The following is a 142,501-nucleotide window of genomic DNA, read 5'->3' as shown; positions in this document are numbered from 1 at the left end:
ATTTCTTTTTTATTTTATTGTTTGGGTTGGAGTTTTTCAAAAGTGTATTTTACATGGTGGGCGAACATTTCAGAAATTAATTTATTGATATATTTAGTAGCATGTTTTTATTTATATATATATATATATATATATATATATATATATACACTGTGTATTACACACACACACACACACACGCACACACACACACACACACACACACATACATACATATATATATATATACATATACAGGCCTACTCCGAAGTTAATAATATAACGATTTATGTAATGTATATTTTACATAGTGATATACTTCAGTTAAGAATGGAATGCTTGTTTTTTCTTGGGGGGGGGGGGGGGGAGGGGGGGGTATATGTATTACATTATATACATTATATTTTTGCAGTGATACACTTTGAATTAAAGATGTTCTACAATTCAACAGTGTTACAGTGGCGTTTGTGCGTGTTCTGGCGCGGATCCAGGATTTTTTTAATAGAGGGAGCCCAAAACCCGTAGTTGTTTTTGAAAATAGAATTTAAATATCCTTGACAGGTGGACGGGATAATGTATACTCTGTAATATATACAATGTATGTATGTATATTAATTATATATATATATATATATATATATATATATACAGCCCTTGAAATTCGGAAAAGTTTGCTACGGCAGTTAAGTGCTGTCGCAAATAAATTTTGCAACAGCACTACGGCGGCAATTTAAAAAAAAAGATTACTGCTGTCAAAATTATTCATCTATGATCCACTGCAGTAATAATATGCTAAAACATGACATCTCAACTTTACTTTAGTGGGCTTCTATACCGGAATAAACCGATTTATATTAATTGAGGAAACATTGGGCCACACTAGATTATAAATTATTTTTTCTGGGATCTGTAATTGGACAGAGTTCAGAGAAAAATGCCTACAGACTTTTCACCATTCTCAGATTTGCGACGGCAATGAAATGCTGTCGCAAATCAATTTTGCGATAGCTTTTGCGACGGCATTTCGAGGACTGTATATATATAATCCGCGTGTGGTGTGTGTGAGAGAAAGAGAGATTGGGGATATACATATATAGAGAGAGTTGGAGAGGGAGAACCCGCTGTCACTTCATAAACTACTACGTATACTAAAAGAGCAGCAAGGGATTTTTTATATGCACTTTCCCATAGACAGGACAGTACATACCATTATTTAATGTGCCAGTAGTTTGGCACTACAACCAATGACACCTGTATTTGCCCGAGGGTGGGAATGTCTCGACCCCTCCCCCCTTGAGACTTCGGTTGCCAGTGAGACCCTGGACAATTTCCTTTACAGGCACCTGCTGCCCTAAGAACTAAACATCTGAGACCCCCCCCCCCCCCCACCCCCGACTATATAACGGGCTTTTGTATCCCTATACAAATGTAACTTTAACATAGGAAAACCTTTATTAAATATTCTAAGTACTACAAAACTTACGAAGGTATGGCTGTCGACAATTCTCAAGGTGATCTCCCTCTTAAAACAAATATTTCTGTAAAATAGTTTTTTTTTATGTATTTTATGTATATTAAAAAGTTTAACTTTTTAACAACACCACAAAAGAACATTTAATTAAAGGGACATCCCCGAGTTTGCTGCATAGCAAGATGTTTCCGACTAATAAAATATTTGTACGATTAAACTGACATATTAAATATATTTTCTTGTTTAGCATATTAGTGTCTCTTTATTCAATGTGTTTCTGGTTCTCTTAATATTTGTAAGAAGCCCAAACTGGATTTTGTCTTCAAATAACTTCGTACGTACAAAAAAATCTTGTTTAGGTAATAAAATGAAATTTAACCTAGTACAAATATCAGAACGATCAGAAACACGTTTAATGTACAGCCACTAATATTTTATGCAGAAAAATATATTTGATATGTGTGACGCAGCATGCTCTTAATTTTGTTTTCGCCTGTGGCGATATTAATTGTTTTAGAAGGCCGTGTGCAGTTCCAATATGCACTTAAGTCCAGGTGGCCAGTAGTTACGTAATACCTCCGCGAGTGCGGTTTTTACAACCGTGATTTTGGCGACAAAGCGTCAGGAAGTCTAGGCTTGTAAGAGAAAAATACCGTTTGGTTACTATGGAAATATACACATCATAGTATTCGGTGCCGCGATGTACCCCCAGGCGATATTCAGGTTTTATGATAAATGGCTAGGTTTTTAGATATATCAGGGAGAAACATAGGAAGGCTTCCAGGGATCGCTGTCCGTCCGGACTGGTAATTATATATTTTCTGCTCTGTGTATAACCTTGATGTGATTGATGTGACTTTAAATATTTTAATACTGTATTATACCAATATTATTTAGACGGTGCTGCCGGTCATCTGACGCAGTAAACTGTAGGCTCGCTGTGTAAATATATATAAAGATTATCCAGTCATCCTAGAGGACCTAGGTAAACTGTAGGTTATTGTCTTTATTGTGATAGGTACCAGTATTAAGTCTGTATTACAAGGTTATTGAATGAGTAGTTAAGGGTTAATTAAAAATTAACCATTTAGGAATAGAGTTGTAATTCCTTTATTAATTAAGTTCCCCTGGAAGCGTTTCTCAATTATCACACATTATTGAACGAGTAGTAAGGGTTAATTAAAAATGAACCAGTTAGGAATAGAGTTGTAATTCCTTTATTAATTAAGTTCTCCTGGAAGCGTTTCTCAATTATCACACGTGTGGGTGTTGTGTCACGGTGAAGTGATTAGCATATTGTGTAAACTAGGCACCTAGAGATTAACTAATTAAGTGATCAGTTCTGGGTTGTTATTATTTGTTGTTGTTAATTAACTACTGCGGCAGTACATTTGTCAGCGTAGGTTAATACAGATTCCAAAAAGTATTGTGTTTTTGTTGTGTTTTCTAGTGAACTAAACGTGCTTAATAATATATACTTTATATAAGATCTTATCTCTGATCATACCTAGACGAGCCAGCGGGTGTAACTGCCTGTTACAGTGAGATCTAATAGATATACAGTTAGGAGAGATATTTGGACAATCGTGGTTCATTCAGTTACGGGTATTATAGGATCCCCGTGACAATATGTAATTACAGTCGTCAAAAAGTTTCTGCTAATCGATAACATCTTAAAAATTGCAGCAAACTCAGGAATGTCCCTTTGATGTATTCATTATCGGCTATTGGGTGTCAAATATATTTGATAATACTGACACACCGTCTTCAAAAGAAAGCTGCTACATGTGTTCTTTAGCAGCAAGGGACCTTTTATATGCACTTTCCCAGAAACAGGACAGCACATACTACAAGACTTTGATATGACACTTTTGGAAGACTGGTTGGGACGTGGGAAAAAGTAATCAGATAATGGGTCCACCGAGGTGGTTCGATCCTACGACACAAGCTCTTCGGGCGCGCGCTAAATGCCGTCCTTTTATACATGCCATGGCCAGTGTGTGCATTCAGACGTCCCTTGGGGCCAGACGTAGCCCAGTGGTGAAGAACGCGCCTGGTGCACAGTCTGTCTAGGATCAATGCTCGTCGGTGGATCCATTGGGCTATTTCTCATCCCAATCAGTGTCTAACAATTGGTGTACCAAAAAGTTACAGTTTGTTTTGTTTAACGACACCACTAGAGCACATGTATAAAAGGACGGCATTTAGCGCGTGTACTGACATGAAATATGGCCTCCAAAATATTTTTAGTAAATAAAATTGATATTTGCATGCTGTAATATGAAGAAGATAACTTTTAACAATATCAAAAACAGATTTATGTGTTAATTATTCACCCATATCGTTGATAGCCCTGACAATATATCGCTTCCTCATATACATGGCGATATGGTAATTTTGCCAACAGGTATTAGCATAAAATAATCATAATCAGCGAACTTGAGAAACAATATCTTGGGTAGAATAATGACTAAATATTGTAAGTTACTATTTAGTTACAAATCATGAGAATTTTGTGAGTATTATTGTAAAAATTAGCTCCTAAAGGCTGGCGACATCAATTTGCGACTTTATCTGATAATGACCCCTATATAAAATGTCCAGTTTAAATTAAACGAGTTAGTACCGACAAAGTAATGGATTTATTAGCACTAAATCGTCCAATGATATTTTATGTTTTCGAAACAAATTATAATTTTTATTGCCCTGGTTACAAGTGCCCGCTGGTGTAATAATTAATTAATTAATTAATTAATTAATTCTTCAAAGTTAATCGACTGAGAACTCACGATCGTGTTCACCTCAAGATCATGGTGAGGGTGGGGTGTAGGTAATGCGCTCGCCTGATGCGCGGTTGGTCTAGGATCGATCCCCATCGGTGGTCCCATTGGGCTATTTCTGGTTGTAGCCAGTGCACCGGACTGGTATATCCTGTGGGAAGGTGCATATATATATTACTGACCGTCATTGAGGGCAATATTAGGTTTTATGGACCGAAGAAATTGATATTGGGCGAGGCCTACTCATTAATAATTGGATAGAATTTTGTCTCATCTTTATTTTCATTGGTTAAATCTCCCAGGGCAATATCACTTTTGATCGGGCTGGTGAGACCGTCTCAGGGCCATATATATATATATAGATTATTATACGAGCTTGTGCGTCGTACTGATTTTACGAAACGAGTGTCAGGATTTTTGTATTGCGAGATCGAGAGCGAGGGTAATATATAAATCCTGACCAATATGATTAAAATTAGCTCTACTGGTCTAATAATTAACCAGACTGAGTGGAGCTAATTTTAATTAAAGTCTGAACCAAAATGTTAACAACCACGAAAAACTGCTACCTTTATTTTTCGTTAGATTTTACCCACATTTTGTCCAGACAGAAATCTTGAAAAAACCATTACAATGACACAGATTCCACATACCAGATGATAACCATGTCACTTATATCGACTTCGCTGAGATCGCATAGGGCAAAAAGCATGTAATTTTGTGCCGGCTGCCATTTTGTCTTTTTATGGAATATTCTCCAAGAGGGGTGAAAGGATATGACTTAATCTAACAACGTCATAACATGTTATGATATAAAAGAAAACGTGATGACGTCATATTAATTTTATTATTATTATTTTCCTTTTTCTTTAATGATACCATTAGAGATCATTGATTTTATATTAATTATGTCACATACCTTGGAGGCTTTCACCTCTCCTGAAGAGTATTCCATAAAAAACCCACCCAAAATGGCAGACGGCAGAAAACTGTATTTTGCCCTATGCTATCTCAGCGAAGTCGACACAGTCTATTCAACTCCTGTAACCAAATGTCGACATAAGCATATGTTAGACACCAGATAGCCATTGTTTAAAATGCGCTGAGGTGTCATTAAACAAATATTATTTCTTACTCATTCTGTAAGTCTTGTAAACAAATGTCAAACTAGGGTAAGCATGTTAGACACCAGGGGCCTAATTCACTAAACTCTCGCAACTTTGCGATCTCGCAGTGCAATGCAAAAAGACTTGCAAAGAGAATGCTTTGTTGTGTAGAAGAGCCTAAGAGAGCTTTGTGAATTTTAATAATAGTAATAATCGGAACCTAAAGAGAGAGATAGAGCAGGATAATCCTATTAACAAAATAGATTGAACTGCAACATTTGACCAAAAATAATTCACTAGCCGTCAGGCATGGCAATATTAGCTATTTACTAGCCCAACATTGAATATCACTAACCATGGGAGTGGGGCTACCATAATCTAGAAGCCCTACATTAAGCACTTAGGCATCGCTCCATTCAGTTGGCGTTCCTCTTTTCAAAATGATGAATATATACATAATGAGTGTCTATAATAATATACAACTGTCATAAAATAACTCATATAATTTTACAACTTACAAAATACTAACAATATTAGGCAGTGAATGAAAACTATACAGGTTTTAATTGCAGTATCTCATCAGTATGAAAGATACCTCGGACAGGGCTGTGGTATCAATTTAAAATTAAATTCTCAAATGATCTTCAAGATGCTGAAAACTAAACCAAGGCCCCATTTTACGAAGTGATCTTAGATTGCTTCGTAAAACAAAGCCTGGTTAAATAAGGTAATTTTTTCAGCATTTCAGGTCAAATTCAGATAATTTTATAAAAATTATTTAAAACAAAAAAGGCTGAACTTATATACAAACATGACAAATCTCAAACCCTTGCTGACATGATCATAAGCTACAGCTGCAGTTTCCTTTCTAGGTGTTAATATTATTTTATTAAAACGAACACAAATATTGCCTTGGTAAAAGGTAAATGTTTTTACTAACAGTTATTGTCAACTACCTTCAAGTAAATATAACAATTCTTATATCACTACTTAAGGAAATATGTCCTGAAGACAGTGAAGTGTACCCATATTTTTCAGTAAAGAAATTCTGCAGCTATACGAATTAACCTCTATATTTCTTTTGCCTTTCTTTTAAGGAAACATTGACTTGTTTATGGCCTATCTATGTGCAACAGCAAAAATATGTTGCACAACACCAAGCGAATAGTAATTTTTTAAAAATAAACCTGGCTTATCTGTCTCAAATGCTTTAATAATAAAAATATTTCCAAAATAGCAGCATTAAATATATTGAAATCTAGTATACTACTAGCAAGAAATAAGAAAGATCAAAGACTAGCAATAGGCTATTGCAACAGCTTCCTGTGATTTAAAAACATTTTGTGGGGGAAAAAAACTATCAGTGTTCTAGCCAGAAATTTGAAAGGGCAAGGCACTAGTTTAATTGTAGGGCATTTTTTAAAGTGAATGTTGTATTTTTAAAGGCAAATGCTGGATATCATCAAATGTTTCACATTCAATAAAAATCATACATGTATGTATAGATATGAAGCACAAATTAATATTTTAATCATGCTTCTTTTTAATTTACTAACCATTTATTATTAATTTTTCTCATTTTATTGCGGAGGAAGGAGGGTGAGGGAATCAGTTTCCAAAATCAAATTTTTATTCTTAAATATGCATTATTGATGAAACCATACATTCATAGCCTTAGGTATAAAAAATGTACCAATGCACAAAATATCATTGATCAAAGCACATATAATTATATGAATAATGCAAAGTTAAATAATGTGTTGATTTAATTCAGTTTTAAACATAAATAAGAATAAAGCCATGTTTCCATAAAAACCTCCAGCAGGTTACGCAAATATAATTCATGTAACCGAACAATTGGTTACCTAAGTAAAAACCACGTGAACCGACTTCCGGTTACCTCAAATTTCGAAATATTGTCCCCTGTTATCCATATTATTATTGTAAATTTGTTTATGAATAATAAGGGCCATCGAAAAAAAAAAATTCAACCACAACTAGAAGAAGAGGACGAAATGTCGTCATATTTCACATGTACAGTCTAGGCTAATGGATCACCATAACCGAGTTAATAATAATCATACGAAGCACACTTGTAATAACAAGTGTAAGATAAAGATAAAGATAAAAACTTTATTGCATATAAACATTCCACATACGGAACTGGATGCAACACATATGCATAAACAAGAAACAAACAAAATGACTAAATAATGACGCATTTTGGGAAGCGACGACATAACATGACGTTGCTTCTCCAATCCTAGCTCAGACTGTGCATTTGAAGTACGCCATTACGTGTCTCCTAGTTGTGGCTGAAATATTTTGAGTTCCCTGGCGTAGGAAACGGGGATGGGGGGGGGGGGGCAGGGGCATGTGCCCCCCACTTTTCAGATATTTTGCTTTATATTTGCTTTATGATAGTGTAAAAGTGTGTACCCCCCACCCCCCTCCACACACACTTTTTGGCACCTTCCTACGCTCGTGTCAGGATTCATGTATTACGCTCGCTCTCGCAATACAAAAATCCTGACACTCATTTCGTAAAATCAGTACGACACACAAGCTCGTATAATAATCTCTATTTAATACCCGTGTGCCTCGTATGATTATTATCAATCCGGTTATGTTGAACCATGTGGATAATAACACTATTTACGGAAGGTTATGTGACTGGTTGTTACAAAACAGATATATTTTCATTATGTAATAATCGGCTTTAAATGCATGCAAGTTTCACTGGTCTGTTAATTTCATTTAATTAAATAAAATTAAATTCCAGACAATTTTTAGGCCCTCGTCTCTCTCTTCTTTTCAGCTATTTTGCGTTCGTCAGATATATTGTTTGTGCTTTACTAAGTCTAAATGGCGGTAAACATTTTTCAGTACCGAAATTTCGGTGCTTAAATATTTGCTCGGTAGGCCTACGGCACCGATACCGAACGGTTTATACTAGTTCTAGTATCGGGTTTCCTCTCTAAGATTATATGTAAAAATTACCAAAATGCTTGACATGCCGATGATTAATAAATCAATGTGATCTATCGTTCGAACAAGTGCACCACCGAACTGGTCAAAGGCCTAGGGGCCTATGTGCTTTCTTTCCTGTGGGAAAATCCCTTGCTGCATTAGAAAAAATAAAGTGGGTTTCCTCTGATGACTATATGTCTAGTGGTGTCGTTGAACAAAATAAACTTTAACAAACTTTCACAATGTGATCTAGTAGTGTTGTTAAACAAAACAAACGTTAACTTCAATCGGTTTACCGGTACAGGGTTACTTTTGGGCGGTAACTGTATACAAACATTGAAACAACTGGTTTTCGCGGTTATTTTGTAAAACTGGCTTTGGCCAGGATGTGGGTATAATGGACTCCCAAAGACCCGTTAAAACAGAAATTAACGTCCCAACTGGTCATATAGTGATCAGTGGAAGATGGCGAACTACAGAACTGACAGACGCTCTACTAAGTAAGTATTAGACTCGCTTGTGACAGTCGGTTTCATTTTCATTAAAGGGACATTCCCGAGTTTGCGGCATTGTAAAAAATTAAGATGTTTCCGACTATTTCTACGATTAAATATATTTTCTTGTTTAGAATATCAGTGTCTGTATACTCAATGTGTTTCTGGTCGTCTTAATATTTGTAAGAAGTCCAAACTGGATTTTGTCTTCAAATAATTTCGTACGTACGAAAAAAATCGTTTTTAGGAAATGAAATAAAATTTAACTTGGTACAAATATATAAGAACGATCAGAAACACGTGTAATATACAGCCACTAATATTTTATGCAGGGAAATATATTTGATATGTAATTACAGTTATCAAAAAGTCTTTGTTAGTAGATAACATCTTAAAAATTGCAGCAAACTCAGGAATGTCCCTTTAATAATAGTATTAACACACTTGCTTGCCAAAAGTATCACACCACAGCTTAAAGGAAGGATCAACTCAAATATGAGCCTAATGTGTTGGAAAGCTGCATACCCAGACGACCAACACATACTGACACTTTAAGAAATAAAATACATGTAATTTTAGAGTTAATAAAAAAAATCGTGATTATTCCTGCTAACTGGGGGCAGCCATTTTCTTTTGTTTCCGGTGTGTCAGGAATTCAAGCTTGGATGAGCAAGCAAAGGGTCGCTACTGTAAACGCATTTTACAGTTTTGACAAAATTGCATCTCATATTACATGCATTTTTCTCCAGCCTTACATACATTAAATAATGGGAATTGTGCCAAATATGTAAACTAGGGTGATGAATGCATTAAATCACGTGACTCTGCCATTTTAGTGTGAAGTAGATATTATATATATTTTTTTTTTTTTACAAACATTGATAAACACTTTAAAGGCATTTAAACATCCAGACGCAACTTCATATGTTTATAATATGATGGGAAATACTTTTAACAAATGATATTCACCAGTGACATATTTTAAAACAACCGTATTCATAGTTTGTTTATTTATGAAACATTGGTACTGAGTAGTTACGATGACCGGAAAAATACCTTGGAAGGGACATAACTTCTCCAGAATACCTTGCAAGGGACATAAACTTATCTGGACGTACACGCCGCTAATGGTAGTTGTGTTTCTTGATAATAGCGCGCATACTTCCATAAATTATATATACATAACGTGGTAGACGTTCAATAAAGCTTTTATAGGTTTAATTAAAGCGGCAGTATCCGGAATATTTTTATTATTTAAGCATATAGAACAGAAAATCCAATTATGTTTGGTGCATATATGATGCCGCACTCCACATTGGTTTCACTACGCTGGCTTATCCAGGTCAAAAACAAAGCCAGTATTTCGAAAGTGGGACACTTTTGACGGCTCCTTCCGAACTCGGTTTTCATTGGGTTATCACAAGTGTGGAATTCCCCAACAAGAGATCACGTGAGATTTCGCAATTTTTTAACAAATTTAACTGTCTTGATTAAGGGGTCGTCTCATATCTCCAAAACATATTTATATCCATAGAGGTCGGTGTGTGGGGGATTTGCTTTGAAATTTTGACAGTGGCCAGCTGTTGGCATACGCGTTACATGTAAGGGGGTGTTACTAATTACGTAACGCTCTAGGGGTAGAGGAAGAGGGTACTGTGTTCGATTTACGTAACTTCAAGACTATATGTTATTTTTATTCATTACTTAGACCTAAAAAGGTGGTTTTTGGAAATGCACAGTCAATCTAGGATCGATCCCCATCAGCGGGTATATAAAAGACCATGTTCTGTGATATCCTGTCTGTGGGATGGTACATATAAACGATCCCTTGCTAAAAAAAAAATGTAGCAGGTTTCCAAGGTGCGTGTGCAGGGATTTCAGCGGGGTTGGGGTTATAGACTGTGTTGAATGAAGTTTATATGGGGCCATGCTCCCCCAGAAAATACATTTCAATTTTTTTTAAGCTTGGGCAAGTAAAGGGTTTCGACCTCCAATACCCTCCCCCTGCACATGCACCTGATTAAATCAATATGCTCTAACTTTGATGTCGTTAAACCCCCCCCCCCCCAACTTTACCCTTTTAATTTGTCGATTTTAACACGTAAAATTAAGAAGTGAAAACGTTCATCGTATATTTTATTAAAAATATATATACATGATTAATGTGTTACAAGTATACAAACTAAACTTTGAAAGTTCTACTAACACTTTATAAAATATTAATTCTGAAATAGGAAGGTACTATTGTCGATAATACGTTGTCAAGATCAAACCGGTTTTAATGAAAGACTCTAGTACCGTATCCTCAGTCGAATGTTCTTTGTACAACGCAAGATTTCTTTTTAATTTTTTTTAGATGAACCCTACAGTTTGAAATCGGCAAACGCATGTGTTAACTGAAACTGACCACAGGCTGTCATTTGTGCTTTGCCGAGCTATGGTGGCACAGGCGACGAATCAAGCGTATACTTTTGACGATCTCCGTTCATAGCGAACACACACAAGTTTTTAAAACTACATTTGAGCTTGTATTTCATATTTGTACATGATGTTATAATATGGTAACCAGAGACTGTAACTTTAATAATAAATTAATTTGTTTTTGAAGAATAAATCACATTAAAAAAGTACTGAGCCACTGAGGACCAAAACGTTTTTGTATAGTGTTCAACAGAAATACAAATAATATAATATACAGCCGTTAGCCAAAAGTTTTCAGTTATACAGTTGTAGAACACAATTGCACACTTTAGTTCAAAGTTTACTCCTTTTTTCTCTCTTTTTTTTTTGGGGGGGGGGGGTTCTTTGGAACATATTTAGTCACTGAGTGTGAATAAAAGAAATTGTAGATTTTTTTTTACATAAATTAAAATACAATATAGTAATTAGCCAAAAATTTCAGTGTTACAGTCATTTTTGTTGTATTTGTATACGCTGACAAATTATAGAGTGACAGTCACTGTGTAGCAAAAACATGTTGTATTGTGTTTCAGAAATTGATATGTAATACACCGACATGGTCAAATGTATGTCTTTTATCGTGAGATACTCATATGATTCGTGGTTGAAACAGACTGATATGAACATTTTGTTATTGATCATGAGGGATTCACTGCAGATTTCTAAAGTAACTAATAATTAAACAAAATATTTCTATATTCAAGATTACCTTGTATTATTTTGTTTGTCATTGTTGTACCTGTACTTGTATGTATTTTGCAAAATACAAATTGATGCTTTTCAAACAAACTATTTAAGTTACGAACATCAGGAATATAATCATCATATTTAGTGGTAAGTTCAAGACAAAACTTTCATATATTATTTAAAATGACCAATCAAAACCAATTGTTCATACATAATATTAGCCAGTACTAAGAAAACTGTGATTCCGACTGACATCTGCATTTTAACAACACCAGTCATGTCTTTTGTTTCATTTTTGTTTATTACTAAAAACATGCTTATTTTATTTAGGTATTGAAACTATATTCTCTGTCAAAAAAAGAAATGCATAGGTGATAGGGAAAGAAGAAAAGTGTTAGATTTTACAAAATATAGTTTTTTTGTACAATGTTGCTGAATGACCATGTTTGTTAATGTGCCCAAATGCACCCTAAAACAAATATAATGCATGTTTTGCGACAATTGCAGGAAATTGTTGTGAAATGGTCAGATTTTGGCGAATGCACATGAAACTCGGGAAAAAGATTGGGGTAGTGATGGGTATTTAAAGCTGCAATGCTCGCAATGATGCCTCATTTCCATCGATGTAGACAAGTTACAAGATGCCAAGACTAAGCCTACCGAATCGAAACATTGCAATAGGCCACCTCCAGTTAGGTGAATCGCAGTCAGCAGTTGCACGCCACATGAACATCCATCAGAGCACCATTTCACGTCTCTGGGACAGGTACCAGCAGTTTCAGTCAGCTGAAGACTGGCCCAGAAGTGGCAGACCTTGAATAACAACTGCAGCACAAGATCGCTACATCCAGATTCTGCACTTGCGTCATCGAACTGCCACAGCAACAAACACTGCTGGATGCATGCCTGGTTTGAGAAGGGTGTCTGTACAAACCATTCGGAACCAACTTCGAGAAGCTGGTTTATGGGCTAGGAGACCATATGTTGGCCCTGTCCTGCGATGTCAACATCAACATTTACGTATTTGCTGGTGCACGAATGTACAGGGGTGGAACTTGAGAAACTGGCGGTGAGTACGGTTCAGCGATGAATCACCTTTCCGTCTACAGTGACGCGATGGATGACAACGTGTTTACAGATGCCGCAATGAATATTTTGCCAACAACTGCGTCGCCCAAGTTGACAGATTCAGTGGAGGGAGTGTCTTGATGTGGGGAGCCATCTCATACACCGGCAGAAGTGAACTTGTGTTCGTACAAGGCAACCTGACAGCTGTACACTACCGGGATAAAATTCTTCGCCGTCACATGCTTCCCTTTTTGGATCGACAGAGATAACTCTTTCAGCAGGACAATGCTAGGCCGCATACGGCACGTGTAACAATGGATTTCCTACAGAATGAGAACATTAATGTGCTGTCATGGCCATCAAGATCGCCAGATCTCAACCCCATTGAACATCTATGGGATGAACTGGACAGATGTGTATGCCAGCGTGACCCGGAGCCTCAGACGTTTCCGCAACTGTCACATGCACTGCAGGAAGAATGGGCTAGGATTCCACGTGCCCGGATTCAGAGACTCATTCCGTCTATGCCAAGGAGATATCGCGCAGTGATTGCTGCTGCTGGTGGCCACACACGGTACTGATTTCAGCGCCGTCAGTCTATAGCAAGAACATTGTCACATACTCATGTCAAATTTGACTGTGATACGATCATAAATAATGAAATTATGCCACTTTGTATTAAAGAGATAATTCCATGAATATTTTGCCTATGCGTTTCTTTTTTGACAGAGTATATTTCCTCGTTCCATCCAGTGCACCACGACTAGTATATTAAAGGCTGTGTATGTGCTATCCTGTCTGTTGGAAAGTACATATAAAAGATCCCTTGCTGCTAATGGAAACATGTCTTAAATCTAATAGCCGATGATTAATAAATCAGTGTGCTCTAGTGGTGTCGTTAACCAAAACAAACTTTAAACTTTGAAACCATTTTTGTTTGTTCATCCAATAATGTTGTCTTAAGTCATAATAACTTGGACTTTAAAATAATTCTGATATCAAAACTCGATTCATAATCTTGTAACAAGATGCTTTCACAATCAACTGCTGCTTGTAAATGGTCTTTCAGCAAACTGAACCAGCTAAAAACACTGCAAAGAAATAAAATGTCACAGGAAACACTTCCGTCTCTGCTGTGCATTATGCATCTTGTCCCTGAAATAGAAAGTTTTGATTCAGAAGAAAGTATTCAACACTAGATTGAGTGTGCAAAATGTACACACCATGTAAATGGACACAGTCTTCCTACTGTTAATTCCTGTGGTGGCCATGTGGAAGAGTTGGTGGAACTTTATTAATAATTCTTGACCTTTGGACAAATTTAATGACATGGTTTACATGTATATTCTTGTTTTTTTTTGCTCTTGCTTGCCTAAAATGAAAGTTAAAACATGATTTAATTGTTTGTTTGATGTGACACCAAGCTCTATGATCATCGCAACCAGAGGGCATATTCACTGGGATGGTACAAAATGGCTGCACCAGTTATATATAATAGCCGTCACATTTAACAGTTTTATTAATTAACTATACGATTATACTTGCTGATATTAAGCAATAATGTGCATTATATTTTTGTTGAATATGCATACCAGGTCAAATGCCTTAATTGTCCCTTCCTTTAACTCCACACACACACACACACACACACACACACACACACACACACACACACACACACACACATGGTGCAGCCCTGGCACACATTAAGCCTATAGCAGATCTGGACGGTGGTTCCAAGCAATTTTGCTCAGAACGGAATAAAATAAAATAAAATTATATAAAATAAATTAAAGTTAATAAAATAAAGTTAATAAAATAAAATAACATTTATTAATTAAGTAATAGAAATGAAATAAAAATATAATTTAATTACAGATAATAATTGTTTTTAATAAATACTAATGAATATATATAAATGAAATAAAACTAACATTTTTCTCATTTGACAGTAATTAAAATGTTACTGCTGTGTCTTGCTTCTTCCTTCAGTGTTCCATTTAACAACAAAATAATACTTTAAAATAAAAGTTAATTATTTTCTCTACATGTAACTCAAACATAAGTACTAAGTTTTAAACTATTACTTACCTCTCTTTTTCTCAGTTTTCTTCTGAAGAAGTCGGTGGGGGTTGGGGGAATCAAACATATTTCTCTCTTGTTTGCCAGTATGTTAAATGTTACTGTTGCCCCTTGCTCGCCACGAAGAGGCCAGAGACTTGAACAAGATATACCAAATTTGATGTATGCTTTGTTGAGTATTTTCCATAAGTCAAACAGAAATAATTCCTCATTAAAAGGTTCAAGCTGCACTGTCCTAACGGGATAACAACATTCCTTCAGCTTATTGATGGTGCACATAATACAGTCGCGTGTAGTATTGGTCACATGCTTGGAGATTTGGTGCTTACTTCGAGGTAATAAAATATCACAGTTCACTCATACTTTGTTGGCAGAACACTGGTTCTGCACTCAATATGGTATACACATTTGTTAATAACATGCCAATTCCATTCACTGGCACAGAGTTGCGAGACAATCCTCAACAACTAATTACCTGGTAGATACATACACTTTGATGGAGTTCGCACATGTGTGTGGATATTATAACTAAAAGTCGCAGTTCACCAGCACTTTGTCCACCAAGCACAGCGGTTACCTCAATACACCATGTACTTAATACACATGTCAAACGGTGGCACAGTTAAAATACATCAGTATCCTGTCCGTGAAACACACTACAGGGGACAATATTTCGAAATCTGAGGTAACCGGAAGTTGGTTCACGTGGTTTTTACCTAGGTAACCAATTGTTCGGTTACGTGAATTATATTTGCGTAACCCATGGGTTATCTGATCTGTTACCTCAAAATTATGTTGAAATTATATTTTAAATACATAGTTTTTATTTGAAACATAAAGTTAAAGTAAATACAAAAGAAAACATTTTACAATAATAAAAAAAAAATTCTTTACTGCTTGCTAAAGTTAACAATATTATAAAAGAACTGAATATTAGCCCCAGTACTGAAACAAAATACAGTGGCGTAGTCAGAAATTTTCTTAGAATTACGCACGCCAAAGGCGTGCCCGAGCAGGGAGATTCGGGGGGTCTCCCCCTGTGAAAATTTTGAAACTCAGGACGCCTGTAGATGCATTTTTAAAAATCTCTTTTCGGGTCAATTTTAAGAGGATATTTTATAGAACAATTATGGACAGCCTCGATCTATTCCCGGATTTTGTTTTTGCATTACGCACATGCGTAATGGGCGTAATGGGCGCTAAGCCTTTGAAATAGATAAATACTAATTTGTAGGGATTCCTTTTTGCGATTTGCGGTGGCTATGCTACTTTCACTTCATCGATGGTACTTATGTACTACAGTGACGTTCCAAATGTTGTTTTTTTAAAGCTCATTATGCTATGTTAGTATTTTTCAATTGTTGTGACACTTTTGGATTCCTGTTTACGTTAAAACTGTTTTTAACATATGTAAACTTATAGCCAATCCAATAGTATGTCTACATATATTCCTTTAGAGATAAAATAGCAGCAGAAAATTTAGCCGTCCCAAGCGGTCCGAGCACATTTCTTTAAAACTGTTTTAAAACTGTAGACTGGTCGCAAGTTACAACTGTTGCAATATAACGTTGTTTACTGGTTTGTTGCGCATCAAATATCTAAAAATCAGTCTAAGACATTTGTCGGAATACCAGTAGTATGTCTGCATGAATAAACTTCCTGTAATCGTGAAGTTTGCAAGTTTTAATTTCTGAACGTTTACAGGTCATGACGTAACCAATTTGCGGTTCGCGTAAATTTAATTTTGCGTAACCGACACGCGAACAGAACGGCGGTTCGCGTGAAATATTGTGCCCTGCACTAGTGAATTAGCTGGTGAAGTACCACAAAAACACCACACTAATGAAATACCACAAAAACACCACACTAGTGAAATACCACAAAAACACCACACTAGTGAAATACCACAAAATGCATTTTTCATAGTTATAAAAACGCACGTGCGTCTGAGTAGTAACAGTTATGGGGTCAAGTTTTAGCTATCTTAACTGTATTTCACCGTTTCAATGTCACAGACTCCTGTTTCACTCTCCTGTAACGTTATCCAAATGTGTTACAGGTTTGTAACGTAACCAAACTTAGTGTCCATTTTTACGGGTTAAAACCAGGGTCTGTGACTTTAACCAGAACGATAATTTCTACGACTTAAGTAATTTTTTAATTCCAAACTGAACCTTTGTAATGCAGCATCAGCAGCAATTGCATTTGGAATGTTTGCATACATCTTCTTTTGTACATTTATCACAATTGGTTTCTGGAATAATCTCACCAACAGCTACTTCAAATTTGTTCAAAATCAAGGAACGAACACAGACATTGTTGGCATTTCGGACAATTTCATCCATGTCCTTGTCTGTGTTTTTTTTTTTATTACACCGCACATCAGTGAACAAAAATTGCAAAGAAAGACTTCTAAAATAACTAAATAAGACATGAAAATGACCAGATTAAAGAACGGGAAAATGACGACGCTTAGCAACTTTGCATAATTCCTATGCCACACATCTATCAATGAAGTTTACACAAACAATATTATAAACATGTTCAAGGCTAAACAAAATTATTGACAGATATTTTTCTGATTTTAAAAATAAGAATCAAAAGAACTATATACACACTTTTTGTATGAAGATCTATGCGGAGTTGTACTGTGAGACACAGTCATGCTGCTGAGTTGATCACCTGATCAGAGGTCATAAAGATCTATGCCGAGTTGTACTGTATGACACAGTCAATCACCTGATCAAAGGTTATGACCTCACATAAGGTATATTCTACAATGTGAAGAGATGATAAATATCACATGGGTGTCTCTTACACTGCAGTGTAATAAATATAGAATACTAAACGAGCTTGCATGTCGTACCATTTTTATAAAATGAGTGAACAGTTTTGGTATCCGACTTGCTTTCATTCATCAGATACCAACACTGTTCACGAGTTTCATAAAAATGGTATGACGGGCAATCTAGTTTAGTATTTTATTTATTACAAACCAACTGCAAACAAGCTACAAACAAGTAAATGTCAATACCTACTACATGTTATTTTTCTACAAATTGGGTTAATTAGCAAGTGATCTACATCATGCTCACATTATGCCAATAAATTACACTAATTGAGTGATTGTTATGACACGAGCAATATCGTACACTGGTGTACAATAAATAAAGATATATATACATGTAGAACAATAGTATTTAACCTATATTACAGAGTGTATATTTCAGGCCATGTAACATTTAGTAGGTCCTCTACCAGGTGGCCCTGCCTTTAGAGGAATGCTCGTGCAAGGCTTTTGGACTGGTATGCATATTCAAAGATATATAATGCACATTATTGCTTAATGTCAACAAGTATATTGGTATATTTAATTAATAAAATGGTTAAATGTGATGGCTATTATATATAACGCATGCAGTCATTTTGTTCCATCCCAGTGAGCCAGTGGTTATGATGATCATAGAGCTTGGTGCATGTACAGACATTTCCTTTTGGTTTCCACGCTAATGCTTATGCATAGCTTCTGTACTCTGACTTCAGTGGACTTGGTTTCAGTTTGGAGTTTTCCTTCTCCTACGAGAGTTTCCTTACTAGGATTCTGAGCCTCTCCAGCCCAATTTTGATTTTGGAGTTTGCTTCTCCTAGACAGTTCTCTTTCTTTACTCACGTCCTCTGTCTGTCTGGTCCATATTAGTCTAGTCTCTGCCCTTTGACCAGTCCAGCTTAGGTGACCCTACCAGGAGCTGATTGAGACATGCAAGCTACATATCCCTCACCATGTCAAGGAATGGACCATGAGATAGGGTGGTTACGTAATACTTAACGCGTCACGTCAGGAATTAGTCTTAGAACTGAAGAAATAAACCTACCTGATTTTTGCGGAATGATAAAATGGGCATGCATCGTAATGTCCTATATAGACAATAACTTACGAGTTACGAGGAATTATGGATTATCTGTCATCAATTTCACGAGGGACAGATAATCCGTAATTCCGAGTATCGAGTGGGTTATTGTATTTATTACCCATAGTGTAAATAGTTTAGAAACTTAAACTTTAAACTTCTTACATAACACAAACTATATAATATACAAGACATGAACATGGGTGTGTAGTGCAAGAGACAGCCTGAGTGAATTGGTTAATGAACCACCTGTCCGGACTGGTATTACAGCCAGATGCGGTCCATATAGCAAAAAACTGAGACGGAAATGTTCTCAATTTTGAAGTGAAAATAAATGCTTATATAATGTATGTTCGCAATGGTGTATGTTGTTAGTGCCAACGAGAACCCGTTTTTATGGCAATCTTCATTTGAAGTTGGGCAATTTAACATGGGTTTCAATGGCAGATGACATCTGTGTAGTGAGACCTTAGGTACACAAATCAAATGTAAGCAAGAGAGGTCACATTCGTAATGAACTGATGTTTCTGGTGGGAAGTGAATGAACTACAAAGAAATTAGTTTAGAGCATGTTTAATTGCTTAAACGATTTCAACAAAAACTGAACACTGGTGGAGCTAAATGTTTTGTAAAATCTCATCAACGAGAGACAACAGTTGAGGAAACTGATGATGTCACCAAACTAATGTCATGACGTTAGGGAAAGATAGAAAATATATTCACCCGCATCTCACTGCCCATATGGGTAATGTAATAATATCTATCACAGTAAGCCAGCACTAAGTATATATTATTTTTCAATACAAAATAAACCACCATTGTCAAAGTCAAAATAACTGTATCATGTTTTGTTCATACATTAATTTACATACTTAGTTAATTGGTCTATTCTTTTTAATAGCGTCCACCTGTCATTCCTGATTGGCAGGTGTATATTTTGTAGGTAACCAGACAAGGCAATTACTGCCGTCTAGACACAAAAATACATACTGGTATTATTAACATCACAGGGTATTGTGAAATAACCTGCCAGCCCTAAAATGGTAATGGACATTATCAGCCGTCATGCTTTATTACTGTAAATAATTCTGTAGACTTTCCCATCTAAAATCACAGAACTGATCAATTACGTAGTCCCAAAGAAAAGAAAATTATCACTTGGGTATCTTGGGTGGTCGTTTTTGCTCCATTGTAGCCTATCAATAGGCATAATATAGTATGCATTTTTTCTTTGGATTTTTTAAGAGAGAAAAAATACTATAATCTCATTTCGTTCTGTTAATACAAACTGAAATATATTTAGTTAAATAGCTTATTATATTATCAAGTTATTTATGTTGTTTTACTAGTTAGATTGATCAAAGCGAAGCACCTTGCTGTAAATTATTGCATTTGTTTACACATACTGACTGTGCATACAAGTTGCATGGTACCAAAGAAGAGACTTCCATGTCAATTTTTTTTAGGTGTACTGTCAAATATTTTAGAGTAAAAACAGCTGTGGGTGTGATTGGTAGTAATATGTGACATTGATTATTTGTGCAAATACTATTATCCATTCGCCAATAAATAAATACACTTTTATTTGTTATACAGTTGTTATGCATATAATGCGGGGTACCCCAAAAATGGAACTACAATTTTTAGCAAAAATGATGGTTGCTAATAAAAACTTTAATTAAATCTCTTAAATGGTATATGACCCCCCAATTTTCTTGCAGGTAGATTAGATATGAGGTGTCACACTTTTTATTGCTGTACTTCCTGGGTGTGTTGATTAGTACTTGATACGCAGCTTATATCAGTTTTATTAGTAAACATTAACATTATCACTAATAGGAATTGATTTGGTGTATTAGAACCTACAGGAGTTGGTAGGAGCTGATGTCACTTCCTCCCAAGCCAGAGTACCGGAAGCGATGAAATAGAAACAAAATTCCTGCACCCAGTTAGCAGGAATAATCACAGGTTTTTTTTTTTTAATTCTAAAATTATGTGTTTTTCATTTCTTAAAGTGTCAGTGTGTTTTGGTGGTCTGGGTATGCATCTTTACAACATGTAAGGCTCATATTTGAGTTTAGTTCCCCTTTAAGAATCAATATGACATGTATTTAATGGATGGGAATACATATTACATGTATTATCTCTGTTTGTTCTGGACAGGCTCAGTGCGAGTTCATTATGATGATAATCTCGGTGTGGTGGACTTCCACACTTCCAGTCACACAGGTGTCATTTATGTTTCTGAGAGCGACATGGTTACGGCTAGTGGATACAGACGCAAGCTGGTCATGCTGCGAAAAGTAAGCTCAAATATATATACAGTAGAATCCTGTTGGCTCGAACCCTGTTGGTGTTTGAGAAACTATTCGACCCATCGGATAGTTTGACTTAACCATTCAGTGAACAACGTTTAAGTGCAACTCGGGACTTTGTTTTTGGTTCAAGCGTTGAGGTGTATTCGACCCTTCTGAGTTCGACCCAACAAGATTCAACTGTATATGTTATGATAAAGTTTGTTTTGTTCAACTATACCACTAGAGCGCGTTGATTTATTGATCATCAGCTATTGGATGTCAAACATTTGGTAATTTTAACATATACACTTACTCTTAGAGAGGAAATCCACTACATTTTTTCATTAGTAGCAAGGGATTTTTTTAATATGCACAATTCCCCAAACAGGAAATACGTTGTGTTCAGGGGTTATTTTATAAAGACAGAAGAGTCCAAAAAATTAATTAATTAATTCAGTGAATATGATCAGTGTTGTTATTATTAAGACATTTGTTGACGTTTACCTTGCTGCTGCCTTCGGGCCGTAAATGCCCTACAAAAATCTCCCATTAGTCAAGTCCAAATGGCCTTGCCCTCTAATTTGCCAAATTTATGGCCACTTCTTGTAGAGTTGGGAATCGGTTGGAAGTTCATAATTGATAATCGGTTGTCACCAACTGATCAAAATTCGATTACACAAACGGTTAGAATTATATGAACATAATATAATTATAGGGACCAAGCGCCCATTGGGATGTTCGCTAGAATGGATCCTATAATTGATAATTTTACCTTTAATAGCTACTTAATTTGTTTTCTAAATATTCACATGAAAAAACCATCATGATCTAAACTGGAGGAACAATTATGGTTAACATTTTCCCACATAATCGATTATGGATTTTTATAATCGATCATAACATTGGTAAAGCCAAACCAGTCAATTTAATGGATCATTGGATCATTACTAGCTTCTTGTTGATGTAGTTTATGGCAATGTGCCTGTGGTGATGATGGATGTTTGACAAATTATGTCTAGTTAATAGGGCTTGATGTTGAAATTTTGTTACCTACAGCAATTTTAAAATGTTTTTGCCATAGGTCTCACTACACAGTTGACTTCTGGGTGAGAGTTCATTCATCACGATCCACTTTAGTTCCCAATTGTGACAAATGTTATGGTTCACATATTGACTTTAGGAAATAGTGAAGAATTAATAAGTTTGTGTTGTTTAATGACACCACTGGAGCACATTGATTAATTAATCATCGGCTATTGGATGTCAAACATATGGTTATTCTGACTTGTAGTCATCAGGGGAAAGCATATACCATTGCCCTTGTCCAGTTGTGGTGCACTGGTTGGAACGAGAAAAAACCCAATCAGTTGAATGAGTCCACTGACGTGGTTCGATGGTGAAGAATTAAAACAATATGAATATTTAATGGTAAACCTTTTTGCTGAATTTTGCTCATGTTATTTTGTAATACTGTGCATTGACCTTTTGGGACATGTGTGTATAGCGCAAGAGACAGCCGAAGTGAATCGGTTAAAGAACCACCTGTTCAAACTGGTACTACAGCCAGATACTGTCATATAGCAAAACACTGAGATGGAATGTTCTCAATTTTGAAGTGAAAATAAATGCTTATATAATGTATTTTCGCAATGGTGTATGTTGTTAGTGCCAACGAGAACCCGTTCTGTTGGTAATCTTCATTTGAAGTTGGGCATTTTAACATGGGTTTCAATGGCAGATGACATCTGTGTAGTGAGACCATAATGTAAAACATGGAATTACTGTTTATCCCCCAAAATATACATTTAGCCAGCCAAAATGAGATGTACTATTGTAGCATCCTTATAAAAGGTCATTTCATTTATTTGGTTTTTAGCCAAGCTTATGGGGGCCCTCTTTGGGTAAATATACATGTCAATTTTAATTATATATATATATATATATTTTTTTTTTTTTAAATTGACTTCAAACCAAGTTTGAAAAAATCTGTTAATAAACTTTAATGTAAACATGAAATTACTCTTTATCCCCAAAAATATACGTTTAGCAAGCCAAAGTGAGAATGTACTAGTGTAGCATCCTCATAAAAGGTAATTTCATCAATGTGGATTTTAGCCAAGCTTATGGGGGCCCTCTTTGGGTAAATATTGCAAACATGTTAATTTTATTTATTTTTATTATTTTTATTAAAAAAAAAAAAAAAATTGGGGGGGGGGGTGGTGGTATCAAAATCTATATGCTAGTGTTCTTACATGTAATATATACATTGAGTTTCTCATTGTAAAAGGTCAAAATTCAAGGTCACAAGGTCAATATCAAAATTCACCTTAATTTCTGTGATTTTGTTCGTAATGAATTTTTTCGAATGTAGTCATAGTGACAAACAGTTTTGATGGTATTGTGAATTAATAACATAGTATTCTACTATCAAGGTAGAATTTGTATCCGCCTTTAATAATGTGTGGATTTTCATGCTGAAATATGCAGCAAAAAAACAGGATTTCAACACTTCACTATGAAATGGTTGTTGCCCATAGCAACCATTGATGAAAACTAATATTTTTAATGAACGAACTACATAATAAGCTTTCTTTTTGTGTTCCTTATATCAGAACTACCAAAACGGTTGTATATTACCATGTAGTGGCTGTTTGTTTGATGGCCATCTATTGTGTGATGACCAAGGAGTAACAATGTGATATGAAGTTTTATTGGATGGTATGGTGCATCTTTTATGGGCAGGGCGTAACCCAGTGGTAAAGCACTCACCTGTCGGTCTAGGATCGATCCTCGTCGGTGGGCCCATTGGATTATTTCTCATTCCAGCCAGTGCTCCATAACTGGCATAACAAAGGCCGTGGTATGTACTATCTTGTCTGGGATAGTGCATATAAAAGATCCCTTGTTGCTAATCTTAAAGAGTAGCCCATGAAGTGGCGACAGCGGGTTTCCTCTCTCAATATCTGTGGTCTTTAACCATATGTCTGATGCCATATAACTGTAAATAAAATGTGTTGATTCTGTCGTTAAATAAAACATTTCCTTCTATCTTTTGGTGTATTGTTTAGAGTTCATATGTTACACTGGTCTAGTACAGCTTTTCATGGTGTAAATGACCCAAATTATCAAACTGACCAAGTGTGACAAAATCTGTTAATAGACTTTAAGGTCTCACTACTCAGTTGACTTCCGGGTGAGAGTTCATTCATCATTGTCCAATATAGTTCCTAATTGTGACACATGTTATATATATTCTTTATTCCTCTTAAAGAGAGTTACAATATCATTAATAGTACAAGAAAATTTATCGTCCGAGAGATTATGCAATTCAGTGCTTAGCTCTAATTGGACCAATATCAAAGAGAGAACACCCAAACTTGTCTCTAATTTCTGATGAATACTGACAGTGATTTATAACATGTACAAGAAGATCTGAGTATTGCACTTTACAAAGAGTGCACAATCCTTGGGATGACTATGGTCTTCACGAAGCGCAAACACTAATGTAGTAAAGGAGTGGAATGAGCTATTTTCCAAGCGTTGTGCATTTTTAAGACTGGATGAATTTGCAGGAAATGATTAATGTCTGAAGTTGAAGAAATGTGTGATTTCCATTTTGCTTCCTCATACTCAAAAACACTTTTATTAACTATTCTTTTCCAAATTTGTTTGGGAGGAAATGTGGAAGTTTTATAAAAGTTATTTAAATATGTAATCAATTTATATTTACCAAGTATCCTGTGTATGTCTCTTGCAAAACCAACCGGAACGGGAACACACTGGTTCTTAAAACATAGTAACCTACTTGTTATAATCTTGTAGGGTAAGCTCCATGCAGGACAGTGAAGGAGATGTAGAAAATTTTATTTATGGATATCTATTCTGGCTTCAATTGAAATGGTACCGACAATCTAAAAGCCCTTTACCGGCCTCGGTGGCGTCGTGGTAGGCCATTGGTCTACAGGCTGGTAGGTACTGGGTTCGGATCCCAGTCGAGGCATGGGATTTTTAATCCAGATACCGACTCCAAACCCTGAGTGAGTGCTCCGCAAGGCTCAGTGGGTAGGTGTAAACCACTTGCACCGACCAGTGATCCATAACTGGTTCAACAAAGGCCATGGTTTGTGCTATCCTGCCTGTGGGAAGTGCAAATAAAAGATCCCTTGCTGCTAATCGGAAGAGTAGCCCATATAGTGGCGACAGCGGGTTTCCTCTCAAAATCTGTGTGGTCCTTAACCATATGTCTGACGCTATATAACCGTAAAATAAAATGTGTTGAGTGCGTCGTTAAATAAAACATTTCTTTCTTTCTTTCTAAAAGCCCTTTCTAAAGCCAATAACTCGTTCTCAGTAATGGTGTTCCATAGTTCACAGCCGTAGAGTGCTTTAGATAAGCACAAAGTGTTGACTAACTTCAAATTAGTGGCTGGATTCAGACCGTGTGGGTGGCACCCTGATTGTAATAGTATCATACTTGTAGATTTGATTGTTTTACATGCTTGTAAAGTCCGGTCACAGTTATTTAGATGCTTATTTAAAATGATACCAACATGTTTTATAGAATGCATACAGGGTATTTGTTTCCCATATAAAAGGAGATGTGGGTCTGTCTCTTAACAGAAATTAATCATTTGACATTTTAGCGATGAAAACGTAAATCTCCATTTCAGACTATATTGTTGGCAGATTAATAGCATAGCCTGCATATTGCCAGTTGTAGGGGAGATAACAGCAATATCATCGGCCTGTGTAGGGCATGAAATGTGGACATTGTAAGCCTTCTGGCTGTATTCTGCCCATGTTATTTTGTAATATTGTGCATTGACATTTTGGAACATGGCTGTATAGCGCAAGAGACAGCCAGAATGAATTGGTTAATGAACCACCTGTTTGGACCGGTACTACAGCCAGATGCGGTCATATAGCAAAAAACTGAGACAGAAATGTTCTCAATTTTGGAGTAAAAATAAATGTTGTTAGTACCAATGAGAACTCATTCTATTGGCAATCTTCATTTGAAGTTGGGCAATTTAATATGGGTTTCAATGGCAGATGACATTTGTGTAGTGAGACAATAGGTAAAATGCTCACCGAAGGCAATTTTGAGTGCCACTATGGCAGTTTAAAATCTGTAACTTTTGCAACAAACCAAAAATAGTCTCTTCCACCGATGGCAATAATATTTAGCCATCGATGAAGCCCCTCACCGACAGCAAATCATATTGCAACTATGGCAATTGCTGTGAGTCAAAATCACAAAATTGTTTCTGAATGAGTGAGCTGGTCTAGAAACATTAAAGGCGCTCTGTCACAGATGGTTGACCTAATTAATGACCTAACAAAGTATTATCTGAAAATATATACATTTGATTTGTCACTGAAAGTACTTTATTTAACCATCTACATAACTACCATAACCCACTAGTGATTTCCCTAGAAATTAGGCAAGGCATGGTAGACCAAACACTTTTGGGGCACTTTCACCATTTTCAGGGCACTTGTTTTTCATTAAAAATACAATTTTTTTAAATTAAAATACACGTTAATGTAATTTATGTGCTTGCTTTAATAAATGAATGGCAAAAGATATAAAAGGCATATTTTATTAATTAATTATACCTTTTTGGGTGTGTTATAAAGGCAATTTTAGAATTAATTACTGAAAAAGGTTTGTTTAATCTATGGGCAGCATGGCGCTGATTGAGGCAAGATGGTGCTAGACTATTGAGGCATGGTGCTGCACCATGCTAAAACAAGCTAGGGAAAACACTACCCACTTATTACTGATATTTTCTAAAAAATTAATTTACTTATGTCGACGGTTCAGGAAATTCAGGAAAAAATCACAGCTATTCGGAGCGAAGAGGTGTATCGTATTATTTTTGTAGTCACGTGATGGGCAACCCCCAAATAACCACAGTGTCAAACGATTTTCCAAGCTCATATAACGAGAACGCATGACATAGGGTAAATCGAAAGAAAAACAATGAAAATAAGTTATAAAAAATATATATAAACATATACTGAATCATAATAAGCTTATACCCCGGTACATTAATTTATTTTAGCAACAGAAGCATTTTATGCGTCGACGATCCCGACTAGTTAGGCCTTTGCATGTACAGGTAAATTTATTTAAACAACGCATTAATGTTTCACTTTGTCAAATTTATTATTATATAAAACATTCCTTAACCCCCATGGGTAATTACAGCTGGCTTGGGATAAGAATTATTACATTTTTAAAGAATACTGTAAGCTAGACAGTGTTTATATACGAAGTGGTTATATATATGACGGCCGTGTATATGCATGGCCTCCACTAACGAGGGCTGCCTATAAACACAGACAAAATGTATATAAGCGGTAAATAAGTACCGGGTATTTGATGATCCATATTACCGAACCACTTGGAACAGGACAAATACATACAAAGTACAAACAGGGGAATGGGGATTCAATATGAATCTAGCGGATTGCTTGTGTGTGTACGTTTTCCATAGACACCTACCCAGTTTTTCTGCCGGAAAGAAATGTTTGGGTATAGCACTATGAAATTAAATGTTTACATTGTGTTTGCTGAATGCAACAGCAGTCGATAGGGGATATGGGGGGGGGGGGGGGGGGGGGGGGGGGGGGGGGGGGGGGGGGGGGGGGGCTCCTCCAGAAATAAAATGGGTTAGGTGTCGGATTAGGGTTATGAAAATCATACAGTAATAATAAAGTCATTAATTTTGTCAAAAGGTTAACTTAAAATTTGTAAATCTGCAAATAAAATTTGGGTATGGCGCCATACCCATTTTACCCTGCTGCCATATATGAATAGCATAATATTGCCCCTGCAGTACTATAATAATAATAATAATAATAATAATATATGAATGAATGAATACATATAAATAAATAAAATTATCAGCTGCTGAGAGATTATGTGAAAAAGAAAATAAATACACACTAACTACGGACAGTACACAAACTAACAGCGGGGGCTTGTAATTAGAAGCAGTCGGAAGGAAACATGTTTTTGAACAAAACAAACAAACAAAAAAAGAAAGAAAGAAAAATTAAACAAGAAAATAACCCTCGCCCCCCTCCCCCCCCCCCCCCCAAAAAATAAAAAATAAAAATAAAATAAATAATAATAATAATCGCTTGCTCAATCCCCTGCTTAAGCAAATTTTGTTTTCTTTTGTTGTTTTTCCTGATAATTGTCAGGGGGAGTGTGTCACCCACTGTAAACGTTGCTTACCTGTCTAGACACCCCTTGCTAAAATTCCTGCACACGTGCCCGCAGTGGTCCTGTGTACGATAAATCTGTATAAAAAACACAAAAAAACCCCACACATTAATAATAAAAAAAAAATAATAAAAATAAACCAAAAAAATAAATAAAACAAATAATAATAAACAAAAATCATGAGTTTATGTTCCAACTATTTATTATTTTATTTCAGCGTATTCGCTGGGGTGGGTTTTTTGTCAAGAAATAATATATTTTAAATTATTTTAAAGTCTCTATACACGGTGGTCGTGCACAGTATATAAAATTCAAAGGTACTTTACACGGCTGTCGAATATATAGCCTCTTCAATACTTGGTTTTGTCATACGTTTTAGACTCCTCATAAAAGAGTTCCAATTTTTGAAAATGAAGCTGCTCACAGGTTGTCATGGGATTCCCTCAATCATGGTTCAATTAAAATGTTTTGGGTGATACAATAGCGAGGTTTGGTATTCAAAATTAATGTAATATTTATTTATAATCCCTATTTAGAGAAATAAGGCCCACTAAATCTGTGATTGAGTGCCTTTAAGATCAGTGATGTAACATTTCTTTTGCAGGCCAACTCTGTTCGTGGTGTGATCATTGCAGAAAAGACCACAATGTCATCTCAGTATTATTCAGATCTGCAGAGATTTTGTGTCCTTGAGATCGGATTTGTCCTTCTTCCTGTGACCAACCAAACTGAGGCTGCTGGACTTCTGGCTCAAATGGTAAGACCTAAAACTGAAAGTCCTACCGGTAAGCTACATGGAAAGTTAAAGTTTGTTTTGTTTAACGACACAGCTAGAGAACATTGATTTATTAATCATTGGCTATTTGGTAATTTTGAGGAGAAGGTTTGGTATAGTGAGTGAAAATAATGACCTCAGAGATGGATTAGAGCCATATCGAATTAAAATATAACAGAATTGCGAGCTAAATAGCGGATGATTAATTATACAAATATCTCTCTCTTGAAAACATTACCTGCAGTTTTTTTGGTGGTTTTGGGTGAAATTTCTATTTCACCTGCTAGGTCGCTATTTTGAGCCTTGTGATTTGTCATATGAAACTTGAAAGGTCATAAATATCCACTAGCATTTCTTAGATCTAATGACAGAGACCTGAAGTCAGAGTTCATACTGGTCATGGAATTCATGGAAAGTCATGAAATTTTCAAATGTCATGTTCCAAGCCTGGAAAGTCATGGAATTTTTAGCTGGGTCATAGAAAGAGTGGCAATGAAAACGTAATATTATGTTGATGATTGTGAAGAAATCCTTGAAAATCTTTTAAAAGGTCAGAGGAAAATGTATTTTAAAAGTGGAATTTTGTCGATAACAATATGTATGAACCCTGAATAAGATCTGATTGCAATTACAATGATTAAACCTTTATTTGACCTTGAAAATGTGGGTCAAAAGGGCCCTTCTCAGATGTCCATCATATCAGAATGAAAAACACCATGAAGTTTAGTACCACCACCACCACCACCCCACCACCCACCCCCCACACCCACCCCACCCCCCAGATGGTACCAATAAGTCGAATTTGCTGGGTCTGGCCCATGAACTAAATGTGCTGTTATGTCATTAAGTGATGAGATGAGGGAATAATGGAGCAAATTTTCAAATTCGGGCAAAAATGATACAGATATTCAGGTAAAAACAATAGAGATATTCCAGTAAAAATGATACAGATATTCAGGTAAAAACGATAGAGATATTCCAGTAAAAATGATACAGATATTCAGGTAAAAATGATAGAGATATTACAGTAAAAGTGATACAGATATTCAGGTAAAAACAATAGAGCTATTGCAGTAAAAATGATACAGATATTCAGGTAAAAATTATAGAGATATTCCAGTAAAAAGGATAGAGATATTCAAGCAAAACAAGCTGGGCTGAAATGTTTTCATAACATATTTCCATTATCATTCTATTCACAATATTAGTTGTAGTCCATGTAAAAATGTGTAGGGATTCATTTACAACCAGATATTGCTGTTTGGCAGTAATGTTAATATGAATAAATGTTGTTATCCAGATTAAGGGATTTTCGTTTAATTTTGTGGGAATTCAACCTGCTCCCCCCCTACAAAAATGGGATTCGGTACGCTTATGTGAACATTCCTTTCATTTCTCTTCCTTCCAGGTTCACTGTGAAGGAAAACAGGAGAGCAACCCATTCCTGAGGCGACGTCTACTTCAGCAGGTTGATCCAGCTCTTGTGATGTCTCTACAGAAGGTTCCTAAACTGGGTCAGGTCAAGGCCTTGCAGCTTCTTGAAGCATTCCACAGTAGGTTGATGAACAGCTCTCTGCTTTAACTTTTCCATCTAGAAGCCAGATGGCTCCTACTTGTATTTTTATATATAGATAGTATGAAATGTTTTAGCCGCCAATTGAAAAATAAATAAATTGCAATGTAGAGGGGTAGCATAATACTGTATAATACTTTATTTTCGCGTGGAATTTATTTTCATGAAAATAAAGGCCGACTAAAAAAACATAGTCTCGTTCAACTATAACTCATTAGTTTCTAATTATCGAGCTAATAGTAACAATGCAATGTCCCTCCTGTCACGGAAAAAAACAACACAAAACACAAAATCTGCTTAAAACTTTAAATCAAGAACACGATGCAAAGTACATACATGATAATAAAACAATACTAACATTAAAAAGCTTTATGCCGTTTTCCTTCGCAAGTGCTAGCGATCAGTTAATCAGATAGTGACTACACGTGTTGTTCGGTGGCATTATTGGCAGCTTCAAAAGATATCGCTTGTTCTGCAGACAAACATTCTTTAGGATTTGGTAAACCTTATAATTTTGGTTTCTGAACTGTATTCAGCCACTTAAACAACGACATTTTAGAACTTTACCAATGCAGATACATTTTCGAAATGAATGTAAGCGCTACATTCATAATGCACGTCGCGACTTTACACTAAAGATTTTGCCTGTTAGCCAATCACAAATCATTTTTAATTAGTATTTTGACGGCAATACACTCGTGTGTGCATATTATGGTTTTACTCATTACAGCAGATCTCTACTGTGTACAGTAGGCCTACTCGTGTGTGCATATTATGGTTTTACTCATTACAGCAGATCTCTGCTGTGTGCAGTAGGCCTACTCGTGTGTGCATATTATGGTTTTACTCATTACAGCAGATCTCTACTGTGTGCAGTAGGCCTACTCGTGTGTGCATATTATGGTTTTACTCATTACAGCATATCTCTACTGTGTGCAGTAGGCCTACTCGTGTGTGCATATTATGGTTTTACTCATTACAGCAGATCTCTACTGTGTGCAGTAGGCCTACTCGTGTGTGCATATTATGGTTTTACTCATTACAGCAGATCTCTACTGTGTGCGGTAGGCCTACTCGTGTGTGCATATTATGGTTTTACTCATTACAGCAGATCTCTACTGTGTGCAGTAGGCCTACTCGTGTGTGCATATTATGGTTTTACTCATTACAGCAGATCTCTACTGTGTGCAGTAGGCCTACTCGTGTGTGCATATTGTGGTTTTACTCATTACAGCAGATCTCTACTGTGCAGTAGGCCTACTCGTGTGTGCATATTATGGTTTTACTCATTACAGCAGATCTCTACTGTGTGCAGTAGGCCTACTCGTGTGTGCATATTATGGTTTTACTCATTACAGCAGATCTCTACTGTGTGCAGTAGGCCTACTTGTGTGTGCATATTATGGTTTTACTCATTACAGCAGATCTCTACTGTGTACAGTAGGCCTACTCGTGTGTGCATATTATGGGGTTTGTTCTACAGATTAGCCTCATGACCGGTGATCCGGCAAAACTAAGTTCCGTTTTCAAATCAAAATTATTGATATCAGTACTACTACTTCTATTTTTTTTTCTTTTTCTTTTCTGTTTTTGTTTTTTTAGGGGTTGGGGGATTTGCGAAAATAAATGTTCGCGAATTGACTCATTTTCATTAAATCGCGAAATTTTATCCCGCGAAAATAAAGTATTATACAGTAATACATAGTTTGTTACTCTTCTGAGACTTTCTAAATTTTGATACGTAGAAATGCAAATTCAGCAGAAAAATCATAGCTTTGTTTACATTTAGTAAAAAAAAAAAAAATGTTTTTTAGCAGAATTTTCACATATATTTGGTGAGTAGACTAGTACATTGAAACCCTACCTAACGACCACCCTGGTATTAAGACCTATCCACTATTAAGACCACTTTTATAAAGACTGGAATATTTCCGTATCATTTTATAGGTAAAACTACCCCGGTATTAAGACCATCCTACTATTGTGGATTACGACCAGTAAAGTCAGTTCTAATGGTTGATTTCCACCCTGTCAAAGTGACCATATTATGATAGCAAATTTTCTGCATTTTTTGTTTACACAAGTGTTGAAAAGATTTCTTTGTTTTTCCTGATTGTTAACAAATGACAGGTAGTACAGTCAAAGAGTAATCATGTTAGTTTAATCTGTGGAGCATAAAAAGGATCCTGGTACCTTTAGTTTCCGGAAAACATTGTCACCTAGTTAATATTAATGAGCGATGTAATGCACTTGTTTGGTTGGTTGTTTTCATACTGCAGTCAGTCAATTCAATTCTTTATTGCCATAAGCATTTGCTTATTGGTACAAACAATATACATGTACATGAGCAAACAATCGTGACAGAAGTATGGCTAGTGAAGAATATAAATAGACAATTGAAGCATGATATATTAATAAATTATCTAATTATCAGATTTCTGCACTTAAAGGCTTCGACCAAATATTTTCCTAGATTACAAAGCATTTTTACCTTTAAACAGTAAAGCAACTCTATAAATTTGAACATAGAAGGTCTAAACCAATAATAGCTTTTAATATTATATATTTCTTATATTACTAAATGCAGAACAACACAACACAAAATGATATTCATCTTCAACATTTCCACTATTATATAACAGACAAACTCTCTCAAATCTATTAATATTTCTATATCGGCCAGTTTCAATTGTTAAGTTATGTGCAGATAGTCCTAATTTAGTAATACATAGAGAATAATACATGAGTTTCTGTTTGATACCATTTATCTTACAACGAGTTGTAAGATAAATGGTATCAAACGGACACGAATGTAGTATTCTATTTCTTACATACCTCTAAACAATGAAAATGTAAACAATATAATGAACTAAAGTATATGTATGTTGTTACAGAATGTAGCCTAACTGGGTCATGGCATATGGATACTTGGCTTTAAGCATACATACCACGTCATAACCAAATCACTACTGTACTAACAGATCGGTTTTCCTTAAAAATAGAGCACTCTAAAACATTTGCCAACCACTCAAAAATGAAATTGATGAAAAGCAAGCATTTTAATGCGGGGAAGCATTGTAATAATACAGCTAATTTTGAATTTGAATGACGTCAGTATTCCAATGACATCACTTTACATCTCCTTACAATGACACTAACCTGGGTCATGACCTCTCAAAAACGATCTCCAACATACATTGTATACGATTTTGATACACAACGGTGATTTCCTACTCAGGTGTGTAAGAAATTCTTTATACACATTTGGGATTGATTTAATCAACTAATGCTGCATACTTTAACTATCAGTGAAGAATTGGTACAAAGTGGAACATTTCGCAGATATATTCAGCTGATAAAAAAAGATTCTGCCTTGCTTGATCAAATATCCTTTGCCTAATTAATGACAAATAATACTCCGTTTTTCTACCAAGATGTTCCTGATTATCCCATATGTATCCAAAACCTAATTCATATAATAACTTCCTAATAGATGTAACCCAATTATTCTTTTTTATACATATAGTTTTTAACTCGCTATACATTATATGTAAAATTCAATTTTTTGTAGAAATCAGTTTTAACCAACATTTAATCAAGTGACCTGCATACATTCCGATTACTGTGACATGCTAATTAGATACATTTATAAAGAAACACACTGACTACAAATTATGTAACTTATTAAGAAGAGCATCACTGTAATTGCTGTTAATGCCCAGCCCAGAATGTTGATTACTCTGAAAATGCCTCGACATGTACATATATTATCGTTTAGTTAAAGATACTCATTCACCGTCATCCGAACGAGACAGGGCAGACCCAATTGTTAATTGGAATATCGCTCCAAAGGTGACAGACTAATCCAAGTGTTATTTAGAGAGGTGACATTAACAAAATGAGTTTGTGTATTTTGAGCGAGTTGTGTCAAAACACTGAACACAAAACATGAATGTTGTAGTCATACTATCACTATTTCGATATATAGAGGATATTCCCCGAGAGTAACAAAAGATAGTGCCAGCGATATCTCCTACAAAAGCCTTTAATGGATGATAAACCTTTATACGCAACATCATTATTAGAAATGTCAAATTCAGCAATAGACAATAGACACATTTTTCACATATTTCGACTAATATTCAGTATTTATAAATTTATATTGACATTAGTTCTCAATTCTATTTAGTGCTCACTGTAAATAATTCAAATAAATGATATTTGCAATCTATTTCTTGTTATAATTGTATATAGTTTGGAAGAGTAATAACCTGCTAATAAGACCACCCCGCTAATAATACCATATTTATTAAGTCCCATGGGTGGTCTTAATAGCAGGGTTTCACTGTACTACTTTCTGCAGTCATGTAGTACTGAGGTGGAGGGCATGATCTAACTCTGTTATCACTCACCGGAGGTACTTGGTCCACAACATCGAACCTCTTTGCAAATTGGTGGATCCATTCTCTGGTAGAGTATTTTGACATTCCAACCAGTGCATCACGACTGGAATATTGAAGGCCATGGTCTGTGCTATCCTGTCTGTTGGAAAGTGCATATACAAATCCCTTACTGCTAATGGAAAAATGTAGTGGGTTTCCTCTAAAGACAGCAGGTCGAAATTACCAACTGCTTGATATCCAACAAATGATCGATGTGCTCTACTGGTGTCGTTAAACAAAACAAATTTTTCTTCATGTAGTATCAGTATAACCTGCTGGTTATGAAAGAAAGTTTGGTTTTTCTTGATGAAACATGAGGACTCAGTCTTTGAAGCATTTGACCACCTGACATATTTTGAAAGAAAGAAAGAAATGTTTTATTTAACGACGCACTCAACACATTTTATTTACGGTTATATGGCGTCAGACCACACAGATTTTGAGATTTTGCTGTTGCCACTACATGGGCTACTTTTTCCAATTAGCAGCAAGAGTTGTTTTATTTGCGCTTCCCACAGGCAGGATAGCACAAACCATGGCCTTAGTTGAACCAGTTATGGATCACTGGTCGGTGCAAGTGGTTTACACCTACCCATTGAGCCTTGCGGAGCACTCACTCAGGGTTTGGAGTCGGTATCTGGATTAAAAATCCCATGCCTCGACTGGGATCAGAACCCAGAACCTACCAGCCTGTAGACCGATGGCCTAACCACTACGCCACTGAGGCTGGTCGACATATTTTGAAGTGCAGTAAGGGGAATAATAAACTTTTCGTCATAGATTAGGTTTTACAGATGTTACTGAATGGTCTGATCTGTTGTTTTGTCAATTTTTTAGGTTTACGTGGAATTTGTGAAGCATCCACCGAAGTAAGTTTTATTTACACATGATTGGTTTAGATTCATCTCATTAATGTGCTTTCCTTTCCTATAAGAAAGAGCATAAAAAAGATTCCTTGCTGCTGTTTGATGAGACATCATCGGTCAAGATGGTGGTTTGTTTTAAATTATAACAACGTTATAACGTAAATATATAACACAATACGTTATAGAGGAACGTAAATTTATTCAATTGTAAACAGTGTAACATATGTAACACAATATTTACGGAAACTTTTTGACAAATACATAAGTTACTCTACTATAGAGCAACACATATGAATGTCAATAATTTCCCCCATACATGTACACAGGGTTACAACTGGGGGTAGATTACTGCAACATTAACCTCTCTGTAACATTCTCTCTAAGCTGTTAAAGGTAAAGTTTTATTAAAAATGACGTGTGCGACTGAAAGTCTGTTCGGAAAATAATAGGGCAGAAATTTTATTTGACAAGCTACATCCGCTAACGTACCACAAAGAACAGTGTCAAGATGTCGTCAGCCTTTCTTTTGGTCAAGTGACTAACAAGGTGTCCCCTTTCACATGTTTGGTCAAGATCTGGTGACAAGAAAGAACAATGATTTATGTTGTAAGCTTGCAGACAGGTCCAACAACATCCAAATTGAATGGCAACATGTAGATGGTCATTCGGGTGAACAAGGTAATGAAGCCGCAGATGCGCTCGCTAATAAAGGAGCAGCTGTGCTTAATCACGACAATGTGAATAGGTCAAATACCACTACCCCAAGTCTGTTAAACAGGCTGCCTACAACTGCATGCAGTATAAATAAGATCAGCACTCAAATTACTAGCCAGTACAACACAAGTCGTAGAGCAGCAACATTAAACTGCCCTCAATGCACATCGTCAAATGATGCTTACATGATAAAATGCAGTATTTGTTCCTGCTGGAACCACTATCAATGTACTGGTTAGCATACTTATTAGCTGTACAACTTTAGCAGTACTGGAAGAAAATATCAATGTTTGAACTGCACTCACGTTCCATCGAATTTGGTACAGCTTCCAAAGATTCTATTACCGGTACCACAGAGGACGTCGATCCAGAGCTTGGTGCTAACGTCCCATTTGTCGACAGTAATGTTAAACTACATGTCCACGAGACACATGTTTCATGTATTAATACAGCTAGTACATAAACTCCATCAAGCTTTTATCCCAACTGCTCAGTGGCCCAGTCTCAAACTGCCTTGCCTGTTGTTATGCAAAGTAATCTGATTCAAACGGACATACCACCTGTCAACTCAAACAACGTTGATTCCCTATCAATGACTGATTAATATAAACAAACAGCTGCAAAATCTGTGCGACTTCAAATCTGCTGTAAAGCAAATGCCTTTAACTAGTAGTGATATCACAGGAGTAAAATATTGTTTAACTTGGAACAAGATATTTACATCGCAGTTCTTTATTCAAGCCCAGCATACTCTTCTGTAAATGAAGACATTTTTAAACACCTTGAAAATGTTACAAAATATTCATTGTTAGGTAATTGCTTCATTTGTGGTGATTTTAATGCGCGAACCAATCAGGAGCCAGACTTCTGTTCTGTTGGAAAGTATCCGGGTGTCCCCGATCTAATGACTGACTTTATGCATCTATCCAGCTCACCCATGGTCAGAAATAATTTCGATCCAGCGTTAGTCGACACTCATGGCAAAAAACGTATTCAGGTTTGCAAGTCTGCTGGGCTTTGTATAATTAATGGTAGAACCCTAGGTGATTATTTGGGTCAATGTACTTGTTATAGTTATACCGGGAATCCCAGTACAATCGATTACATGCTAGCATCAGAAAATCTTTTAAGAATGATAAAATATTTTTATGTACATCAGCCAGATATTTATTCAATTCATTGCATTCTATCATGCAATATGTCAACAGGTACCTGTAAACAAGTGGAATATAATACACCAACAACATTCATTCCTGTATTTATGTGGTCAGCTGGTGATGAAAACCATTTTACATCTGCCTTACAAAAACCCTCAATACGATCCCAAATAGATAACTTGCTAGAAATTATTCTAATACTCAGTCTGTTGATTCTGTTGTAGTCTTTTGATTCTGCTGTAGACTCTCTGACTGGTATATATACTCATGGAAAAAAGTTCCTGTGCATCATTAAAATTTCAGTAAGACTTATATTAAAAATTTTTATAAATATTGTGTTTTACATAGAAGTACTATTTATCTGTTAAAAGTAGAGTGATCTTCTCCTGTCTTCTAAACCTGACGTACGGTATACACAATGCTTTGTGCGCTGTCAATGACGATGTAACAGAATAGCATATTGAAGTACTGTCATGGTCATACTTTGTGATCACCTACTCGGATGCATACAGTTCTTCCACTGACTGGCCTTAATTCAGGCATGTATTGGGATGTTAAACTTGAAATTTTCAAATGATTCCATATGTGTACCCCCTTGATGTTGATGATTTGTTAACGTGATGTCATGTGTCGACTCTCTAAACATCTAATTTAAACTGGTCATTTTATATTAAAATGATGTGGATCAATTTTGGCTTTAGTCAAATATGGGACAAGCAAGGCTCTTTATACCCTCACAGAGATACACGTAAGTTGAAACAAATACTCGAGTCGAAATATATAAAATTCTGGTCAGATACTATTCAAAACAATGATTCTAAACATACAGTCTATTTAAATCAGAATTTAAATTAGAAAACTACCTGCTCTGCACATCAAACATTCGAACAACGCAGACAATTTACCAAAATGAGAATCAGTGCACACAATCTTCACATTGAACTTGGAAGATTCTGTAAACCTAAAAAACTTATTGAACAGAGGACTTGTTTTGTTTGTAATTCTCAAGCTGTGGAAGATTAAAAACATTTTAGACTGTCCTATTTATTATGTTGAAAGGCAACAACTGTTTGATAAGTTATACAATTTATATTTATCATGTCATACAATAATGGTGATATCGAAATTCTTAACCATGTACATGTATTAACATTTATTGACGGCTGTATTTCTAAATGTAAAGTTCTTGTTCCAGCTGTCAGTGTGGCAGTAATTTAATTTAATTATTTCCAAGTATTTTATAATATACTTTATTCCTACAAATATAATACAAACTTTGTTTCTCCGTCTGGCATGTACATTAATATTGTTGTTGTTGTTGTTGTTGTTGTTGTTGTTATAGATGTTGCATGTTTTTTTATTTGTTTGCTGACACCAGCTTGTTTGGTAATATGCAATAAATTAAATTGAATTGTTAGAGTAGCCTGTGTGGTAGCAGTGGGTTTTCTATCACCCAATCTGGACCAAGTCACAAAAGTTAACCAATTTTGTTAAACGCCAAATAGGTATACATGTAGTTTAATGTGCTGAGGTGTCATTGATTATATATTACTTTCCTTTCCTTTCCCACTGCCATAATTGTGACCATGCAAAAAAACATTGATAGATCTCTTAAATATGCACACTATTTGAAAAAGACATATATCTGCCCATATAAAGTATTATATTTAATTTTTTTTTTTTTAAATGTTTTTTCAGGCTTTATCCAAGATTGTGGGTGCAGCATGTGCTAGGAACGTAAAACAGTTCTTTGACAACACATGATTATATACAGTGACAGGATCAGATCTCTTCCACATTCCCGTCCATGGATCTTCAAAAATGATGAGGGACCTGTTTGGTGTAACCATTGATCCGATGCTGCATTTGCATCCACTTCCTAGCTGCACATTTAGCAAGTCTCAGTGTTTTTACAAATCCCAGATTTTAGGTTGTAATCCTAAAACAAAATCCCAAAATTCTTGCCTGAGTCTCCCAACCACTAGTGGTGGTCATTAGTGCTTATGGGCAACTGGCTTTGTGAACACTAGGATGAGGAAGTTATAGGAGTGTAGTGTTCAGACAAGTGTCCTCTAAGGAAGTTGTAGTAGACACATGTAATAATTGAACATGTGAAAGGACAGGACATTCCATCTATTAATTGTATTAAATGAGGGATTTAATGGTATAGATAAAGCTGCAGTCATCTATTAATGGGATTGACAGGACTATAGTCCAGGCAAAATAGTGAAAGACCCATCACAAATTGCAAAAGTTATAATTTCAACTGTATTCAACTCTGTATGTAGTTAAAATAATATATAAAAAATATATCCAATACCAGTATTTTTATTATGTCCAATACCAGACTGGGGTTTTTTTGTTGTCTGTTTGATACATACAAGAAAAGTTATATTTTATTTCAGCAATAAAAACATTTATTTTTATTTTATTGTGTCGGCAATTTCCGCCTGGGGAAAAAAACACGTGACCAGAATGGTCGTTCTGTCTTTTGTGCCCATTCACTGTCTGAAATAATTTTAAAATAATTTTAAAATAAAATAAAAACAGGATTTGCTGGTTTGAAGGTAAACATTTAATTGTTTTCAGCCCGTTACCCCACATATTTTGACTTGATTTGTGTTGATTAAATTGATGCTAAAAATGTAAGCGCTGTAAAAAAAATCAATTAAAACATTTGGAGGAAGCTGAACATGTTGTATGCATATCCTGCAAATATATGTATATGTTTTAAAAATCTCGGAACGGTGAAGCGTTGTCGGTTATTTACAAGACGACTTCTCATTGGATGTAAATAAAAGCAGCGGGGATTACAGAAAATGCGTTAGCAATGAACTGCAGTGTTTACCAAGAGTAACATATTGCTATCAGACAGCAATGAAAGCATCACATGCGTAACTTCATATCTTATTGCTATCACACAGCAATGAAAGCATCACACGCGTAACTTCGGGTTCTGGCATTAAACAGTATTGTAAACATTCTTCAGCCATTGACCATCGGTAAACCGTTATCATTTTGTTAACCTATTATGACCATTTTATAGCCCGTAGCCTTATTCGATAGGATAGAATGTTTTATTTTACAGAACAGAACTGTATTTAAATTTACAGGGACAATTGTGTTGGTTTTTGTGTTTAGGTTGTAGTTTTCTTTAAGTCTTAATTTCCTTAAAACAAATCAAAATTCCCACTATCGTTAATTGTGGAAGTTTAGTGGACATTGCATTCGCTAGCTGCAAACGCAAGTATAATACAAGTTTGCAATTTATAGGGAATCGTGCCTGACAACTTTAGGAAAATTATAGGTATGCTAGGTGTCACGTGAACAGTACATGCTGGTACATATTTTAGTGTTCTTTCTGTTTAATATTCTGACAATATCGTCCGAAAGTAGATAACTTTGAAAATGTTTCAAGCGGGAACACCCCTGCAGCACCAACTGCAAGAGGGGGATACCCTTACACACACACCCTTTTCGCCGACCCAATGTCGGATTCCTTACGACGCCTCTGTTAATTACACATATGGGGAAACATGAACGACAATGTTTTACATGTCAGTATAGGACAGGGTTTACACGACACTATTAAATAATAAATAGTATAAATATATAATACAATAATACAATACCTCCAGTGGTGTGGTATATATTGATATAGACTGACACAGATATGGTCTTCTTAATTTATCATTAATTATTTTAATTAATTTACCGACACCTATTTTATTACTGGTCAATAGTTCTTTAAATTTCAGGGTATTGGAATTGAGATAAAAGTATCGTTTTAGGCAATATTTTCGGGATTCCTTAAAGAAGGCACAAGAGAATAATATCATTAAGTCACATAGTGTGCATCGTCCTATTTCAATTGGGAGGTAGTGATTCAATGCTCTAAATTTAAGTAGGCTGATCTACAGTTTTTCAGGCATTATGGTGAGGTATTGTTCTAGTGTTAGGTTATCTTTAAAACGTGTACGTTTACCCTCTAGACGAAGTTGCAATATTACTGTTCCACGTTTGAAGATACTGGCCATGCTGACTTAATTTGATCTGTTCAAGATTTTTTTTAAAAAGAATCTTTTGGGTATCCATATATCTGTCATACCTGTTAAATAGTTGTTTAATATGTCGGATCCAAGTATAACTTTTCATTTAGGGAAGAGTCGTGTAACATAAATTCATGTAATAAAAACATTAGTTTTGTTTGTTTGCCAGATACAATTCTAGTCCAGAAACTAATCATTCTTTGTTGAATAATTAATTTAAGTGTTCTACGTCCTAGTTCACCATATAACATGAATATCTGTGCGTTTTTTAACAGGGATATTGTACGTACTGTCTCTTTATGTTGGTCTACTTTACGTACTGTCTTTGTAATGTTGTTCTACTTTACTGTAGGTATTCTCTATATATGTTGTTCTACTTTACTGTACGTACTGTCTCTGTATCTTGTTCTACAACTGAAGGTATTCTGTGTGTATGTTTTCTATAATACTTAGCATTTATGTAGCCCCGTACTTCGCAGGTATCATATAAAAGGTTCTACGTTACCAAATTCACATTTTACTTTACGGTTATGTGTCGTTGGACCACACAGATAAAATGAAACTAGTATACTGTCTCGGTACAAAGAAAAATGTGTGCATGATATGGATAATAGAGGTAACCTAATTAATGTTTAACGCACGTACCCTACACATTTTAATGACGGTTATGTGGTATTGGGTGTCAAACAAAATGAAATGGATAGCACAAAGAAATTGCATTAAAATGTTGCTTTAATCTGAGTGAAGACTCGCATAAGGATCATTGGGTATCAAATAAACATGGCATATAGTCCTCTTAAAAATATCAGTCAGTAAAGTAAACTCTGTCCGCTAGGGGTTAGTCCACTAACACCCTTGACTCCACACTGATTACCGACCTAAAACAATATTCGAAACGTACGTGTATATTTATAAATAAAAATACAACGTAACACACACTAAACATTTAGAAAGAAAGGGGAAAATATATATTGCATTTCAGAACAATTACATTTTTTTCCAAGCTTTACAACTCTACGACAATGCTGCCAAACTTGCCACGGCTGGTAATCTAATAACACATAACATATTGTTATAAACAGTTATAAGTAAATTGTTTTATTTATGTCGACTCGGAAGGTTTAGTCCAGGAGCCAGGTCGATTTATTTATGTCAGAGAGTCGGGAAGATTTGGACATTGATTCTTGTATAAAAGTATGTGTATATTTCAGATCTGGAACTCTTACGTGCCTAAACCTGTACGTTAATTGGGAATTTGCATACTTTTAATAGTACGTCAATTATTGTTCGATCTGCTGCTACCCCAAAACAACAGTCCACGGGACAGACACCAAATTTCTGTTATTGGGGAGATTAAACGCTTTAATTATTATTATTATTTTTATTTTTTTGTGATGCTTAATATCCAAACTTTCCATTTTGATTTGCTGGATTTTCATAATTGGTCAATTTGACCTACAATTTCAAGGTCAAATGAAGGTAATTATTTCTGAATATATAATACGTTGGGTTGTTTTTTTAATTCCTTAATATTGATCAACAATGTTCATATTATTACTTTGGTTTATAGATATATCCATTGCATATCTAGTAGGGGTGCTTCTTGATTGAAATTTCAGGTGCAGATCCATAATTTAACGAAAGGTGGAGATGTTTAGGAAAAGGTTACGTCCACATTTTGTGGCATGGTTTGTTAGAAATGAGTACCCATGCTTACTGAGGCCTGTACATGGTATGGTTTATGATGAGGGTGGGTGCAGGTTATGGTGAGGTACCCACTTAAAAGTGACCTTTAAAGGTCATTTTGGGTGTCATTTATCGCGAAACAATGTTTTTACAAGTGTCTAAAACATGTATTTTAAAACATTAATGGTAGCACTTTGCCTAAAGTGGGTACCCATGCTTATTGAGATCTGTGCTGGGTAAGGTTTATGACGAGGGTAGATACCCACGCTAAATTGACCTTTATTGAGATCTAGATAGAGTATGGTAAAAGGTAGGTACTCGTGCCATTTTGACCTTTAGGGGGGTCATTTTAAGCTAGTTCGGGTCAAAATCGAAATTTAAAAGAAATACATTATTTGTTAGTCTCTGGTTCTCTGGTTACCATATAACATGTACAAATGTGAAATACAAGCTCAATGAATGAATGAATGAATGAATGTTTAACGACACCCCAGCACGAAAAATACATCGGCTATTGGGTGTCAAACTATGGTAATGCAAATAAATAAAGTGATGATCAACATCAATATAATAATTCAAGACTTTTACGGATACTGAATTTTACTCAAAACTTCAATTTTGTGCTGTATTGGCCATTCTCAAAGAGAATGTTACACCCCTGCACCACGGTGAGGTTACAGCACACGCAGGGGTAGAAGCTCAAATGTACTTTTAAAAAAGTCGTATGTGTTCGCTAGGAACGGATATCGTCAAACGTATACGCTTGATTTGTCGCCTGTGCCGCCATAGCTCGGCAAAGCACAAACGACAGCCTGTTGTCAGTTTCAGTTAACGCGTGCGTTTGCCGATTTCAAATTGTAGGGTTCGTCTCAAAAAATTAAAAGAGAAATCTTGCGCTGTACGAAGAACGTTCGGTTGAGGATACGGTAGGCCTACTAGAGTCTTTAGTTAAAACCGGTTTGATCTTGACAACGTATTATCGACAGTCGTACCTTCCTATTTCAGAATTGATATTTTATAAAGTGTTAGTAGAACTTTCAAAGTTTAGTTTGTATACTAGTAACACATTAATCATGTATATATTTTAAAAATAAAATATACTAAAGTAGACAATGAACGTTTTAACTTCTTAATTTTACGTGTTAAAATCGACAAATTCAAATAAATATTTCGTTTAGAAAGGGTAAAGTTGGGGGGGGGGGGGTTAACGACATCAAAGATAAAGAATATTGATATAATAATCATCCGTAAATAAAATGTGTTGAATGCGTCGTTAAATAAAACATATCCTATCCTTCCTTCCATTTGCTGTTGGATGTCTAACATTTGGTAATTTTGACATATAATCTTAGAGAGGAAACGGGTGCATGTGCAGGGGGAGGGTATTGGAGGTCGAAACCCTTACTTACCCAAGCTTAAAAAAAATTGAAATGTATTTTTGGGGGGAGCATGGCCCCCATATAAACTTCGCTCAACACAGTCTATAACCCCAACCCCGCTGAAATCCCTGCACACGCGCTTTGGAAACCCACTACATTTTTTTTTTAGCAAGGGATCGTTTATATGTACCATCCCACAGACAGGATATCACATACCATGGTCTTTTATATACCCGCCGATGGGGATCGATCCTAGACTGACCGCGCATTTAAAAAAAACACCTTTTTAGGTCCAAGTAATGAATAAAAATAACATATAGTCTTGAAAAATGTTACGTAAATCGAACACGGTACCCTCTTCCTCTATCCCTAGAGCGTTACGTGATTAGTAACACCCCCTTAGATGTAATGCGTTTGCCAACAGCTGGCCACTGTAAAAATTTCAAGGCAAATCCCCCACCCACCGACGCCTGGAAAGGCGTTGTACCATACCTCTATGGATATAAATATGTTTTCGAGATATGAGACGACTCCTCAATCAAGACAGTTAAATTTGTTCAAAAATTGCGAAATCTCACGTGATCTCTTGTTGGGGAAGTCTATACTTGTGATAAGCCAATGAAAACCGAGATTGGTACGAGCCATAATACCTGGGAAATCTGGAACCAAAAATGCATTTATTTTACAATATTAATTTCGTGTGATGCATTCTTCTAGATACTGTATGTAGATAACTGGCTCTACAATACATATAAACTGACACTTATAATTTGCATTTGTATGGCAGTTATATAAAGTAAACGTGCGTAAGCTGGGAATGTACATGTGTTTAATGGTATGTCGAAATTGTTTCCTCTGTCAGCCACTACCCAACGACAAAGAACTAAATTGACTGTTTCTCAACCTGAATAAAGCCAAATGATATTTTAAAGTTAATTCTTTTTTTCCAATGATGTTTATAAATAAAAATATGAAATATAAATTTATATGTTTTGTTTAATCTTTGGTTTTGGTGTAGAATGAAATAAAATGTGCTTCATATAATATTGGAAATTTAAACAGATCCCTTCTTTCTTTCTTAACGACTAGGCAAAACAAATTTCCGGCATGTTTTGTTAGAAATGGGGACACTAAGAAGGAAGAAGGAAATGTTTTATTTTACAACGCACTTAACCCATTTTATTTACGGATATATGGCATTTATTAATTGGAAGGAAGGCAGTGTTTTATTTAACGACGCCCTTGGCACATTTTATTTACAGTTATATGGCTAAGGACCACACATATATATAGAGAGGAAACCCGCTGTCGCCACTTCATGGACTATTTTCAGTTAGCAGCAAGGGATCTTTTATATGCACCATCCCACAGACAGGACAGTACATACCACGGCCTTTGATATACCAGTCGTGGTGCACTGGATGGAACGAGAAATAGCCCAATGGGCCTATTGACAGGGATTGATCCCAGACCGACCACGCATCGAGCGAGTGCTTTACCACTGGGCTACGTTCTGCCCCCTAAATGGGGACACATGCTTAATGCTATATAGGGTAAGGTTTACAAAGAGGGTAGGTACCCCGTCATGTTAAGATCATTTAAAGTCATTTGGCACAAATAAAGGAAAATTATATATATATTTATTTATTTATTGGTGGGTGGGGCCAAGGAGAGGGTTGAATATCATCAATATTTAAGATATAATGTTATTATCTAATTAAAGACAATATCACTGTTATTCTAGCAACAATTAAAATGGTATGTCTTATTTGGTTTCTTTTATTAAACGTATCCCTCAACATGAATAAATGCCATATAACTAACCAGTTTACTATTATGATTGATAGACAGCAGCACTGGACTGCAGTACATGTGTATTCTGGAATACATATGTGCCTTGTTTTGCTACATTTGAATTTTGGTCCGGAATCAACCACTGGCGAAGTCAAGAGATTGATTCTGGGGTAGGCGTGCCTGAACCCTAGGGATATGGGCACGTTAATACAGTTCCCATTTAAATTATTTTTCCAATCTCCTTAAGCAGGGGGTAGACTACTGTCAAATTAAGGAATGCTTAGAAAGTATGTTTAGAAATGTGCTCTTTTCAAATGTAGTTGAGGCATTCTTAATAGGTGGAAACACCTCCAGAGTCTTCTCTTCCTCCTGGCTTTGTCAATAACTCCGTATCACCATACAAATTATCATGTGGTTCAGGAAATCTACATCAGTGACATCAATGTGTTTAAAGTGTGAAGAGTATATGTCCTGCCCAGTAGTCTGAAATACTGGACTAGAGTACTCGAGGGTCAAACTACCACTTACTAGAAAATTCGACTTTTGTTTTCCCTTCATGTCACATTGTCCTATAATGTAACCGGTTGCAAGTATATGGCAAAATGACGTTAAAAAATGTAATTAAATGAGAGTGCTCTTCCTGGCACGAGTACTCGAGTCCTGTGAACGTGGAAACCCTATTGCCCAGTATTTGATGACAACTCAAATGGTATCAAAGTTTCATCTCTAGGGTGACCAAGATAGCAAACCATTAATAGCATTATGTATCTGTCTGCATTCAACCACAACTTGAGAATATGCTTCATACTTGGGAGGAAAAATTGTGTATATGTAGCTGCGTCGTAGTTCCTATCTGGTTGAATGCCTTTTTTTTTTTTTTATATATCCTTATCCATCTCCAGTGATACGTACAAACTAATGTAACTCCATGTTCCATAGAATATTGAATAAAAACAACAACAAAACATTCTGATCCTGCATGATAAACTGGGATAATACTTGTGGCCAGGAAATGTTACGTAGAGTGATAATTAGTACACTGACACTTTATCTTGCCTGATATGTTTGATGGTTATGCTCTGATCTATGCATTTAACAAACCAAATGCAAACAATTTTGTCAACATAGTTTTGGGAAAGAGTGATGATTCCACCTGAAAAGATGATATTATCTTTGACACTCATATTGAGAAACTACACACAGCCACAATAAATAAAAATCCAAGAAGCAGGAAAGAAAGGTAATTTTTGCAAAATTATAGATGTGAGTAATGAAGCATATTACTCCCCATGACCTACTTTCTGTGACCTTGATGACGTTACGGCCTTGTCACGTGACCCGGCCCCATCCTACTGGCCCCGACCTACTTAGACTAGTCCTGACATACTTAGCCCGGCCCCGATCCGTCCTACTTAATCAAAATTGCGCCAAATTTCCTTCATGAAAACGTGCACCTCATCCTCTGACATAATCCTACGGGACTTTAAAAATTCCATAGCACCAATTACACCCCGCCTGTCACCAACACTGGACTGCTGGTGCTCCCTTGTCAGTGCAGGCGTCCCTTCTCTAACCCTCCCCCAACTCTTTCCTGTCCTGGACAGAGGGATCCGACCAAGGCCGGTCCCTGTGACCAGGATAGGGTGTGCTACAACAGCTTGCTCTGAATGTGCACATAAATCTCTTTCTCGTTCTCGTTCTCTCGTCCTACTTAGCAACGCCCGCGCTATCCTCTCTGGGAAAGTGCCAATCTAATTAAAATTAGTTCCACTATTACATGAGACCACTAAAATAGACTCGCCCGATATTTTTAGAATTTGTATGCTCTCCCAAATAACGTTATAAAAGGCGAAGTGTGATTGGTCAATATTTAAATTATTATTTACAGACGAAATGTTACCTGGACATTGGAGTCTACGCAGTGTTGTTAGCAATCTGATTAAAATTAGTTCTACTGGTCTAAATAAGGCATTCGTAATTCACATGAAACATATCGTATACCCTCAGGATAATTCGGAATGTTTTCAAATTATTTTCAAATCACTGGCATGATTCTGCAAGTAAGGTTTTGATTGGTGGACATGAGCTCCAACTGGCTGCTGTTAGATCCACATGTAATAGTGGAGCTAATTTTAATTGGGAAAGTGTAGGATCCCTTGTTACTAATGGAAAAGTGTGGCGGGTTTCCTGTCTAAAACTGTCAAAATTACCAAATGTTTGACATCCAATAGGAATGTTTTGAAGCAGAACCCATCTACTACTGTACAAACGGCCTCTATAACCTGCAGGGCGGGGTCTGTATAGGTAGTTTGTGTTGAAATTTAACATTTCATATACGAAGTTTAAACAGCAATTTAATTAACTTATATTAGATTTTTTGCGTACATACATATATATTCACACTCCTATATAAGGACATTTACGCTTTAAAAATGTATCATGTATACAAAGAAGATTTGATTACAACTAGTTTTAGTATGCCTTTAGACGTGTATTGTCACTTTGTTTTAGTCAGTATGTGGATGTAACCTATTAATGATGCAGAGATTGTGTAATATTGCCCGATGAATGGTTCAATACTACCCTGAATACCCATCATATACTACTCAACCTTTATATATACCAAATATATGTCAGCAATTTGTGCACATTTAAAATTTATGCAACTATGAGACTATGTAGTTTGGATGGTCCCCACAATTATGCATGACTGATATACTATAAATGCATTTGCTCAATATCCTTAGTGAAATTTGAAACTTTCAAATCATTGGCAGTATATTGTATTGAAAACAAAACACAGTGCCTACATCCATCCGTCCATCATTTCGAGAGGGACTTGTGTGGACTAGCGAAATTTTGGTTTGTGTCACGGGGATGAAACACGATTGTCCAAATATCTCTCCTAACTGTATATCTATTAGATCTCTCTGTAACAGGCAGTTATACCCGCTGTGGCTCGTCTCTAGGTATGATCAGAGATACGATCTTATATAAGTATATATTATTATAGCACGTTTAGTTCACTAGAAAACACAACAAAAACACAATACACTTTGGAATCTGTATTAACCTACGCTGACAAATGTACTGCCGCAGTAGTTAATTAACAACAACAAATAATAACAACCCAGAACTGATCACTTAATTAGTTAATCTCTAGGTGTCTAGTTTACACAATATCCTAATCACTTCACCGTGACACACCACCCACACGTGTGATAATTGAGAAACGCTTCCAGGAGAACTTAATTAATAAAGGAATTACAACTCTATTCCTAACTGGTTAATTTTTAATTAACCCTTACTACTCGTTCAATAACGTGTGATAATTGAGAAACGCTAACACACACACGTGTGATAATGGAGAAACGCTTCCAGGGGAACTTAATTAATAAAGGAATTACAACTCTATTCCTAACTGGTTAATTTTTAATTAACCCTAACTACTCATTCAGTAACCTTGTAACACAGAATTAATACTGGTACCTATAACAATAAAGACAATAACCTACAGTTTACCTAGGTCCTCTAGGATGACTGGTTAAGCTTTTTATAATTATTTAGGACAGTGAGCCTACAGATTACTGCGTCAGATGACCGGCAGCACCGTCTAAATAATATTGGTATAATACAGTATTAAAATATTTAAAGTCACATCAATCACATCAAGGTTATACACAGAGCAGAAAATATATATTTACCAAAGTCCCGTCTGAACTAATATAGATCGTTCAGTGGACGACGTCCGTGCCCCTGGATACTTCCAAATGTTTCTCCTCGATATATCTAAAATCCTAGCTATTTATTCAAAACTCCGAATATCGCCTGGGGGTACAAGGCGGTACTTCACGTATCATGTGGATTTTCCACAGCCACCACACCGGCATATTTTTCTCTGATCGTCAGACTGGATGTCGCCATTCCGCGAGCAATCCCCTGGTCATAAACAGCACTAGCGGAGTTATTACGTAACTACTGGCCACATGGCCTCCACTCCTGCGCTAGGTGTGTATTAGAAAAGCTCGACGACCGTCGCGCAAAGGTATCACGTAACAAGTTGCCCACCTGGGCTAAGTGCATTTGGAACTGCACACGGCCTCTAAAACAATTAATATCGCCACAGGCGAAAAGAAATTCAGAGCATGTACCGTCACAGTTTGGTTTTTAATTTATTTCTAAATTACAATCACTATTGACAACTACACATGAATAATGGGACACACATTGGGTTACATCTAGAGGCCTTAAGGGCGACATGTGAATATTATTATTAGTGTTTATTTCTCTTTATCATCTTTGTACTGGATTCATCATCATCATCATCAGTGTCGTCGCCATCGTCATCCAGAAATTCGGTGATCCAAGAACAATACTGGTTCACTTTGGCACGAATTTGCGGTCTCGCGTCCCTTTTAGTGTCCACCGGCACCGACTCCAGAATATTTCTCGATTTTGGGCCCTTATCAAAGTAATACATGTAAGTAAGAAAGTGTGTGTACGTATCCCTAAGCAAATTCCACTGTAATTTCTGCATGGTGTTTGCTATGGCATCGTGGTACATGTTCTTCTCGTAATAACGTCTTTTCTTTTCTTTCAAATAATCCCGGTTGATGTCGAATTCACGTCCCTTGCTGCTACATGTTATTTGAAAAGACTACTCTATGAAGTGACAGTGGCGGGTTACATCTTTAATTATGTGTCTGGTGCTTAACCATACATGTATGTCCAACACTGTTTAATTGTAATGGAAATGTGTTGAGTGCATCAATAAATAAAATATTTCTTACTCTCTTAACAAGATAAAAATATTAAGGAAACTATTTTTTAATAGTAAAATGATAAGTACTCCAAAGAAAAATGTTATTATTGGCATTAATTTATTGAATGATTGATCAATGTGTATTTTCAGTCAAATTGTTGTGATGGCTGAACTTCATCCAGAGCCACGTGTACACCAGCAAGAAAGTCTAGTTCCTGTACAGCAGCCAGACATTCCAGCCTCTGAGAGGCAACCCATCCAGACTTCTTCACCATCTTATAATTCTCTGTTGAAAGAAAAACTGAAACTGGAAATAGAATGTCTGAAGCTAAAAAAAAAATATTTGAAAATGAAAATTGAAAACCTTGAAGAATAATTTTTAAATAAACATAACGATGTAGAAATGTTAAAACTTTATTTTCCATTGACAATTTTAACAATAAATTACATTAAATTCCAAAACAATATATCACTTTTAATCATGAATAATTTCATTTCAAAAACAAAATTGAAATATAATTATGATATAAGGTGGTGGTAGTATTTATATCCGTGGCGTTTATGTCGGTTTATACGTTGCAGGTAGGAGTTTTAGCCACATATGTTACTATTGTCGTCTGTGGGATTTGATTTGCTAGTATACACCCAATAGTACAGCTGAGATACATGATACATCCTTAAGAGGTTTGATAGAGAAAAACACACATTAATGAATGTGTTGTATGTACGACTGGATTATAACTGTATGCCATTTATGCAGTCGGATGGATTAATAACTTGTTTCGGATCAACCACTGTTTATTATTGTTCTTTATAACAAAGGAAATAGTTTTGTATTATGTGTAATATGGTGACACATTTATAGTGGCAAACAAAGCTGAACAAGGTTTTCCTTTAGTGTTCAAAATTTAGACTCATTATATGATTGATCTTGAAAAATGAAAAGTCTGTTTCGGTAGCCTAGAGATAGCACAGGGTCTATTAAGTAAAACAGTAAAATATAGGTCAAAGTAACCTACCAGTGGTACACAATACACTGCCATCCCCCGTTGGAGTTGCATACAACGTTTGATGATCCTATATGAATTGATAAGAAAGATATGCCATGCACAATGATTCATTTCAATGTGTAGTAAACAATAAACAAAAGAAAAAAGTTAAAGCTTATTTTGTTTAATAAATCAATATGCTGTAGTCGTGTTGTTAATCATCGGCTATTGGATGTCAACAATTTGATATTACTCATAGTCTTAGACTAACCACAGTACATTTTTCCATTAGTACAAAGGGATCTTTGTATGCACAGGACAGCACATACCAACACCTTTGATATACAAGTCATACATTGCCATCTCATAACAGACCCATCAAAGGCTGGCATTAAGTTATTATCATTATCAAATAATGATTTGTTATTGTTATTAATACAGTGTTTGAAATGTGACAACACCAGACAATGGCTATTTGCTTTCTTGAATATGCCCTGGCTGTAATTCATGAACACTTAAAGTAGATTAAAACTTGACTCCATAATGGATAATATAAACAACAAAATATAAGTAATGTTTGATTTCAATGATCATAAACAGCTTTAATACTGGAAAAATATGTCTTAGTGTTTAACAAGTAGGGTCTGTCCCATTAATATTTATTAATATTTGTTAATGCTTACATGAAAAGTGAATGCTTACATGAAAAATGATTAATGGCAAACAGCTGTCTGTATTGGGCCCCTGCAGCAAGAGGGTTCACCACAACTCCATCATCTCCTGGTACCTCTCCCTGTATATGTCCATCATCTGCCAGGGGCAAATCTCTCTCCTTGCATATATTGTGCAGAACAGCACAGGCAATTGTAACCTAAATATTAATAATTATGTTTTAATACAGTTTTCATAACCAGGCAGTTGGAACCTAAATATTAATAAATATGTGTTAATAGGTATCATAACCAAATAAAGTTAATAATTTGAAGTAATACATTCATTTAATTGTAATTTAATAATGATCATTTGTTCAAAAGTCATTATAATGATTAATTTACAGTTTGAATATATAATGGAAATATTTCAGTTTTCTGGGGGTTCTTTTCACATTTATCTCTTTGTCATAATCTATTATAGGCCTACTGTTAATGTGGATTACAATAAAAGAAGTTGACATGTTTCTATCAACGATTTGTTTTGTTATACTTTTGGTCTAGACACTTAAAAACAAAATACAACTGATCAGACAATTATTAGTATGTTTTAAAATGTTCAAATCATTAATTTCAGCAAAAAAATATATCAATAATCCTTTGCATTTAGATTTTAATAGCATATGTTTGAACAATGAAATGACTTTTCTGCTTACACATATTTTTCTTATTCATCTAGGAATAAATGGAATATTTCTTTCAAATTAAGAAATATATTTCTATATTACTTTACAGGTAACCAGCCATAATTCCTTGAAATACATCAATGAAATACGTCAATTAAATAATCTTGTCTTTGTTGTTGGTATGCATTAAGTGTACCTTGCAAGCCTTTTCAGGTCGGAGTCTTATTTCCCCATGTAACACATGAAATCGTCTCTTCATCTGACCAATGACTCTTTCGACGCAGCTCCTGATCTTCTTATGTGATCTTTTAAAATAAGCAAAAAAAATTATTGAACTAATTAATATATGAATTATTATATATGTGATATGCAGATTCTACATTACTGTCATTTGCATGTATTGAATTAAATTGTATTGCTTTTTATTGACTTTATTATTATTAGCTCTATTTTTCATTTATTTATTTACTTCTTATTTATTACATGTTTAAGATGTATAACTTTTTAAAAGCCACATTGTGCATTTCAAAACATACATGTATACCTTGGCTTATGTAGTAAAGAAACCAAGTTTCGTTAAATATTCATTCATTCATTCCTATATAAATAACCTAATATTGCACTGTACATTTTTTTTCAGCCATAGCTGGGGAGGAAAGGGTGATGGGGGTGATGTGTGTGTATGTGTGTGTGTGTGTGTCTGTGTGTATGTCTGTGTGTGTGTGTGTTTGTCAGCGTGTGTGTGTGTCTGTATGTGTGTGTGTGTGTGTCTGTCTGTGTATGTGTGTCTGTCTGTGTGTGAGAGAGAGAGAGAGAGAGAGAGAGAGAGAGAGAGAGAGAGAGAGAGAGAGAGAGAGAGAGAGAGAGAGAGTTATAGCATTTTATTTTAACTTTTATTTGGATGTAATATGATTTTTGGGTTTCATAATATAATTTACATTTGGGTTCATTTGATGCTTGTTCTTTCATTTGGGTTCATTGTGTATTTTACTATTTGGATAAACCATCAGACCGCAATAGACTGGTTCATGAACATTTTCAATAACTTTTGCCAACACGTGATTTCAAAACTGTGAAACTTTGATTTACCGATTGTAATTCGTCTGTGGACCAGGAAGTGGACGAAGAAATGGTGTTAGAATCCATCTTCTACAAGGATAGGCGCTGTCGCCAAGCAAATGACAGCTCACTGGTACACGATGATGTTCAAATAGTTGGTGCAGCCCGCTGTTTGTCAGTATCCTCGAATCATGCGTTGACCCTGGCCATCGCGCTACAACGTCTATTATTCGGTCATCACTATCAACCACTATTTGGGTGTTAATACTGTGATATCGATGCCTATTTACAAATTCGTTTTCATTAACTGTTGGAGCCTGAATTTGGATGTGGGTTCCGTCAATGATGCCAACAACACCGGGAAAGTTCGCAACATTATAAAAGCGCTGTTGGTGACGGCGAATTTCGTTTGGATCAGTTGGAAACTTTATGAACCTTTTAATTATTTCATTCGATGTCAAACTATCGAGTGTTTGTTGCACAATTCTAGATACAGTGGGCTGACTCACCCCATGGTCATCGCCACTACATAATTGAAATTTCCCCGTAGCCAGGTATCGTAAAGTAACAAGAACTTTGGTTACGGCGTCAACTGACTGACTCCTATGAGTCAGTGGACAAATATCCTTAGCCAAAAGGTCAGTGATATATTCTATACTATTTCTATCAAACCTATACCTCTCCACAAGTTCAAAATCGTTATAAAGATTCAAAACTGGCTTCCTTTCATTAAAATATCTTGGCAAACGCCCAGCAGCCATTTTATCTTTAGAATGACTTAAGTTGATTAAAAAAAACTTAAGTCTGGTCGGCAGGTGGCTAAAAAGTTAAGTCAAAAACGGACCAAACTTAAGTCTAAGTAGGTTGATAAATATGACTTAAGCTGTTTTATGAAACTTAAGTCAAAATTGTAAAAACTTAAGTATTTTTAGCTGACTTAAGTTTTTTTTATGACTTAAGTTCCTTGATAAATACGGGCCCTGGTGTATATATATATATATATATAAATTATTCCAACTGTAGATATTAATGTACCAAGTATTTAATAATATACTGAGTGGTTAATAAATTGTGTAATTGAATGTTACGTAGCGTATATCAATGTCTTTGTTTGTTATTTTCCTATACTTTTCCTCTGTGGGAGCCAGTGCACCACGACTGGTACATCAAAGGTCGTGGTATGTGCTATCCTGTCATGGTGCATATAAAAGATCCCTTGCTGCTAATCGAAAAGAGTAGCCCATAAAGTAGCGACAGATGGTTTCCTCTCTCAATATATGTGTGGTCCTTAACCATATATGTCCGACTCCATATAACCGTAAATAAAATGTGTTGAGTGCGTCATTAAATAAAACATTTCCTTCTTCCTCTGTGGGATAATCCCGCCGATATTTTGATGAATCTTACACCAGTGTCTACGGTTATCTAAACGTGACAAAATTGTAATGTACGTCTGTAAAACTTATTTTCATAAATAAATAAATAAACAACAAGAACAAAAATCATCCAACAACTACAGAATATATAATTTTAAATATTTACTATATACAGAGGCGGATCTAGGGTGAGGGTGAGGGGCCCGCCGCCCCTAAATTTTGCAATAGTTATAATTTTATTATATATTAATTTTCATTTTTTTTACGATCCCCATCCAAAACTCCTCCAACGTTCCCTTGGCATTCCACCTCATGTCACTGCCCCCCCCCCCCCCCCCCCCTCCCAAATGGATTTTCTGGAGTCGCCACTGGTATAAATGAATACAGGTCAAACCGATTAGAAAATTAACGAGCTACTCTCAGCCTACTAAATTCCAAACCTATATGTAACTCCCTACCTTTTATTCTTTAGAACGACCACCAAAACTGTGCCAAACTTCCTTCATTAAAATGCGCATTCATTTCCCTTTGGCTTAATCCTACGGAACATTCCAAATTACATAGCACCATACCACCCCCCGCCTGTTACCGACTACGGTTGGACTGCTGGTGCTCCCTTGCACCTGCCAGTGCAGGCGGTCCCTCCTTCCCTCCCAACCCTTTCCTGTCCTGGACGGAGGAACTGGCTGAGGCCGGTTCTTGTGTCCAGGACAGGCGTGCGCTACAACAGCTTGCTCTGAATGTGCACGTTAAACAATTTCCCAATCCCAATTTCCCAATCCGATTAGAAAAATGTTGTCCATTATTTTAAATTATAATTATTTGTAACAACAATTGTCCTAAATAAAAATAATAACAACAACAACAACACAACAGTAGTTTTGGGAAATGATAAATAAGATTTCAGTAGTTTGGATTATAAATACATTATCTCACTACCAAGTGCACATGAAGTCATCCACTGATGTAGTTGTTAACAAATTACACACTTCTTGGCTAATGTCTATTTCCTCAAAGTAAAAATCTACTTTTATAGACACAAAATTAATCAATTATCTAAGTGATCAGAGTAGATTTCTATTTCTTTCTTTCAACCCAGAGCAAGTTCTTAAGAGCTCTTTCTCCCTAATCACTAACCAACTAACAACTAACCCACTGTCCTGGACAGACAGCCCAGATAGCTGAGGTGTGTGCCCAGGACAGTATGCTTGAACCTTAATTGGATATAAGCACGGAAATAAGTTGAAATAAATGTGTGTGCGTGTGTAAAAATGCATACGTATAAGTAAACACCTTATTGGGTTTTTTTTTTTTTTTTAAAGATACCACAAGAGCACATTGATTTATTGGATGTGAAACATTTTGTAATTCTGACATATAGTCTTAGAGAGGAAACCCACTATTTTTTCATTAGTAGCAGGCAATATTTTATATGCACCATACCACGGCTTTTGATATACATGTACCAGTTGCGGTGCACTGGTTGTAATAAGAAATAGCCCAGTGGTCCAATCAAAATGGATCGATCCTAGACCGACCACGCTTTACCATTAGGCTACATCCGGCCCCTCCAATGTATGTAGACATTGAAAATTAAATATGAATATGAATTATTAATCATCTATCTAACTGATCATCGGTCCCCAGTTTCCCCTACATGTATGTATAAGTATTCTCTACATCGACAGATACTGATGCAAATGTCTAGAGGTTTGCGACTAACAGTCTGTATTAGATGCAGAAAATCGAGAGAGAAAAAATCGACTTGATGTAGTAAGAATATAACAGGTCTTCAATACATGTTTTAATAAAATGATAAAACACTGAAATTTTGTGTTGGAAAGTTTTTGCTGTAAGCTATACCACTAAATGTATCACCCACCGAAACAGATTACCTAGTTAACAATATTTACTGCTGATACGTGCTACAGTCTCTGACGCACGTGCAGTACACTTATCTACTTAGCGGCCAGTTTAGTGCTCCTGTCAAGTGTAGAAATACTAACAAAAAGGTAGGTATTTGAATAACAACTGTCTGTGTATAAATATTGATATGCTTTAGAACCGAATGCTTATACTCACCAAAACTGGTCCACCCATGATAACGATAGCGGTTTAATTTATTTGCAAAGTGAATTATCCAACTAGATGAAAAGGAACGTTCCAGGTATATAAATTATTATTAATATTATTATTATTATTATTATTATTATTATTATTATTATTATTTGGTCCGCATAACAGTGCCGAGTGATATGGTGTGTGTGTGTGTGTGTGCTTATGTTTGTGTTTTAACGATAAACATGTGCAGTATGCAGTGATAAGTGAACAAAAAAACCATGGGCGGATCCAAGGGGGGGGGGGGGGACCAGGGGGACGCGTCCCCCCAAAAAATTGTTCAAGTGCCCTCAAAATGTCCAAGTGCCCGTTTTGTTTGTAGAATTTTTTGTTTTTTAAGTAAACAATAATTATATTGTAGATAAATGAAATCAAGATTTTCGTGTACATGCGCAAGCTTGCAGATATGTGTCTGTGTTATTGAGTCTCAATGGGGCCCCATTGAGGTTCTAACGCGAGTGACGCCAATTTACTTCATTATTGCTAGTATATTATGACGTAGAACTGTAGGAATTCATATTAATTGTAAATATCAAAACTTGTAGTAAGGTGCCCTTTTGACGTGTCAATGTGCCCTTCTTTTTTGGTCCCCCCCTAAAAATATTTCCTGGATCCGCCCATGAAAACCCCACAAAAAAACTAAACACGACTCTATTGGTAATGATATTCATAAAACAGCCTGTATTCAGGCTATCTCACCTAGAATAAAATGAGACTGATATTATTACTCCACTGTGTAAACCCACTGCTCAAACAGCGTGTGCGGTCTTGACCTGTCAAACTGAAGCAGACGACACCAACTGTGTGTGTGTGTGGGTATAGATATTTGTTTTCACACAGCTTCCAGGCAAAAACATGGACAAACAAGAATATGAAGGTAAATGTAGTTGAAAATCTCACTTGCATTATTAAGATATATTCCTATACTTAAGAAAACAAAAATAGACTTTAAAGGGACATTCCTGAGTTTGCTGCATTGTAAGATGTTTCCGACTACTAAAATATTTCTACGATTAAACTTGCATATTAAACATATTTTCTTGTTTAGAATATCAGTGTCTGTATATTCGATGTGTTTCTGGTTGTCTTAATATTTGTTAGAAGCCCAAACTGGATTCTGTCTTCAAATAATTTCGTACGTACGAATTTTTTTTTTTTTAGGAAATAAAATGAAATTTAACCTAGTACAACTATTAGAATGATCAGAAACACATTTAATATACAGCCACTAATATTTTATGCAGAAAAATATATCTGATATGTAATTACAGTTATTAAAAAGTCTCTGTTAGTCGATAACATCTTAAAAATTGCAGCAAACTCAGGAATGTCCCTTTAATGTTTATTCTCTTCAAATGGTGTTTATCTTCAACTACAATATATTGTATGTTACGTGATGGTTGTGTTCAGATTCTAGATCATGAACTTTAAAATTAGATTGTAGAAAAAACAGTGTTATGTAATTGTACTTTACAGGGTTCAAGCTCACCGTGTCTGATACGAAACGTGTCATCTTGTCACAACAAGGCAAACATCACATATAGATAATATACTTGAGTCTCCGTTAGAAATACTTTTTAAGATCTTCAATACGCCCACGTTTTGCACGATTACATGCATGTATATGATTTTTTAGTGGTAGGATGGCCATCATCAATGGATCCATTGACGTATCTATATTCTATTCTAATCAGTAAATCCACCCATCATTGTTTGTGGAAGAGTGCATATAAAAGATTCCTTAGTTCTAAAATAAGAATTTTTTTAGAGAGTTTCTTTCGAGGACTACTTGTCAGACGTTACCAAATACATCTTGTGTTTGACATCCAACAGCCGATTATTAGCTAATTAGTTTGCCCTAGTGGTGTCGTTAAAGAAAACAAAATGTCCACCCATCGCAATCATAGGCTATGATCTATACTGTTCTATTTTTGAGGAATTTCTCATTTTATTTAAGATGCCTTATTGCTGATTATTGGATAATGAGTTTCTTCTGTAAACCAAGTGTTGCAGAATATCCGGTAGGCTACCTATTACTAATTAACATCCAAGTAAACATCATTAACCGGACCTTATCTACCCTAAAATAACTAAAGGGTAGTAAACTCAAAGAGTCGGGTCACGGGTAATAGAAATATATTTATAGCCTGACAAAAAATGCACTTTCCAGTGGCGGATCCAGAAAATCCATTTAGGGGATGGGTGGGGTAATGACATGAGCCGGAATGCCAAGGGAACTTCTTCTTCTTCTTTTTTTTTGGGGGGGGGGGGGTTGGAGGGGGATCGTAAAAAAGAAAATTAATATATAATAAAATTATAACTGTCGCAAAATTTTGGGGGCCCCGGGCCCATGCCACCCCCTAGATCCGCCTCTGCTTTCTGGCCGCGTATGTAGGAATTTTAGCAGGGAGGGGGGTCTAGACTGTCGAGTGAAGTTTATAGGGGGTTCGAGTCATGCTCCCCAGACAATATATTGAAAAAAGAAAGAAAGAGAATGTGCCTGAGACGGGAGCTTCGACACCCTGACACCCCCCCCCCCCCCCCCCCACACACACACACAATGCACACGCGCCTGTCTTTAAGAACAATGTTTCTATTTTTCTGGTGTGGTGGTGAAGTGTGTATGTGTGTGTGTGTGGGAGGGGGGGGGGGGGCAGCTATCCTCTGGCTCCTTTTGATACGGCCATGGTTAAAGAATAAATATTACAAAGCGTGTTTACATAAATAGCCTACATTCTGGGCCCACATTCGTATTAAATTGTCACGAACATCTAAACTTAATATATACTAGACTATGCCTTGTCATCTGTGCTGATCAGTTTGTCCCCGCTAACGTACTAAAAAGTGTAATAAATTACCAGGATAACGCTTTTGTTATCCACACTCAGATGGAACGTGCACATGTTTACTTAGGCTTATACATAAAGTTTAGGTGTAATACGGTTTCTTTGTCCACCCTAGACTAAAAATTAAAATGGCACGGGTATCATTATGTACATGTTCAGATGTTCTTACTAAATTAATGTTTATTTTATGAATTTCCCCATGTTACAGGGCTGACTAGACTAGCATTGTTGTAAAAGTAAAGTTTTGTTTTATTTAACGACGCCACTAGAACACATTGATTTTTTATCTTATCATCGGCTAATATGGTCATTCTGACACTGTTTTTTTTTAGAGGGAAGCCGCTGTCGCCACATAGGCTACTCTTTTACGACAGGCAGCAAGGGATCTTTTATTTACGCTTCCCACAGGCAGGATAGCACAAACCATGGCCTTTGTTGAACCAGTTATGGATCACTGGTCGGTGCACTCACTCAGGGTTTGGAGTCGGTATCTGAATTAAAAATCCCATGCCTCGACTGGGATCCGAACCCAGTACCTACCAGCCTGTAGACCGATGACCTAACCACGACGCCACCAAGGCCGGTAGCATTGTTGTAATGCATTTTTATTCATATTTTGAACTGTTCTTTTTTTCGTGCTTATAACCAATTAAAGTTCAATCACGCTGTCCCGGGAACACACCTTAGCTATTTGGGCTTTCTGTCCAAGACAGTTGGTTAGTTGTTAGTTGTTAGCGGTTAGTGAGTGTAGTGGTCTTACACCTACCCACTGAGTCGTTAAAACTCGCTCTGGGTGGGAGTCGGTACCGTGCTGCGAACCCTGTACCTACCAGCCGTATGTCCAATGGCTTAACCACGACACTACCGAGACTGGTTTTATTCATAGCATACTCGACAGTACACACCTCTTATATAAGCATTTGAATGTACGCATACGTAATTATAAAGCGAATGCTTGGAATCGGACCAAAAGAAATTAGCATGCAAATTAGGTATTGGGTGCGCCAATCACTATATTTGCGTTGGTGTTGAGCGTCGTTAAACGTTATATTTAATTACAAACGCTATTACATGCCTGAGTACCACTTGATACATCATTCATGATCTAAACCCCAGGTACATTCCATTGTAAAAGTGCAAAAGTATCTATATTCTAATTAGTAGAATGTCAATTTAGTTCGGACTGGAATCGATCGCCGTCCTGAGAGTACTAGTAAATAAAGTTCTGTTCTGTACTGGGCCCATTTCTATTTCTCGATCCAGCCATTGTATCGGGACTGGTATATCAAAGGCCGTGGTATGACATGTGCTATCCTGTGTGGGATGGTGCATATAAAAGATCCCTTGTTACTAATGGACAAATTTAGCGGGATTCCTCTCTAACACTATATGTCAAAATTACCAAATGTTTGACCAATGATTAATAAATCAATGATTATGTGCTCTAGTGTTGTCGTTAAACAAAGTAAACTTTAAATTGTTTAGATCTGTTCGAGAGTTATTTATGTATTATTTGTTTGAAAATATACCCACCGCTTCCAAAATATAATTTTATTTAAACCGAGTACGTTTAGAGGGAAATATTGCCACAGATTGATCAGGAATAACTGATAATTTTACAGTCAGGTCAAGCGGAATACATTATTCATGGTCATTGTGACCTTTTCCACAAATTCTTGACCTAGCGGTCTGTGTAGGCCTAATCTTCACTTAGTCTACAGTAATCTCTGACATAACCACCAGAGATACACCGAATATTTCTCCTTATATTATTTATAAAATTATCTGTATATTTCATGTTCAATGGTACTGACACAGCGTAGTTTATCTTATGAATGTTAAATGAATGAATAACAGAAATCTCAAGTTGGTGATGTAGTTTCTTGTATTTTACTTTCCAAACATGAAACGTGATTAATAAGTTAACAACATGGTGATACAGATAATATACAAGTCAGAGCTCTTGGGTGAATGACACACAGGTCTCCCCATAGAGTTGACATTATCTCTCGGATCTTCCAGTAGAGTTTGTGCTTTGTGAGAGAACTTCAAGGCGTGTGAACAGTATCTGTTCTCCCCGAGTCTGTCTGTCATGGTCAGGTCAGGTCATAGGGTTTTACGTGCACATTCAGAGCAAGCTGTTGTAGCGCACGCCTGTCGTGGGCACAAGAGCCGGCCTTGGCCGGCTCCTGGCCTCAGATTACAGTTATCTTCCCATTTGGTTGTCCAAAATCCGGAAGTTTCACCGCGCAAGTAGTCTGCTGTTTGACTGTGATTATTTCATGGCAGACAGCTATGAAGTGGCAACTGTTTGACTGAAGTGACAGGGGATAGCATGTAGTTTGTAAACATGTGTAACTTGTTGACATTGAAGACTTGTTTGTGGTAATTCCGGCCCATGCAAAAGTAGTGCTTTTTGTGTAAAATGGGTGTACTCCGGCCTGGTTTAGAGGGTGTGTCTGTTTAAACCAATATGCTGGGAGAAAGAGCTGGACAACAGGGGTTGTCCTTTTCAGGGTATGTGTCCCCCATGCAGGCAAAGGTACATACAAAACTTCACGGGCCTGCTGATATTAATAAAAATGTTATAGCCACTAAGGCTATATAGAAACATATAGCGAAATTAATTGTGGTCTGAGGCCAGATTGTTTTCCTACCAGTAAAACATGTGATCTTTTATATGCTCTTTCCCATAAACTTGCTTGGAATGGAAAAAACCTGAGTTGATCGATTTTGCAACCCATCACACCTTAAGCAAGTGCTCTACCACTGAGCTACATCTGGCCCTTGTGTTACATAAAGACATCACAAGATGCTAATCATGTACTTGAGGCTAGTAGATCTAGGTACTGGCTCCCACCCACAGCAGGTTATAATGATTTAGTAGGTACTAGGTATAACACCACAACACAGACTTCTATTTCATTAACAACAAACAACTAATCACTACAAACAGCCTACATAGCTGAGGTGTGTGCCCAGGACAGCGTGCTTGAACTATAATTGGATATAAACACACAACTAACTATAAATGAATGAATGAATAATCATGCAGTTCATGTATAGCACATTGCAGTTACTAATAAGTATAAATATTTTTTGTATGTTTCTAATGTATTTTATTATATATTGCATTGTTTTAGATGGGGGGGGGGGGGGGGGGGGGCGGGACCGTTAAAAAATGTGTTGAGTGCGTCGTTAGGTGTCCCAAGTGATTTGACGCTATATATAATATAACCGAAGATTGCGTCGTAAAATAAACCATTGCTTGTTTTCTTTCTTTCTTTCTTGGGCGGGACGTAGCCCAGTGGTAAAGCGCTCGCTTGGTGCGCGGTCGTTTAGGATCGATCCCCGTCGGTGCCCCATTGGACTATTTCTCGTTCTATCCAGTGCTCCACAACTGGTGTAACAGGCCGTGCTATGTATTATCCTGTCTGTGGAATGGTGCATATAAAAGATCCACTGCTGCAAATTGAAAAGAGTAGCCCATGAAGTGGCGACAGCGGGTTTCCTCTCTATATATCTATGTGGTCCTTAACCATATGTCTGACGCCATATAACCGTAAATAAAATGTGTTGAGTGCGTCGTTAAATAAAACATTTCCTTCCTTCCTGTTTTATATATGGGGTGAGATTTAGCCCAGTTGTAAAGTGCTCGCTTGATGCGTGGTCGGTTTGGGATCGATCCCCGTCAGTGGGCCCATTACGCTATTTCTCACTCCAGCCAGTGCACCACGACTGGTACATCAAAGACCGTGGTATGTATTATCCTGTCTTTGGGATGGTGCATATAAAAGATCCATTGCTGCTAATCGAAAAGAGTAGCCCATGAAGTGGCGACAGCTGGTTTCCTTCCTCAACATCTGTATGGTTCTTAACCATATGTCCGACGCCATATAACCTAAATAAAATGTGTTGAGTGTGTCGTTAAATAAATCATTTCCTTTTCCTTGTTTTAGATAGATGAAATATTGAACAAATTGTCTCCTTCCTTAGCATAATTTTAACAGACGTATTAAACATCATTTTAAAAAATAGATCATTGTTAAAATAACTGAAAATTATTAAATATACTGTATACTCTATTAACTTTAAACAGTATTTCTTAAAATAAATTAATAAATAGATAAATAAAAATAAAAAATAAATAAATTCCATGTAAATTCTTTCTTTCTGTCTTTTTTTGTGTTAACTGAATCTTCACTAATTAATATAGAGGCAATTTATGTGTCATAATGTTGATCCTGGAAAGAACTTCTTTAAATGGTGTTAAGTTGAGCAGATCCACAGTTGATCCACAAACTGCTGCTGGTCGAACATATTCTTTGTCAAATAAAAACACAAAATGCAACACAGACTTTTCGTAAATGGCACAGTAATTATTAAAATAAAGGTAGCTTCTTTCTAATATGTTGAAAGGAATATCAGATTTATGGATAATTGATCACGGTTATATGTAGGATAGCATTCAAGATAAAGTAAAACTGCCATAGACTGTAACTCTGGATGTTATGGGTTACCTAGCTTGAACTTTCCAGGCAGTCATCTACAATATACAAGGTATATCCAGAAAAGTTTTGAAAAAAATCGGTGACGATATATTTTGAGGGTCAAGGTCAAAGGTCATGTCGAATTATAACTTTCCGGGGGTTGATTTTCTAATATTTGGTCTATATTAAGAAATATTTGTCTATTAAAGACCTTTAAAAAACACATTTGAATTTTTTCTTTACCTATAATAGTAAGAAAATTAGAGCCTTTTAAAAATCGATTATATCCTTAACGAGGTCAAAGTTCAGCGACCTGTATCTCGACGATTAATTGAGCTAGAAGTCTAAAACTTTGGTTTAGAGGTTTTCTCATTGACTACTATAAGTGTACCAAATTTCATTAATATCTGAGACGATGTGTCCTAAAGTGATTGATTTGACATGGAATTCCCCAATAATTAATACGGCCTTTGATATGCCAGTCGCGGGGTATTGGTTGAGACGTGTGTGTGTGTGTGGTGTGTGTGTGTGTGTGTGTGTGTGGGGGGGGTATCTGGTCTTTTAATGATACTAACACAGTGTAGTTTTCTTTGTTACAGAGTGTAGGTTTTCTTTGGGGGTGTTTGTTATTTTCTGACGAATGTAAAACATGATTAACAAGTTAACGACAATGTGATACAGATAATAATGTAAGTCTAAGCTCTTGAGTGGACGATAGAGTTGACACTGCGACTGAGAACTCCAAGGGAATGAACAGCAGAGCTGACCTCCTTGAGTCCCCGCTTCATTCTATCTGGGTGTATAATATATTTCGGTTTCCTTAGGTCTCTCTGGGTCTATTTTATAGGACGCGACTCAAATGATTACGTGCTAATGTGCTTTGGTAGTTTATTTTTTGTCAGTAGTGTTGCGCTAGGCAACATACTAGGCTAAGACCTCTTTTGTGAATTGTGTCGTTAGTCGGCACATACACATTATTTTGTCAAATGATAAATTGTAATGTACTAACTGCTGCCGATTCTGATATAATAATAAATAGGTACGTTTCTTGGCAGAAGAGGGCAACATTTAAAATGCATGGTATTCTTGATTGCTGTAATTTAGTTGCACACTAATCGGTCTGATCGGCCAAAGACTAAGTTAATGCATAATTGGTATTTGACATACTAAAAATTAATTGAATTATACATGCACGCTAAAAATATTTATCATCCATTAAAGGCTTTTGTAGAAGATATCGCTGGCACTATACATGGGCGGATCCAAGGGGGTGGACCAGGGGGACGCGTCCCCCAAAAAAATTGTTCAAGTGCCCTCAAAATGTCCAAGTGCCCTTTTTGTTTGTAGAATTTTTTTTTTTTTAAGTAAACAATAATTATATTGTAGATAAATGAAATCAAGATTTTCGTGTACATGCGCAAGCTTGCAGATATGTGTCTGTGTTATTGAGTCTCAATGGGGCCCCATTGAGGTTCTAACGCGAGTGACGCCAATTTACTTCATTATTGCTAGTATATTATGACGTAGAACTGTAGGAATACATATTAATTGTAAATATCAAAACTTGTAGTAAGGTGCCCTTTTGACGAGTCAATGTGCCCTTCTTTTTTGGTCCCCCCCTAAAAATATTTCCTGGATCCGCCCATGCTATAATTTGCGATATCTCCAGCGATATTCTCATAGGAGATATGCTTCTTCTTTTGTTACGTCACTGTGTATGTTTCAGCGCTAAACCTATCATTTGTGACGTCACGCTACTGTCGTTCTGCTAGTTACCGAGTCTACCGCTGCCAAATATAGTGACATTCAACCCACATTACTGACATTGTTTACAATTGTCGCAAATGAAAAGAATGATAATGGATGATAAAAAGAATCCCCCCTCGTGGCCTGTGATATCATAATTTATCAGCACTCGTTGATAAAAGTATAAAAATCCTCGGCAAGTCTCGGATTTCATACTTTTATAAACTCGTGCTGATAAATTATGATATCACAAGACACTCGGGGAGTATTCTCTATATAAATTACATTTGAATACAGTTGTAAATGTTCCACTATGACAATACCATTGTTCTGTTGTCACATGCAGGCTACATTTAAAGGCGCTCTGTCACGGATGGTTGACCTAATTAATGACCTAACAAAGTATTATCTTAAAATATATAGGCCCTACATTTGATTTCTCGCTAAAAGTACTGTATTTAGCCACCTACATAACTACCATAACCCACTAATTACTGATATTTTGTAAAAATAATTGAATTATGTCAACGGTCCATAATTCAGGAAAAAATAACGGCTATTTGGAGCGAATAGGTGTGACGTATCATTTTTGTAGTCACGTGATGGGCAACCCTCGAATAACTGCAATGTCAAAACGATTTGCCCAGCTCGTGTAATGAGAACGCTTGACCGTCCTATGCGACGTAGGGTAAATCGAAAGAAAAACAATGAAAATAAGTTATAAAAAGATATATAAAGATGTACTGAATGATAATAAGCTTATACATTAATTTATTTTAGCAACAGAAGCATTTTAAACGGCGACGATTCGACTAGTTAGGCCTTTGCATGTACAGATAAATTTATCGTTTGTTGTTCTCGGAAAAATCTAAACACCTAAACACCGCATTCATTTTTTGTCAAATTTATTATTATATAAAATATGCCATAATCCCATGGGTAATTACAGATGGCTTGGAATAGGAATTACTACATTTTTAAAGAATGCTGTGAACTAGACGGTGTTTATGTCATGTCATGTCATAGGGTTTTACGTGTACCTTCAGACCAAGCTGTTGTAGCGCACGCCTGTCGTGGGCATAAGAGCGGCTCTCCGTCCATGACAGGAAAGGTGGGGGGAGGGGAGAGGAGGGACCGCCTGCACTGGCAGGTGCAAGGGATCAAATCGGTAGCAGGCGGGTGGGGGTGGTGGTGGTGCTATGGAATTTGAATGGAGTAGTTAAATGCCAAAGAGAAAAGGGTGCGCAATTTTGATCGAGGGAATTTGGCGCAATTTTGAACGGTCGGTCGAAAGGTAAATGGCCGAGCTAATATAGGTTTTGATATTAGTGAATCGAGAGTAGCTCGTTAATTTTAGACCTCTACGATGCTGTGGTGTCTCCCTAGGTTGCCCATAGCATGGGCGTACGACCCGGGAGGGGGGGGGGGGCAATCCCCCCCAAAAAAAATTCGGGGAAAACAGTGGGGGAAATTCGGGCAGTTTTTATCTGGGTAAAATTTCGGGCAAATCAACCCCTCCAGCCCCCCTAAATCAAAGAGTCCCCATACGCCCATGGCCCATAGGGCCCTTATAAAGGGCCTCGGTGTTTATATACGAAGTGGCTATATATACGACGGCCATGTATATGGCCTCCTCTAACGAGGGCTGCCTATAAACACAGCAAAAATGTATATAGGCGGTAAATAAGTATTTGATTGGTCCATATTGCCGAACCACTTGGAACAAGAGGAATACATACTAAGTACAAACAGGGGAATGGGGGTTAAATATGAATCTAGCGGACCCTTTTGTGTACATACCCAGTGTTTCTGCCGGAAAGAATTTTTTGGGTATGGCACTATGGAATTAAATATTTACAATGTGTTTGCTGAATGCAACAGCAGTCGATAGGGGATATGGGGGTGGGGGGTGTGGGTGGGGGTGAGGCTACCCCAGAAATAATATGGGTTAGGTGTAGGGTTAGCGTTATGAAAACCACACAGAAAGAATAAAGAGTCATTAATTTTGTCAAGGTTAACTTAATTTTTTTAAATCTGCAATAAAATTTGGGTATGGCGCCATACCCATTTTACCCTGCTACCATATATGAATAGCGTAATATTGCCCCTGCAGTCAGGGCCGTACCCTGACCAAAATCCATGAGGGGGCACTAAATTTTATAAATAATTTTTAACATACTATAAAGATTAAACATTTCTATGCTATTACTGGAGATATATATATATAAAAAAAGGACAAGATTCTCAGGGGGGGGGCAGCTGCCCCCTGCCCCCCCCCGGAGGGTACGGCCCTGGCAGTACTATTATAATAATAATAATAATAATTATTATTATTATAATAATAATAATAATTATTATTATTAATGAATACATATAAATAAATAAATAAAATTATCAGCTTCTGAGATTATCTGAAAAAGAAAATAAATACACACCAACTACAGACAGTACACAAACTAACAGCGGGGGCTTGTAACTGGAAACAGTCGGAAGGAAACGTGTTACCTGTTTCCGAACCGTCAATGTACCATTATTGTTACAGATAAGCATAATTAATAACTATGATTCGGTAACAATACTAACAGTTTAGCTAGTTTCGCAGTTCGGTACGGTTAGAGGACATTATGTTGTGTATTAAGCAAAAATGATTGTGTCACAATGTTTTTGCAATGTGCAGGCATTTTGATACATTTTTCGGGGAACATGTCTCGACCCCTCACCGTAAACTTCGCTCGCCTCCGTGTAGACCTCCCCCCCCATGCTAAAATCCCTGCACACGCGTCTGCAGCGGTACTGTGTACGGAGCTCCGTAAAAAAAAAAAAACAACAAAAAACAAACAACAAACAAATTAAACAACAAAATAACCCTCGCTCCCCCTCATCCCCTCAAAATAAATAAAATAAAAATAAATAATAATAATAATCGCTTGCTCAATCCCCTGCTTAAACAAATCCCCCCCCCCCCCCGATAATTGTCCGGCGGAGCGTGTCACCCTCTATACACGTTGCTCACCTCAGTCTAGACCCCCCCCCCCCCCCTTGCTAAAATCCCTGCACACGCGCCCGCAGTGGTCCTGTGTACGATAGCTCCATGTAAAAAAACAACAAAAAAAACAAAAACAAACAAGCAATAATAAAAACAATAAAAAATTAAAATAAAACAAATAAATGAAACAAATAATAATAATGAACAAAAATCGTGAGTTTATGTTTCAACTATTTATTATTTTATTTCAGCGTATTCGCCGGGTTTTTTTTTTTTGGGGGGGGGGGGGTTGTCAAGAAATAATATATTTTAAATTATTTTAAAGTCTATACGGCGGCCGTGCACTGTCTATACAATTTAAAGGTACTTTACACGACTGTCGTATATATAGTCTCATCAATATTCGGTTTTGTCGTACGTTTCAGACTCCTGATAAAAGAGTTCCAATTTTTAAAAATGAAGCTGCTCACAGGTTGTCATGGGATTCCCTCAATCATGGTTCAATTAAAATGTTTTGGGTGATACAATAGCAAGGTGTGGTATTCCAAATTAATGTAATTGTCATTTATAATCTACCACTAAATCTGTGTTTGAGCGCCTTTAATATCTGCGGGCAATTTCACAAGTTTTTGTAAGTGTTTGGCATCTATTTCACGAAGAAAATTATATCATGAAGGAAAATGGAATAAACAGAAGAAAATGTATAAATGTATATTTGTCATACTATAATAGTAATAAGAATTGTGGTTTAGTCGTAGATTTGCGTTAACGTGTAAAACTAGGCTTACGATGTTTTGTGAAATTGGGCCCTGGAATTTTAATTTAGGAACTAGAGTGTTGTTATGCATGCCTTCATTTTATTTATGACACGCATATTCAACGTCATATTGTATTTACATTAACTTTCAGATTAGTTCGCAACGTGTCATATATTACTATATGTGTCCACTCATCTCCTTCCTTATAATATTATATTTACCAAGGCCAAGTGGTCGACAGATTATTAAAAAATAAATATAAAACATGAAATAAAGCTTTACACAGACAGAACTATTCGGTCTATCATAACGTTTGACAATACATACATTTGTTGTTAAACGTATTTATTTATAGTTATAGCATCATTTCGACTGAGCTCCGTGGTCTAGTGGATACGCTGCTGGACAAGCAAGCTGACGACTGTGGTTCATATAGCTAGCTCACACTTTCATTCATCTTTCTCATCTATCACACTCTGTCTATCATTCTCATTATCTTAATATAAAAAAACCTTTCCAATTTCTCCTACGATTTCAATCTGTTTAGACCCTTTCTGTCAGTTTCCTCCTACTCTATTTTCTGAGCTGTCCACTCCATTGCCGACCTGTCTCAGCTTCCTCCATGGGTGCAGTCTCTGTGTATTTCTCTGCATCCATCTGGCATTCTCGTCGTCTGCCGGTAATAAACCCAGTCTGACCCACGGCACTAACTAACGACCGCCAGTAGTAGAGGTGTATAGGTGGTTACAGGTGCCTCTTAACAATGCCAGAAGTAACTACTAAAGCCCATAGCTAAAAGCTGATGGGGAATGGCAGGTGTGTGTCACGAATAGCCACAAGAGACAAGCACCGGTCGCGGTTAGAGAGACAAGGACTGGAATGTGGATAGCAAAAGAAGTTGAAAGATAGGATAATGCCTGATCGGGAAGAAATGAGATGAAATTCAAAGGAGAGAAAGGAAAGAGGGCAGTGGAATAAATAAATATATACTCTTCAAAAAAAGAAACGCAAAAGGGTACAAATGGGTTATAACTCCGATTTTATGTTTCCTACCGGTTCATGCTTTGTGAATATAAGGTCATTGCATGTCCCAAACACATTCCCACGGTTACATTCGATAAAACGCAGCTACTGTACAATAAAGTTCCAAAATGTGAATATTCGCAAAAACGCAGCCACGTGCAAACCATGTCACCACTGCACGTGCGTTGTCTGCACGTGCAACATGAACACCGACAGTATAAAAGTGCAGGGTGTTCGTTTGCCTGGCCTCTGTATCTGGCCGACAGTTGACAATCCAGGACATGCCACGTCTCAGTGAACCGCAGAGAAACAATGCCATCGGCCGACTAGACGCAGGCGAATCCAGAACGGCCGTTGCCAGGGCATTCCATGTGTCCCCAAGCACCATCTCCAGACTGTGGGACCGTTACCAGCAACATGGATCAACACGTGACCTCCCTAGATCCGGTCGACCACGGGTCACTACCCCGGGCAGGACCGCTACATCCGGGTACGCCACCTTCGGGAACGATTGACTACTGTCACCTCCACAGCCGCAGCAATACCAGGTTTGCGCAGGATATCCGACCAGACCGTACGGAACCGCCTACGTGAGGTAGGAATTCGTGCCGGACGTCCAGTTCGAGGTGTCATCTTAACACCACAACACCGTCGACTCCGACTGCAGTGGTGCCAGATTCATCGACAATGGCCTCAACTGCGATGGAGACAGGTGTGGTTCAGTGACGAGTCCCGATTTCTGCTCCGACGTCATGATGGAAGATGTCGCGTGTATAGGCGTCGTGGTGAACGTTATGCGGCAAACTGCGTGCAGGAAGTGGACAGATTCGGCGGGGGTAGTGTCATGGTGTGGGGCAGCCATCTCACACACTGGCAGAACTGACCTGGTCCACGTGCAGGGCAACCTGAATGCACAGGGCTACATTGACCAGATCCTCCGGCCACACATCGTTCCAGTTATGGCCAACGCCAACGCAGTGTTCCAACATGACAACGCCAGGCCTCACACAGCACGTCTCACAACGGCTTTCCTACAGAACAACAACATTAATGTCCTTCCTTGGCCATCGATATCACCGGATTTGAACCCAATTGAGCATCTATGGGACGAGTTGGACCGACGCCTCCGACAGCGACAACCACAGCCCCAGACCCTGCCCGAGATGGCAGCAGCCTTGCAGGCCGAGTGGGCCACCATCCCCCGGGACGTCATCCGTACTCTGGTTGCTTCAATGGGCAGGCGGTGCCAGGCAGTTGTCAACACACGCGGAGGCCACACCCGGTATTGACTCCAGATGACCTTGACCTTGGTGGTGTGTCCTATCACTTACTCACAATGGACTAGAGTGAATTGTGAACAATCCTGCAACATTTGGTAATTATCGGACTCACCATTCAATAATTAAATCAATTCTCCAAATGTTACGACAATGTGGTTTTGCGTTTCTTCTTTTGAAGAGTATATATATTATTTCGACTGACTGCCCGATTGACTGACACCAAATAGCCGTAGTTTACGAAATGTGCTGAGATGCCGTTAGACAAACGGACGCATACCTCCCCCCCCCCCCCCCCCCCCCATTTTTGTGATATCAATTGATAGCAGTGTTTACATATACCGCGTCAAAAAGAGCGCACCTGAAAAACAACCCATATATCCGATTACGTCACCTACTCGTATATTTTGAATACCGAATAGGGCCCTTTATCTGGCGGACAAAATAGAAATGTTGGTACAGAAGTAATCCGGTTTTAAATTTATTCGGTTGTGATGCATTATGTGCTTTGGGCCTATTTCACAAAACATCGTAAGTTTACGTCTGCAACTAGCAGTTATATCGGTCATTCATTTACACGTGTTTGACATCTATTTCACGCAGAAAATTACATCACTACGGAAGGTGGAGAATTTTAAGGACAAAATTAAGTGGAATATGTGTACTTCAAACTATATTTGTTGTACGGTAGTAGTAATAAAAATTATGGTTGAGTTAATTTATGTTTACGTGCAAAACTAGGCTTACGATGTGTTGTGAGATTGGGCCGAGGTGTACGGGTAATAAAGTCTGAACATTTTCCACCATCCCACAGACAGGATAGCACATCCTATATACCAGTCGTGGTGCACTGGCTGGAACAGTATACCAGTCGTGGTGCACTGGTCGGAAAAAAGTAGCCCAATGGGCCCATCGACGGAGATTGATCCCAGACCGACAGCGCATCAGGCGAGCGTTTTACCATTGAGCTACGTCCCGCCCCTACTTTATACCAAATAAAAGCAGAGAATCATTTTACGGGGTCGCCTAAGGTGCTTTGGTCGTAGGATCAAACCTTCTCAGTGGGTCTTCTTCTTTCCAACCAGTGCCCCACGACTGATATATCAAAGGACATGGTATGTACTATCCTGTCTATGGGAAAGTGCATATGAAAGATCAAATGATGTCAACAGAAAAATTAGCAGATTTCTTTTGAAGACTATCTGAAATGTTACCAAATGTTTGACATCCAATATCCAATAAATAAAACAAGCTTTTAAACTTTTAAAGTATTTGAGTAAATCTGAGCAGACAACGTTAACCCATTTCCAGATGACGTTTCATACGACCAATCGAAATACTGACGTTAATCTATGCCCGGAAAATTACCAAAGACATGAAAAATCATCTGCAAACAAAAAGTCAGTGTAAGTTTGTTTTGTTTAACTGAAGAACATTGATTAATTAATCATCGGCTATTGGATGCAAATTGTTCGGTTTCAATTTCAGGGACTTTTATGAATCATATGCAATAAGCAAAAGCACGGCGGGGTCTAATTTTTACTAGCACTCTTTTATATCAATTAAGAGCTGATTTATTTTGTATGTGTATTTTCAGGAATCAGCGATGTCCACAAAAGATCGAAGGGTTCAAATACAGTCGATAATGATGCGAAACACGAAAAGAATGGCAACGTGGTTGTGGAACAAATCACAATGGGGAAGCATGTTGGGCTGCCCAGCGGGATTTCTCTCATAGTGGGAACCATCATTGGTAAGGACTTTTCGAAAAGCAATATGTATCACTAATAGTCCGTTTGCCAAACCCTAATGTTTTGACTTAACTTTGCATTTCGGAACCAATAATTGTTCTTTGCGGTTTTTGCATCTCTAAAAGATGTTCATTAAGGCTCCGAGGGGTACCAAGTTGTCACCCTTGAGCATTTTAAAATAATCAACATGGCGTCCAAGATGGCTGCTAAAACACACAACTGGAAATGTCTAGGGTATTTTATCACTTATGACAAAACTGTTTATGTCTATGGGGTCATGGCATTCAGTACCTCAAGTTAATTAAGGCATTGCAACATCATTTAAATCAAAGATATTAGTGATTGAGTTGTATAGGCCAAGGGATCCATTTATAACAACCTTTTTGCTGACTGAGATATAGCATCATCATTTAACGCCAAGATGGCCATAAAAATGGCCCACCAAGAGTCAGAACATGGACAGAGTTTACAATCTATTTTACCCCCCAAAAGATTTTACAATCTATTTTAGCCCCAAACAGATTTTACAATAAATTTTATTCCCAAACAGATTTTACAATATATTTTACCCCCAAACAATAACTTATACATGTACTTCAAATACAAGGCTTTAGTGTGAAAGGAATTAGTCCTCACATTCACTTTCTAATATCGAGAAATGTTATCATTGCTTGAATTTAAGATGGATTTTATTGTACGCAAAAAAATCATTGGTGTATACATGATATATCAGTCAACCATTTGGTATGTGCTTGCATTTACAGCAAGTTTTAGCACGAAAATGTCTGACCAAGACAGAAGGGGGAGTAGGTCGAAAATGTCATTACTGCATAGTATAAATTATTGTATAATTAGAAAGCAATACTGCTGAAAGGGTTTCGAATAACTTGACGACTTTAATAGTGATTGGTATCTGAATATTCATTCACAAGAATCTGATTACTGATGATTGTGTGTTTGAGTTAGGTAGACAGGCATAGAGAGAGTGTGAGAGAGAGAGAGAGAGAGAAGCAGAGAGAAAGATAGAGGGAGGGAGAGAGCATAAAGTGACAGTTACAGAGAGAGAGAGAGAGAGAGAGAGAGAGAGAGAGAGAAGCAGAGAGAAAGATAGAGGGAGGAAGAGAGCATAAAGTGACAGTTACAGAGAGAGAGAGAGAGAGAGAGAGAGAGAGAGAGAGAGAGAGAGAGAGAGAGAGAGAGAGAGAGAGAAGCAGAGAGAAAGATAGAGGGAGGGAGAGAGCATAAAGTGTATATAAAAGATCCCTTGCTACTAATGGAAAAATGTAGCGGGTTTTCTCTCTTAGACTATATGTCAAAATTACCAAATGTTTGACATCCAATAGCCGATGATTAATAAATCAATATGCTCTAGTGGTGTCGTTAAACAAAACAAACTTCTTCTTGCATCTTGATTATACAGGTACTGTTATTCTAAACTGGAAAATATATTTAACATGTATTTTTGTCATCAGAAAGGAACTGCCTTTAAATATGTGTTATTTTCAGGTTCTGGTATATTCATATCACCGAAGAGCGTTTTGAAAGACACTGGTTCCATTGGTCTCTGTTTGATTGTCTGGGCCGCATCTGGGATTATTGCTCTTTTCGGCAAGTTGAGGTTTTTAAGTTTGTCAAATGTCTACAATACATTTTTATTACTGATCTAATATTAAGTAAGTTACTTAGTAGGTAGACTGATAAGTAAATACGTAATTCAGAAAGTAATTCGAAAATTCAGTAATGCAGTAAGAAAGTAAGTTAGTAAGTAAATCAATAAATTATTAATGAATTAATAAAGCAAGTACATACAAATTAATCATTCTTAACACACACACACACACACACACACACACACACACATACACACACACACACACACACACACACACACACACACGCGTGCGCGCGTATATATTTATTACTCATATGGTCTACAATAAACGATTACATAAATATCATATTTCCCCCGTGTTATCTTTACTGCCTGGGCCATAACAATACTTTGAAAACTGTTATAGCAGACTACTGAAGTCACGAGTCGCAGGTGCATATGCAAGCTTGCGGCAGTCGCGGTTTTTGACCTTGACATTATTCCACGTCACTGTATCTGACATAGCTCAATGTTAATAAAGGGACATACCCTAGTTTTTAAACACAAAGGCATATTCTTTTTACTATTAGGGCCGTTTTTGATAACTGAAATCATACTTTACTTAGATTTTATTGTTTAGATTATCCATTTCCGTTCATTCGAAATGTTTTTGGTCACCCTGGTGTTTTTATTGTCACACAATGCATTTCTCATATTTTTAAAAACGCATGTGTGTCTGAGAAGTAACAATTATGGATTCGAGTTTTAGTCTATTGTTAGAGGGTATTTAACCATTTCAAAGTCACAGACTCATGTTTCACTCATTTATAATTTTATCCAAATATGTTACAGGTTTGTAGATTAACTAAACCTAGTGTTAATTTTCACGTGTTGAAACTAGGGTCTGTCCCTTTAACGCCGATTGTGAAGCGATTACGATCATATTTAACGTTTGTTCAGAATCATGTTTTGTAGATAATAAATAAATTAAACTTTCGCTGAAATGCCATACGAAATTTATGAAACTCGTTTGAAAATTGATTTAAACCCATCGCTATCGCTCGGGGAATAAAATAACTCCCAAACTCTTTTCATAAATTCCGTATAGCAGTCCCGCTCATCTATCTAAAATAGAGATATTTATTTATTATCCATATCCATATATATATATATATATATATATATATATATATATATATATATATATATATATATATAAATATTTGCGTGCATAAAAATTATAAGGCAGGACTTGAATCAAATATATGTGTGTCTGTATTCTAATTTAAACTCGTGCCAAGCATAGAGTACGGTAATAGGCCTATACGGGTTTGTAGGGTAATACCTCGAGGTCGGATTTAACGTTTTGACTATTTTGCATATACTTTTAAAGTACTTTTAAAGTACACCTAGCGTCAACATTCTTTACGCTGATACTGTTAGTACGAATAGTAGATTTATTTAAATTTACAAATCATCAAGGCTGTACTTGTTTAACAAGCCAATATTTGCCTAGGTGGCTTAAACTGAGTGGGGTATGTACATGTATATTGATACTCTACAAGGTTTGAATAAAACCATATGTCGACGGCACAAAATAGGATAGGATTATAGGCTCACGCCAGGCGATCGGCAATTCGCCATGGTCTAAGGAAAAATATCAGCAGACTGCTGGCGAATAAAATAATTCCCGATTCGCCAAACTGGCGAAATTTCGCGAAAACGAAATCTAACACTTGGGGATAAAGATACTTAAGTCAATGTTTCTACAAACCCGACCGACATCACCTTTTTTTTGGCAGATCGGCTTTTCTTTTTCTTTTTTTCTTTTTTTCACGCTCACTGTCATGTTTACGATGAGTTAAGTCTGACTTCAGCCACACGTTTGCGTTGTTCGCTGTCACTGAATGTAGTCCTAACATCTTATTAATTAAAAACACGATAATCAGTTTTCATGTTCATGAAGCCTGTGTACATTCAGTTTATCACCCAAGATGTAATCGTTACGAAGAACCTGATCACTTCCGCTGTTTATATAATCAGTTATATCCTAAACAAAAATTATTTAGTTTTATTTGTTTCTTATAAAAAGAAGAATGAACATCTAATATTAATGAATAAAAGACCATTACTAATGGCTAGATAAGTGCGTCTGGAAGCAACATAAACAACAAAAGATAGTGGTCACAAAAATAATAAACACCGTTTCTGATCTTTAGGTTACTAAATTTTGGAATGGCTGTAGTCAAAGATTGAAAATACGATGAAAGGGTATGTTTTCGTTTAGCAAATTATTTATGGATGCAGGGCAGCTAAATATGGTATGGTATCAGTATGTTGATCTGTAGTCCTTTCCTTCAGGGAATGTCCTTTTCTTACTATTGTATTTACTACAAATTATTTATTTCTGAGCCGATTGTTTTCTAAATTGCACACAAAAAGAGTTATTTACAAAAAACAATGTTCATGGAGGCTGGGAAGGACTAGAGGTTGTTAACAATATCCGTCAAAATACGTAATATGTTAGGTCTACGGTGTCACGAAATGATGTAGATGCAGCCAGTTACAATCATGTTTTCACTAACAGGATGGTGTTTAATTAAACCGCGACTACATAAATTGTATGACAAAATATTTGAATTTAACCACTAGGTGTGTACAGATGACCCTCGCGTATGACAGATATTCATAGCTTCGTAAACGCCTGTAAATAAGCGGCCAGTCCAGTACAAATACATTGTCAAACATTTGATATTTTAAAAAACCTTTTTTCTATATTTAATATAGAACAGCTGCATAGAACAAATACTCTTAGCTCAATCCAAATTAAGCCCTATAAACTGAATATCCGTGCATGGAAACCAGATGTTGTTGTTTAATTGGTGCTAAAAAATATCCGGGTTAGGGGGTTTCACTGTATTGTGTAACTATATGTCATGGTACAAGATTATTAAAAGATAACAGTAAAAAATTAATATATATACCCCGTAGATCATTTAACAGACACCACCTCAATTTACTTCTAGGCCTCCAAAATCAAATCGGACATATGCGAAATTGGTTTAGTGTTGACTTCACAGAACATGACTCAGACCATTCCACAACGGCATAGAGGAACATATATAATAAAGTAATTATAGGACAAAATGATTTACAACAATATACTAGTGTATACAACAGTGAATGCAATGCTTGATTCAGCCTTTAGTTATTAGTTGTCTTGAGTAACCGAGTTCTTAAGTACACTAGATATATAGAATATTCGGTTACTACGTTTTGATATCGTGGTTATTTGGCGAGGTTTAGATAACGTGTAACAGGCGAGCTTCAGCATACATAACGCATGGTGTTTTCACCAACGGGTGTGTAAGAAAATAAATTATAACATTCGCGGGAGTACCATACGAAACGATCACCCCGGTTCTAAGACCACCCCGTTATAAAAACCAATATTTTTAGGACCGGAATATTTCCTTTTTATTTTATAGTAAAAATACTCCGGTATTAAGATCACCCCGCTAACTTCGGATTACAATTAGTAAAGTCAGACCCAATGGTCGTTTTCAGTGCATTTTTATTTTCACCCCTAAAATGCGTCCAAAGAATTGACCTGTTATGTAACACAAGAAACAAACGTCATGGTGTTAAAATTAATGTGTTTCCCAAACAATAGACTTATGTTTATGTAGTAAAAATACACAGGTATTTTCTTACCAGTAAACAATTGGTCTACAAACTAGCACGTCATGGTTAGTTTGCGGAATCGTGGGAATGTGAACCCAAAGGTCACGCGTTTTTATTACCTTTCGGCAGTGGACAGCCTATCACGTCGGGAGGGTGTTATTTATCCAGACAGTTGTTAATATACTTTGTGTAATAATTGATAGGCTTGACACTTGATTATTCTTGAGTTCAATGCAAATGCCAATACACCGTCATCACCTATTTATTTTATCATATCAGTTAAGACATTGCTGACGACATTCGGGAAGGAGGGTGGGACGTAAAATGCACAATCAATATTTACCAGCAATCATCATTCAGAATATTCTTAATTCGGTATAAGGACCACCTCACTCTTAGGAGCAGTCACGCCGAAGTTTCACTGTAATACATACCACTGGCGCATGTGGGGGTATTTTGGTGCACAAAAATTAGAGGGTACTGATTATGGCCTAACGTCAACGAAATTGCTTTTAGGGTAGTTTCCCTCAAACACTGGTGACAAATGAGTAGTGGATCTAACTCTTTTGCCTGTGACCAGTTAGTTTCAAGTTCAGGACATATTAGGGCTTCTACAAAATAGTGTTGTGTGTGTGTGTGTGTGTGTGTGTGTGTGTGTGTGTATGCGCGCGTGCGTACGCGTGGGTGCGGAGTGGGGTACACGAGGACCATATATAGTCTATGGCCTACTACTACGAGTATCCAAACAGGATACAAATGTCAGCAAAAGGATTGTTGCCCCAAAACGTTTTCGATTTTAAAAATACACCACCCAGTGATAGGTGGCCTAGCAATGCACATAGCCTACACAAAGAAAACTACACATTGAACACCAACAATACTAGTCAGCGCATCGTGGTTAAATATGTGAATTGAATCAGTTGCTTGATTTCAGAGGGGACTAGCTTTACTCCACATATTTGTGAAAGTGATGTTTACAAATGCTTCATTTTCTCACTACCCACAGTCTGTAGCATATTTACGCGCCAATACATTCTGTAGGGTTTTTTTTTAGGTTACATATATATAATTGTTATAAATCAATGTAAAATATTTATATTCAACTCTTTTCGTATTAAAACAGTATGATGTACGAGTTACAGTCTTGTCTCCACCCTCCCCCTCCCTTCCGACGCCTATGGTACGTTATAGATGACCCCCTATATGTCCGTCGTTGCATATCGTTTGTGTACTAAACGTTATTACCCCCCCCCCCCCCAAAAAAAAACACCCCAAAAAACAAACAAAAAAACAAACAACCCCAAACAACAACAACAACTACAAAACAAACAAACCCGAATCATACTACTCAGAACAATTATGCGTATATAGATGTATGAACGTATATGTGTATCGGCTTTGACTGGTACACATATAGAGGATATTTCATGGGTTTTTGTCAAACATGATTTATATCTCTATGAGTGAAGTTTGCAATCATATCTCACGAGTCGCGATTGCGCGACGAGTGTGAATTGATGCAAACTTCACGAGATGAGATATAAATCATATTTGACCAAAACCATGAAGTTTTCTATTTATTATATAACTTTTGGCAATTTACCTTTATTTTTAAAATACCAGCAGCAAAATAGTTCCAGCTTTTTTACAGTGAAGATAACACTTTCTACAGTGACGATAACACATTTTAGAGCGAAATAGTGAAATTTTCACTCTAAAATGTGTTATCGTCACTGAGTGACTGATAACACTTTTATTTCACTGATATTTTAAGATTTTACATTACGGGTGTATTAATGTCTGAGAAAGCTGAAGTCAGTATCTTACTGTGACCATCTGGCACACGCCACAATTATGATGATATTGGATTTCTATAAATACATTTTAGAAATACCGTCGTGGTGTATAATATTTAAAATACTAAACGAGCTTGCCTGTCATACAATTTTTTATGAAATGAGTGAACAGTTTTGGGGTTTAACGAACGAAAGCGAGTCAGATACCAACACTGTTCACGGGTTTCATGAAAATGGTATGACAGGCAAACTAGTTTAGTATTTTATTTATTACAAACAAACTGCAAATAAGTCGCAACGCAGAAGTAAGCAGATGTCGAAACCTACTACACTTTATTTTTCTACGAATTGGGTCAGCAAGTGACCTACGTCACGCCAATATTACACTAGTTAGATATTGAATGATTGTTATGACATGAACAATATCTTACACTGGTGTGTAATAAAGTTTAAGAACACCTTGCTAACATTAACATTGACCCGTCTCAAATAAGATTTCACAATGTTAAGTTGTGTGATAGTGAACCAAAATACAGATAATTATTATACCAATATAATTAAAATTAGCTCCACTATTACATGTGGATCTAACAGCAGCCAGTTGGAGATCATGTCCACCAATCAAAACCTTACTTGCAGAATCATGCCTGTGATTTAAAAATAATTTGAAACCATTCCGAATTATCCTGAGGGTATACGACATGTTTCGCGTGAATTACGAATGCCTTAAAACATGTTTTATTTTATAAAATAAATAATTTGTAATGTAAAACTGAAGACTGATTTAGGTGGGGTTTTTTATAAATAAATAATTAATTTTTAATGAAAAAAATTGAAGACTGATAACCCACCCCGTACGTATTGGTATGGTTCGCTGTACTGCGGCCACTAAAATGTTTTCAAATTATTTTCAAATCACTGGCATGATTCTGCAAGTAAGGTTTTGATTGGTGGACATGATCTCCAACTGGCTGCTGTTAGATCCACATGTAATAGTGGAGCTAATTTTAATTAGATTGTTATTATACACTCAGAAATAAATTTAACATTTCTAGAAGTGAAACGTTTACTATTTAAAACAAGACACTTAATTTATAACAAACTCTACACTAATACCTATAACAAAAGAAGCGATTATAACTTAAAATTATAGATTACAGGAGTGTGTAACAGGTGAAACAGTACTTTAATCATACAAAGTATGGAGTGTCCAAATTAACCTTAAAACTATAAAGTTAAGAACAATAGTACTTTTCATGGATATTGTAAGGTGTAGGAAAATTACCCCCTAGGCTGTCACTATTCTAAGGTAAAAGTATTTTCTCTACTGCAAAAAAGAAGTCAGTATTCTACATAATTTTACGGTAAAAGTAATTTTTCTACGTAGTCAGTATTCTGCACACAAAAAATGACCGGGGTCAGTAGTCTACGGGGGTCAAAATACCACGTTACACCATCCCCCCGGATTCCTAGTGGCCTGAAGACACCAACAGGACTGTCTTTTCACCGATCCAACCACCCGTCCGCCTGTTTATCCCTACCTGCCTGTCTGCTTATCTATCTATCTATTTATTTATCTATCTATCTATCAGTCCATCCATCCATCCGTCTATTTATCCATCCATCCGTCCATCAATATATATGTCTGTGTGCATGTCATATATATGTGTGTGTGTGTTCCTGTCTAAATATCTGTTCATCCACCTGTCTATCTACCTGCCTATCCTCCTTCGATCCATCCATCTGGAAAAATTTAATCTAATTAACAGTCGTTAAAGGCATACTGTCACAGATTTAAGGACCTCATTTTTTTTAAAATTCATAATAAATGATAATTACATTAATGTTTGGAAACCAAATCTAGCTATCGCATCACCATAACTGAACCATGATGGAGTAAAATCCATGTCAACCCTCTTGGCAATATTAGCTTTTGAATTATGGACCATTGCCATAATTCAATTATTTTTACAAAATATCATTAGTGAGTGGAGTATGGTGGTTACATAGATGGCTGAATAAAGTACATTTAGGGACAAATCAAATTTGTATTTGTTTAGGTAATACTTTGTTAGGCCATTTAATAGGTCAGTGGTCTGTGACAGTATGCCTTTAACCATGCCTTTCTTTTCCCTTATCTTCACACTCACAGGTGGGCTAGTTTACGCCGAGCTGGGTCTGGTGGTGAAGAAGTCGGGTGGGGAGTACGCGTACATTCGCGAGGCGTTCGGCAACGTGCCCGCCTTCCTGTTCGCCTGGACGTCGGTGGTGGTGATCAGGACATCGTCGCTCAGCATCATCTGCCTCACGTTTGCCGAGTACGTGGACACGTTCTTCGAGATGTGCGGACAGCCAGAGATACCCAAGAAACTCGTGGCTGCCCTGGCAATAGGTAATATATGCCGTTAAAGATTGGTTTCCATAAAGTATGTAACTGATTCATATAGACGCAGATGATTTGATATTAATTTGCAAAGATGAATAGGTTTCCGTTTCTCAAAATAAGAGAGAGAGACACAAAGACACACACACACACATATATATATATATATATATATATATATATATATAGAGAGAGAGAGAGAGAGAGAGAGAGAGAGAGAGAGAGAGAGATCTGACTTGTGGCTTCTCACTAGAGACTGTGACCCTTTCACTAGAGGTTGTGCCCCCCCCCCCCCCTTACACACACGGTGCTTATCGGCCACAAATACACTAATAAAAGAAAAAAGTAATCTTACATTAATTTGTTTTATTTGTAAGCAGTCCATGTAAACGAACGATAATTTACTGAATAATAATTGAGAACCACATAAACCTAAATCCGATTACTTCAGATGAGTACGAGAGAACACTGTACTGAAAACCTGAAAGAAGTTTATCCTGTTATTATTATTTTTTTAAGCCTTATCATATGCTCCGACTTCCGCATAGGCATTATTATACAGCATACATAATTGTTTGTGTTTTTAAATCACACACTCAAGCTCTTAACCCATCTTAAGTAATAAGCAGCGCCCCCAAATGAATGTTGTTTTTTTGTCCTAGAATGTCCGTATCCTTGTCTCGGTACCCAGTTCGTACCCTTGGCTCGCAAAGACGACACCTTTCATTAAAAACATTTTATTGCTTTTAAAAAAAAGATTAGGCAACTTACCAGACCTTCTCCATACATGTCACGACAGTAATATGTTTTTGCAATTTAAATATGAACAGGAATAAGTATTATTGAAAGAGGAAGAAAGGAAGAAAGAAAGAAAGAAATAATGAACGAAGGCAACAGAGACAGGCTGTGGTGCCATCGTTTTGTTCTATTCTGGGGCGAGACGTATCCCAGTGATAAAGCGCTCGCTTGATGCGCGGTCAGGCTCACTGGGCTATTATTCAGTTCAGCCAGTGCTGCACAACTGATGTAACAAAGGCCGAAGTATGTATTATCCTGTTTATGGGATGATGCATATGAAAGACCCCTTATACTGCTAATCAAAGATTAGACCACTGCGTGGCTTGCAGAAGGTTTTCTCTCTCATTATAGACGGGGCGGGGCGTAGCCCAGTCGTAAAGCGCTCGCTCGATGCGCAGTCGGTCTGGAATCGATCCCCGTCGGTGGGCCCATTTGGGCTATTTCTCGTTCCAGCCAGTGCACCACGACTGGTATATCTGTGTGGTCCTTAACCATGTGTCTGACGCCATATAACCGTAAATAAAATGTGTTGAGTGCGTCGTTAAATAGAACATTTCTTTCTTTCTTTTTTCTCACATTATAGACAGACAGACAGACAGATAGTTTATCAAAGTGTCACCTTATTACAACAGAGTACACTTTAACATATAACTACAAGTAACATAAATTATAAAATTGTGACGAGCCTCTCTATACTGAGTTATAAGAGACTATTCGCTAAACATTTCTAAAAGACAAATAAAGTAAACAACCCAATATTGGACAATTAAGCAACACGTGACACTTGTTTTCAGTGTGGTTAAGACAATTAAAACTTGTCCTTTCTTCCAGCTTTGTATTATTATATTGATCAGTTTCAACGTTCAGAGGAGCAACTCCGCATCTAAACTTATCGAGTGCACTTCTGTGGTATCGAGGCATGGACCTGGTAACATAGGGCTCTACTTTATAAACCGTAGACAAAGTGTGTTGATAGCCCATTGAGTGGAGGCAGCGGGTTTCTTCTCTCATTATATGTGTGGTTCTTTACCATTTGTTTGACGCTATATTCTTCTTCTGCGTTCAGTTTCTTTATGCTCCTTGAATTCAAATCGTGAGTTTTACCGTCTCCGTGAATTCCACAGTCAGCAGCAGGTCGTCTCTTTCACCCCAAAGTTTTTCTCCGATTGTTCTGGGTTGTGGCCAGATGTTTTCTCTGACACTGTTATATGTTGAACATCTTTGCAGTACATGATCTGGAGTTTGGGGTTCAGTGTTACAATGGCATTGAGGTGTTGTTACCACTTTGAGTTTATAGAGATGTGCACCGAGTCTGAATATCATTGTTTGTTCTCGTCGGTTTAGGTGTGTGATGGGGTCACTTGGATAAGTACTTCCTGTCCTTGTTTTCCAGGCTGTGTTGAACTTCCCTTTTATGAGAGTCTTCATCTCTGGAAGCCTTAACCATATGCCTGACACCATATAACCGTAAATAAAATGTGTTGAGTTCGTCGTTAAATAAAACATTTCCTTCCTTCTATTATATATATATAATATATATATATATACCTATTCATCATTGTTGGTTCTGGATATGAGCTTGTGTTTGAAATTTCTGGTGGCATTATCTTGGGACTCATTTTGGACTGATTGAAGTCGATAAGGAAGACGATGTTAGTGTTTGATAAGGCTTGTTTTATGAGAAGAGACATTGCTTGAGTGGCTGCTTGTTGCTCAGATCTGTAGTTTGTTGACAGCTGGACTGTTGTGGCTGATAGTAACATAGTTGTTCCGTCCGGATAGTGGATGTATGCACCAGCCCCTCCATTTCGGACTGCACCTTGTGATGATCCGTCTGAGCAGACATGACTCCAATGCTCTATTGGATAGTGAGTCGGTAGGCCCATTTGGGCTATTTCTCGTTCCAGCCAGTGCACCACGACTGGTATATCAAAGGCCGTGGTATGTACTACCCTGTCTGTGGGATGGTGCATATAAAAGAACCCTTGCTGCTAATCGAAAAGAGTAGCCCATGATGTGGCGACAGCGGGTTTCTCTCTCAACATCTGTGTGGTCCTTAACCATATGTCTGACGCTATATAACCGTTAAAAAATGTGTTGAGTGCGTCGTTAGGTGTCCCAAGTGATTTGACGCTATATATAATATAACCGAAGAGTGCGTCGTAAAATAAACCATTGCTTGTTTTCTTTCTTTCTTTCTTGGGCGGGACGTAGCCCAGTGGTAAAGCGATCGCTTGGTGCGCGGTCGTTTAGGATCGATCCCCGTCGGTGCCCCATTGGGCTATTTCTCGTTCCAGCCAGTGCTCCACAACTGGTGTAACAAAGGCCGTGGTATGTACCATCCTGTCTGTGGGATTGTGCATGTAAAAGATTTCTTGTTGCTAATCGAAAAGAGTGGCCCATGGGGTGGCGACAGCGGGTTTCCTCTCTGTATCTGTGTTGTCCTTAACCATGTTTGACGTCATATAATATAAAATATTTTGAGTGCGTTGTTAAATAAAAAAAATTCTTCCTTCTTTCTTTTTCTTTTTTTTTCTTCTTCTTCCTTTCTATTTTGTCTTTGTTTGTGTCATACAGAGATGAAGATCAATGAAAGAGCGTTTGGTTAATTTCAGTGACGGTTGCCTTGGTGAATGGCTACAGCACGAACCTGGCGGCGCGGGTCCAGGTGGTGTTCACGGTGGCCAAGCTTCTCGCCCTCGTGGTCATCATCATCGGCGGCATTGTGAAGCTAGCTCAGGGTACAACTTTGTCTTCTTCTTGTTAGCTAAAACATGTCATATGGACTAGTAGCTTTAGTAGATCTAAGAGGGGTGGGAGTGGGGTGTCAAAGCGGTCCCATCTGAAGTGCCCTTTTTTTATCGTGCACAATATACACACTAACTTGTCCTGAAAACGCATCTCTGAGCATTTGTTCCCTTTTTTAAGGGGGCATGCCCCCACCCCAACCCCTCTCCCCCATATAGATCCTGTTTCCTTTGAAATCTCGGTTCATTTACCTACAACAAATTCCAAATGCCTTCTTTTTAAAAATAATTTTGTGCACCCCTGCCCTTGCAAACTCCTGGATCCGCTCCTGGATGATCTGGTCACGACAACCATAGCACTAATTAACATAAGGACGACTGAAATTGATTGTTCTGTGGAGTGTAAATTAACCTGAAACTGATTGCTCAATGACATAAGTTAACTGACGCGCAAGTACCGTCAATGAGTTTTAGTTGGAAAAGACGTTTAAATTTAATTTAATCCTGGATTTGGAGGATATGTAAGATATAGAATACTAAATTCGTGTCCGTTAGATACCATTTATCTCACAACTCGTTGTTTTAAAAAGTATCCAATTCGCTTCCGCTCGTTACATAGGGTTTGTTTTTTAACAACTCGTTGTAAGATAAATGGTATCCAACGGCCATACGTGGTATTCTCTATGTGATACCAGCATTTTGTTATCATTTTTATTAACTAATTTATTTTTAAGACTGTCTTCCACCGTATTCTTTCCAACAACAAGTATGTACACTGCAAACATGCAGCTGGATACAACTTACATAATGTCTTATAAAGCAGTTTAATTTATAACTATTAACCCACTTTCAGTCACTCTCGTAAGACACACAAAGATAGGAATGAACAATAAAGCTGAAGCTTAATTAAATCTATGATGACCCAAAGGTTCACAGTATAGAATCGTGGTATCTGTCTAAAGCGCCCGTGATCGACATCTGGTATATCATTCATTCATTCGTTCATTCATTCATGCATTCATTAATTCATTCATTCATGCATTAATTAATTAATTCATTCATTCATTCATTCACGCATTCATTCGTTCACCTTTTATTACAACCACTGCAATTGCCCACTCCAATCGGTAATGCTCCCTGCACTTTTTACCCTCTGTGGACTACATTCAATGTTTTTTTCCACAGCACGTTTTTTTGCTGTGAACATTTTCAGGGATTGAATTGTTTTATCATTGCCTCCACCTCACTTTCACCACACCAAGAAAATACCTGTTATACTGTTATATTTACATACCTGGTGGTGCATAAATCATCATAGGTCACGTGTTAATCTGTTGATGATTTATATACCACATGCATGCGTGTAATACGGTTTATACTTGCAGGATCACGAAAGGAATTAGACACTGGATTTCTTGACACCAACGAATCGCCATCAACCATAGCTCTGGCATTCTACGGAGCTCTGTGGGCATACGATGGGTGGTCAGTATTCTGGTAGCTGGCTGAACAAGCCGTTTGAAAGAAAGATGATGGCGAGGTAGTCGAGCTATTTTAAAGATGGCAAGTTTGACAAAGCTTTTAAAAAGTAAAGATGGCGCAATGTGGGCGAACTGTCTGCAATAAATGTTGGAACATAACGGGGGTAAAATGGTGGAATGGGCGACCTGTTTGAAATGAATGTTGAAATATAACGGGGTTAACATGGTGGAATGGACGATCTGTTTGAAATGAATGTTGAAATATAACGGGGTTAAGATGGTGGAATGGACGACCTGTTTGAAATGAATGTTGAAATATAACGGGGTTAAGATGGCGCAATATGGGCGACCTGTTTGAAATGATTGTTGAAATATAACGGGGTTAAAATGGTGGAATGGGCGACCTGCTTGAAATGAATGTTGAAAGATAACGGGGTTAAAATGGTGGAATGGGCGACCTGTTTGAAATGATTGTTGAAAGATAACGGGGTTAAAATGGTGGAATGGGCGACCTGCTTGAAATGAATGTTGGAATATAACGGGGTTAAAATGGTGGAATGGGTGAACTGTTTGAAATAAATGTTGGAACCTTGTCAGGTATTGTCTGCTTAATTAGAACTTTAAAATGTTAAGCCATATCGTCCGATGCTTAGTCACTGGCCCTGACCACCATAATAAATCTTTTAAAAATTAATTAATTTATTTTAATCTGAGGCCAAGCACTGTATATGTACGTTTATTGATGTGAATATTTAGCAAAAATGTATGTATATATTAAATAAACAGGATGACATTGTGTAAGGATATTTCTTACTTGTATTATTTAAAATCATGTTTTCGAGTCATTCACAATCCGTGTAAGAACAATACTTAAAGGGGTGGGGGTGGAGAGGGTATAATCTCTAGTGGGTGAGGACACAAGCCAGAAAGATTTAGATCAAAATACATTAGAGCTGATAAAGGGCGAAATGAGGATATGAAAATACTCGACTCAATACGGACACTCAAAACATGCACAAGAAAACGTACAGATTAAAAATGAAGAAGCAAGATTCCACTTCGAGTTGGAGTGGAGAGTGCGTTATTAATATGGGAAAAATAAGTCTATCTTCTATAACAAAAATAAATTGTAATTAAAAATATATATATTGTTTTCCCTCCGTTCAACACTTTGTCAATAGTAAATACGTACGCCCTTTCCCCCAGTTGCTACATCGTTGAAGATTCAAACTTTACAAGTGATGACTGGTCTTAGGGTCTAGTGACTAACTTAAGGCGCGTGTGCAAAACATTTAGCGGGTGAGGGGAGGGGGGAGGGGGAGGGGGAATCCTGCCTGCATACACGCTTGAAGTTGGTTGGTCGCCATATTTTATGGAGACCATTCTTCACTGTTATACTCTGTCACAGTTAGACAGCTGAACAGCTGTGATTAGAACAGCGTGCTTGAATCTTATTTGGATATAAGCACGAAACTAATATAATGCTAGTGTCAGACTACCAACTGCAGGTAGAAAGTTGGCCAACTCGACGAGTGCGCCCAGATTAACAAATAATGGGTTATACGACGAGAATCGAGTTGTAAGAGTGCTCAGACTAGCAACTGGACAGTCGTAAAAGTCGTGACAGCAGACACTTGGTCAACTTTCTGCTGACAGTTGGTATTCGGAGTCTAGTATTAGTTGCTACTGATAGGTCTATGCTCAACATTATTTGAACATATTATCGCATGGCGAACATGTTTTTTTCTCCACATTATCCAGGAACAACCTAAACTATGTGACAGAAGAACTCCAAAACCCTAAAAGGTAAATATGTACTTAAGATAAGTATATGTTTTGGTTATATAAACAATAACATTTGATTTTAACTTTAAAATGCACGTCGGGTATTCAGTAATGATCACAATCCCCTTCCTACCTCCACCATTAAAGCCACAACCTCAGGTGGGTTTTTTTTTTTAATATTTAAACATTTAGAATAAGTAATCCAGGTTTGCTTTGTTCTCATGATTTGCCATAGTTGGTTTTTTCTTTGGTTTCTGTTTTATGCAAATGGACTGCTTTCCGCGTACACTGAGGCAGCCTAATGGAATGCTCTCAACTTATTTAGGCTGTAATCTGTTTTATATTAACAAGAATGCACTGGAATTAAATATTTTGCCGACTATAAATTTTCAGTGCACTGTGATGAATATCCATAGGTGCAACTATGAAATTATAAACGAAATTTCATTGACCTAGGACTTATAGTTTGTGAGAAATAGATCTTGAAAAGCGACATTTTAACGTTAAACTTTAACACAAACGCCATCTTCGAAAACGTAATACCTATATCTCGCCTTTTTAATTGAGACACAACAATATAGTGGTGATAATTATTATGCTGCATCAAGGCATTGGTATCATTAGTAGCAAGGGGTCTGTTTATACACTGACTGGAACGAGAAATAGTACAATGGGCCCACCGGCGGGGGTCGATCCTAAACCGAAAGAGATAATTTGTGTAATGATCCTCCTCCACCACCACCATTATAAATTACGGCTATTTGGTGTCTAACATATATATCTATCTATCTATCTATCTATACGATATATATATATATATATATATTATATATATATATATATATATATATATATATATATATATATATATATATATATATATATACATACAACATACATCTATATATCTATATATCTATATATCTACATCTACATCTATATATCTATATATCTATATATCTACATCTACATCTATATATCTATATATCTATATATCTACATCTACATCTATATATCTATATCTATATCTATATATATATTTGTTTTGTTTTTTTTGTTTTTTTTGTTGTCTCCAGAGCAATATGGCCACGCCAAGGTTGGGGTGCCTTGAAGTCATGACCTTACAATGTCAAAATATCATCACATATATATTATATGGAAATAGTAATAATAATACCTTGATATATATTATTAACATAATACAACATTGTTGAATATCTATAATATGGGAAGTTAAATGCTCCGAGTTCAACATGAAAATGAGGAAAGGAAGAAGGAAAGAAAGCAAAAGGAGTAAGGATTAAAAGGAAAAGGAAAGAGGAATGGAAGAATCTAGATAATCTAACATATGGTTCTTCGACAGATGGTCGAGATCAAAAGAGAGGAAACCCGCCTTCGTCACACAGGTTATTGCTTGAGTGTCCTTTAATCCCATTCTGTGAGACATTTGCAGTTGTGTATATATTTAACTTCAGAAATCTGCCAATAGCTAACATCACCGGCGTCGTCTTGGTAACGGCTGTCTACATCATGACCAACATCTCCTACTTTGCTGTTATGACCAGGCAGGAACTGTTAGATGCTCCCGCAGTTGCTGTGGTAACTAACATAGTGTTATACACCATATATCCTAGTTTTCCTATCTTCTTTTTATATACAGTCAAACCTGTCTTAAGCGGTCACACGAGGGAGTACGGTAGATAAAAGTGGCCGCTTAAGACAGGTGGCCGCTGATTACAGGTTGCCACACATATAGTCTTTAAAACATTTGTTGCTGTTTCTTGTTTTACCGTCTGTACTGCTAATCTACAGATGTGTGCTTCACAGTTGACTATAAATCAACTTTTGACATGTCGTCTCCTTCAGAAATAATGCAAAAGGAATGTATTAAATTAACCCTTCACAACAAGTTTGTTTTCTTTTTTAATTTAAATACATGTATTTAATTCCTACTTCATGAGGTGTATAGCCATAGTAAGTGAATCTACAAATGTCAAGCGTCGCCTGCCCAGAGGCAATTAGGCGCATTCCAGTCATACTTTCTGAATTGATACACAGTAGAGATGTCAGGACTATCGCTTATCGGTTATTTGCTGCACCTTATCGCTGTTTTTAAAATATCCCTTTTATATAATAGTAAACATTTACCGTGGCCGCTTAATACAGGTATTTTAGCGATTTGGGTGGCTGCTGGCCGCGTAAGACAGGTGACCGCTTATTACAGATGCATTTACATTATAAATTGTTTGGGAGGAAAAAAGTGGCCGCTTAAGGCTGATTACAGGTGGCCGCTAGGACAGGTTTGACTGTATATATATATACTCTTCAAAAAAAGAAACGCAAAAGGGTACAAATGGGTTATAACTCCGATTTTATGTTTCCTACCGGTTCATGCTTTGTGAATATAAGATCATTGCATGTCCCAAACACATTCCCACGGTTACATTCGATAAAACGCAGCTACTGTACAATAAAGTTCCAAAATGTGAATATTCGCAAAAACGCAGCCACGTGCAAACCATGTCACCACTGCACGTGCGTTGTCTGCACGTGCAACATGAACACCGACAGTATAAAAATGCAGGGTGTTCGCTTGCCTGGCCTCTGTATCTGGCCGACAGTTGACAATCCAGGACATGCCACGTCTCAGTGAACCGCAGAGAAACAATGCCATCGGCCGACTAGACGCAGGCGAATCCAGAACGGCCGTTGCCAGGGCATTCCATGTGTCCCCAAGCACCATCTCCAGACTGTGGGACCGTTACCAGCAACATGGATCAACACGTGACCTCCCTAGATCCGGTCGACCACGGGTCACTACCCCCGGGCAGGACCGCTACATCCGGGTACGCCACCTTCGGGAACGATTGACTACTGCCACCTCCACAGCCGCAGCAATACCAGGTTTGCGCAGGATATCCGACCAGACCGTACGGAACCGCCTACGTGAGGTAGGAATTCGTGCCAGACGTCCAGTTCGAGGTGTCATCTTAACACCACAACACCGTCGACTCCGACTGCAGTGGTGCCAGATTCATCGACAATGGCCTCAACTGCGATGGAGACAGGTGTGGTTCAGTGACGAGTCCCGATTTCTGCTCCGACGTCATGATGGAAGATGTCGCGTGTATAGGCGTCGTGGTGAACGTTATGCGGCAAACTGCGTGCAGGAAGTGGACAGATTCGGCGGGGGTAGTGTCATGGTGTGGGCAGCCATCTCACACACTGGCAGAACTGACCTGGTCCACGTGCAGGGCAACCTGAATGCACAGGGCTACATTGACCAGATCCTCCGGCCACACATCGTTCCAGTTATGGCCAACGCCAACGCAGTGTTCCAACATGACAACGCCAGGCCTCACACAGCACGTCTCACAACGGCTTTCCTACAGAACAACAACATTAATGTCCTTCCTTGGCCATCGATATCACCGGATTTGAACCCAATTGAGCATCTATGGGACGAGTTGGACCGACGCCTCCGACAGCGACAACCACAGCCCCAGACCCTGCCCGAGCTGGCAGCAGCCTTGCAGGCCGAGTGGGCCACCATCCCCCGGGACGTCATCCGTACTCTGGTTGCTTCAATGGGCAGGCGGTGCCAGGCAGTTGTCAACACACGCGGAGGCCACACCCGGTATTGACTCCAGATGACCTTGACCTTGGTTGTGTGTCCTATCACTTACTCACAATGGACTAGAGTGAATTGTGAACAATCCTGCAACATTTGGTAATTATCGGACTCACCATTCAATAATTAAATCAATTCTCCAAATGTTACGACAATGTGATTTTGCGTTTCTTCTTTTGAAGAGTATATATATATATATATATATAAATATATATAACAAGTAACACAATGGCTAAACTGTTCACCTGAAAAACCTTAGTGGCTTGGTTTTTGGTACTTGTAATAAAATTTTTTTATGTATTACTAATTAAAGTATCTGTTTTACATATTACTAAAACATCTGTTTTATGAATTACGATTTAATATATCAATATCTGTTTTATATATTACTGATTGATAAATCTGTCTTATGCATTACGGATTAATATACTAAAAGGCAAAAGTTATTGTAACATGGATTGTTTGGAGTAATACATTTGTGAATGGATTTATGGATGTAAACTAGAGAAAATGTGCATGAAACAGCAGTTGTTGCAGCGATTGCATGCTTTGTGCAAGAAACATGGAGTATTCGGGAGAAATCCTGTCCAGTGTTCATCATAAAAGGCCAGACAATCAGTCGCAAATCATTGTCACTCTGAGCATCCTTCAGAAGTCCAGAAGTCAGACAAACACCATTAGTGAACTGTTTGATGCAATTTTGTCATGCCACGCCTCAGTGAAAATTACAGATGGGGAGTCATAGGGATGCTTGAATATGGGACCTAGCAGTGTGACATCGCACGTTAATTCAACGTCCACAAAAACACCATATGGCACTTATGGCAACGATATCAACAAAACAACCAGGTCAGGGACCATCCCCGTAGCGGCCGACCACCCGTAACAACCCCTCGCCAAGACACATGGATCCGAACCACGCATCTGCGAAACAGATTCCAGCCAGCAACCCTTACAGCCCGTACCATCCCTGGCAAGAGAGTTGTATTTACAACATCCGTGCTAGACGCCTAGCCAGAAGGCCAATCCTGTCGCCAGAACATCGACATCGACGTCTCCAGTGGTGCAGATAACACCTGCGATGGACAGCACGTGACCGGAGACGTGTCCTCTTCACTGATGAATCCCGTTTCCTTCTCCACAGATCTGACGGCAGGACACTTGTCTACAAACGTCAAGGTGAACGTTACGTCACGCCATGTGTTCTTGAAGGGATCGTTTTGGAGGTGGTGGCGTTATGGTATGGGGTGGAATTACAGCCACAGGCCGGAACCAGATGGTTGTGATTGAAGGCAATTTGAATGCTGTGAGGTACCGAGATGAAATTTTGCAAACACCGGTTTTGCAACAGAACGGCCCCGGGGTGACATTATTTATTTAATTGTAAAAATTATAATATTGTAAATATTAGAAGAAAATATATAAAACAATATTATAGAATTAATCCTAGCGTTTTTAAAATGAAAGGTATGCTGTCATTATGTAATGCACCACTATTAAAAAACCTAGCTATATTTATTAAAAGATTATCTTGTCTTGTGAACTGACGTTTCTCCGCATATTTTAGCTATTTTGTTTGCATATCTTGTGTTCTGTTAATTATAGATACTTCTGTGTTGACGCCTGTTCTTGTCATGTATGTTAATTATGTATTTGAAAATGTCCTCTTGTTACACACTGTAAGGTGTCTGAGTGTTGTTTAATAAATCTTGAAAATCTTGACAACACGATAACGCCAGACCACACATTGCTAGAGTTATGCAGCAGTATCTGAATCAGAACAATGTTGATGTGCTACCCTGGCCTGCAAGGTCCCTGAATTTGTCACCAATCGAACATGTCTGGGATGAAATGGAGCGACCCTTGCGACGTCTTCCAAATCCTCCAACAACACTGCAGGAACTCCTGCAGATCCTTCCTGAGATCTGGAGTGGCATTCCCAGGAACTTTCTTCAGCGTTTAGTGGCCTCAATGAGATGACGGTGCCAGGCCTGTATCAATGCTCAAGGTGGACACACTCGCTACTGACTGTGTGAACTTCGCTGTGGACCCTTCTAGTGATGTGGCTCATTTGCACATGGCAAGTGCGCTCTATTCATGGTCTTTTGCTCGTTTCCATACCTTCGGACATTTCTCTTTCCATGTTATAACGTTTCATACACGGCAGTAAAAACTTATCATCAATTATCTTTGTCTTTTGTGTGTCACAATAACTTTAGCCTTTTAGTATATAATAGAATCTGTTTTACGTATTATATTACTAATTCGTCTATTTTACGTATTACTCAATAAAGTGGTATTTGATTTATGTATTACTGGCTAATACATCTGTTTTACGTAATACTGATTAATAAACTATTATCTGTTTTTCGTATTACTAATAATCTGTTTTACATATTACTAATACATCTGTATTACTGATACATTTGATTAACATACTAGAATCGGTTTTACTGATGCATCTGTTTTACGTAATACTGATTAACATACTAGTATTTGTTTTATGTATTAGTGACTAATATATACCATCTAGTTTACGTCATTCTACAGCTGTGGGGTGATCGAGTGATCGGTGCCGCGGCTGTTCTTATTCCAGTAGCGGTGATGATCTCCACGTTCGGGGCGGCTAATGGTACAGCGTTTACGGCAAACAGGTAAGGGCCGGTTCAAGAATTATCATACGGGGTGTGTGTTGGTGGAGGAAGCACCGTAATTATTGTTATATGTATCGTGGTTTTGACCCAAAAAAAACAACAACAACAAAACAAACAAACAAAAACAAACAAACAAACAAAACAAGCAAACAAATAAGCAAAAAAAACCCAACAACCCCACACACACATAAACAAACCCAACAACAACAACCACAGCTACCGACGTTTATTCTGGTACAACCCTAAGAGCTGTGCTGGTAATTACCACCAACAACACAAAAACAAACAAAAAACAAGACCAAAAAAAAAAAAAAAGCCCACATTCCCTCGAATATATAGACCTACTACACCATTTTACTGCTTAATTAATATAAATTGGTAATAGTAGTAGTATGAAATAAAGTTCGATACCAAGAAATATATGACCGAATGGTGATGCATCTTTGTACTGAACTTGTATTGTTTGTTTTCTTCAAGAGTCACCTACGTAGCGGCAAGAGACAACAACCTGCCTGCGATTCTGTCTTATATCCATTACAAGAACCGAACACCTTTACCATCCATGATTTTCACGGTAAGCTGGGCGTGTCTTTAATGTAATAATTATAAACAATTAATTAACTAACTAAAATAGAAATCAAATATGATCCATATTTATGTGGGAGGGGTGGGATGTGTATTCTATTGCTTCCTTTTTTTTCTTTTTTTTTAAAGGTAGATCAGGGTTTGTGCTTAGGAGTCTAGGGCCGATTTCTCGTGCCCGGGTTAGGTAACACATATAACCCGGGGTGAACCCTGGGCTACCTAACACGCTGAAAACCAAAGCCGGGTCGGTGTTTTTTTCTCATGCTTGGGTTATAGACGTGTTATGAAAACCACGGGTTATCCATGGGTTACCTGCAGGTCTTCTTAGGTTGCAAGGTAATAAATGATCGCATGCACAATACACGTTACGTTTGCAATAATGGCTGAAACGAGGTTGAAATTTTTTTTTTTTTTAATTGTGAAACTGACAAAACGTTTTTGTTACAACTTATCCGTGCAAACGTTAAAACCATTGAAAGTAAAAAATCTGATATGAAAAATAATATTGGTAAGTAAAATTTATGGCATGAAATAATTAAATATTCCGGTCATCGGTTAAAAGAGATTTAGAACAACTGAAGGAGTTATGAAAACGACTAAAATGCAAACTTAAGAAACACCAGAAAATAACCGGAGGAGGGTCGCCTATAAGAGACATTGACGAAACAAGCCAAACAATTCAAGGGATGATTCCTGGCGAATTTATAGACGTTCGATGACGACAATGTCCTTCAAGCATCAATACTGCCAACCGGCCTCGGTGGCGTCGTGGCAGGCCATCGGTCTACAGGCTGGTAGGTACTGGGTTCGGATTCCAGTCGAGGCAATGTCCTTCAAGCATCAATACTGCCAACCGGCCTCGGTGGCGTCGTGGCAGGCCATCGGTCTACAGGCTTGTAGGTACTGGGTTCGGATCCCAGTCGAGGCATGGAATTTTTAATCCAGATACCGACTCCAAACCCTGAGCGAGTGCCCCGCAAGGCTCAATAGGTAGGTGTAAACCACTTGCACCGACTAGTGATCCATAACTGGTTCAACAAAGGCCATGGTTTGTGCTATCCTGCCTGTGGGAAGCGCAAATAAAAGATCCTTGCTGCCTGTCGTAAAAGAGTAGCCTATGTGGCGATAGCGGGTTTCCTCTAAAAAAATCTGTGTGGTCCTTAACCGTATGTCTGACGCCATATAACCGTAAATAAAATGTGTTGAGTGCGTCGTTAAATAAAACACTTCTTTCTTTCAATACTGCCTACAGAAGAGTCGACCAGTGTAACGTAAATATTTTAAAACATTCTTAATCATCCCCGTTTGCAACATCGACTACACAAAAAGTAACAAAATTATTTTAATAGGTGAAGTTTATCTATGCAATAGTTAATAGGTTGGTTACGCAGTTTTTATTACAAAAAATAAAGAATGATTTTATTCATAAAATTGTTCACTGAAACTAAAACACAATTAACAGGCACGGATCAAGGGGAGGGGTCGGTGGGATCCAGAACGTCCCTGCTTAATATATATACATTTGTATATATATATGTATGTTTTCACTAATTTTAAAGTGGATGTACCTCAAATATACTTCTTTTTTTGCACACCCCTCTCCCCCCCCCCCCCCCCTCCCTCCCCGGATCCGCACCTGGTCAGAGGATCGATCTTACCATCAAGCCCGTAGCCATGATTTTTAGAGGGAAAGGTCTTAGGAGTTTAACGGGGTTATTACAATTTTGAAATGTTCACTTACAAGATCGATTAGATGTAATGCCGTTTGTCGAGTTAACTGATACTTTTTTATAAAGCTTATATCATCATATATATCCAAAGGTTCCAACTGGTCCCTAAAAAGGCGTTCATGCCTCATAGCCCTCCGATATTGACGTGAAACCCTATTTCCGTGCCAAAATTGTTCCATCTCCAATCGACAAAACCCACTGAAAAACCAGCCCTATAGCAGGTTTATCGTGCAGTGAATTTTTAACCTGGTGGTAGCCCATGGGTTACCGAAACTTCTGCACGTGAAACGTGCAATAAAAATAATCCATAGGTTAACCTGAGGGTAACCCGTAGGTTTTCATCACCCACCGATAACCCAGGCATGAGAAATCGACCCTTAATGTTTAGTAAAATCTGTAGATTTTATTTTAACTACATGCCATTTGTATAAGTGAGACTTTATTATACACTTGGGTCTTGACCTTTAAAGTTTTATCATGAAATATTAGGGGCCGTCCAAATATTGCGAACACTACATGTAACGATCCATAACGCTAGACCATACACCATTCAAAATATATACTAGTGATTCTCCAAGACACCCTCTCCTCACCTTCACAAACAAGCCATGTGACAAACTATCAATTTATACGATCTAGAAAGGCGCGGCCACGTATTTTAACTCGATTTATAATTAACAACAAACATTTGAGTTTTAAAAATGCGTTACATGACATAGTTAGACATACACCTACACGTGCACACACGCACGCACACAACGTACACCCGTAAAGCCATGACATTTGGAAATACACCCCACTCCCTCGAGCGTTGTATAATATTTGAATGGTCTCATATCACAATATATTCAGTCTGAACGATCAAAACGTTGAAAATTGTACCTCTGCGAAGTTAAGGAGACGTTTCGAAAAGATCGCGATTGCTACCACGAAGCACCGTTTAGCTTAGTAACTTGTTTAATGTGTTCATATACCACTAGGGTTTCGAACACGCCTATCCCGAGTCCGGCCTCCAATAGGATCGGGGGTCTGACTCGGGACAGGGATAACCTAACAAATAGGGGAAATTTTGAATATTAACGCCAAAAGTATAAAAAGGGAAAAATTGGGGTTAAAAAGTTTTGGCGTAAAGAAAAATATCAACATTCCTAACCTCTATAAATTATTAATATAATATATTTTTGGCGCAAATTTAGATGGGCTGGTCTAATATTAATTCTTAAACAATATTCATTAAGCCCATGGGAGGTTAAGAGGAAAGGGGCTGCCAGTCATATTTTAAACAATGGTGTGACCAGGTGAGGGTCGGGAGGGACACAAAACCTAAGGCCGAACCGCCTACGCATATAGCCTCAAAGATTGCCCTAACTCCCGGCATCCCATCACCCCAACCCCCCACCGTGTCCAACCGCATTTCAGTCCAATCCTGGCAGCCTACTAGTTGTTTAGGAAGTTGAAGAGTGACGCCAAAGGGTTGTAAGAGTTTAATCGCTGGTGCCACTAGGGGAGTGGCGCAAAAAATCCAGCGATGGTTAATTTGAAGCACCGTTGTGTGTTTTATATATAGGTGAAATCTATAGGCGATATTCTTAAAGGGATAATCCTGAGTTTGTAGCCATTTTAAACGCCTTTTCAGCAAGTATACATTATTAAAAGTACACTTACATTTTCTTACTTAGAATATCAATAGTGCATTTCTAGACATCGTAATATTTTGTAGTGTCTTAATATTGATTTTTTTTGTCTTAAAAAAAATACGTACGTACGAATTTATTATTCTTCCAAAGGCCAAACGAAATTAAAAATAATTCGGCTAAAGGTAATCTCAGATGCTTTATTTTTCATACATGTCAAAGTAAGATAGTGAGTTTTAAAAAACAGAGGGGAAAACCCCACATGATGTGTGTTTATTTTCTTGCTAGGGCTGCTACTCCCTATAACTGCTTTCTTATTAGGCCCTACATTGCTATATATCTTCCTCTTGCAGTGCACCTTGTCCCTGATGATGATAATCCCGGGTAACATTGGAAGTCTGATAGATTTCTTCAGCTTCACCGCCTGGATGTTCTACGGGATGGCATTTACTGCTCTCATCGTTCTCAGGTTTACCAAGAAGGACGCAGAAAGACCATACAAGGTAGAACATATCAAATGTGTTATAATATATCAGCAACCAGGCGCGGCTGAAGCAAGTAGACATGCAGGGGGAGTGTGTGTGTGTGTGTGGGGGGGGGGGGGGGGGAGCTTGAGGACGCAAAGCGCCCGAGTTTCTAATGGGGTTCAGGGGTATACTACCCCGTAAAATATTTGATTCAGAATTATTGGGGACCCCTGCTCCGCCATGCCTGGCAACTATTTGGGGGAATTGATCTCTTACATAATTTCATTTAGTTCGGTTGTAATGTGTAATTTAATGGTGAAAAACGTAATAGCTGAAATATTCTACACTGCCTAATAAGGTAGAAGGTGTACCTTTAAGCTGAAAGTTTAGTGTTAACGTAAGCCTAAAATATATACACTATAAAATGCTATATTTTTTACTGATCTGTAATATTTTGATATCGCCACAAATTAAAACAAGTTTGGTTAAACAGGCACGGCGGAGCAGGGGGTGGGGCTGAAACTGCTTTGCGTCCCCGATCTGTCAGCCCTCCCCCCTCCAATGTCTACTTGCTTCCGTCGTGCCTGATAAAAATAGATATGTGTAATCCATCTGCGTTAAACGGAAATAGATTATTTAGCATGCAACTCTATATTATATTAAAAAATTCATACAAAAACATCTTATTACGTTTTAAACCCATACCAACATAACATTATTTGCAAACAATCTCATTGTACGTAAAAAAATCTCCTTTTGAATACTGGTATGAATGTTTAAAGTTTGTTTTGTTTAACATTACCACTAGAGCACACTGATTTATTAATCATCGGCTATTGGATGTCAAACATTTGGTAATTTTTACATATACCTCTACATTTTTCCATTATTAGGAAGGGATCTTTTTTATGCACCATCCCACAGACAGTATAGCACATATCATGGCCTTTGACATACCAGTCGTGGTGCAAATCAGAAAACCACCGCTACCCCCAACTTTGAGTATAGTTCATTCCGTTTAATCATCTTGGACCGACGAGGAAAGATATATTTGGTAGACAAGATGCAATGGAATCGTTTGGGTTGCACTCAGAACCTATTTTGAAAGTTTTACGAGATGCTGATTTTTATTAGAAATTTTAACATATTAATTTGTGATACTTATATTTTTGCACAGGTCTGTGTTTTTAACTTAATTTAAAATTTCTATATTGATGTTGATCACCAATTCATGTATATATTTACCATTGTGTGACACCCTATAGCGGATGTATTTTTTGTGCTGAGATGTCGTGAAACATTCAGTCATTCCCTTTTTGAAAAGCTAATTAATCTGAACTGGTCTCTCCAATCGCCGACATCTTCTGGCACCCATGAATACTTACTACGGACTATAAAGAAACCTGTTATCCGTGTATGATATAACATGAGCTTCCATTTCGTATCATGTGTATGTCCCGAATGAAATGATTTTCATTTGTGACGAGCTTTAGCGAGTGACAATGAAAATTATTTTACGAGGGACACAAACATGATACGAAATGGTAGCAAATTTAATATCCTATTTATTACCCATAATCGATCTTAATTTATACCACTCAACTCGTTTAGTTGACGTTCCTGTAAGATTGTAGTGCGCCAATTGATGACGTCGAAGCGATACGTCCCACTTGACGTAGACACGTATCACTTTTATAAGTACCAAGATATGTTTAACCATATGGGTAATACTTTTGGTTATATTTATATTGCAGGTTCCAATACCTATACCAATTCTCATGGTCCTGGTGGCTCTTTATCTGGTGATCGCTCCCATTGTGGAAGAACCTCGGATCGAGTTTCTGTATGCCCTCCTCTTTGTCCTGGGCGGTCTCATTTTCTACGTACCTTTCGTACATTTCAACATTAAATTAAAAGTCGTTGGTAAGTACTGTATTTACAGGAAACTTTGATACTAAACTAAATCAAGTAGCTTGTTTAGTGAAACTCCCACACACTGGTAATGCCAGGGTTGAGGGGGTGATGCCCCCCACCCCCCTCCATCACCTCTTTAGTCCCCACCTCCTTTGATATGTCCATGTCTCCCGTAACACGCCGCATAGATAGTGTGGGTGGTCTCCCCCAATGTGGATGCCCCCCCTCCCAAAATAAAATCAACCTATGCCATTGCTCATGCACATTTCAAGTACCACTGTATACATTTGGTACTGCTACATTTCATGAAGAAAACAAATGGATAAATCTAATGCAGCCATGTATTATAGACAACTCTTGCCATATAGTGGCAAGGCTAAATTAAGACAAATTGTTTTATAAATTAAAACTATGAAGCAGGCAAACCCTATTCACTATTAGCAGGATCGATCCCCGTCGGTGGGCCCACTGAGCTATTTCTCGCTCCAGCCAGATCACCACGACTGGTATATCAAAGGCTGTGGTATGTGCTATCCTGTCTGTGGGATGGTGCATATAAAAGATCCCTTGCTGCTAATCGAAAGGAGTAGCCCATGAAGTAGTGATAGCGGGTTTCATCTCTCAATATCTGTGTGGTCCTTAACCATATGTTCGACGCCATATAACCGTAAATAAAATGTGTTGAGTGCGTCGTTAAATAAAGCATTTCCTTCCAGTAATAGCAATGGTTTTAAAGAACTGGGTTAGATTTGGAGATTGGCGAGGGAGAAAATGAAGTAAAATGAAATATGGCTCAGGAACTATGCCCTCTAAGCTCGCCCAGCGTACACTTGCATAAGTGAATATAGTGGGGTTTGCACACACACTTTGTTTGACAGGACACTGTTAACCCTTTTTGATGAAAGTTCAAAATGTCCTTATCTTCATGCACTCTTGCGCAGTCATCCAGCGCTTACTACAATAAACAGTTCACATGCACCTTTCTTAAATCTCTGTTTGCCAGAGACATTAGTAACATGTTATTAAAAGGTCAACGGTTAAAACTCGGTGACATTTGCCATATGTTGTTGATCTTTCCATGTTGAACCAAATGCAGGCCCAACAGGCCCATAGAAAACGGGGGGGGGAGAGAACAGCCATCCATGCCCCGCACGAGGACAAAAATGTACGGTTGTTTTTATCCTGCTGTAAATAAATAAAAATATAGCTTGTGGCCCAGACCAATCTGATTTGTTTTCTTTTTCAGAATACATAACAATATATTTACAATTGTTTCTTGAAGTCGTCCCAAGTCCGTATGTGCACGAAGAGTCTGAATTGAATTAGCAGCAAATTGTTTTCTACACGTGGAGTTTTAAAATACTGGTATTCCATGAATTGCCATACATACATGCATATGCCTATGGTATAAGTTTGTATCGAGAAACATAACCAGTTGTTGTCCTACAGCTAGCCGATTAGCCCGAGTACTCGGGACTGTAAGTGAGCTAGACTGTCATTTGTAGCGAGAGCGTCATAACCGTACAAAATTAATGTCCGTCTAGCTCTCTTACAGAGTACTCGGGCTACTAGCCGATAAGCTGCATTTACATTTAAAATGAAAAGCAAAGCAAACCTAAACCGGCATTTGTTAACATTTTATCATAAACAGAAAAAAGGTTTGCAATAGTAGATAATGGACGTACAGCTTATTGTTTAAAGCCGATGACACTAGTTTTTATGGTAAGTACCGTTTTTGTTGGTATAAGTTTGTTTGTTTTGTTTAACGACACCACTAGAACACATTGATTTACTGATCATCGGCTATTGTATGTCGTACATTTAGAGCCGAATTTACAAAGCCTGTTTCTCTTACACACATATAACTACATACATTTACAATACTTAAACACCTGCATTTAAGAAAAATAGGCCTTGTAAATTCGGCCCATGCTAAATATTTAGAGGAAACCCCCTGCATTTTTCCATTCAACCGGCCTCGGTGGCGTGGTATTTAGGCCATCGGTCAACAGGCTGGTAGGTACTTAATCCAGATACCGACTCCAAACCCTGAGTGAGTGCTCTGCAAGGCTCAATGGGTAGGTGTAAACCACTTGCACCGACCAGTGATCCATAAATGGTTCAACAAAGGCCATGGTTTGTGCTATCCTGCCTGTGGGAAGCGCAAATAAAAGATCCCTTGCAGCTAATCGGAAAAGATTAGCCCATGAAGTGGCGACAGCGGGTTTCCTCTCAAAATGTCTGTGGTTCTTAACCATATGTCTGACGCCATATAACCGTAAATAAAATGTGTTGAGTGTGTTGTTAAATAAAACATTTCTTTCTTTTTCCATTAGTAGCAAGGGACCTATTATATGCACCATCCCAGACAGCATTTGATATACCAGTCGCAGTGCACTGGCTGGAAAAAAAAATATAGCCCAATGGGCCCACCGACAGGGATCGATCCTAGACAGACCATGCATCAAGCGAGCACTTTACCACTGGGCTACGTACCGCCCCCTTGTTGGTATAAATTTAACACAGCTAGCACAAGCACACTGACAATACGATGGAAAGAAAGAATGTTTTGTTTAACGATGCCACTAGAGCACATTAATTTATTAATCATCGGCTATTGGATGTCAAACATTTGGTAATTTTCAGTCTTAGAGAGGAAAGCCACTACATTTTTCCATTAGTAGCACAGGATATTTTATATGCACCATCCCACAGACAGGATAGCACATACCACGGCCTTTGATATACCAGTCGTTGTGCACTAGCTGTGACGAGAAATAGCCCAATGGACCCCCTGATGGGGATTGATCCCAGACCGACCACACTCTTCGATATTCAACACATCACCATCCCAAGATGTATTTGATGATCTTACTTGAATCAATAAACAAGATATGCCCTGGACAAAAAAGGTTAATGAATACAATGGACAGCAACCATCTTTTCTCAAATTAAAAAGTGTCTGATTTCATGTATCGGTAATGTGCATCACACAGATTATGTACCGTAATTTTCTTTCTAGTGTTAATAAACTTTCAAGAAGTTTGGAATGTGTGAACTTTATTGTTTGGTTTTTGTAACTATAGTAACTGCAATGGTTCAAAAAGGATGATTCATTGCATGACAAGCGTCTTGTTTTAAATTTTACTTTCTAGGCACACTTGACAAGCATAATTGTCATTCATACATGCATAATATGTACTATTAATCAGGTCTCAAATATTTACTTCTATGATGTACAAATATGTGAAAATGCTTCATGTATTATTATTTTTTGGATGAAATACATTTTAGTACATTTGAGTTTGTTTTTTTACAAAATATTTAGTAGCCTATTGTGGAATCTATATTAATTTTTAACAATAAAAATGTGAAATACTGGTGTATAAAATTGAACTATTGGTGGTGGTTATCTTATATGTTTGAATATATACTCAAAGGCAAAAGTTATTGTGACATGGATTGTTTGGAGTAATCAATTTGTGAATGGATTTATGGATGTAAACCACAGAAAATATGCATGAAACAGCTCAAAGAAATGCAACCAAGCAGTTGTTGCAGCGATTGCATGCTTTGTGCAAGAAACATGAAATATTCGGGAGAAATCCTGTCCAGTGTTCACCATAAAAAGCCAGACATTCAGTCGCAAATCCTTGCCACTCTGAGCATCCTTCAGAAGTCAGAAAAACACCATTAGTGAATCTGTTTGATGCAATTTTGTCATGCCATGCCTCAGTGAAAATGACAGATGGAGAATCATAGGGATGCTTGAATCTGGGACCTCGCAGTGTGACGTCGCATGTCAATTCAACGTCCACAGAAACACCATATGGCACTTATGTAACGATATCAACAAACAAGCAGGTCAGGAACCGTCCCCGTAGCGGCCGACCACCCGTAACAACCCCTCGCCAAGACACATGGATCCGAACCACTTATCTGCGAAACAGATTCTTCCTCAGATCTGGAATGGCATTCCCAGAAACTTTCTCCAACGTTTAGTAGCCTCAGTGAGACAACGGTGCCAGGCCTGTATCAATGCTCAAGGTGGACACACTCGCTACTGTGTGAACTTTGCTCTGGAACCCCTCTAGTGATGTGGCTCATTGGCATATGGCAGGTGCACCCTTTTAATGGACTATTGCTCGTTTCCATACCTTCGGACATTTCTCTTTCCATGTTATAACATTTCATACACAGCATTAAAAACTTGTCATCAATTATCTTTGTCTTTTGTGTGTCACAATAACTTTTGCCTTTTAGTATATATATATAATTGATATATATATATATGCTGCTCCTACCCAAAAAGCAGGGAAAATGTATTTAATGACAGACACTTTGATAATTAATAATGTTAAACATTTGTTAATTCTAACAATATTCAGACGAAACCCGTTACATTGCACACATCATAAGGCATTAGCAGCAGCAAGGAATCCGTTATATGCATTTCCTCACAAACAAGATGGCGCACATAGGACACTGGTTGGGATGTGGAAAACCCAGTGGTCTCCCATAGGCAACAGATGTCACTTTTACATACCTATATGGGGTACTGGTTGAGACAGGACCCCCCTCACCACCACCACCCTAACAGATACAACCCAATGAATCTCAGGCAAGTGCTCTGCCACTGAGCTACATCCCATGCAAAGTTAGTTCAATGATCATGATGAAGGAAATGCAAACCGTATGCAATAATTCATAACTGTACCACACATTGGTTCACTGTGACAAGTGTGCAACAAATCTGTACAACTGTACATTTCTTAAACCCTCGCCTCTCACCGAGCCAACTTTCCTAATCACATCATGCAACGACACTTAAGAGATGTGGTGCAAGTCAATTGCCAGGTAAAACTCACTTGTGGTATGCATAGTTTTTGCAAAACATTTGATGTCTAGCAGATATGACGCTTATGTTGTCACATTTGGGACTATCAGCTATCTGAAAACATCAAGTGTGCAATAACCATATATAGTCAGAGGAGGATCTAGCCCCCCACCCCTAAATTTTGCGACGGTTATAATTTTATCATATACATTGTATTAGTTTTAATTTTTCGATTCCCCTACAAACCTCCCCCAAAGTTCCCTTGGCATTCTGCCTCATGTCACTCTACATGGATTTTCTGGATCCACCACCGGAAGGAAATGGTTTATTTAACGATGCACTCAACACATTTTATTTACAGTTATATGGCATTGGACATATAGTTAAGAACCACACAGATATTGAGGGAGGAAACCCGCTGTTGCCACTTTGTGGGCTACTCTTTTCGATTAGCAGCAAGGGATCTTTTATATGTACCATCCCATAGACAGGATGGCACATACCACAGCCTTTGATGTACCAGTCGTGGTGCACTGGCTCGAGCTAGAAATAGCCGACGGGGATCGACCCCAAACCGACCGCACATCAAGCTAGTGCTTTACCACTGGGCTATGTCTCGCCCTTGTGAAAAAGGGAACCCAATTAATTGGCATGCAACTAAATACTGTATAATGCTAAATCACTTAAAATATTAACTTTTAAACACATAAAAACTAAAATTATTTATGGAAACAAGTTTGTAACAAATTATCTTTAAACTATAGATTAAAGCTGATTTTTGTTTCCTATAGAGGTAAGGACAAAATGCTAGAACAGCCAAGGTATTACCTGGAGTAATCAATAATGCAGGACCCGGAAACTAAAGGGAGAATTGCAAATCTCCATTTTGGCTGTTCCATCACTCTCCTTTATCCCTGTATTTAAAAAAAAAAAGGATATTTAACATATGGAATTGTGATGGTGATTGAGATTTAAAAAAAAAAAATTGTGTCAGTTGGTATGTTTAAAATGTAATAATATCCTTTGATTTGAATTTTAACGTTATTCATTACAGTTGTGTATCAATTCACCAGTTCCATTTTGACACAAACACACTACGTTTATGCAGTAGCTAACTTAATTCAACTAAACATCAATACTAAAAGAGTGAAACAACCACAATGACAACATCCATATTATTTATTCATTGGCCAGCTTAAATTAATACAGTAATTTTTCTACATCTCCAACAACATGCCAACAAACTGGTTTCAAGATTATGATTAACTTCAATAATGGTTGTGGAAATAAAAAAAAAACATTTTCTCTATTCATGTTAGCTTCCACACTTTATATCAAGGAGCTAGATGTATATTTTACATACGACAAGGGTCGCTTGAACAGTCACTGAGTCAGTAAGATGGAGGCCAAATATCAAGTAAGCTAATATATATGTATTATACACAAGAAAAACGTTACACTTTCAAAACTGAATGACAAAAATATGAAAAACATTTTCACAGTTACACAGAAGCAAGAGTACAGGAAACAGGATATAACAATGTTAAATGCAATAAATAAGCATAGTGAAATATATGAATGTATTCAAATAGTTGACAATAACAAAGTTCATGACTCCTACACAATGCTAAATGGCTTGATACAAGCATCTTAAAAAGTTTGTATCCTACGGTTATCAATAAGAAATGCATTTTCACATCTGAAAGAAAGTTAAAACAATTTCTTACATACATGCAAGATTTGCCTGCATTTAAATTGTGATGAATAGAATGCAGTGCTGCCTCTGTATGGTGACTATTATAAAGGCAATATTGCAGCCTTCATATGGATGACTAAGGCAATACTCACCTAACAGTTATTGCAGAATGACCTAATAATGAATCAAATAAATGCAGGCCACTCTGGTTTAACTTTGAGTATAAAAAAAAATCAGTTAAACCTATCGAAACGCCACCAAAAAGAACCTGGCCACTAATTATGTAGATCAAATTGTATGTCTGGGACTATGCTGTTGTACAAACAGCAATTTTATCAGCAAATATGTCAAAATAAATATATTAACTTCACATTACAATTGCTTGGGGGTTTTGGCCGATTTTTGTGTGTGAATGAGCTATGTGCATGCATGTACAAGAGTATGTGCCTCCGTGTGCTTGCACACTGAATGAATATTGGTTGTTGGGAGAAAAACACTAATTACAAACTCTTTTGTGACCAGTATTAATTACTTGTATCTAATAATCTTTATGAATTTATTATTTTGAATAAACAATGCATCAAAAATGCAGTAAATCCCCTCACAATTGTATGGGTCCTATTCCTTTATGTCAAGTATCCGAAAAATGGCTTGAGAAAAGGAAGTCTGCAAAGGAGTAATGTTATGTCCTATGTATGAATTTACATGAAAATGTGATGAGAAATTTAGTAAAATGACCATGACCGAAGTGAGGAGAAATGTGAATATGTTCCAGATATTATTCTATTTCTCTGTGAAGTTTTGGGAAAATAAGATGTGAAATGAAGTTGCTCAAAAAAAAAATATAAAAAAATAGCAGCAGCAAATAACATTCCAACCAGGCCCCATCTCAACCTTATTTGTAGTCTGGGGAATGTCACAATTGCACAAGTACGTGTTGAAATCATAAATACTTTGTTGTATTTAACTATCATTACAAAGACTTCCAAATTGATATTAATAATAATACATTATGGAGTAATTCTAAGTGCAATTTTTTATGTATGTACAAACCATTTAAATTTAACTGAAATAGGAAAGGAAATGAATTTTTGTTTAACGACACCTCCACACATTTTAAAACTATTTGTTGTATTAAAGGGAGTCTTGTCACGGTGATGCGGACTACCAGACGTTTCAAGAACTTTGAATTAAATACATTTTCTTGCATAAAATATCAGTGTCTGTTTATTTAAATGTGTTTCTGATCGTCCCAGTATTATATACCAGTACTCCTCAAAATAAGTAGGGGAACCTGAAATATTAATCTTGATATCAACTATTAGACTGAACATATGTTCTGACCAGACATCCTAGTAAAGAACTTTCAGGTCTGTTTATCAACACACCGAAAAACATTCCATAGTTTGCACATGCATCACACAGTTGTCCTATACACGTGTGGGGTGTCATTCTCAATTTTAACAATTTCCAGAGGCTCACATAATACAATTTTTATTTCTAATATATATTATATTGACAATACCGAAAAACACTGGTAATAACCTCTGTATGTATATATATATATATATATATGGGTTTTTTTTTTCCGTACGTATGAAATTGTTGGGAGACCAAATCCAGTTTGGGTTACATACAACTAATAGGACAATAAGAAACACTGAATATACACACACCTATATTCAAAAGAATGGTCAACCCATTCTGTGATAGTATTTTCCCCCAATCTCAGCCAGTGCCCTACAAATGGTATATCAAAGGCTGTGGGATGTACTGTCCTGCATGTGGTAAAGTGCATATGAAGTTTCCTTGCTGATGATTTTTTTTTTACGTCGTTTGAAACAGCCAATAATTAATCAATCAATATAGTGGTGACATTAACAGTTATTTTGACATTTGGTAAACAGAGAAACTACTGCTGCTTCATAAGCTATTCCTACTAATAAAGCATCAAAGGATCTTTTATATGCAGTTTCCCAGACAGAAAAGTACAAACTACAGCTTGTGATATACTGTACTTATAACATTATACAGTACATTACAAGCAATTTGTTGTTCTTTTCATTTCCTCATGTTTGAACTTGTAACAAGTTTTGCAAAAACACTGACATTATGGCACTACTGATAAATTCAAATTAGTATCATCACTCTCAAATTCCTCGACTGTATCCAGGTGTCTAGGACTGGTTACGAAGAGATCCCAATTACTCACTTCGCATACATGTTTATAACCAACAACAAAATCCTATTATCAAGCCTATCCACAAACCACTCAGAGTTATCTCCCTTTTGTTGCTACTGTGTGCCATTAACAATTTACACACTATTTGAAACAAGCAATCCGAGTACTAATAAAAAAATACATGTCTCCTAATGCACCCAACAAATCTTTGTATTTCCAAGTTCAAAGAACATCACTTTGTCAAAAATGGGCAAATCTGCATGAAGGCAAAATGATCTGTAACTCTAAATGATAAAGCAATCCAAGTTTCAGCTCAATATCATTAATGGAAAAAAGTCTGGAAATTGTTATGATTATGTTGGGTATTGTATGCTCAGCACAAATTGTTTATTTCTACCCTTGGTTCATAATGAAAGGAAAAACGAATAACATCCCCCAGGATTCAGTTGGTAAAAAAATCTTTGTATATTTATTTTCACGCTCATAGGTCAATAAAATATAGCTTCATAAACACGCTACTCACTTTCTATCAATTTTACTATGAAACATATTCACAAAATTGAAATGTCAATTTGCAACTGTAACCCCAATCCTGAACTAGAAGAACTTCAAGATACCCAACTACAAGACACGCACGACTACATACACTATTATTAATTACAATTTTCTAATTTCTGCCCAGAACTGGGTTAATGCATGGTTTTAATACTCTGATCATAGACAATGGGGGAAAAAGGATTAAATTTGGTCCCAATGTGAAGCCAATGAAACCAAACACCAATGATTTACGTGAATTCACTGTACAACACCATAGGACACCAGACAACAAACATTCAATGATTTTCAATAATTAAGTACCACAGTACATCAGTTAAGAATCTTGCACATAAAAGCAACAAAAAAAAACACCCCTTCAATTCAAACAAATCTATCATGGAATACACAACACATTATTTGGGACAGTCAAAATTAATGCCGCATTACTTCAGTTTTCGAGACTGGTGGCAGTTTATAATATTTGGTTAAATTTCAGATTTAGCATGAGAAATACTTCTAAAGTAAACAATGCTACGGAATACAGCTATCTCAAGTTATTAAGGTGTTAAAATGGATGGAAATTTAACACCTTTTGTCACAACAAATGATTATGCTGTGTGTGTGTGTGTTTACATATATTGCATCCCACCTAAAAAAAAAAGAAAAAGAGAATATATATATATATATATATACACCAAGGCAGTTTTAGTCATGTTTAGTCAGAGTCTGAATCTGAATTGAGACTTTCAATATCAATGTCAGCGTCTGTGTCCTTGTCTGGTTTCGTCAGACTCTGGAAGCCACAGAAGGCACTGCTATCCCCTTCATCACTAGAACTATCGCCATCATTAGCAATACTTTCATCCTGTGGAGTTACACTCTCGGGTTTTGTTGCTGGTGGTGGACTAGCTTTTGCTTTTTGTTCCGAACTGCTGCTGGGACTATCAACTGCTTCATCTTTGTCCTGCGTACTCTCAGATGCATCATCAGAGTTCTTGAAACTGGCAGCTGCTTCCTGAGTAGACTTTTTCATATCAGAGTTTTCAGAAGTATCCTTTTCTTCTTCTTTGTTTGCTGTTTTAAGACTATCAGTCTTACAAGTGTCACCACTACCACTGGGATTGACCTCAGCATCTGACCTTGTTTCCTCTGCTTTTCCTTTATCACTAGTATCCATATCAGAATTAGTGTTCTTATCTTCAGTTTTGTCATGAGATTGACTTTCTTCATTAGTTTTAGCCTTCTTAACAGATTTGTGAGAATCATCTTCAGACTGGTTTTCGGTATCCCTGAGCTTTCTTTTCTTAGAAGTACTTGAATCAGAATCGTTGTCCGATGCCAACAGGATGGACTCCCTGTACAGCCTGACTGACTCCTTACACTGCTTGTATTTCTTAATTGGCGAAGGTTGACTATCAACATCAATGACTTCATCAGCTGCTGGTAATTTACGCTTTCCCACTGACCGATCGCTAGGCCCAACATTTACATTATTATCCTTATCCATCAATAACTTCTTAACTTTCACAGAACACTTCTTCAAATGTTTATCTCTGATGTGTTTAACATGGTATGCGGGATGAAAACCTTTCTCCCCGCAGAGTTCACAGTTTCTTAGGCCTGCGGCAGATTCGAGACAAGTATGTTTCATAAGAGACAATTTGTCGGCAACAACCATACCGCATTTCATGCAAGTATGATGCACCTTCATACAATGCCTTGTCAGATCAACATTGCGACCGAAATTCAGATTACACAATACACACACACTGCCTTTTACAAGAGCAGTACCAGACTTTTGACTAGGTTGTCCTTGTTTTTCAGTTGCCTGTCGTGGAGAATTAGAGGATGGAGATTCAACTGGAGCCCCAGACTTGACGACGACACCATGTATGGCTGCCATGTGGTTTTCTACAATTGTTTTGTTCTGGAATGAGGTCCCACAGAATATGCATTTACATTCTTTCAAAAAATTGTTCAAAGCTTTGTTGTGCACTATCCTCATGTGCATCAAGATGTTGGGGACTCGGTGGCCACAAACAACACACTTTCCTGCAACCCCGCCAGAAGAATCCTCTTTGTGGACATCAAGATGCTTCTGAAGACCCTGAGCAGTCCAGAAACGAGAGAAACAAGTAGCACAGTACAACGGTGGATGAATGCGGTCAAAGACAGCATAAGGCATGTCAATTCGATGAGCATAAAAGAAGTGAATACGCAAAGCTGCTCGATCTTTAACATATCCTCCACATATTTCACATATCTCAAATCCTGAATTGCTTTGTCCCTTCGTAGATATATCCAGCACCGTGTCATTCATTGATATCAGATGATTGATCTTGGAAGTGACATTGGTGGTTGTAGATTTTGGTGTGACCATAGACATTTTTGGCGTCTGATTTCTAATCTGTTGCTTCATCATCAACGGCATTGCAGAAGATGTAGGCATCCTGTTTAGATGGAAGCCTGGGCGATTTCCAGTTAAGGTAGAGGACACTGTTCTAAGAGGAGTTCTTTGCATGGCAGAATTGTTCTGGAAGAAATTCACATTTGGTGCCAAGCCTGGTCTCTGCCCACCAAACTTCATCATCTGTTGTGCCTGTGCACGTGCAGCATTGATCTGCTGAATGGTTTCACTCACTCTTGGTGCTGGTGGACGCGGACCTATTTTGGGCTGGGCACGAATAGTCGGCTTGTTGAACATCTGGGCTTGAGGTGTCTTAACGACAGGTAATTTATACATCATATTCTCAAGACAGAAATTGATCTCTGGTCCAGGCATCCAGGCTGGATGAAGATTTAGATGCAGTTTGAAGTTCTTGGTACATTTGAATTTATGTTGTGTCAGTTTGTTTTTAATGTTATGTTCATAAGGACACAGATTACACTCCCACAGTGGTGGTTTCATTTCTATGATGGGTTTGACATTATGTTCGCCCTCAAGATGAAATTTGAAAGCATGAGGATTTCTTGTGACGAAAGAACAATATGCACAGCACATATCATACACATCAATATGAGGACGCTGTTTGTGAGAATACATCACATTAATGGACTCGGTTTTGAAGCCACATGAACACTTTCGATTAAAATGAACTTTACATGGACCAACTTTTTCGTGAAGTTCCTGATGAACATTTCTTAACTTCTTGAAATCTTCAGCTTCTTTAGTCTTCAACTTTCCTTCTGCATTGCGTTTTTGTTGAATTTTAACCAGATCACTATAGACGGCTTCTTTCACCAAATCCTGCCCGAAGTCGCGAAGAAATCTTGCAAGATTGCTGAGCTCAGATTCTGGTCTAATTTTTGTGTTTCTTGCTCTTCTATGTAGCCCTTGTTTTACTTCCCATCTTGACAGTTCTATCATATCCATGCTGGATTGTGGTGGACGTGGGGGCTCAATTTTCTCTTGAGGCTTATTATTAATCTGACGATCTTGAGCTCGAATTCCAGGTTGAGTACTTAAAACACTCACATACTGTTTGGCATTGTTTCCACCTGGACCTTGTAAATAGAACTGGAATTGGTTTTGATACTGTGGATGGGTTTGAGATTTCAAGGAGGGAACCACCATTCTTACAGATGATGAAGTATTCAAAAGATTGTTACCAATAGAAGTTACTTTTGGAACTGGACCCCGAGCAGAATATGTGACATTTATAAAGGGAGGGTTACCCACAAGAGATGACTCTGAGGAAAATGACTTGTCTTTTTTGGAAGACAGAATGTCTCCTATACTTCTTTTATCTTTCATTATGTTGCTGGAAGAACTATCACGATCCTCAACATCATTAATTTCAATCGGCTTGGACTCAGTTTTGCCATCTTTTTTAGAATTGTCAGATTCATTATTGGTTGCACAGCTTTCTGCTTCACTGCCTTTTTCATCATTTTCAGAATGATCAGATTTGCTCTCTTCAGAACGGTCTCCATTCTTATTACTTTTTTCTTCTTCAACAGTAGTTGTAGAGACTTCCATTTTATCTTCACTTTCATTTGATTTGCTCACTTCAGTTTCATCTTCATCACTTTTACTCGGTACATCAGTGCATTCTGCACTAACTGAGATCTTGTCGTCATCATCCCGATTTTCTTCAACGTCCATTCTCTCTGAATCTTTGCCAATGCTTTTGCCTTCAGTTTCATCATTTGCTTTATCATCAATACATTCACTCTCCTCTGTATCACCAATAAGGCTGTTATCTTCATTAGGTTTGCTTTCTTTACTTTGATCATCACTTTCAGTACCTCTCTTATACTCTTCATCCTTTGAAAGTTTTTCAGATTGGTCTTCAGGCACAATTCCTGAATTACTAATGGTGGTACATTCTACTTCAACTGACATTCCATTCTGTGAAGAGGTGGAACTTTTTTCTGTAAAGTCCAGTCCTTTGCCTTCATATTTTTCACTTTCTGCATCATGTTCACTACTGCTTGACAGAGAGCTGTGATCAGACAAGTCGCCATTCATAACACATTCTTGTCTTGACTGCTTGTCACTGTTTTTCTCAAGTTCACCATCAACCCCATCTGAACTCTCTTTACTGGAATCACAACTATCATCAGAATCACGACTGCCATTTCCCACAATCAAACTAGAGTCTTTCACGTCATTTTGTTCACCATCGCTAGTCTTGGATCTGCTCAGTTTTTCTTTAGCACCCAACTCCTTACTTGGATCAATGGAACCATCTTTGCTGACAGCAGTATCCATTTCAGAGTCAAAACCACCAGTCTCCATAGCTTGCTCATGCTGGTCAACTTCCATCCTGAAAAATACCAAATAAACACTAAGTTATAACTGTTTGAGAATCATTACCTAATGACAGAACATCAACAAAATATATATTGTTTATAATAACAGTTCAGGACATACATAAAGTTTATTTTATTTAGAAACACCACTAGAGCATATTAATTTATTATTTATTGGCTACTGATGTCAAACACATCATAACATCACCATTGTAATCACATTTTAGGATGTTTAATGTCTTAAACACAGAGCAAAAACAATTTAGCACCCTAAATTATAAGAAAATAATTAATTAAGTAGTAACAGGGCTAGCTCTGGTTAAGTAGAACATTTCGCTAAAACATCTATTAAACTTCAAAAATGGTAAAACTCAGGTTATTTTCTAACAAAATACAAATAATTACATAATATTATTTCCCTAAGTGCCAGAGCTAGACCTGAGTAACAATAGATCACTGCATGCACACAAATAATTAAATTATTCCCAGGAAAGCAGAAATTAAACAAAACTCATCCAGTCATATTTAACCTTCCGATTATTGCAGACGAGACATCTCGCCCGACATCACACTAGTTGACATACAGTGCACACAACACTCACTGGAAACGATTTAGTAACAGGAAATGGAAGACAAGTTAGAAAGAAATGTTTTATTTAACGACGCACTCAACACATTTTATTTATGGTTATATGGCGTCAGACATATGGTTAAGGACCTAAGACATTTTGAGAGGAAACCAGCTGTCGCCACTACATGGGCTACTCTTTCCGATTAGCAGCAAGGGATCTTTTATTTGCGCTTCCCACAGGCAGGATAGCACAAACCATGGCCGTTGTTGAACCAGTTATGGATCACTTGGTGCAAGTGGTTTACACCTACCCATCGAGCCTTGCGGAGCAGAAGACAAGTTAGCTTCCTGGACCCATATTCACAAAAAAGTGTAAATTTACGTCTACGACTAGCACTTACGTGTGCCGTAGATTTACGTTTACGTGCAAGAAGCACCTTATTCTCAAAGATGGTCGTAAATGTAAACTTAACTTAGTTGGACGTAAATCTACGATTTAACATTCTCACTGGAGTAATTAATAAAAACACATTAGAAACGATGGCTACCGGGTAAATAACAAATGCGCAAAACGCAATTTTGTTTGTCGTCTGCTAACAATAGCATTGTGAACAGTGAACCATGGCATTTTGGTATTGGTGGGGATCCGCGTTTTGGTACGAACTTGAGGACATTTCTTAAAAAGGAAAAGATAACTCAGGAGAAATTGGCCAAGTCGAAAACATCCGTTCGATCACGAACAAAAATATGTTCAATCCGTGGGCGTTCGCCATAGCAAACTGCTTCATTTATTGGAAATGCTGCTAGTTTCCGTAAATAATAGTAAATAACGGCGATCGTGCTTGATTTATTATATGTACACAACTTACGTGCAGCGTTAGTTGCAACCTGAGGCACTCTTATATTTACGTCCAACTTTACACGTAACTTACGTTTTTGTTTTTTCGTGAATAGCTCTTCAGTCATAGATTTACGTTTACGTGTAAAACTAGGCTTACGATATTTTGTGAATATGGGTCCAGTTCATGTAGATTGTTTTTCAATGGATTATACCTTGGAATTTTCGGGAAGTATTTTCGCTTGACAACAATGGCGGCATGTCGCGGTCATTTTCAGGGATCGTTAGCTGATTGTGACAGCTAATTTGATAATAAAGTTGATCGTTTTACCAACAACGAAAATCACCAAATATTGGAATATGAATCGTAGTTCGCTTTAAAAAAAAAAAAAAAAAAAAAATCTGGTCAAAAAATCAGTTGTTTGAAATAATGGACATAAATACTGAACAGCTGGCCACAAATGCCCATAAGTAAATGCGACTTTTTAATTTTTTTGCCTAATTTTAATCAACATCAACCAATCTAAAATATCATAAAAATTTGAAGACCCCCCCCCCCCGGAAAATAATACTTACCGATTCAAATATGAACTTCATTTTATGTATTTATAAAAGATTTAAGTGAATATATTTGAGTAAAAATTATACCCTTGTACCCACTAAACATGTTTTTTGTCAAAAATTAATCCAGTAGTCTAAAGGTTAATCCCTAATCTGGCGAAATAGTCACTGTATACCACTAAACTTCATCCTGTTGAGCGCTCGCCAAATGTGAGTAAACATTTTGATGAACAAGCTAAAAAATGTAACAATCATTCTGATCGATGATATATATTTTTTGTAATTTACTTATTTATTGTTGGCTTTGATTCCGCATCAGCCATGCCAGAATTCAAAACCTTCGAACAAATGGTTAAGAATAAATATAAAGTAGCAGATAATGAAATATATATAAAGTGATCCCCTAATGTGGAATAAAAAAAATTCTGTGCATTTTATTTCCATCTTTATCAAATGAATCGATCGCTTATCGCCAGCTGATAAAATAAAAATAAAGTTTAGTTTTTGTTAAGGCGGTGTATATATTATTTGTCACTCAAGATAAATGATTTTAATGATAAACACTACCACTTCCATTGTTTTATAAAATTAAAAGTTTATGGTATTTTATAAAGGATTGCTGAATTTAAACAGAATGACAGAAAGTTAAAAACATCAGTTACAACCAATTAAATCTGCAATTGAGGACAAAATATCAGACGATGTTGGTGAACAGTGGGGGAAAAAGACAACATGACCGCTCTTATCACGTGACAAATTTGGCGCCAAATTAGTGGGGTTTTCAGTCGGAGATTTCTGAATCAATAAAAAAGAAAAATGTTTTCATTGCTGAAATAATACATAACTTTCATTGACACCGGACACCAAACCATACATACGGCGTAATGAATTTATTTGCCGTCATAAACCACATCACGCAACTACCGCGCTCCCCTTATTGACCAAGTTAAGCGTGCCAGTCTTGGTGGGGACATTTTTTTCCGCCTATCTCCGATGTTTGCCGGAAACTATCGACAATTGATGAACTAGACCTTGAACTAACCTGATGGCTCGTCCAAGGTAATATTCTGCCATAAATGAGGACTGCTACCTGCGGAACCATGTGGTTCCAGGTTGCATAGTACCAAAGAAGAGAGTACTGTGTCAAAGTTCGACGTGCACCGTCAAATATTTACGGAGTAAAAGCAGCTGTGGGTGCGATTGGTAGTAATATTTGACATTGACTATTTGTGCAAATACTATTATCCATTGACAATAAATAAATACACTTTTATTTGTTAAATAGTTGTTATGCAGTATATACCAGAGGTTGAAACTAATGCGGGGTACCCCCAAAAATGGAACTGCAATTTTCAGCAAAAATGGCGGTTGCTATTAAAAACATAAATTAAATCTCTTAAATGATACGTGACCCCCCCATTTTCTTGCAGCTAGATTAGATGTGAGGTGCCACACTTTCTATTGCTGTACTTCCTGGGTGTGTTGAAACGCTGCTTATATCAGTTTTATTAGTAAACGTTAACATTATCGGCAATAGGAATTGATTTGGTCTAATGGAACCTTCAGACGTACAATTTATATTAAACAAACACAATAGAACTAGATGATTCGTTTACTGTTCAGTTTAGGCCAAACAAAAAAATGGGTGTGTTTCCGGTCTACCGACCGTCCCTAGTTTTACCCCCCCCCAACCCTAATTTTTTCTCTCTCTTAAACTGAAAAAAAAAAAAGTAAAAATAAAAAATAAAATAAAAATAAAAAAAAGTAAAAATAAGAGAGGACAACATCACCAAACAAGAGTATTTCCTTCCTTGCAAATTGTTTACGTACTATTATACGATACATTTTGCACATGTAATTCCCTTCCGAAAAACATCGAGAAATTATGGAAAAGCTTTTGTAATAGAGTTCCTTCCCCTGATTAGCTACCACCGAACAGTTTGGTCGGTCACGGAAGTAACCAAATGTATGAACATAGCCTTGGTACAGGTTATTTCGATTAAATATAATCGTATCAATTCAGCTTAATTCTCATCTTCACTTAAAAAAACAGGTCTTATTATTAATGCATCTCAAATGTTTGCATAAAGTATTTAAATTAAGAACAACGAAATTAATACAAATGTCCCATTAATTTAAGGAAATACTACAGCCTTTGATATACCAGTCATGGTGCACTGGCTGGAATGAGAAATAGCCCAATGGGTCCACAGACAGGGATCGATCCCACACCGACAGTGCATCGAGCAAACGCTGTACCACTGGGCTACATCCCGCCCCCGGTACTGCTGGAAGTCTGATAACTCTGATTTATGACGTATTGCCTCGCTTTCATTTAGATCTATGCATAATCCCATCCACTTCTGTTTTTAACCCAAACCTAAGACGCACAGCTGACCAGTGCGTTCGAGTAATGCAGTCTTTGACGCTAACTTAATCCATTACACGTCTTTTTGTGTCCAGTGTCCTTTGGCTCATATATTATAGCTCTAAAGAAGATCGACCAATTATTATTTGGGTGATTTTTAATATTTAAGTCGCCAAAACGGGACAATGATTGCATTTGGTTATGTGGCCACAGGCCGTTTCGAGCCCTGTCGATTAGTTGGAATTTGAATTTTACAAACCAATCTTTGATTATTCCAATTAATCGGAGCATCACTAGTATACAGTACATTTCCCCAATTCATATTTCCTTTTATTTCGCAGACAGCTCTCACCGGAAATAATAATAGAACAGAAAATAAGATCATTTCAGAGTATGGCAGCTTTAGTTTTTAATTTTTTTAATAATAAAAAAATACCTTGGAATTGAAAAGGTGGTTTTCGGCAAGTATTTTTGCTAGACAACAGTGGCAAAACATTGCGGTCATTTTGAGAAATCAATAGCAGATTGTGACAGCGTATTTGATAATAATTTTTATTGTTTTACCAACAACGAAAATCACCATATATTGGTATATGAATTGTAGTTTGTTTAAAAAAAAATTATAATTCTGGTCAGAAAAACAGTTATTGTGAATAACGGACATAATAATGGATATCTGGTCACAAATGCCTGCAAGTAAACCAAACTTTTAAAATATTATTTGCCTAATTTTAATCAACATTAACTGATCTAAAATATCATAAAAATTGGAAAAACCAAGAAAATAATACTTATTTAAATATGCACTTTATTTTAAATGTATTTACAATTTACCTGAATATCAAGGCTCGAATTTAGCAGGTGGCAATTGCCACTCAAAATACACAAAACGCTTTCCAATAATTAATCCATTTCACAAGCAGCTTTTGCTTTCCATCTTACTTATAAAAATTGTTTCCAGTATATCCCAGAATTCTTGATTTGTGTTTGTCATGAATTTTCCGCATTTTAATTGAAGAACTTAAATATTTTAAAACATTACTACATTTGTACCAACATTGTGGACGCGGCCATTGTACATTGGTTCGCACACCAATAATGGAAGAATTATCTACCAACAACATTCTCAAAACTCATTCGGATCTCATTGGCCGATTAGGGTTTTTCAAATCAGTTCATTGATAGCGAGTGATGCAAACATCATGAACTATTTAGACTGGTTCTCGGAGTGGTCATTCGGTTTAACATGTAATGTAAAAACAAGGTGCTCAAATGATGAAGAGAAAGAAAGCTGAAGGAGAGAGTAGCGAGTCTGAAAGTGATAATGACATACAATGTGAATAATCTGTCACCGTCTCAGGGTCAAGGTAATAAAACATATAAATCAGGTACATAATTTGTGTGGACTCTTTATTTTGTACAGATTTAATAAAATAAGTGAAAAATGATAGCAATACCTGTACTCTATCACTGCTTCTCAATTTCAAACATTTGCCTCCCAATCAACAAAATGAATTTTGAGCCTTCAATATATGAGAGTAAAAGTTATAGACATGTACCCACTCCAATTAATCCAGTAGTCAGAAGGTAAAAATAGTTATAATATAGTTGGATGCTTGTAAGATTCCCTAACAAAGTTACGCGAATCCAAATTAAAACTGACAGAATTCAACCAAAAAAACCTTACTGATAATTAGTGTGTGATTATTATGTCAAAATTTAAGTAATAATTAGTATTTTCCGACATTACAACTGTGAACCAAACACCACTTGACTGGTACTGCAAACAGTATGACATGCATTGATATAATCTCACTTCAAGTAAAACAGAAGACCAACAAAATTTTGCCAGTTTGATTAGGTTAGATATACCCAATATCATTTAAGGTTACACAATTTATGTTGCACATTTTTATTTCTATTTTAAATATAAATACATTATTCAAAAGATATTTAAATTTTCACTAGTTGGTGTTTCAAAAACATACTGTACTTTTAAAAAATTAAAATAACTCAACAACCAAAGAATTGAAAAATATGTTGCCATCATCATGATGTTTTCATTCTGTTTAAGTGTAAGTTATGCATTAATTGGTTAAAATAATCAGAAGGATTTTCCCAAGGCTCACCCTGGATCAAAAATACCTGTAGCCAAAATATTGGAATCATTAGCCATATTGAAAATGCTTTAGCCAAAATTGTTTTACACAGTATTATATAGAGTATTTATATATGAATATGAAAATGCATCTTTTTCAGCTAATTGTGTACAAACTGGAATAAATCTGAATAACAAAATAATATTACCTGATCAATATATTACTTGTCAATTTTTAGCAATTATTTTTTTTAAAGTGACATTTGTAGAAAATACATGACTGAAAGGTTATTTTCCTGTATGTAAACATATTTCAAATATTTAATAAGTACTGGCAGATTATGTACATTGTTGATGTGTTTTACTGACAGACGATGATCCGGCAAGCCAAATGTGGTCAGCCTATTTGCAGTCTGGAGCCCGAATATCGCCAGGAGACAAAAACAAAGCCCGAATGTTAATGCTGAGGTGTACATTGTTCATATTTGGCACAAAGATGCACCTCAACACGATGCATTTATATGTTAAAACAAAATGTCGGAAAAATATTTGTTAGAAAAAATTGCATTAACATTTGATAGGCCTATCTGTTTTTGTTTGGGATTTCGTTATGTGATTTTTTTTCTAAAAACTATTTTTCCTATTTTTATTTTTTTAACTTATATAAATGAATCATATTGAGGTGTATCTTTGTGCCAAATATGAACAAGGTACACATCAGCATTGACATTCGGGCTTTGTTTTTGTCTCCAGGCGACGTTCGGGCTCCGGGCTGCAAATAGGATGAACCGGGGGGATACAGGCTTGGAACAGTCACATTCTTTAAGTTTTGATGCTATTCCCATCGACCATCTTAGATAATTGTCGTAATCCCCAGATGTTAAGTGGTCACTACAAATCGTATCCCATCTTGACAGTCCTTTCCAATACGCATGTGTTCGGTTTAAGAACCACTTCCATGCATACAATGTCAGTTTGTCTTTCGGAAAAATATGCAAACTTCTTTTGCCTTTAACTGCAGCTTTTGTACAACCATACACCAAACAATGGTCACCATGTTTAACATTTGAAAGATAATCTTCAAAATAATATTCCATACATCCAATTTAATTCAATAGATTAACATTTTCGCGTTCAACTTCCATGTAAAACGTCTGAAAGGCTGTGAATAACGCTTTCATGTTATGCCGGTTAGCGTGTCACGCGGTCATATGACTCAACTCTTGGAGTTTAGAGGCTTTTCGGCAAGTGATGGGAAAAACGCGACTTTTTATTGTGAATATATTAAAAAAGGGTAAAAAAAAATTAATATATTTTATTGATACTTCATATATATTGTAAAAGGTATACATAGATACCAAACAATAGTGAATTATGTTTTTGATAAATGTAGACCTTTAAAGGTAGGGTCAACTCAAACAAGAGCCTTATGTGTTGGAAAGATGCATACCCGGACCACCAACACATACTGACACTTTAGCAAATGAAAAACGCGTAATTTTAGAGTTAATAAAAAAAACCATGATTATTCCTGCTAACTGGGAGCAGCCATTTTGTTTCGTTTTTGTGATGTCCTGTGGGATAGCTTGGGGCGAAGTGACGTCAGCTCCTGACCATCTCCTGTATGTACAGTGTAAACAAAAGCAGTAATTTTCGACAAGGCGCTTCTCTTTGATCAACCTGACTTGTAAAACAGCATAAATGACGTAATAATATAATAAACTATTTAACTAAATATATTTCAAGTTGCATTAACGGAAAAAAATGGGGTTATAGTGTTTTTCTCTGTTTAATAATCCAAAGGAAAAATTTATACTATTACGCCTATTGATATGCTACATTGGAGCAAAAACGACAACCCACAATACCCAAGTGATAATTTTCTTTTCTTTGGGACTACATAATTGGTCAGTTCTGTGTTTTTAGATGGAAAAATCTACGTAATCAATAGTTTTACAGAACTATTTACAGTAATAAACCATGTCCATTACAATTTTAGGGGCGACAGGTAATATTCCACAATACCGGTATGTATTTTTGTGTCTAGACAGCGTCAATTAATTGGCTCGTCTGGTTACCAATCAAATACACACCTGCCAATCAGGAATCAAAGGTAGAAGCAACTAACAGCACAGACCAATTAACTAAGAAAACACTCCGTGTATCATTTCAGTACGTAGGTTAATGCATGGGCAAAACATTGTCAATTGTTTCGACTTGTTGTGTAGCCACTTTGACAATGGTATTTTATTTTGTATTGAAAAATAATATATATAGTGCTGGATATACTTACTGTTGGCTTACTGGGATGTGTATTATTACAGAACATTGCAATGTATGACTATTTATCATCCCGCAAAAATCAGGTAGATTGTGTTTCTCTAGTTCTAAGGCTCATTCCTGACGTGACGCGTTAAGTATTACGTAACCACCAGCTCGCCAGAGGGCATACTCACTGAGATGGTACAAAATGGCTGCGCCCGTTATATATAACAGTCGTCACATTTAACCGTTTTATTAATTAACTATACGATTATACGTGTTGATATTAAGCAATAATGTGCATTATATATCGTTGAATATGCATACCAAGCCAAATGCCTTAATTGACCTCCTTTAATAAAATTAAAATTTAGTCTTTTTAAAATCCAGCTAACTTATTAAATGTCACCTCGCAGTCTTACAGATTTATATTCAACATTATCTAACAAATATCATGATTATTGTAAACTAATTTTATCAGGGTTGAAAATTAACATGAAAACCATGGTCGCCAGCAGGGCCAGTTGACAAAAAATCTTATCAGCCCTTCTCAAATTTAACTGCACAGCGAAAATCAAAACTAGAAATGTCTTTGTTATAATAATAACCATGTATATAGTCTGTTTGCATCAAAAGAAAAACGATGAATTGACAGGTAACTTCATAATGAATAAAGTTAAAATTCATATTAAAAACATTAAGTTTTAAACCCATACCAAAGTCCACAAATCTGCGTGTGTCAAATGCTAAAGATCACTCGGCAACCAAAAATATTGAATATTACCACAAACAAGACACTGATGACATTGAAAAAAATTGAGGAGTGAGTCAGATCATCATGAATCTGAAAGTTCAACACAAAGTGATAGTGACAACAGTTTCATGGGTTTCTTAAGCCCTATCCTAACAGGCTGCAAGCGATTATTTTAGAAATCATGGACTTCCAATGCCACATCCTAACCGTACGCGCGTGACACAACATATTTATATGTCGCGTCGCACACGTGCGATTAGGATACAGCAATTGAAATCCATGATTTCTAAAATAATCTCTCATGTAGCTCGCGGCCGGTTAGGATACAGCTTAAAGCTGTAACAATAATAAATGTCATCATTTGGTGACTATTACCTTAACTGCTGCATTGGTTATTTATTAATTAAATATATCAATTATTAAACAACACAAAACCTAATTTATTTCATTTTTATTTACAATGTTTTGTGACAGGTACAATTTCTTTCATGTCAGGCACAAATTGATTGGTGCAGGACATTGTGTCAGGTACACTAAAATGTTTTATTTCAAGGCTTGATAAAGGTCGCCATGGGCGACTGCTAATTTTCAACTCTGTTTTATTTAGGGTATGTTTAACTGAAATTTGTATAATACTGCATGTTCATTTCCCGCGATCGCGATCTGCATGTGTGCTCTCAACCATGGGTATGAAGTTAACAAAGACAAAGGAAATAAACGAAACTGCAGTTAGGTATTCATTGATGTGAAAAACTACTGGGTTTTTTATTTATAAATTTACATCAAGATTTACTTTATGTGTAATCATATTGGTTAATGTTCGCAACGATGTCTCTTGACACGTGGGTCTCAGCTGACTGAAATATATTCGCGTCAACAGCGGTCCTCAGTTCAGCTAATGAACGTTCTTCCCAATGTTAGCAAACTATTTTATTGGTGTCCGACGTGTCCATTTGGTTTAACGTTAAGCGCATAAACCAATCTAGCGGGCGTTTTGTTTTCGCTCCATCTGGCTGAACTCAGACCTTGGGATAGCCTACACGTCTTTCGGTCCTGAACGGGCATGTATATTCAAAATGACACGCATTGTCAGTCTTTTTTTGGTTCAAAGACGTTACAAAGTTAAAATAGCAAGTTACAGATCTTCCATACATGATAAGTGCATGCAGTTAAAATTAATAACCGTGATTATTAAAATGAGCATATCATTAGGCTCTATTCTGGATGAAAATGTCTCTCGTTACTGGTCGCGAGATCGCTATTACGCTAATTGAATATTTGGTATTATTATGTTTGAGGTGTTGGATAGATTATGTAACCGTTTGTTCACATCAGATGATAGAAAATAGCTTAGCCAAAATTTTAGCAGCCATTTTTTTCATTTTATTACCCAATGGCTAATTTGGCTATACACAGTGCAAGCCCTGCTTTCCTTTGGCACTGTCACTAACCCTAACTATTTATTAGGCAAATTTTTTTTTAAATAGGTGTATTTCCAATTGCATCCCCCAAAAAATTTGGGTAGGTAGGTAGGGTTTTTTTTTTTTTTTTAAATTGAATACTATCATAATAATAATAATTATAAGTATTTATAATGTTCTTTATATGTGACAGCAAAGTCCTACCAAATAACCATGCTACTTTTATTAGGCCTACATTCTTGGAATTTATTTATTTAGTTTGATTACAGTTAAAAAGGTAGTAAACTAGCATTAATTGTTGTTAACACTGCACAACTATTGAAAAACCTGGCAAAATACTTTGAAAACAAAATGGAATAATATAGGCCGACTGGAGCCTATTAGGCGGACTACCGTTTCAACTTTCATTGTCCGCGGGTTAAAATCTCGATCATCATGTAGTCGAAATTATCGCATCTACTCCTTACATAGATTATAAACATTGCTAAACTTAGGGATAACAGTTCACACCAAATTAATACATCAGATGTTGACATGTTTGGGCAACACGAGATCACTGCGCGATTGTTTGCCTTGCAACGTGCTAGAAAAGGCGCGAGCAGGCGGCAGCCATTTTCATGGATACACGAACAGAGGGGCGATCCTTCAAAGCAAACCAGTTACCCACTTCCCTATCAACAAAAATAGCATTTAATCAGTATATATGACAACATTCACAGTGATTAACGTTGCTATTAATCTAACAATTACCTGTGGATGGCGTAGCTTCAATTACAAATTGAAACAATGACCTATATCAAAGATTAGAAATAGACTTTTTGCAGTCCATTACTTCACAGTGCAGCGCACTATTCATCATGGCGACTAGTTTGTCACGTGATTCTCTTCGTCTTCGGGCGCCTGGTACGTCATCCGTATGCATAATATTAAACCTGACCAATCATCGTTCTCCAACCTATCTGCGCAGTCTCAGTATATAAAATACCATAAATAGCAGATAAATGTCCTTGACATTGATTGGCCTACTTTTCTAAACTGTTCGCTTGTTTTCCTATTCGTGACGTCATTCACAAGGACCAATAGGATACCTAGAATGTCCGTATTGTATATGGGTGATAACGCCGTAAAATGCAGTGGTATGCCCATACTAAGTACAAAGGCCAAGGACATCATCAAATGTCATTGTGGGCTTTATTGGTACACCAAATATTGAAAAATTCGGCATCTAATATATATGGCTATTGTTATTATAAAATGCAACATGACGTCATCAGTTGGTATCTTATGATGCCATGATACTATGCATGTATAACAAATGCTATTTTCGTCAAATGATGACGATATTGTTATGTATAACAAATATTTGGAATTGTTTAAGTATTTAGTACCAATATATTATTATAAATACATCTAGAAGCAAAAGTCATATCTTGGTATCAATCAATAATGAAAAAGAAAACGTCAATCAGAAAAGGCTTACTTTTATTGTTAACATTAAACCACGAATGTGCGTAACATTTTATGTTGAGTATAATACGAGAGTATGACACGATTGTTAACTAAGACCAATTGGTGCTATACGTGCTTGTGTGTATAACTTAGTACTGTTACTTTAGTGTTATGTACGTTACAATATAATTAAAATAATAGTTATCCTTTTGACTTAGACGAATGTGCGTAGAGGGCTGGGGGAGGGTAGGGAGACATGTACCATCCCACTTTTTAAAGCTTGAATGGGGGCAAAGGTATTTTTGTGCCCCTTTCCACCTAATATTTTTAGTACCCGCTTTAATTCAATGATATCTTTACAGAGATGCGTTTTTTAAACATACATTAAAAAAAAAAAAACCCCTCTCCTGCCGCGGGATTCGAACCTGCGACGTTCGTTGTCAGAGGCGTGCGCAGAGGGTTGTGTTGGGAATCGGTAATCGGTTATAATAGGTTGGCACCAACCAATCAACTTTCCAGTACATGAACATAAGTGGAATTTGAATTATCTATTGTCGTGTGCATCATAGATATGGTCAATTTTACCTGCTAAAAAAAATATCTCGCCACTGTCTAGACCCCCCCCCCCCCCCCCCCCGTTCAATTTAATGGTGGTTCTGGGTTATGCTCATCACACCTTACTCTAGAAATGTTGGAGTGCCCCTCTCACACTTTTTGATACAGACTGGCGTATATCGTTTCCTATCGCCCTATAAGTATAGTATGACTCACAGATAATGTCCCCCCCCCCCCCCCCCCCCCCCCCCCCCCCCCGATGTAAAATTCTGGCTACGCCGGTGTTGATACCTTCCTACACCATTGATGAAGCAGATATTCATTAAAATTACTACAGGTTAGGATGTCTGGAAGGGGGCAGCCAGAGTAATTAGTTTTTTTCTGCCTTGAGATATATGATTAAATATCATATATAATTCTTCTCCTCCAAAACCAAATCAAGAAAACGAGAAAATATTTAATAAGCTATTATTAATTAATACCATAAATTCATATATCATTAAATTTTGGCTATCTAGGCATGTCTAAATATAAAATCGGCACATCTGTCTTGGACATATTTAAAGTGGAACTCGGAGAATGTCCCCATACAAATGTGTTTAGACCTTAGACCTTCAGTGGATATAATAATCTTACCGAGTAATTGCCGGTACAGGTGGGCAGGATGTAGCACAGTGCACGTGGTAAAGCGTTCGCTTGATGCGCGGTCGGTCTGAGATCGATCCCCGTCGGTAGGCCCATTGGGCTATTTCTCGTTCCAGCCAGTGCACCATGACTAATATATTAAAGGCCATGGTATGTGTTATCCTGTCTGTGGGATGGTGCATATAACAAATCCCTTTGTTACTAATGTAAAAATGTAGCGGGTTTCCTCTATAAGGCTATATGTTAAAATTACCAAATGTTTGACATCCAATAGCCGATAATTAATAAATCAATGTGCTCTAGTGGTGTCGTTAAACAAAACAAACTATTTTGTTTACCGGTACAGGGGTGTAGCGTGGTTTTGGACTTATACGTGTGTGTGTGTGTGTGTGTGTGTGTGTGTGTGTGTGTGTCTAATACATTTTGCCTGAATAGCCTAATATTGCGCTATTAAAAAATCCAAACACATGTTGTAAACTCAGCGGCCCACCGCCCTCGTCCCCCCTCCAACCTTGCCAAACTATAAGTATATTAGGGGCGGAGCCGCGGCTCCCTTTCAGATAGTTCACACAATGCAGAACTGCGTAAAATAGATATTCTAAGAAATTTTGATCTTTATATAACTCTCTTATATATATATACTTTTATATTCATATGACATACATGTATCTATTAACTTGTACTCCTCTATTTCTTTTACTTCTTTTTTTTCTTCATAGTGATGGAAGTGATGTGGTTTCTATATTGTACGGCATCTGGAAATAAACTTGCCGAAACACTGTAGTTTTCAAAGAAATAAATATACTCATAGTTAGGTGACTGCATGGATCTAGTTCAGTCGGTAGAACGCCCGCTTGAGGTACATGCATCGTAGGATCGAATTACCTCAGTGGTCCAATTTTCTGATTGTAGCAGGTTTCCTCTGACACTAGATTTCAGAATTATCAAATGTTTTACACCCAATAGCTGATGATTAATAAAGCAATATGATCAGTGGTGTCATTAAACAAAACAAACTTTAACTTTAGTCATTATCTTTTAAAAAATAAAATACTCTTATGCAAAATGAACAGGTTTGATATAAGGAGCTATGGAATTATTTTCATAAACTTTCTTACATTATAATGTTGCCATAATGTTGAAAGGTATGAAAGTTGACAACAGGCCTACTCCAACAACCCAACCCATTTAATATATATAATCCAAAATGTGTATACAACTGCACATTTTACTGCGCATTGAATTTTCAAAACCATGAACTTACCCTTTGTCATGTTATATTATGTTGATATTTAGGTGACTGCATGGACTTACCTCGCTATTTATTCATACGACTGTCATTTGATTGCGAACCTTATTGCTCATAACCATACGTATGGGGGGGGGGGGTAGTGGGGAGGATGCAACTACCCCCACTAGTGCTGAAGCAAATCCTCTAATCCAGGAAAAAACGATAGAGATATTCGGGCAAAATCTGTTAACCTGAGGCCTTTTTACCTTGTATTTCCATTATTCTACACGCAAAATTAGTTGTAATTCATGTGAAAATGCGTAGTGATTTGTTTGCAACCCTACAGCTGTTTGGCAGTAATATTAACATGAAAAAAATATAGTTACTCAGGTTTCGGCAGAAACCAGCCTGCACACACACACGCACGCACGCACGCACGCACGCACGCACGCACGTACGCACGCACGCACACACACACACACACACACACACAAATGGGAGCCCATACGCCTGTTCTTGCTTTCCTTTAAAATGACATTTCTGGAAATATAATATCCACCTGTTATTCCCCCTCCATTATATTAATATAAAGAGGGAACAGGCGGATATCTACATATAAATTATAGCGAATAATAAACTTTTGGAGCTAATATTAAAAAAAATATTGGATTTTCAACTAATACTCTCGGATCTCAGGGTTATGAAATTTTATTATCGTTGTAAAAGCCATTCAAATGTAATTAGGCTACAATTTACGTCTTTCGGAATCAACGAGTCGTAATTGAATAATACTACTAACAGGCCTACTTGACATTTATTGATCCTGAAATTATTTATTCGTAAATATTAGTAACTGCTAACATATGATAAAATGTGTGGTGTTTTAAAATGGAACGAAACCGTTTTATATATTGTTTGTTTAATGATATCTAATATTATTGCTGAGATTTTAAATTATGAGTGAGTCTTCTATATAGCGATAGTATCACACTGGCGTAGGAAGCGGGGGGGGGGGGGGGGGGCAAAGAGGGCATGTGCCCCACTTTGTAGCAGCAGTGGGTTTTTTAATGTTTATACATGCATTTGTGTGTGTGTGTGTGTGCGTGTGTGTGCGTGTGCTTCCCCCACCTTTTGGCACCTTCCTACGCCTGTGGATCATCTTTGAAAAAACGTAAGAAAGAAATATATACGTGTGTGTGTGTGTGTATACATATACGTATATATATACGTATATATATATATATATATATATATATATATATATATATATATATATATATATATAAATATGAGTCGTTTTATTTTTTCCTATTTTAATTCGTATATATATATAGTTTTAAAATGAAGTTTATACCATATATGTACCAGTGTATATCATGTGTATACAGTATATTGATTAGTATTAATTTATTAGTAATTGTGTTTAATTTCATTTAATGGTCAGTCAACATTAATAATTTAATTAGATATTTTAAAATTTACGTGCACATTATCCTCCTTTCAATGCATCAAAACTACAACAGTTGTAATAGACTGAACTGAATACATCGTATTTCACGCTAAAAAACGTGAGCTTAGACTGGTAACGCAGGGAAATGCTCCCTCGAATATTTCGGAACCGCCCCTGATTGTGTATATGTTTGCTTATTTTTCTAATTTAGAAGAAAACTATTGCATGAATGGTATCAAAATACCCAACCTACTACGAAATGCTTTCATTACTTATTATGTTCATTGACGCCGTATCGATCTTTGTGTCGATTGTAATGTGTACACCTTAATATTACCATGACCTAATTTATGCACGTTCTGGACCTTTGTATATTTATAACCAATAGTTTGTACTACAAACACATTGACCTGCAAAATTCGCTACTAATTAAAAACTAAATTTCGTTTAATACTGCACATGTTTTCAATATATTTTAGTTTCAACCCCTAATTAATTAATAACATTTTATTATATTATTATAAAGGCGTTGAGTAAGTCTACCACAGACAGACCCTTACGGTTTTATTCGGCAGAATTCGTGTTATTACGGAAAAGATCGAAGTTGTTTAAACGGATGTAAATGAACATTCTATAGTTCCAGTGGTGTTACAATGACAATGATTATTTTGCGAAATAATGTTTAAAATGATATAACAAATGTCATATGTTAATAAGCAAAAATAAAAGTATCATCAAACTACTGTACTATTAATAAATAGAACAAAACTCTTTCAATAAAATAAACTATACACAATAAAATATGCAAATTTTCTAAACCATTTCTGTAACCAGTTATATATTGAAGACTATATAAATGACGTCGACTGTTTAATAAGTGCCCGGATGATCTTCAGTGGTCTGGGGTGCAGGCTTCAAACCTGTAGGTGACTGACGTCACAGTGGTTCAATTCCACCTTCCGGGCGATAAAACAAATTATTTATTTTCATTTTATTTCTTTTGATTCTTAAAGGCATATTGTCACAGACCACTGACCTATTTAATGGTCTAACAAAGTATTACTTGAACAAAATTCATTTGATTTGTCCCTAAATTAACTTTATTCAACCATCTTTATAACAACCATACTCCATTTATTAATGATATTTTGTAAAACATAATTGAATTATGGCAATGATCCATAATTCAAAAACTAAAATTGCTAAGAGGGTTGACCTGGATTTCAATCCATCATGGTTCAGTTAAGGTGATGCGATAGCTAGATTTGGTTTCCAACAATTAATGTAATTTTTATTTATTATTCAATTTTAGAAAAATAAGTTCCTTAAATCCGTGACAGTATACCTTTAACAGCAGATTCCAACTGAAATTTTAACTTGTTTACGTGCTTTTATCCAATTCACGGGCGTAGGAAGGTGCCAAAAAGTGTGTGTGTGTGTGTGTGTGTGTGTGTGTGCGTATGTGTGTGTGGTGTGGGGGGGGGGGCACACATATAAATACAATTAGTCAAACCTGTCCTAGCGGCCACCTGTAATCAGCGGTCACATGACTTCAGCGGCCACTTTTTTCCCTCCCGAACGATTTATAATGTAAATGCACCTGTAATAAGCGGTCACCTGTCTACCGCGGCCAGCGGCCACATAAATCGGATCCCAAATCTCTATAATTCCTGTATTAAGTGGTCACAGTAAATGTGTACTAGGCTATTATATAAAAGGATATTTTAACAACAGCGATAAGGTGCAGAAAATAATCGATCATCACACCTTCAGGGATACTAGTATCCTTTCAGTCCCGACACTGGAATGCATCTAACTGCCTCCGGGCAGACTACGTTTGACATTTGTAGATTCCCTTACTATGACAATACACCGCATTAAGTAGGAATTAAATAATTAAATAGAAAAAGAAAACAAACTTGTTGAGAACGGTTAATTTAATACATTCCATTTGCATTTTTTTTTTTTAAGGAAGGAAATGTTTTATTTAACGACGCACTCAACACATTTTATATGGCGTCAGACATATGGTTAAGGACCACACAGATATTGAAAGAGGAAACTAGCTGTCGCCGCTTCATGGGCTACTCTTTTCGATTTGCAGCAAGGGATCTTTTATATGCACCATCCCACAGACAGGATAGTACATACCACGGCCTTTATTACACCAGTTGTGGAGCACTGGCTGGAACGAGAAATTGCCCAATGGGTCCACTGACGGGGATCGATCCTGGATCGACCGCGCATCTGAAGGAGACATGTCATAAGTTGATTTAGTCAACTGTGAAGCACACATCCGTTGATTAGCAGTACAGACGGTGAAACAAGAAACAACACAGCAAATGTTTTAAAGATATGTGGCAACCTGTAATCAGCGGTCACCTGTCTTAAGCGGCCACTTATTCTACTCCCTTGTGTGGCCGCTTAAGACAGGTTTGATTGTAAAAAAAAAAAAAAAAAATATATATATATATATATATATATATATATATATAAATGTAAACATAAGAACCATCGCTGCTGTTACAAAGTGTTTGGGGGGGGGGGGGGGGCACATTATATTCAGAATTTGTAGAATGAGTGTGAGTGACCCACACACACATACATGTCTCAGCTGTCATGCAGGTGAGAATAATATAGAGATGACGGTATAGGCTACTGTGTAATACTTCGGCAATCGTCGACGACTAAACAGTATCCAGCTACTGTGTCTGATGTACGAAAATTTTTTCCTTTCCTAAATCTGATTCTACAGACCTTTAGTTCGATTATTCCCGAGTCGGCCGTGCATGACGACCACTAAATATAAGCGCGACAATATTACTTTTGTATTATAGTCCCCAGAGCAATATGGCCATGCCAAGGTTGGGGTGTCTTGAGATTATGACCTTACAATGTCAAAATATCATCATATATACATTATATGGAAAAAGTAATAATAATATTGTGATATATATTATTAACATAATACAATATTGTTGAATATCTATAATATGGGAAGTTAAATGCTCGGAGGTCAACATGAAAATGAGGAAAAGAAGAAGGAAAGAAAACAAAAGGAGTAAGGATTAAAAGGAAAAGGAAAGAGGAATGGAAGAATCTAGCTAAAAGGAATATAATTTGTACTGTAGCTGTATTTCCAAGCAAGCTGTGTTTATATATATATATATATAGATAAAAGATATAAAAGGAACATAACTTGTACTGTATCTGTATTTCCAAGCAAGCTGTGTTTATATATATATATATATAGATAAAAGATATAAAAGGAACATAATTTGTACTGTGTCTGTATTTCCAAGCAAGCTGTGTTTATATATATATAGATAAAAGATATAAAAGGAACATAATTTGTACTGTGTCTGTATTTCCAAGCAAGCCGTGTTTATATATATATAGATAAAAGATATAAAAGGAACATAATTTGTACTGTATCTGTATTTCCAAGCAAGCTGTGTTTATATATATATAGATAAAAGATATAAAAGGAACATAATTTGTACTGTGTCTGTATTTCCAAGCAAGCTGTGTTTATATATATATAGATAAAAGATATAAAAGGAACATAATTTGTACTGTATCTGTATTTCCAAGCAAGCTGTGTTTATATATATAGAGATAAAAGATATAAAAGGAATATAATTTGTACTGTATTTCCAAGCAAGCCGTGTTTATATATATATAGATAAAAGATATAAAAGGAACATAATTTGTACTGTATCTGTATTTCCAAGCAAGCTGTGTTTATATATATATAGATAAAAGATATAAAAGGAACATAATTTGTACTGTATCTGTATTTCCAAGCAAGCTGTGTATATATATATATAGATAAAAGATATAAAAGGAACATAATTTGTACTGTATCTGTATTTCCAAGCAAGCTGTGTTTATATATATATAGATAAAAGATATAAAAGGAATCTAATTTGTACTGTATCTGTATTTCCAAGCAAGCTGTGTTTATATATATATAGATAAAAGATATAAAAGGAATATAATTTGTACTGTATCTGTATTTCCAAGCAAGCTGTGTATATATATATATAGATAAAAGATATAAAAGGAATATAACTTGTACTGTATCTGTATTTCCAAGCAAGCTGTGTTTATATATATATAGATAAAAGATATAAAAGGAACATAATTTGTACTGTATCTGTATTTCCAAGCAAGCTGTGTTTATATATATATAGATAAAAGATATAAAAGGAACATAATTTGTACTGTAGCTGTATTTCCAAGCAAGCTGTGTTTATATATATATATATATAGATAAAAGATATAAAAGGAACATAATTTGTACTGTGTCTGTATTTCCAAGCAAGCCGTGTTTATATATATATAGATAAAAGATATAAAAGGAACATAATTTGTACTGTAGCTGTATTTCCAAGCAAGCTGTGTTTATATATATATATATATAGATAAAAGATATAAAAGGAACATAATTTGTACTGTGTCTGTATTTCCAAGCAAGCTGTGTTTATATATATATAGATAAAAGATATAAAAGGAACATAACTTGTACTGTGTCTGTATTTCCAAGCAAGCTGTGTATATATATATATAGATAAAAGATATAAAAGGAATATAATTTGTACTGTAGCTGTATTTCCAAGCAAGCTGTGTTTATATATATATAGATAAAAGATATAAAAGGAACATAATTTGTACTGTGTCTGTATTTCCAAGCAAGCCGTGTTTATATATATATAGATAAAAGATATAAAAGGAACATAATTTGTACTGTATCTGTATTTCCAAGCAAGCTGTGTTTATATATATATAGATAAAAGATATAAAAGGAACATAATTTGTACTGTGTCTGTATTTCCAAGCAAGCTGTGTTTATATATATATAGATAAAAGATATAAAAGGAACATAATTTGTACTGTATCTGTATTTCCAAGCAAGCTGTGTTTATATATATATAGATAAAAGATATAAAAGGAATATAATTTGTACTGTATTTCCAAGCAAGCCGTGTTTATATATATATAGATAAAAGATATAAAAGGAACATAATTTGTACTGTATCTGTATTTCCAAGCAAGCTGTGTTTATATATATATAGATAAAAGATATAAAAGGAACATAATTTGTACTGTATCTGTATTTCCAAGCAAGCTGTGTATATATATATATAGATAAAAGATATAAAAGGAACATAATTTGTACTGTATCTGTATTTCCAAGCAAGCTGTGTTTATATATATATAGATAAAAGATATAAAAGGAATCTAATTTGTACTGTATCTGTATTTCCAAGCAAGCTGTGTTTATATATATATAGATAAAAGATATAAAAGGAATATAATTTGTACTGTATCTGTATTTCCAAGCAAGCTGTGTATATATATATATAGATAAAAGATATAAAAGGAATATAACTTGTACTGTATCTGTATTTCCAAGCAAGCTGTGTTTATATATATATAGATAAAAGATATAAAAGGAACATAATTTGTACTGTGTCTGTATTTCCAAGCAAGCCGTGTTTATATATATATAGATAAAAGATATAAAAGGAACATAATTTGTACTGTATCTGTATTTCCAAGCAAGCTGTGTTTATATATATATAGATAAAAGATATAAAAGGAATATAATGTGTACTGTATCTGTATTTCCAAGCAAGCTGTGTTTATATATATATAGATAAAAGATATAAAAGGAACATAATTTGTACTGTGTCTGTATTTCCAAGCAAGCCGTGTTTATATATATATAGATAAAAGATATAAAAGGAACATAATTTGTACTGTGTCTGTATTTCCAAGCAAGCTGTGTTTATATATATATAGATAAAAGATATAAAAGGAATATAATTTGTACTGTATTTCCAAGCAAGCCGTGTTTATATATATATAGATAAAAGATATAAAAGGAATATAATTTGTACTGTATCTGTATTTCCAAGCAAGATGTGTTTATATATATATATATAGATAAAAGATATAAAAGGAATATAATTTGTACTGTATCTGTATTTCCAAGCAAGCTGTGTTTATATATATATAGATAAAAGATATAAAAGGAATATAATGTGTACTGTATCTGTATTTCCAAGCAAGCTGTGTTTATATATATATAGATAAAAGATATAAAAGGAATATAATTTGTACTGTATCTGTATTTCCAAGCAAGCTGTGTTTATATATATATAGATAAAAGATATAAAAGGAATATAATTTGTACTGTATTTCCAAGCAAAAGATATAAAAAGGAACATAATTTGTACTGTATCTGTATTTCCAAGTGTGTTATATATATATATAGATAAAAGATATAAAAGGAATATAATTTGTACTGTATCTGTATTTCCAAGCAAGCTGTGTTTATATATATATAGATAAAAGATATAAAAGGAATATAATTTGTACTGTATCTGTATTTCCAAGCAAGCTGTGTTTATATATATATAGATAAAAGATATAAAAGGAACATAATTTGTACTGTAGCTGTATTTCCAAGCAAGCTGTGTTTATATATATATAGATAAAAGATATAAAAGGAATATAATTTGTACTGTATCTGTATTTCCAAGCAAGCTGTGTTTATATATATATAGATAAAAGATATAAAAGGAATATAATTTGTACTGTATCTGTATTTCCAAGCAAGCTGTGTATATATATATATAGATAAAAGATATAAAAGGAATATAATGTGTACTGTAGCTGTATTTCCAAGCAAGCTGTGTTTATATATATATAGATAAAAGATATAAAAGGAATATAATTTGTACTGTATCTGTATTTCCAAGCAAGCTGTGTATATATATATATAGATAAAAGATATAAAAGGAATATAATGTGTACTGTATCTGTATTTCCAAGCAAGCTGTGTTTATATATATATAGATAAAAGATATAAAAGGAACATAATTTGTACTGTATCTGTATTTCCAAGCAAGCTGTGTTTATATATATATAGATAAAAGATATAAAAGGAATATAATTTGTACTGTATTTCCAAGCAAGCCGTGTGTATATATATATAGATAAAAGATATAAAAGGAACATAATTTGTACTGTATCTGTATTTCCAAGCAAGCTGTGTATATATATATATAGATAAAAGATATAAAAGGAATATAATTTGTACTGTAGCTGTATTTCCAAGCAAGCTGTGTTTATATATATATAGATAAAAGATATAAAAGGAATATAATTTGTACTGTAGCTGTATTTCCAAGCAAGCTGTGTTTATATATATATAGATAAAAGATATAAAAGGAATATAATTTGTACTGTAGCTGTATTTCCAAGCAAGCTGTGTTATATATATATATAGATAAAAGATATAAAAGGAATATAATTTGTACTGTAGCTGTATTTCCAAGCAAGCTGTGTTATATATATATAGATAAAAGATATAAAAGGAATATAATTTGTACTGTAGCTGTATTTCCAAGCAAGCTGTGTTTATATATATATAGATAAAAGATATAAAAGGAATATAATTTGTACTGTAGCTGTATTTCCAAGCAAGCTGTGTTTATATATATATAGATAAAAGATATAAAAGGAATATAATTTGTACTGTAGCTGTATTTCCAAGCAAGCTGTGTATATATATATATAGATAAAAGATATAAAAGGAATATAATTTGTACTGTAGCTGTATTTCCAAGCAAGCTGTGTTTATATATATATATAGATAAAAGATATAAAAGGAATATAATTTGTACTGTAGCTGTATTTCCAAGCAAGCTGTGTATATATATATATATATATATATATATATATATATATATATATATATATATAAAATTCACTCATTGATATTTATTATAAATACTTTAATTAAAAAGGTCAAGCCAGGGGTCCATTGTTATAATACAAACAATACAGAATTTAGTTTTTACATTTTAACAGCGTTAAAGACATATTACAAAAAATTGTAACTATTTA

At 36.6% G+C, this 142,501-nt stretch overlaps 4 protein-coding genes and 1 non-coding gene across 7 annotated transcripts; 3 read left to right on the top strand and 2 right to left on the bottom strand.

The window, feature by feature from the left end:
• The first annotated feature begins 8,638 nt into the window (after positions 1-8,638).
• On the top strand, positions 8,639-42,457 carry LOC121389048 (Fanconi anemia core complex-associated protein 24-like). Of its 2 annotated transcripts, XM_041520663.1 has the most exons (7): positions 8,639-8,806; positions 21,169-21,308; positions 29,144-29,296; positions 30,723-30,867; positions 36,167-36,198; positions 38,291-38,368; positions 39,765-42,457. In XM_041520663.1, the coding sequence occupies exons 1-7, from the start codon at positions 8,704-8,706 to the stop codon at positions 39,828-39,830; spliced, it is 717 nt and encodes a 238-aa protein (XP_041376597.1). In that variant the 5' UTR covers positions 8,639-8,703; the 3' UTR covers positions 39,831-42,457. The 2 variants fall into 2 exon arrangements, with proteins under 2 accessions (XP_041376597.1, XP_041376598.1); XM_041520664.1 differs by lacking the exon at positions 38,291-38,368.
• A 9,183-nt stretch (positions 42,458-51,640) lies between these two features.
• Positions 51,641-56,275, bottom strand: LOC121388931 (putative nuclease HARBI1). Of its 2 annotated transcripts, XM_041520479.1 has the most exons (5): positions 55,151-56,275; positions 54,258-54,366; positions 53,428-53,596; positions 52,756-52,813; positions 51,641-52,022 (listed from the first exon to the last, which is right to left on the bottom strand). In XM_041520479.1, coding segments are annotated over exons 1-4 (1,011 nt in total). In that variant the 5' UTR covers positions 55,882-56,275; the 3' UTR covers positions 51,641-52,022; positions 52,756-52,811. The 2 variants fall into 2 exon arrangements, with proteins under 2 accessions (XP_041376413.1, XP_041376412.1); XM_041520478.1 differs by having other exon boundaries at positions 51,645-52,022; positions 52,756-53,596.
• A 3,194-nt stretch (positions 56,276-59,469) lies between these two features.
• Positions 59,470-106,234, top strand: LOC121389155 (b(0,+)-type amino acid transporter 1-like). The gene is made up of 14 exons (XM_041520764.1): positions 59,470-59,491; positions 60,091-60,141; positions 75,338-75,493; positions 76,998-77,099; positions 84,715-84,954; positions 88,359-88,484; positions 89,876-89,975; positions 91,733-91,777; positions 93,232-93,355; positions 97,938-98,041; positions 98,519-98,615; positions 102,344-102,493; positions 104,212-104,380; positions 105,618-106,234. Exons 1-14 carry the CDS (start codon positions 59,470-59,472, stop codon positions 105,695-105,697), a joined length of 1,566 nt encoding a protein of 521 aa, XP_041376698.1. The 3' UTR covers positions 105,698-106,234.
• Positions 106,235-112,413: 6,179 nt separating this feature from the next.
• LOC121388559 (MOG interacting and ectopic P-granules protein 1-like) lies at positions 112,414-130,119 on the bottom strand. Its single transcript, XM_041519941.1, has 2 exons — positions 130,002-130,119; positions 112,414-118,392 (listed from the first exon to the last, which is right to left on the bottom strand). Exon 2 carries the CDS (start codon positions 118,389-118,391, stop codon positions 114,339-114,341), a length of 4,053 nt encoding a protein of 1,350 aa, XP_041375875.1. The 5' UTR covers position 118,392; positions 130,002-130,119; the 3' UTR covers positions 112,414-114,338.
• Positions 130,120-135,460: 5,341 nt separating this feature from the next.
• Positions 135,461-135,547, top strand: Trnastop-uca. The gene has a single exon. It is a non-coding gene; the product is annotated as a tRNA-Sec (tRNA).
• The last annotated feature ends 6,954 nt before the right edge of the window (positions 135,548-142,501 follow it).

Source organism: Gigantopelta aegis, chromosome 14 (genome assembly GCF_016097555.1).
Source record: "Gigantopelta aegis isolate Gae_Host chromosome 14, Gae_host_genome, whole genome shotgun sequence".
In the NCBI taxonomy this organism is placed as follows: Eukaryota; Metazoa; Mollusca; class Gastropoda; order Neomphalida; family Peltospiridae; genus Gigantopelta; species Gigantopelta aegis.
This window is presented reverse-complemented; position numbering and strand designations above follow the sequence as displayed.

Bases quoted from the DNA above. Each gene is read 5' to 3' on its own strand.
- LOC121389048 (XM_041520663.1), top strand. From the start codon at position 8,704: ATGGACTCCCAAAGACCCGTTAAAACAGAAATTAACGTCCCAACTGGT. The intron at 8,807-21,168 runs GTAAGTATTAGA...TGTTCTGGACAG, and splicing joins ACTGACAGACGCTCTACTAA to GCTCAGTGCGAGTTCATTAT. The intron at 38,369-39,764 runs GTAAGACTTATA...ATGTTTTTTCAG, and splicing joins TGTGCATCATTAAAATTTCA to GCTTTATCCAAGATTGTGGG.
- LOC121388931 (XM_041520478.1), bottom strand. From the start codon at position 55,881: ATGGCTGCTGGGCGTTTGCCAAGATATTTTAATGAAAGGAAGCCAGTT. The intron at 54,367-55,150 runs GTAAATCAAAGT...TTATTTTAAAAG, and splicing joins CCACAGACGAATTACAATCG to ATCACATAAGAAGATCAGGA. The intron at 53,597-54,257 runs GTACACTTAATG...ATTAATATTTAG, and splicing joins GACCTGAAAAGGCTTGCAAG to GTTACAATTGCCTGTGCTGT.
- LOC121389155 (XM_041520764.1), top strand. From the start codon at position 59,470: ATGGACAAACAAGAATATGAAG. The intron at 89,976-91,732 runs GTCAGTATTCTG...CACATTATCCAG, and splicing joins CTGTGGGCATACGATGGGTG to GAACAACCTAAACTATGTGA. The intron at 93,356-97,937 runs GTAACTAACATA...GTCATTCTACAG, and splicing joins ATGCTCCCGCAGTTGCTGTG to CTGTGGGGTGATCGAGTGAT.
- LOC121388559 (XM_041519941.1), bottom strand. From the start codon at position 118,391: ATGGAAGTTGACCAGCATGAGCAAGCTATGGAGACTGGTGGTTTTGAC.